General features: G+C 41.0%; 5 protein-coding genes, 1 non-coding gene and 1 pseudogene across 8 annotated transcripts; 3 read left to right on the top strand and 4 right to left on the bottom strand.

Moving 5' to 3' along the window:
- Window positions 1-9486: 9486 nt before the first annotated feature.
- On the bottom strand, window positions 9487-25260 carry LOC117483706 (solute carrier family 17 member 9-like). Its single transcript, XM_034132061.1, has 13 exons — window positions 25070-25260; window positions 20089-20286; window positions 19614-19753; window positions 18235-18334; window positions 17354-17478; window positions 15628-15718; window positions 14730-14826; window positions 14555-14642; window positions 14316-14350; window positions 13125-13240; window positions 10935-10990; window positions 10493-10522; window positions 9487-9780 (listed from the first exon to the last, which is right to left on the bottom strand). Exons 1-13 carry the CDS (start codon window positions 25183-25185, stop codon window positions 9611-9613), a joined length of 1362 nt encoding a protein of 453 aa, XP_033987952.1. The 5' UTR covers window positions 25186-25260; the 3' UTR covers window positions 9487-9610.
- Window positions 25261-29584: 4324 nt separating this feature from the next.
- Window positions 29585-39265, bottom strand: LOC117483709 (glucose-induced degradation protein 8-B homolog). The gene is made up of 5 exons (XM_034132067.1): window positions 39049-39265; window positions 37030-37157; window positions 35148-35344; window positions 32001-32198; window positions 29585-29775 (listed from the first exon to the last, which is right to left on the bottom strand). The coding sequence occupies exons 2-5, from the start codon at window positions 37145-37147 to the stop codon at window positions 29602-29604; spliced, it is 687 nt and encodes a 228-aa protein (XP_033987958.1). The 5' UTR covers window positions 37148-37157; window positions 39049-39265; the 3' UTR covers window positions 29585-29601.
- Window positions 39266-40405: 1140 nt separating this feature from the next.
- On the top strand, window positions 40406-53867 carry LOC117483710 (dnaJ homolog subfamily C member 5-like). 3 transcript variants are annotated; one of them, XM_034132069.1, is made up of 5 exons: window positions 40406-40600; window positions 45903-46021; window positions 47592-47805; window positions 50346-50517; window positions 52675-53867. In XM_034132069.1, exons 2-5 carry the CDS (start codon window positions 45912-45914, stop codon window positions 52776-52778), a joined length of 600 nt encoding a protein of 199 aa, XP_033987960.1. In that variant the 5' UTR covers window positions 40406-40600; window positions 45903-45911; the 3' UTR covers window positions 52779-53867. The 3 variants fall into 3 exon arrangements, with proteins under 3 accessions (XP_033987960.1, XP_033987959.1, XP_033987961.1); XM_034132068.1 differs by having other exon boundaries at window positions 52672-53867; XM_034132070.1 differs by having other exon boundaries at window positions 52563-52767.
- A 3385-nt stretch (window positions 53868-57252) lies between these two features.
- Window positions 57253-66099, top strand: LOC117483724 (annotated as a pseudogene).
- A 956-nt stretch (window positions 66100-67055) lies between these two features.
- Window positions 67056-67127, bottom strand: trnae-cuc. The gene has a single exon. It is a non-coding gene; the product is annotated as a tRNA-Glu (tRNA).
- A 632-nt stretch (window positions 67128-67759) lies between these two features.
- Window positions 67760-70819, top strand: LOC117483711 (pancreatic progenitor cell differentiation and proliferation factor-like). Its single transcript, XM_034132071.1, has 5 exons — window positions 67760-67986; window positions 69575-69658; window positions 69861-69938; window positions 70043-70136; window positions 70484-70819. The coding sequence occupies exons 2-5, from the start codon at window positions 69604-69606 to the stop codon at window positions 70617-70619; spliced, it is 363 nt and encodes a 120-aa protein (XP_033987962.1). The 5' UTR covers window positions 67760-67986; window positions 69575-69603; the 3' UTR covers window positions 70620-70819.
- An 8002-nt stretch (window positions 70820-78821) lies between these two features.
- Window positions 78822-133426, bottom strand: LOC117483702 (nucleolar protein 4-like). Its single transcript, XM_034132058.1, has 11 exons — window positions 132900-133426; window positions 109864-110019; window positions 107642-107753; window positions 103213-103322; window positions 98411-98555; window positions 95591-95841; window positions 90702-90875; window positions 86422-86610; window positions 85301-85417; window positions 84142-84319; window positions 78822-83265 (listed from the first exon to the last, which is right to left on the bottom strand). Exons 1-11 carry the CDS (start codon window positions 133233-133235, stop codon window positions 83039-83041), a joined length of 1995 nt encoding a protein of 664 aa, XP_033987949.1. The 5' UTR covers window positions 133236-133426; the 3' UTR covers window positions 78822-83038.
- Between the last annotated feature and the right edge of the window lie 10753 nt (window positions 133427-144179).

Raw genomic sequence — 144179 nt, 5'->3', positions numbered from 1 at the left:
TTGACGCCTTCAAAAGGGCCCTCAAGTCTGCCAAGGTCTTTGGCCCCAAATCTATTTGTTTTGTCTGTCGAACTGTTCGTCTGACTGCCTTTTGTTATGTTTGTTTCTACTCCTGTTCTTTTTAAAGCGACCTTGGGTCTCATGAAAGGCGCTATATAAATCCAAGTTATTATTAATACATCATTGGAACGGTAAGAATCTCAGCTACAACACTGACTAAAGCCTTCCCATCTCCAGTATGCCTACATGACAAGCATTTTTATAATATACAGTAAACATCTTTGACTTATTGCAAAATTATAAAATGAAATTCACCCCTGCTGTCATTCTGGCTTTGACTGTTCAAATGAGATGTCAACCATCAAAATGGGATAAGGGGTTCCAGAAATATCACTGTGCAAAACACACCGGCCAATTTTGACCGATAATAGTATGGGAAGGGGGGTATGACCGAACGCAAGAGAAGAGACAATCATCAAGCCAGATACCAAGGTATTTACAACAGGCAACCACTTCAATTACTTTTCCTTTATGTTATTGTTATTTGGTTTTTATTAGTGCTTTTGTCGTTTTGAAGGAAATTAAAATACTGTATTGAGTTGGTTTCTTCTGTTTTGGAAGCCTTGTTTATCTTTTTGGTCTTGTTAGAAATACCCCATGGTAAAACTGTGTTCTAGCAGCAGTTAAAGAAGCTTAGTTTGCTGTCTTATACTGCCAGATGTATTAAGATGGTTTGTTCACAATTTACACATAAAACCTAAATGTTCATCTGTTTATTGTTCTTCTTCCTTTATATTCAAAGCATGTTGATTGTCTATTGGCTATATCTTGACATTATGTTAATTTGATCATACTTGCCATACATTTATTTTAATTGATGCGATTCCTTCAAAGGTTTTGTAATAGACCCCTAGTACTTTTAATTTATAAAGTAATAATAATACATGTGAATGATTGAGCTCATTAGTGGCCTGACTGGCCCTCCTAATTTGTTCCTTAATGACCCCATGATGTGATAATGTATATCTTAAAACCTTTAACAACTATATTTAGATGTTCACAAATATCTACATTTGTGTATAAAATACATGTGTAGCAGTTAGACAAACATAATCAATAGATTATCTCATTAACACCTATTTTATATATTAAAAAAAAGTTTACTAAACCACCGTTTGTTGACAAAATGATTTGGGTTGAAAGTTATACTGTTGTGTCTCAAACGGATAGACTAGGTTATTAATTTATTTGCCTAATAGTTGCTTAAAATGCTACAATAACATTTGCAATTCGTTTTTAATCTGCCATGTACGATCTCAATAATAATAAGTGTCGTCAATTCGCTTTTAATCTGCCATGTACGGTAATGTCTCTCAGCCACCGTAGTGTCGTGTCAGGTGGGCGTGTCGTGTAGTGGGCGTGTCGTGTAGTGTCGTGTACTGGCCGCGGCCGCAGCTAGACCATATTGCAGAGCGCGGCATATCCGGTGCGACAGCAGTGAGACGCTGCCCTCTAGTGGCCGGCGATAAACTCTTCATCCCCCCCAGACCGGAAAGCTATAGGCTGGAATAGATTAACGGTCTAAATCCCGTATCCAGCTGCCGGACTCGGGCTCGTAGCGTGCCGGCGGCTTCCTCACGCGGCCCGGCCGAGTGGGCTGGGGCAGCGCCGGCGGCGGCTGCGGCACCGGGAGCGGTGCGCCCAGGAAGGCACCCGTAGGAACGGCGAGGTCAGAGGACGCCTCATCAGCAAGCGCCGGTGGGTAAGCGCCCATAGCCGAGTCGCGGGGACCATCGTCGCCCAGCCCGGGCGGATAGGTGGGGGCTGCGGGCGGCGGCGACGGCGTGGCCGACTGCTCATGGGCACAGGGTGTGGCCGGCGTGTAGGCACGGAGGAACCGCCTGTTGCGCAGTGTCAGACGTCCCGAACCGTCAACCCTGATCCGATACTGGTCATGGTCCAGCGACTCCACCACGATCCCTGACCTGTCCCATTTGCGGGGGCTCGGGCCTTGCTGGTTCTGGAGGAATACCCTTTCGCCGAGCGCCAATGGGCGGAGCGGTCTTGAGTGAGTCCCCAGAGACTCGGTGGTACGGGACATACGGGTCCGAAGGGCGTCCTCCTTCGCCGCCCATGCCTCGCGCCATAGCGGGCGGATATGCGGGTTCGAGAACTTCTCGAGGCGGTTCACGAAGGAGAGCGAGCCACGAAGGGGGCAGCCGAAGATGATCTGCGCCGGCGAGAGGTTGCAGTCGGGGTCAGGCGTGTTCCGCAACTGCAGCATAGCACGCAGGAAGCGGTCCTGATCAAGGCTGCCCGACGGGCCGGTGTTGGACATCAGGAGGCGCTTAGCAGTCTTAACCGCAACTTCCGCCCTCCCATTCGACTGCGGAAAGCCAACGGAGGACACACGGTGTTTGACGTGCCATAAGCGGAGGAAGTCCTCAGTGTGGCTCGCCTTGAATTCCGGACCACCGTCGCTCGAGAGCTCCTCCGGTACGCCGAAGGTAGCGAAGAACGAGCGGAGGTGTTGGACCAGGCCAGCTGAGCCCGCCAGGGCAGTACCCGCCGTAGAACTCAGGACCTCTACCCAGCCCGAAAGCCGATCCCCGACAACTAGGTAGTGGCGGCCCCCATAGTCGAAGAAGTCAGCAAACACCGCCTCGAATGGCGTGGACGGGGGTGGTGACGGCAGGGGGGGTGTAGCCGCCTGTGACGGAGCATTGCGGTTGCAGTCTGCACACCCGTCCCTGGTGGCCTGAATGTCCCCGGACATCCCGGGCCAGTAAACTATGGCTCGGGCATGCTGCCCCATCGCTGAGGTCCCCTGGTGAGCGGCATGGAGATGCCGAAGGACTCTCCCACGGAGGGATGGGGGGACCACGACGCGGTCCCGATAGAGCAGGACGCCGTCCTGTGCGTAGACGGACTCACAGACCGATGACAGACTCGCCAGGGCAGGGTCGTTAACGTCAATCCCACCCTCCTGCTCGATGAGTTGGAGGAGGTGGCCGAGGCATCCGTCAGCCGCTGTCTCCCGTGCGAGTTGGGGCCAAGAGACGGCTCCGAGCTCCCGTGCGTCGTCGCGGATGGAGGCCATGAGTGCTGACTCCACGGCGTCAGGCCCGCTCGGCAGCCCCAGTGAGAGGCCGTTCGCTGAGCCCGAGGGGGAAGGATGCCTTGACGTGGCATCAGCGGCATAGTTGCTCTTGCCAGGCAGATGCACAATGTCGAAGCGCCATGGGAGGGTGCGCTGCTTGAGTCTAAACAGACGCGAGTTTGTTATCTCATCCAGCGTACGGTCACCAAAGATCTTCACCAATGGCTTATGGTCGGTGACCACGACGAGGTTGTCGGACCCCTGCGTGAAGTACCGCGTCTGTTCCAGACCCCAGGCCACAGCTAGGGCCTCTCCCTCGACGGCCGCATAGCGCTGCTCCGCAGGGGACAGGAAACGCGAACCCGCGAGGGTGATCCTCCATCCTCCTGGACAGCAGTCCGGTATGCCCGAGGCACAGTGACAATGTTGCTGGAGCAGGAAGTAGCCAATGCCACGCATGGACCAGTCAGGGCGGAGGCAGGTACGCTTCTGCATGTCGTAGATCTCCACGCCCTCGCGGATGGCCTCCATTATGGCTTGCTTGGACGTCTGGAAGGCCTCCTCCAGAACGGGGGACCATAGGAACACACAGCGCGGGCTGAGGAACGGCTTAAATGGGGCCATCGTGTCACGCAGCTGGGCGTAGTTAGCCACCTGGTTGACGAGGCCAACTCCTGATGTCCATCGTGGAGCCTGGGGTGGGGAAGTCCCGGATGGCGTCCAAGTATTTCGGGAGCGGTTCGATGGTAGATTCCGACACCCTGAAGCCGGCGAAGTCGACGCACCTCTCCGCGAACTGAAGCTTGTGCGGTGTGTGTGTGTGTGTGTGTTAGTGATGTGTCGGTCGCGAACGAGCTCTTTTAAGTGAACGACGGGAGCCGGCTCGCGCCCGCGAACGAGCCGTTTTTTTGTTTTTGTTTTTTTTTGTTAAGTAATACAAGACAGAATGATATGATGATCTCCGCGCTACAGCTGCTCCGTGCATGCATACAGTGGCATGTCATATCCAAGGATTAGAGACTGTTGGATGCTGCTGTTTTGAGCATTGCAATTCATTTATTTTTATTATGTTTTTTTATGATTAGAGACGGTTGGATGTTACTGAGCATTGCAATATATTTATTTTCACTATGTTATTTATTTATGATTATCCTTGGGCTCAGCAAAGATTTGATGTCAGCTGTTGCTGTCTTTTTTTCTATAGTTAATACTGAAATAGAGCCCTGCTGTTTTGTCAGGGCCTTTTCTTTAAATATAATTTTAAAATGTCGATACAGTAGCCCCTTTTTTTAAATGTCTATGCTTAAGTTTTTATAGGTGTTGCTATCTGCTTTGTGTACCGTGGTTCTACAAGCAAGTCTGTGCATTCATTGGGTGGTATAGAGAGATACAAGGGTCTGTAAATGCAATGAAAACAATTGGCCACATGCAGCAAATAATTGATATTAAACATGTAATTTTTACTTTTGAATACTTCAGTACAAAGGATGTATTGAATAATTTAAGTGATATGTGTACACATATAAATCATTAGTCAAAACAGGGCTACATTTGATTGAATTATAAAAGGTATAATATGTGGTAAACTGAACAGCCGTTTGGGAGCCGAAAGAGCCGGCTCTTCTTGGTGAGCCGAGCCAAATGATCCGGCTCACCAAGAAGAGCCGGAATTCCCATCACTAGTGTGTGTGTGTGTGTGTGTGTGTGTGTGTGTGTGTGTGTGTGTGTGTGTGTGTGTGTGTGTGTGTGTGTGTGTGTGAAGAAATGTTTGAAAATGTAAAGTAAAATGCTTCAATCTGGTGCACTTTAAGCACACATTACTAGAGACTAGATCTAGGGGGTACAACTCTAAACACCCATATTAAAAAGATCGGTTTACATTTTAATAACCAAATATGTGAACATAACCAATAACCCACAGCCAATAACAAATAAATGTAACTTTTATTTTTGTTGTTCATTCATATCTTATTTTACCAGTTAACATTTATTTATGCATATTTTTATATCTCTCAAGTTTTAAACGATATTTTTGGTTTACTGTCCTATAGTATACATTGAAATGATTTCAAACCTGTTTATCCAAATAATTATAAAGGAGTGCCTTGGAAATATTTGTTTACATAAATTGCATTTATCTCTCTCGCTCGCTCCCACGCCCACTTTGGCTGTGAGCTGCGGGCGCCTGATAAGCCAACACCCCCCACTTCATCACTTACAGCGCCCATCGTACAGGGCAAATGAAAAGTGTAACCGGGGTGAAAAGGGTGTTACCTTTACTTAATTATGAATGTTGTTACATCAAGGCTGAAAATTAGGATGAGCGCAAACAGTCAAAAAGGTTTTTTTCCCCCCCAGATCTGGCGCCCTAGGCGACCGCCTATGTCGCCTATGCCAAAAAACGGCCCTGTACACCATGCTAAATGTATGTCTGCATAAAGCTGAGTTATGATCGGTCATAATAACACAGAATTTGGTGATGATTAAATAGTTTACAGTGAGATTTACTCCCATACTTTTGGCCATACTCACGCAGCCCTACAAATGAATTGAGATTTCCACACAAATGTTCTTTAGCAAGTGTGCAGAGCAGTGTTGAGTTAAAAAAGGAATTTGAAGGTTGGATATTTGTAAACCTTTTTTTGTGTATATATATTAATAATTTAAGATGTAAATTAATTCCAGTTTATTTGTAGTACTTTCTATTTTTATTGTGACATTTGGTGGCATCAATGTGTGTATTTGATACAGATAATGGAGCAGTTGCTTTAGGGCCACAGTGTATATCCCTTAAGGTCAAATAATGAGATCCTCGACCTCCGCCCCCCTCTCGCACCTCCATACAGAGCCCCCCCACATATCAAATCCCAACTTAACCCCTGGCTACGACACCACGTATATATATACACCAACAATAGTGGGAACAGTCTTACATGTGTGAGTGGATGAACGTCTCGACACGAGGCGGAGTGAATGAACAATGTTTGAACTAAAATGGCCGCTCAGTACTACCGGGTCAGAGCGCAGCATATCCGGTGCGACAGCAGTGAGACGCTGCCCTCTAGTGGCCGGCGATAAACTCTTCAAATAGTTAAAATAGTGCAAGGAGAGAGGGTCTGTAGAATCAGAACATCCCCAAACCCAGGTGTGCAAATCTTACCTGAAACCCAACAATACAAATCTGCTTTCTTTACAGATTCAGATGACATGTTTTATGAGTCTTGCACAAAATAATCAATGTGAAAAGGCTCCATGAAATAATACTACTCTTCTTCAAAAGTAGAGACTTGTTTTTTTATTTATAAATGTCTCATGTTTATTTGAGTTGTACTGACTTGGGGTCTGAATACCTTAATGATATGTTTCCACTTCATGAATTAGCACAAACTGTTTTAAGAAGGTATGACTTTTTGAAAAAACTGCTAAAGGTGTTTGAAGAAATGAATGCAATATTTAGCTTTTTCATTATATATTACTTTATGCACAGGCTTTTTATATTTCTGTCTTTGATCACAAACAGATCCTTAAAGAAACTCCAGGAGTATGGCATCTGATCAATTGGGTTCATGTTTGCCTGAAATCTGTTTTGCAGAACTCACACAAGTAAAAGTCCTGCATTCAAAATGTTACTCAAGTACTCAGATCTTGTACTTGTGTATCTTTTGTGTGTGTGTGTGTGTGTGTGTGTGTGTGTGTGTGTGTGTGTGTGTGTGTGTGTGTGTGTGTGTGTGTGTGTGTGTGTGTGTGTGTGTGTGTGTGTGTGTGTGTGTGTAGCTTTGTTGGGATTGGCTGCTGCTGCTGAGGTGGAATTTTCGTGAGATTTTTAAACGTGTAATAACAAGTTTCTCCGGAGAAAATTAAGTGCGCTGTGAATCTCTGTCAGCCTCTGAGCACCAAGGGTGTGTGTGTGTGTGTGTGTGTGTGTGTGTGTGTGTGTGTGTGTGTGTGTGTGTGTGTGTGTGTGTGTGTGTGTGTGTGTGTGTGTCTCTGTCAGCCTCTGAGCTCTGTAGGGAAAAACACAGTGATACAAAGTTGCACTTATATAACTGAGGAGCTTGAATTTGAGTTTTAACTTCAGATACGAAAACACATGAATCAAAAATATAAAACAATATTATTACCAGAGAGTACTCAGACGTTGTATTGTACTTGGGTAAAAGTATAAGTACTCAGATCTTGTACTTGAGTAAAAGTAGAAGTACCAGAGTGTAGGAGTACTCAGTTACAGTAAAAGTCCTGTATTCAAAATGTTCCTCAAGCTAAAGTAGAACATTATAAATACATGTAGTGGACTAAAAGTACACCATTTACCTCAGAACTGTAGAGGGGTAGAAGTACTAAGTAGTATACAATGGAAATACTCAAGTAAAGTAGTGTTTATGTTCTAAAAATTGTACTTAAGTCACAGTACTTGAGTAAATGTACTTAGTTACTTTACACCACTGGTAATAATTCATATTTTAATATCACAAATGTGACAGTTTACAATCACCATAACCAAACTAAAACAGTGCTCAGTTGAATAAATACTGTATATAAAGTAAACACAAAAAATAAAAATACCAGAACTTTTGATATGTTGTTCTGATAGATATGAACATTTTGGAGAACTAAAAGTATAATGATGAATATCTTCCAACTTTAAAAGCACCAAAGATCTGCAGCAGAAAATAACCCCTAAAACATATTGTCCAAATCTTCAGCGTCCATGAAATAGTTTACCCTTAAAAAATTAGAGAAGATATTTATTTTAGTGCGTATTTGAATGTAGTCAATACTAATGTAAACATGTTTGTGGTAAACAAGCTTTTTTACAGTAAACATTTATACAATCTTAAACATTTGTACAATGCAGTCACACAATGTAAAAGTTCCTTCATTTTTCACACGTGTTTTCAAGTCATCATTTGATCCGTAAAGCTGATTCCCGTTGTCAAAAACAATGACAAAGAAAACAAGACTTAATAACGCCTAAAACCAACATTATTTAAATTCTGTGTACTGTGTTTATAATGTTCCTGAGGTAGGTGAGAATACATGTGGTTTTAAAATAGTGATATAAAAAGATGTAGCCAGGATAAGTATCAAATAGTACCGATGGTATGTATTACTTCATCGCTTTTGTTGATGTAATACTCATCTTCGCCACAAGAGGGGAAACTATGCTTGGGGAAATTAAAGTCAGCCTCTTGTGGCCAAAATGAAAACTACAACACACAGAAAACCACTCAAACTTAGAAGTAATGGTTAGAAAATAATAAATTAAAAATGTCACCGTGCATCTTTGTTTCCCTGCCAATGTTTTTACAGATTACAAATAAAATAGGGAGCTGAATAAATAATAAAATGTGTTTTTAACGGATTCTTTTTAATTTAGGAACTGAAATATGTATTTATATTTATTCCATTCACCTGTAAACTTTTCCCCTGTGATGTTTGTAGAGATTTAGTTTTTTAAATACAGAACTAAGACACATATTCCCTTTCTTTTCACCTCTTCTTATCTCATAAACACAGGAGAGAAAACCCTTTGGATCAGACTTAGAAAACAGAAAAATAAAACTGTCCTCTCAGTGCTTTAATAACTGTAATCACTGAAACTGTGATGTGATGGAGAAGTTGTGTCCAGTCTCACAGACCATAATATGTTATTTAACATATCCTTAAAATAGTTTAAATAAGTTATAAATATATATAAAAGCACTATTTCTTGCTGTTTTAATGAAAATAAAAAAAACTTCTGCACCATTTAAACCAAAGCAAACTCCTCGTATGTGTAATAATAATAATATTAATATTAATTCATTCTATTTAGAGGCGCCTCTCAAAGCACTCAAGGACACCTTACAATTCATAGAATGAGGTTTAAGACAGTACAAAAGGATGTGACAGGGGACATGTAGCACTGCAGTGAGGAGGCTGATCTGAACAGGTGGGATTTGAGGAGGGACTTGAATGTGGTGACTGTGTAAACCTGTACTTGGTAATAAAACTGGTTCTGGTTCTGATCTGGACCAGCGGGCTGTAATCCTGCAGGTCCACTCTGGTTCTGGTTCTGGTTCAGATCTGGACCAGCGGGCTGTAGTCCTGCAGGTCTACTCTGGTTCTGGTTCAGATCTGGACCAGCGGGCTGTAGTCCTGCAGGTCTACTCTGGTTCTGGTTCTGGTTCAAATCTGGACCAGCGGGCTGTAGTCCTGCAGGTCCACTCTGGTTCTGGTTCTGATTCAAATCTGGACCAGCGGGCTGTAGTCCTGCAGGTCTACTCTGGTTCTGGTTCTGGTTCAAATCTGGACCAGCGGGCTGTAGTCCTGCAGGTCTACTCTGGTTCTGGTTCTGGTTCAAATCTGGACCAGCGGGCTGTAGTCCTGCAGGTCTACTCTGGTTCTGGTTCTGGTTCAAATCTGGACCAGCGGGCTGTAGTCCTGCAGGTCCACTCTGGTTCTGGTTCTGGTTCTGGTTCAGATCTGGACCAGCGGGCTGTAGTCCTGTAGGTCCACTCTGGTTCTGGTTCAGATCTGGACCAGCGGGGTGTAGTCTTGCAGGTCCACTCTGCGAGCGTCTCCGAACACGATGAAGACTGCGAGGCCGGAGACGTTCACCAGCGAGACGAGAGAGAAGATGGTGGCCCAGGAGAGCGTGACCTCGATCAGGAAACCAGACAGAGACACAAACACCAGGCCTGAGACAAGAAACACACATTATATATTATATCTGTTGGGAAAATACTGAATGTCCTCTTCCAATATCAGAGTGACATGATAACAAAGGTATCCCAACTGTAGCTGAGTACATGACAGGATGTATGATTACCTAGAAGAGCATCAGGACTGTTTGAGGCATATGATAGCTATGTGATTAACATGATGATTCAGCCTCTATGGAGATAGACATATGACAAGCATGCTCATTTCTGACGTGGAGCTAATCTGAAGTAAACATTGAATACTGCTTTCTATTCCTCCATCTTGTGACTGTGTAACTCCCTCTCTTGGATATCAGCATGTGAAGGACACTGTTCAGGAACTAGTTGATGCTCTGTATGTGATGACTACTTCCATTCTGGAGAGGATCACAAATACATGGATCCTGAGGTTGAAGCTCAAGCCGGGGACGAGTGACATTTTTCTAACAATATACAATATTTTAGAGATCCATACAGTAGCTGGGGACTTTAACTATATGTTGATGATAATACTTTTCTACTTTTACTTGAGTAACATTTTGAATGCAGGACTTTTACTGTCACAGAGTATTACTCAAGTATAAGATGTGAGCACTTCTCCCACCTCTGATTATAATATTGTTTTATATTTGTGATACATCGATTCGAAGGACAAGAGACTGTAGACTTTACATATATTACAGATAGATAAAAGTCATATTAAACATACCCATGAAAGCTCCCATCATATTCATGAAACCTGTAGAAACAAACAAAAACAAACACTAGAGGTTTATGCAATGTAAACAGCCACCAGTAAAATTGTAAGTTACTTGTACTTGAGTATTTCTATTTTCATCACATCTCAGAGGCAAATACTTGACTCTTTACTTCATTTTTTTAATACCATTACTGACGGGCTATAATCAACAAATCTACTATGAGGTTTTATTATAGAGAAAGCTAAACGTTAATTGATCCCTTATTGGTTTAATTCACATGATACCCGGCAGTGAAAGTGAATAATCTCCACATTAATGCATCAATAATCACATCTCAATAATAGGAAATGGGCCAATTACTTTTTTAATGCAGAGGCTGTATTCATTACAGTGTACTTATTCCCTGGTATTATAACTACTAAACTTCTAAATATCTAAGAGTACACTGACCGTAGAGGGCTCCGGCACACGAGGGGCTCAGATCCTGCACATTCACCGTCACACCACTGAAACACATATAAATCATCATGTTTACTACTACAGTACTACTACCACTACCATGGTAGTGGTAGTAGTAGCAGTAGCGGTAGTAGTGCACTACTACCACTACTGCTACTGCTACTACTACTACTGCTACTGCTACTGCTACTACTGCTACTGCTGCTACTACTACTACTGCTGCTACTTCTACTGCTACTGCTACTGCTACTACTACTACTGCTACTGCTACTGCTACTACTGCTACTGCTGCTACTACTACTACTGCTGCTACTTCTACTGCTACTGCTACTGCTGCTACTACTGCTACTACTGCTACTGCTACTGCTGCTACTTCTACTGCTACTGCTGCTACTGCTACTGCTACTGCTACTGCTGCTACTTCTACTGCTACTGCTACTGCTACTACTGCTACTGCTGCTACTACTACTACTGCTGCTACTTCTACTGCTACTGCTGCTACTGCTACTGCTACTGTTACTGCTGCTATTTCTACTGCTACTGCTACTGCTACTACTGCTACTTCTACTGCTACTGCTACTGCTACTACTGCTACTGCTACTGCTACTGCTGCTACTTCTACTGCTACTGCTACTGCTACTGCTGCTACTTCTACTGCTACTGCTACTGCTGCTACTGCTACTGCTACTACTGCTGCTGCTACTGCTGCTACTTCTACTGCTACTGCTACTGCTGCTACTTCTACTGCTACTGCTACTACTGCTACTGCTACTGCTACTGCTACTGCTGCTGCTACTGCTGCCACTACCACTGCCACTGCTACCGCTACCGCTACCGCTACCACTACTACCACCACTGCTACTGCTACTGCTACTGCTACTACTACTACTGCTACCGCTAGCTGCTACCACTACTGCTACCGCTACTACTACTACCACTTATATTTATTACTTATAAACATTATTTTGAGCAAATCCTATGAAATGAAAATACAAAATCCAACATGAATATCCTATCAACCAGTATTGTAAACTGTGCCATAGAGATACCCTGTGCACCATTATTCATACAACCATTACAAAGAGAGCTAATAAGTTAATACAATGAACTCGTTTTTGTGTTTAAATAATAATGAATTGTATTGACATGTATGCAGTGTGATTATGGTAGTGACTACAAAAAAACATTACATTATTTATTTAAAGGTGAGATTCGGGAAATATTGGTCTTTTTCAGAAATACAATATATTTATACAGTTTTGTAGATTTAACGTTTTTAGACAGTAAGTGTAAATATGCACATTGACATTGAATCTTATCTCGTTGCACTGTCATCGCTACGACCTCTGCTTTTACCGCTCTTATTTATTTGTGTCTATGTTTTTACTGCAGTGACGGGCCGTCTCCACGGCAGCGTTAAAAAATCTTGAAACGCTTCTGCCCATTCACTTTGAATGGGGTGACGTCACTTTTTTTCGCTTTCGCCGAAATGCATTGTGGGCAGGCGAGCGGAGATTCTCAGGATTTTCAAGATCCAAAGTTGAACAATGTTCAACTTTTGAAGCTGAGGAGGAAGCGTCAGCCAATCAAATCCCGTGTACGCAAATCTGACAGTTCAAGCTCTAGCCAATCAAACGACGTGTATGCTGGGAGAGACAGACCGCAGGTCATTTCCTCATATTCCAAAACATGGAGGAGAAATTAGCGGTAGCGAATCAATCACCCGGTGCTTTATGACCAGACCTACCGGGATATAAACCGGAGGAGCCAGGCATGGAGGGAGGTGGCAGAGACAGTGGTATGTTTTCGCCTGTTTTGGGGAGTTTATATCCAGTTTACTTCGGGCTTTTTGGCTTCATATGTCGCGGGCGGGAGATTCATGTGATTGGTTGATCGCAAAAAAATCCCCAAGCCTCAGATACGCCCACCTCCAAGATTTTTTTAACGCTGCCGTGGAGACGGCCCGTGAGAGTTGCCAAATAAATGTTGTTGTACTTCGTATGATGAAAATAAAGATATATTATATCATGGGGATTTTTGACTAACACAGATGTGAAAAACCCCGGCATCATCTTTACATATTACCTTATTCACATTTCATTGACTTGTCTTTAAAATGCATGAGAGATCATTGAGAGTTCACATTTTAAACACAGACAGAATGTATTTTTAATAACGTACCCGCTGGAGAAGTTGCTCAGACCGATGGCAGCAGAGATGAAGGTGACAGCCGAGAGAAAGGAGACGTCTCCAGACAGCAAGATGATGAACATACTGGAGACGCCCATGGCAAAGAACTGAGGGGGGAATGAGCAGGACAAATATTTAAAAAAAGGCAATTATCAGAATCTTAAAATGTACAATAATGCACTTCCTGTCAATTCATATTTAGATGTGTTTTCGTAATTAGAGTTAAAAGATCTGAGTACTTCTACTTTTACTCAAGTACAAGATCTGAGTACTTCTACTTTTACTGAAGTACAAGATCTGAGTACTTCTACTTTTACTGAAGTACAAGATCTGAGTACTTCTACTTTTACTGAAGTACAAGATCTGAGTACTTCTCCCACCTCTGGTTGATTTTTTGATTCATGTGTTTTCGTCATTAGAGTTGAAACTGCTTTTTATATAATTACTGACACACACACACACACACACACACACACACACACACACACACACACACACACACACACACACACACACCACACACACACACACACACACACACACACAACACACACACACACACACACACACACACACACACCACACACACACACACACACCACACACACACACACACACACACACACACACACACACACACACACACACACACACACACACACACACACACACACACACACACACACACACACACACACACACACACACACACACACTTCTCCTTGGTGCTCAGAGGCTGACAGAGACACACACCTCAGGAGAAACTTGTTATTACACGTTTAAAAATCTCACAGAAATTCCACCTCAGCAGCAGCAGCCAATCACAACAGAGCTTCATCACACACACGCACGCACACATACACACACACACGCGCACACACACACACACACACACACACACACACACACACACACACACACACACACACACACACACACACACACACACACACACACACACACACACACGCACACACAAAGGAACTAAGGGAGACCAGGGACCAAGATGTTGTTTATTATTTTTTTCATCAACTTTGGTCTCACTTTGTTTATACTTTTTAAAACTATTGTCAAATAGTTATTTTTGTGAACATTTATTGTTTTGGAGAAAGGGAACACAGGGATTTGAGCCTTTGCAGACCATGTTCATGCACTAAAAACCTATATATTTATTCGACTTACCTGCATTATCTTTCTCACCAACGAGACACCATATCCTACAGAGGAAAAAAGAAATGTGAACTTTAATGTTTCTGTATGAAAGGTACAGTAACTCGCCTCCAAATGCACATAATACAAAAAAATAACACTTGTTCAATAATAATAATACATGGGATTTTTATAGCACTTTTCCTAAAGCTCAAAGACACTTTACATAAAATCTGAACAGAAACAAAACAAATATAATCATAATATAATACCTTGGCGTATTAGAACATCTGAGAAATACCCTCCTGCCAGTGCTGATGGGATGGCAACAGCCCACGGCACCACGTTGTACACCCAGCCCTGCAAGAGAGCACACGTTAGTGACTGTCAGCGTGAAGAGTCTAGTGTAGAGATTACTGGCTGAACACAGTGGATAATAACAAATACCGAGGCGTGTGGAAACGATTCTTTAAAGTACGTCGGCAACCAGGATAATAAAGTGCACGAAGAGCTGCTATGACACATGTGGGCGAAGATCATGGCCCTGTAGGAAGGAGGGAAAGAGAGGTTATAAACTCACAACAAATATAAAACTACTACTAGTACTCAGATCTTGTACTTGAGTAAAAGTAGAAGTACTCAGATCTTGTACTTGAGTAAAAGTAGAAGTACTCAGATCTTGTACTTGAGTAAAAGTAGAAGTACTCAGATCTTGTAGTAAAAGTAGAAGTACTCAGATCTTGTACTTCAGTAAAAGTAGAAGTACTCAGATCTTGTACTTGAGTAAAAGTAGAAGTACTCAGATCTTGTACTTGAGTAAAAGTAGAAGTACTCAGATCTTGTACTTGAGTGTACCAGAGTGTAGGAATACTCTGTTACAGTAAAAGTCCTGCATTCAAAATGTTCCTCAAGTAAAAGTAGAAAAGTATTCTCATCAAAATATAGTTAAAGTAGCGACAGTAAAAGTAGTCATTGTGCAGATTGGTCCATTTCAGAATAATATATATGATATGTTTTATAATGATTGATCATGAAAGTGTTCTCAAAGCTGGTAAAGGTGCAGCTAGTTTGAATGACTTTGTATACTGCAGGGTAGCTTGTGGATTTACTCCAGGTGGAACTAAAGTCTGATTTAACACTTGGTTATATTTCACATCATTCATCCACATCTGTAAAGTAACTAAAGGGATTAAATACATGTAGTGGAGGAGAAGTACAAAACAGCATACAATGGAAATACTCAAGTAAAGTACAAGTACCTTAGACGTGTACTTAAGTACTTGAGTAAATCTACTTAGTGACTTGACACCTCTGCAGAAAGTAAATAAAGTATATAAAGCCGTACCAGACGGGCGGCTTCTTGACGAGACTCAGCCATCTGGATAAACTCCACTGAGGGTCTTTCGGGTCCTTCTGCCTCGGGGGTACTTCTACTCCTGAAACACACATCAATGAATGAGATGCATGAGGAAAAACACAACATAACACTGTGTATCATGAAAATCATTGCACTGTTTATCATGCAGCAACAACAACAGGAAGTGTGATGAAGTAAACAACTATTTACAACAGACTGGAAATGTAATTTAAATAATAACACATATGATAACATATATATTCCCCAGGATGTGATATTACATTATTCTGAATTTGATAGGGGACATGGAGACAGCATATTTAATTTGGATAATCTGAATATTTTGAGGCTTTTATTGAAAGATATTTTGTATTTTAAAACAAGTTCATGTTGCATTTTGTTGTACTTTAGGATAATCTGTTAGACTTGTACGCAGCACTCTTTGAATTAGAAAAATTGATATTTAAAAAGACAGTTGTTGTTAATTGTTGTCTTCATGCATGTACACAGCATGTTTGGACTAAGCCTAACAATTGGTGTTTTCAACCTGTGTATTTCTCGCTCTGTGAAACTAGCCAAACGTTTGGTTTACAGATTCATGCCAATCATTGGACACATACATTTTGTTAAAGGAGAAAAACAATTACTTAAAGGGGACCTATCATGGAAAATGCACTTTTGTACGTCTTTTCTACATGAATATGTGTCTCCGGTGTTCCAGGGAACTCACCAAGTGTCAGAAAACACAACCCTCTCTATTTTCCTCCATACCCAAATCTCTAAAAAAAGGGGCTGCAACGGATCTGATAAAAACTGATCCAGATTTGAACACTGTCCTGACGTCAGGACGGTGGCGCTACGGCTATTGGGCCAACTCCACCAATCAGGAGGAGACAGCCACGGACATTGCCGTTCGAAAGCGCTGGAGACGCTGTAGTACATATGCCAGGCCTGTAAGTGGTGCTGTTCTCACTGAATCTGCCCTTGCTAAAACAGAGCTAAAAAATGTCAAATTGAGCAAAATGAGGCATGGCTAAAATGCATGATCTGTTTGGTATTTTGAAAAAAAAAAAGTATAAATATGCCTTATATAGGTATGGTCCTACACTATATTATTCAAATATAGCATGATAGGTCCACTTCAAATAAATAAAATAAGGGAAGACAATCTTTGTTTGCCCGGTCCGCCATTGCTGGAAAACTGGAAAATGTATGAAGGCACGGGAATATAAGTATATAAGTATATGTTCATTAACCCCCAGACACAGAGCCGCTTCTCGGTGTGTATGTTGGCATCGGACACAAAAACTAAAACAGTCTTGTTCCATAAATGAAAAATGCAGAAAATCCAGTTGTAAATATTTTGTTGTTGTTGATGTCTTGTGTCTTTTTTCAGCCCTTCCAATCAAACACAATTGGGTGCATGGATCACATGAATCACTCAATCAACTTAGTAATAATGCATTCAACAATCATCTTCATTTGATCCCAAACAGACCTTTTCTGAATATAAAGACCAGGTTTAAAATGGCGAAGCTCCTCTTTAAGTTTCACTTCTGCAACATGCAGTTTGTCCCGTCTGAAGTATTTGAATGTGGGCGATAACGGGCGTTCAGCGGGACGATAACATTCAAAACAGGTCAATTAGAGCCGCGACACAACAACAATAGACGACCTGTTGTCCTGTTGCATTCTGGGAGTGTAGGTTCTGTACCTTTCAGTAAACACAGCCAGACGACGAGAGCCCAGAGTCCGGCCAGAGCTCCGATGCTGTAAAACAAACTCTCCCAGCCGTACTCCTCCAGCATCAGAGAGCCCATCCCCCCCGCCGTCAGAGCCCTGAGACAGCAGCAGAAAGCCGTCAGACATGGAGTGTGTGTGTGTGTGTGTGTGTGTGTGGGTGTGTGCGTGGGTGTGTGTGTATGTGGGTGTGGGTGTGGGTGTGGGTGTGTGCGTGTGTGTGTGTGTGTATGTGGGTGTGTGTGTGTATGTGGGTGTGTGTGTGTGTATGTGTGTGTGTGTGTGTATGTGGGTGTGTGTGTGTGTGTGGGTGTGTGCGTGTGCGTGGGTGTGGGTGTGGGTGTGGATGGGTGTGGGTGGTGTTAGAAGAAGTACTCAGATCCGTTACTTTAGTAAAAGTACAAATACTATGGTTTTAAAATACTCCACTACAAGTAAAGGTTTCCACTGAAACCACATTTTTACGTAAATAAAAGTACAAAAGTGTTATTAGCTTTGTACTTCAATTATCAAAAGTAAAAGTACTCATTATGCAGAATGAGTACTTATGGCAGTGTCTTATTATTTTAAACCTAGTTTTTATTTTATCCGTATTTATAGATGTAATAATCTATTCAGTATTATAGTTTTGCATGTACAAAGTAACTATGAAAGTGAAATAAATGTAATGCAGTAGAAGTACACAGTAGCATTACATGGAAGTATGTCAAAAAAGTACTTAAGTACAGCACATGAGTAAATGCAATTAAGTACTTTCCACCACTGTGTGTGTGTGTGTGCGTGTGCGTGTGCGTGTGCGTGTGCGTGTGCGTGTGCGTGTGCGTGTGTGTGTGTGTGTGTGTGTGTGTGTGTTACCCCAGATTTGCCCCACTGTTCATGGCGCTAATCATAAATCCTCTCTCTCCTTCCAGAACTCTCTGAGAGCAGAGGCTGGCCAAAGACGGAAAAAAAACTCCTATAAGACATTACGTTACACACTCAGTTTCCTCAGATATCATCATTCATACAGTCAAGCTCGTATTACAATCAACAAAACAGAGAAATGGGACGCTTTCACTCTCACATTAGGGATACAAGTTTAATTGATAAGGAAGGATGAAGCTCAGAACAAGGAAGAACATATTCAGCTAACACCTATACCAACAATGATGTAATACACCAGTGTGCAATACATACTTAAATACCAGTAATCATAGTATTTACTACTGTCATCCTGCAGCTACTTCAATACTTTCTACTTGTTTCACTCACGTGTATACTGTAATGCTGCTACTTGGAGTGTCATTATTATTAGATGTTAGATAATGTGTGTGCATGCCACTTTTCTAAATACTGTTTTGATCTTGTCTGTATCATTATTGTCTCTTTGCTGTAACTTTCTAAATGTCCCCTCTTTGGGACGAATAGAGGAATTCTGATTCAATAGGATCCCTATTTCATGGCAGGAACACCCATTATCCGTCACTGATGGAAATCAGAATCAGAAATAGGTTTATTACCAAGTAGGTTAACACATACGAGGAATTTAACAAAATTAAAAACACAGAAAACTATTTGAAGAAAACTGTAATAACAATTAAAAAAAATACAGTAAATTATAGCAGTATGAATATGATTGAAATCGTGGAAATAAAATTGGAATAAAATATGTACAGTAATGAAAGACAACATAATTGTAAACATTGTGTGTATTAAAGGTCCCCTATTATACTGTTTTTCATCAATATATCACAGGTCTCAGATATATACAGAGCCTGTCTCTGATTGGCTGAAACACCAAACAGATCATTGCAGCATTACCCATAATCCCCTCTGTTTCAGCCCTGTTTCCAAAGTGCTGATTCTCTGTCTGTTACTTCAGATGAAAATAAGGAGCCCCTCCCCACGCCCCTCTGAGAGAGATTTGGTTACAAAGAACTCAATGGTGCTCTAGGAGGAGATTCAGGTGATAAGGGGGGGGGGGGGGGGGGGGGGGGGGGGGGGGGGGGGGGGGTTACCTGGGTGCTGATTGGCTAATGGTTACACAAGACAAAACATCGTTATGACATCATAAAGTGGCCCAAATGTGATCAGCTCATTTTCAGACAGGTTTTTATAGAAATGGATCAGGACAAAAAGAGAGAGAATCTTTGTTCCTGAAACTTTCAGAGTCTCTTTCCACTTCCTTTAATGTGTGTGTGCAAACAGACTTAGTGGAGGTCTTGGTATCTCCCTATAACGTGAACAGTACTCACCCTGTGTGAGTCCCATGAGGAACCTGGCGAGGGTCATGAGAGCGAGGGTGTGAGATCCTAAATGAGCCAGCAGAGGAGTCACAGCTGTGATCAGAGCCCAGGAGGCGGCCGAGACGAAGAGGACGCGCTCCCCTCCCACCCTGAGGCAACACACAGAGAAGAGGTTATCAAAAAGATGTACATGAAATCATTCCTGCCTACTGCAATAACTCTGTGCACCATATCCCCTTCTGTGATTGGTTTATTAAAGAGTATTCTAATGTATTCTGTATATTTTATAATGTTTAGATTCTCCTGAATATAGGCCTTTTTTTCTGAGAATATGTACTGTATTTTTTTCTTTTCATGTGGCCCTAATCCTCTTCCGTAATTTTTCAAATGATGTGCACTGCCTTGTTTTAACATGCTGCTGATGTCCCAATGTAAGCTCAATAAAGTGAATCTCATCTTATCATTTGAAGTCTTAATTCCCTACTTGTCACTGGCGTGTCCTCCCAGGATCTGAGTGAAGCAGTAGCCCCAGAAGAATCCCCCCAGAACCAGACCCGAGTCGATCTTGCTCCAGTGGAAGGTGGCGGCCATGGACACGGAGCAGATGGGCATCGCCATGCGGGAGCAGAACAGCAGGCACGTTCCCAAAAACAGCATCACCGTCCACTTCTGAGCCAGAGGTCTGCAAGGTAGGGAACATTTATCTGTAAAGCACATCTCAACAAGAGGTAACATCAAAGTGTTTTACAAAAAATGTGTATAAAAATAATAAAAGTTACAATGCTTATGGTGGAAATTCTTGATATTAACTAATCAAAGAGATGTCTTTCTGGTTCTTTAATCTTTTGCAAAAGATGCACACAACATGAAGAGCAATGTCCATTACATGCTGGGAGTTTGTTTGTTCCAGATATATGGGCGACTGTGGCTGAGAGGGAGTGCGGTCGTCTTTCAATCAGCAGGTTGTTGGTTCGATCCCAGCCAATACAGTGTGTGTGTGTGTGTGTGTGTGTGTGTGTGTGTGTGTGTGTGTGTGTGTGTGTGTGTGGTGTGTGTGTGTGTGTGTGTGTGTGTGTGTGTGTGTGTGTGTGTGTGTGTGTGTGTGTGTGTGTGTGTGTGTGATAGCTTCCCTAGAGCAAATGGTGCTGCTCTGCATGAATGAGGTGTGAATGGGTGAATGACTCGTAGTATGTAAAGAGCTTTGAGCGGTCGAAGAGAACTGATAAAGAGATATATAAGTACAGTCCATTAACTATTTATATGGATCATAAAAGACAAACGGTAGTATTTTTGAAGTAAATTTGACAGACAGGAAGTTGGTGCAAAGACCTCAAATCCCCCAAAACACAACAGTTGTCGACTAGTCTACTGAAGATAAATGCATGGACACGTTTTTCCAAATCCTGCTGACACAAGCTATCTTCAATCCTGGATATATCGGTCAGGTAATAGTAGGATGACTCGTCTGCTGAAATTGATGTCTGAGTCTTTGACTACACCTAGACTTCTGGGCCTGTCTGTGGCTTTTAATCACACCTCGTTGGCTCCGATAACAATCATTTGTCTGTTTAATTAAAGATGGTTCGGACACATCGATTTGTTCAATGCATTTGCTCAGTGCTTGTAATGAACCACAGTTCCCTGGCAAGATGGTTGGACATTTGTGTGTCATCTGCATGAAATAACATCATTTGTTGTTGTTTTTAAATCTACGTAAGTGAAAGCTTGTATATGTTAAAGACAAGAGGCCCCAGGATGGAGCCTTGAGGAACTCCTCTAGTCATATTTGTATAATCAGATGTGTTGTTACCTAAAGACAAGAAGTATTCCAAGTTATTTAAAGGACACCTGAACATCAGCAGGAGAGGACTCTTTAAAGTAGAGACACTACATACTGATATACACCTGAACATCAGCAGGAGAGGACTCTTTAAAGTAGAGACACTACATACTGATATACACCTGAACATCAGCAGGAGAGGACTCTTTAAAGTAGAGACACTACATACTGATATACACCTGAACATCAGCAGGAGAGGACTCTTTGAAGTAGAGACACTACATACTGATATACACCTGAACAACAGCAGGAGAGAACTCTTTAAAGTAGAGACACTACATACTGATATACACCTGAACATCAGCAGGAGAGGACTCTTTAAAGTAGAGACACTACATACTGATATACACCTGAACATCAGCAGGAGAGGACTCTTTAAAGTAGAGACACTACATACTGATATACAACTGAACATCAGCAGGAGAGGACTCTTTAAAGTAGAGACACTACATACCGATACACACCTGAACATCAGCAGGAGAGGACTCTTTAAAGTAGAGACACTACATACTGATATACACCTGAACATCAGCAGGAGAGGACTCTTTAAAGTAGAGACACTACATACTGATATACACCTGAACATCAGCAGGAGAGGACTCTTTAAAGTAGAGACACTACATACTGATATACACCTGAACATCAGCAGGAGAGGACTCTTTAAAGTAGAGACACTACATACTGATATACACCTGAACACCAGCAGGAGAGGACTCTTTAAAGTAGAGACACTACATACTGATATACAACTGAACATCAGCAGGAGAGGACTATTTAAAGTAGAGACACATACTGATATACACCTGAACATCAGCAGGAGAGGACTCTTTAAAGTAGAGACACTACATACTGATATACACATGAACATCAGCAGGAGAGGACTCTTTAAAGTAGAGACACTACATACTGATATACACCTGAATATCAGCAGGAGAGGACTCTTTAAAGTAGAGACACTACATACTGATATACACCTGAACATCAGCAGGAGAGGACTCTTTAAAGTAGAGACACTACATACTGATATACACCTGAACATCAGCAGGAGAGGACTCTTTAAAGTAGAGACACTACATACTGATATACATCTGAACATCAGCAGGCGAGGACTCTTTAAAGTAGAGACACTACATACTGATATACACCTGAACATCAGCAGGAGAGGACTCTTTAAAGTAGAGACACTACATACTGATATACACCTGAACATCAGCAGGAGAGGACTCTTTAAAGTAGAGACACTACATACTGATATACACCTGAACACCAGCAGGAGAGGACTCTTTAAAGTAGAGACACTACATACTGATATACAACTGAACATCAGCAGGAGAGGACTATTTAAAGTAGAGACACATACTGATATACACCTGAACATCAGCAGGAGAGGACTCTTAAAGTAGAGACACTACATACTGATATACACATGAAACATCAGCAGGAGAGGACTCTTTAAAGTAGAGACACTACATACTGATATACACCTGAATATCAGCAGGAGAGGACTCTTTAAAGTAGAGACACTACATACTGATATACACCTGAACATCAGCAGGAGAGGACTCTTTAAAGTAGAGACACTACATACTGATATACACCTGAACATCAGCAGGAGAGGACTCTTTAAAGTAGAGACACTACATACTGATATACATCTGAACATCAGCAGGCGAGGACTCTTTAAAGTAGAGACACTACATACTGATATACACCTGAACATCAGCAGGAGAGGACTCTTTAAGTAGAGACACTACATACTGATATACACCTGAACATCAGCAGGAGAGGACTCTTTAAAGTTTTTCCAGTCAAACTAATTATTTAATGGAAGACCGTGTCTAATGCAGCACGGACCTTTAATACAGACACCTTATAAACATGAAGGGAAACCGGTTTTAATAATTGACGTGGATCATTTTTGCGTCCTGGTGAAAACCAATATACACACACTGGAAAAAATGCTGCTCCAAAAACAAGTAAATATATAATGAAAACAAGGTGTTTTCGCTTTTAATAAGTGAACAAATCTGCTAAAAGAACAAAATGACTTAAGTAAAGATGGGATAATTAAATAAATGAGATCTTGTATTTAGCTGGGAAAACTTATTTTGAACTACATTTGACGAGAATCAGGGAATTTGTAACAAAAAAAGCCAGAAATGCTTTAGACATTTTCTGTTTTCTGATGTTAGTTGGAGATTTTCCTCTAAAATAAGATGTTTTTAAGAGACTTTGACTTAATAAGATGCTTAAGATGCCTGGTCTAAAAACAAGACTGAAGTTATTAAGTCTTATATCAAGTGTAACGACATATTCTGACTAGAAATTAGACAAATATACTTGGCAATTTTACATGTTTGCAGTGCATGTAGAGACACAAGGGCCAAACCGGTAACATCAACTGCTACTGAAACAACAGTCTGTTCTCCCAGCAGTGCTCTGAGCCAAATGCTAACACCAGCATGCTACACGGTCACTATTCAAATATTAAAGGATCATTTATTTATCTGCAACACAGGGTTTGCATGCTACACAAGAAAAACATGAAGTGACTTTGGTTTTGCATGGGGAAAACAAACAGTGGCTATTTAAACATTGGGGACTTTCCATTGGTTCACAACGGCCTCCTTAAGAATGTGCAGTGCAGGCTCCAAAATAAGCTCACTTTATGGCTCAATTCAGCCCAACTTGTGAATTATTGCGACATTTTATATTGTTTTATATTTGTTGGTAAGTCATAATACTGAAATACGTAGAATTGTATGCTATACTGTATGTAGGATCCTTAATGCTTAATTATGTGAGTACCATTTAGCATTTTAACAATACAATTAAATACAATAGGCGGTTTTGTTTGGCTGATACCCCTCCATTAAGTTTCAGTTTGGATCTTCAAAGGGAACAAGTTTATGCCCTTCTGCTGTTGGTTACTGTTGCGTGAAGAGGGTATTGAAATACCGCTGTTTTTCTTCCTGATAACGCCTGTATGCAAATATTCAGCAGGTATTATGTTCACCATGTTTACCACCTATTATTTGCTCAGTAGCACTAAACTCAAAGTAGACAAGGCTGATAGTATTGGAAGCATTAACATGTTGAAAAGCTATGAAGCCTCTATATACTGTGTATATATAGATACACTGATCCTCTGGTAAAAGCTCTTGTATTTGCAGTTTTACAATCTTTGTCTGTGGCTCAAGTCAGATTTAAAAACACATCCTTTAAAAACAGCTTATTGCAACGTGTCTTTCCAAAGAGAAAGAAATGGAGATATTTGAGACTCAAAGGATTACCAAAGTAAATGTTATTCATCCTCTGGGGACCATAACTATCTGTCAGTGTCACAATATATAAAAACAACTCAAATGTAAAACTAGTAATCTGCTTCTACAGGGTTCATACTGTAATGCAGCAGTACGACCGTAAAATAAAGTAAGTACAAATCAAAGATAAACAAAGTAAGGGGCAGTATTTTAAAAGTAAGTGAACCTATAAAAGTGAAGTAGCAGCCAGAAGCATTATTTCACAATGACTAACTCATTTTAAGAACCATGTCATGTTAAGCGGCTGTTTCCACATGTTTTAGATTCCTGTTCCAGAGCCTGCAGTGTTCTCTGGGTCTCACCTGGGCCACAGCTTCCTGTCCTCTCCGCTGGAAACACGTCCTCCATACATCTCACAATCCAGCTGAGGATAGCTCAGGTGTTTCCTGCCGTCTCTGGCCGTGTGTCTGTCCTCCATGTGATCAGATCAGTGTTTCCTTCAGTGTCTGATCCGCTCTGAGAGTACTTCAGCTCTCCCTCCCCGTCTTCCTCCTCCTCCTCCTCCTCCTCTTCCTCTCACTGGCAGGACAAACAGGTACAACTTGTTGAAACAAAACCCAGAAAGAGAAGCTGCTCGTGATTTGCAGGAGGTTTCACAGAGAGGAAGAACATTTGAATATTTCCCCAGTAGAGGACAGGAAGCTCTGCTGTATATCAGAGAGGGCAAAGTACACACATCTTTACTCAAGGAGAAGTACAGATACTCGTGTTTAAAGTACTCTGGTCAAAGTAGAAGTACTGACTAAACTTCTTTACTCAAGTCAAAGTAAAGAGGCTTTGAAATGTACTTCAGTAAAAAGTACCCATAACTAGCAGCTGTTTTAAAGAGTACCTGACCTCCCTTTATATTAATAGAACAATAATGTCATTGTTAGCTAATGAATGTTTCCATGCTGAACAACGGCAACATGACAACGTTTTCATTGGTCCCTCTTCTTTAGAGAAGACCAGGAAATGATGGATACACGGATCGTGTTCAAATCAATAGGCACGCAATGACTCTAAATAATAATGATCACGCCACCAGACACACATTCAAACTAAAGGAACCAGCCTGTTTGGGAAATGTGAGAAGTAGAAAGTACAGGTATTTGTGTTCAACATGTGAGAAGTAGAAAGTACAGGTATTTGGGTTCAACATGTGAGAAGTAGAAAGTACAGGTATTTGGGTTCAACATGTAAGAAGTAGAAAGTACAGGTATTTGGGTTCAACATGTAAGAAGTAGAAAGTACAGGTATTTGTGTTCAACATGTAAGAAGTAGAAAGTACAGGTATTTGGGTTCAACATGTAAGAAGTAGAAAGTACAGGTATTTGTGTTCAACATGTGAGAAGTAGAAAGTACAGGTATTTGGGTTTCAACATGTAAGAAGTAGAAAGTACAGGTATTTGGGTTCAACATGTAAGAAGTAGAAAGTACAGGTATTTGTGTTCAACATGTAAGAAGTAGAAAGTACAGGTATTTGGGTTCAACATGTAAGAAGTAGAAAGTACAGGTATTTGTGTTCAACATGTGAGAAGTAGAAAGTACAGGTATTTGGGTTCAACATGTAAGAAGTAGAAAGTACAGGTATTTGGGTTCAACATGTAAGAAGTAGAAAGTACAGGTATTTGTGTTCAACATGTAAGAAGTAGAAAGTACAGGTATTTGTGTTCAACATGTGAGAAGTAGAAAGTACAGGTATTTGTGTTCAACATGTAAGAAGTAGAAAGTACAGGTATTTGTGTTCAACATGTAAGAAGTAGAAAGTACAGGTATTTGGGTTCAACATGTAAGAAGTAGAAAGTACAGGTATTTGTGTTCAACATGTAAGAAGTAGAAAGTACAGGTATTTGGGTTCAACATGTAAGAAGTAGAAAGTACAGGTATTTGTGTTCAACATGTGAGAAGTAGAAAGTACAGGTATTTGGGTTCAACATGTAAGAAGTAGAAAGTACAGGTATTTGGGTTCAACATGTAAGAAGTAGAAAGTACAGGTATTTGTGTTCAACATGTAAGAAGTAGAAAGTACAGGTATTTGTGTTCAACATGTGAGAAGTAGAAAGTACAGGTATTTGTGTTCAACATGTGAGAAGTCAAATTAAAAAGTCGTCAGAAAAATAAGTTGTGGAGTAAAGTACTGATACCAGAAAAATGTGCTTGAGTACAGTAACAAAGTATTTGTACTCCACTACCTCTCACCTCTGCTGGCTCCTAAACGGTGGAAAGAGCTCTCCATGACATCTGGACAGCAGAAACTCTGCAGACTGAAACCCAGCTGTTTCCATCGTACCGTGGCGATACAATGCAGTTCATCTTGGCCCTGTAGCTGAGGCACCAGCTCTTACTCTGGTATGATTAGCTGCAAGTGAATACATCTGACCTTTGCTTGGTGTTCTGAGTTTGAATCTTCATGGTTTTTGCTCTTACTAAAGGTTTTTGCGTCAGCTTAAAGGTGGGGTAGGTAAGTTTGAGAAACCGGCTCGAGATACTCAAACTTACCAACCCTACCTTTAATTACATGTTATGTAAAGAGAGTATTTATTTTGGATAGAGATCAAAACACTTTTCCGCAGCTTCTAACCAAAGCTATTTCAAGCTGTCATGAGGTTTTTATAAAGTACTTGAAACCACTTCTCTTTTGGAGTACAAGTTAATTTACTCCAACAAAACAACTTGTGTATTTTTAAGTAAAAGTTATAATACTACTGTGTACACATACTGTAACATGTATGCCTTCAAAATAAAAAGGGATAGAAACTGGGCATCAATATGAAGTAGGAAAAGGCAGCTTGTTCGGGCATGTATAACATTTGCATATTTCCCTTGTAAAGACAGGAGAGGGTTTGTTGTTCAGATGTTTTATTTTGGATAGAGATCCAAACACTTGATCTGTGCCAGGCATATATAATAAAATACAAAAATAAAAAGTAGTGCAAAAAGTCTATATAGATGTCCTCTGACCTCTGACCTCAACACGGCATCTCCTCCCAGATAACTGATCACTGGATATTTGACCTTTTCCGGATCATTCTCTGTAACTCAATCTAAGAGTCTAGAGATCAGCAGCTTCTGAAACACTCAGACTCTGGTCCTGATCCTCACCTCACTTCTTCTCTGATGGCTCCCTCAGGATTGTTGAAATCCACCTGGATCCATCTTCTTCTTATTTATAGACACATGTTCCAGCATCTGGACTACCTGTGTTTTAAAGGTCCCCTATCATACTGTGTTTCATCAATATATCACAGGTCTCAGATATATTCAGAACATGTCTCTGATTGGCTGAAACACCAAACAGATCATTGCAGCATTACCCATAATCCCCTCTGTTTCAGCCCTGTTTCCAAAGTGCTGATTCTCTGTCTGTTACTTTAGATGACACCTTGGTTGGTGATTGGCTAATGGTTACCAAATATGTTAACATTCAGGTAAATATGTTACCAATTTGTGTTATTTGTTGTGCATGACTGGAAGCCAATAGCGTAACAGGTTAAAGGTCAATGATGGGTATAAATAAAGCCACGCCTCCAATGGGAGGGCCCGTTGAATGAAATGCCACTGTCTCTGATGTTTCGTTACTCCTCCGCTTATTTGGATGCTAAACAGCAATGAAGTTATGCTTACTCTGCTAACAAATTCTCTTTTTTTGTTTTGACTACTTCCATTCTGGAGAGGATCATAAATACATGGATCCTGAGATTGAAGCTCAAGCCGGGGACCAGGGAGATATTTCTAACAGTACTCTATTATAAACACAGGGGGTTTCCCCTCAAAACAAGCCACCCAGAAAATGGAGAAAAACATTTCGTATGGTTCACAAAAGTTTTGTTTATTTTAATATTTGCAAATCTGCTCTTTAAAAATGTGGAATAATAAAAGGGACGTGAGCTCTCTGGGTTTCAGTATTTGTCAAAGCCAATATATCTATAAAGACAATACAACCTTAGAATAAATTAAGGATGGACAACAAAGCAGCAAGTAAACAAAAATAAACAAGCACAACAACAGACTTTTCCCCGTTGAAAAAAACGTTTACATGCATGAGAAAATACTGACGGCTTTAAAAATGGACAGCATGTTCTGGGACTGTCTTGTTTTTATATTACGCACCAAAAAGAAACGAGTTTTCAGACTACAGAGTCGCCGTTTTTTGGCACCGTCACTCTTTTATTTTTCGGAGCAGCCCTTTCTCTCCAGCACCGTATAAATCCTCTCTTTCCTAACTCCCCCCCCCCCCCCCAAAAAACAAAACCAAATATCCACATTTGTTGCAAACTGTCGGCTCGGAAGAAACCGGAGGGGCTAAAAACTCAGCGAGGAAACGTTCTCTGATTTTAACCCAGGACGTATTTCTCTCACACGAAGGCATCCCAAAAGACATATTGTACAAGAAATCATAAAATACTATATGAATTAAAACTATGTTACATTTAATAAAGTGTCTCCTTCCATTTCATTGAAAAATACTCACATTTTGTGTATGAAATCTCAAATGTTAAACTCTGATTTGAAGCAGTGATCGTTATTCTCCTCCCCTCTGTTGTGTTACCACCATCTCGCTCTCTGGTAAGATAAAGTCTCAGGGTCAAAATAAATAATACTCCTAGCTTAGGCTTTATTTGAATTGTCGTCTCCGAGATTTAACCCAAAATCCAGGATCAGTAAACTCAATATCTATTTTGCAAATACAGCAATGTACAGTTTGCACAATGAGCGTTTTCTCTCCCATGAATGAAACGTGAAGTTAGCATCTGTTTATACACAAACCTGGCTGTCACACAGTCACTGCCTGATCATAAATTAAGGGGGGGGGGGGGGGGGGGGGGGGGGGGGGTTAGAGGGTGGGGGGGGTTCACTTGGGGTCCTCGATGGTTCCCGTGCTCAGGTCTGTCATTTTGGGGTATTTGACCTTCTTCTGGTCCAGCTCGTTCTGGGCCCACAGCAGCAGCTTCAGCAGCTTCGCCAGTTTGGGAGTCGACTCTCTGTTCTCGTAGTCCAGCACCGCCTGGTTCACCTCGCTCCACACCTGGACATCACACAGAGACGGGGGGAGGGTTTTAAAGTCAAAGATTCACAAGGGAAGTCTTAAAACAGGTTTAAATATCCTCACTCCCATCACTACAGGACATATATAACACCCGCCTCACCCGCAAAGCACTCAGCATTGTGGGTGACTCCACCCACCCCTCCAACAGCCTCTCCTGCCGCCTGGCTTCAGGGAGAAGGTTCCTCAGCCTCAGCTCACACACCTCCAGGCTGAGGAACAGCTTCCTCCACCAGGCGGTCAGGATGCTGAACTCTCTCCCCCTCTCCCTCCCTCTGACATCTCTCCCCTGAACTCTCCACCCTGCCTCCCACCTTTCCCCCCTGCCCCAAATGGTCCTGGACTCTAACTTCCTCCACCTCTTTAATAACAGCGCATAATATCCGGGTGCTAGTGGAGCACGCTCGTGAACTGTTAGCGCCGGAGCCTCGCAGCGGGGAAACTGTGGCACGCATAATTGTGCTCATGTGTACGGCTCGTGTGCACGGCTCGTGTGCACGGCTCGTGTGCACGGCTCGTGTGCACGGCTCGTGTGCACGGCTCGTGTGCACGGCTCGTGTGCACGGCTCGTGTGCACGGCTCGTGTGCACGGCTCGTGTGCACGGCTCGTGTGCACGGCTCGTGTGCACGGCTCGTGTGCACGGCTCGTGTGCACGGCTCGTGTGCGTGTGCACGGCTCGTGTGCACGGCTCGTGTGCACGGCTCGTGTGCACGGCTCGTGTGCACGGCTCGTGTGCACGGCTCGTGTGCACGGCTCGTGTGCACGGCTCGTGTGCACGGCTCGTGTGTACGGCTCGTGTGCACGGCTCGTGTGTACGGCTCGTGTGTACGGCTCGTGTGCACGGCTCGTGTGTGCGGCTCATGTGTACGGCTCATGTGTGAATCTGCCTTGGTACAAAGTAGCAGTGAAAACATGGTACGGAGTTTCATTGATTTGGGCGTTTCTCTCAATAAGCAAGTGGAATGGATTTGATAATGAAGCACTGACACAGCGCTCTACAAAGAGCGGCGAGTGGAGAGACCGATGCACGGACTTTCTACATGGTAAAAGTGGGGGGGTCTAAACTAATCATTTTAAAAGGTGGGGGGGGGGGGGGGGGGGACATATAATGGCTGCGACGCCCATAGTTTGGGTAACAGTAAAACGGGAAATGTGTTGTCTGGGGATGCAACATGATTGAAAGAGAAGGATGAAAGGAATATAAAAAGGTTAGAAAAGTGTCAGAAGAACTTTAATTTCACAGGAAGACTAGAGGTAGAGGAATGTGAGAATCTGGTGAGGGGTCTTGTTAAATATTTGGAACAAACTCCCAGAAACCTGCAGGTCCGCTGCAACTCTGACTACTTTTAGATCCAGGCTGAAGACTTTTCTTAATTGAACTATTCACATCTCACACTGCTCTGTAACTTTTATTCATGTACCTGTTATTCATGTTTTATTATCTTTGCTTCTAATGTGCTCTTAATGTCTTTCATGTTCGTAAAGCACTTTGAGTTGCCTTGTGTTGAAAGGGGCTGTATGAATAAATGTTAATTTATTATCATATTATCACAGATAAGCATATATTATGTCTTTTACTCTGATTGTTTTTAATCTGTTAAATTGATTGTTTAGTCTTGTCTGTGTGTAACAGACATGTGTTAAGGACTGATATTCCACGGGGGGGGGAAAGAGGTTAAAGGACTGGGGGGCTAATGGTTTAATGGTGGGGGTGTTTAGAAAAGCCTGAGGCAGTTATCAGTTTCTCTCAAGGGAATTAGAATGTCCTCCACACCAAGTACATTTACTCAAGTACAATTTTAAAAGGGACTACTTTACTTGAGTATTTCCTTGAGTATTATTTAAGGGTTTCCCCTCTCCTCCTGTAGTGTGTTCTATATCTGTTAGTGCGTCTGCAAAGGCTCAAGTTTCTGTGTGTCTGTTTGAACATTAAAGCATGGGGACACGACTCAAATGAAGCGCTCTTTGACACATTGCACTAATGTCAAATTCATGTTCTGTTGATTGTGTTTTTAAAATATATATATTACTACCTAGTACTTATTACTACTATTACTTAGTTGTATACCCCTTTTATCTATATGTATATATGTCATACTGTGGGACTGCGAGAAACGGTATTTCAAATGTTCTGTATGTATAAACACATGTCAAATATTGGTAATAAAGCTGACTTTGATCAGTGCGATTATTTAAACCTGCGCACCTTTTGCCGCTGCATCATGTTGAGCAGGTCTCCGAAGGGCGACTCCTCGGGGTTGTCGAAGGCGAGCAGCGCTAACGTCCTCTCCATCTCCGTCAGACACTCCCTGCTCTCCTCGCCCTGCTCCGCCAGCTGAGTCTGAGCGAACTCCAGGGCCGACTCCGTCTCCCTCAGACGGATCAGCTCGATCAGATGCTGCTGCTGCGGGGGAACAGTCAGCAAGCAGGGTATCAATTACATGTTTATCTAGTGTCACAATACTTCCATATTTAATGAAATATCACAATACTTCCATATTTAATGAAATATCACAATACTTCCATATTTAATGAAATATCACGACACAATTTAATCCACATGTTTTAAACAGCTCTTTCTACACTTCAATACTGCCTTAAAGGTCCCCTATTGTGTTTCAACAATATCTCACAGGTCTCAGATATATCCAGAACCTGTCTCTGATTGGCTGAAACACCAAACAGATCATTGCAGCATTACCCATAATCCCCTCTGTTTCAGCCCTGTTTCCAAAGTGCTGATTCTCTGTCTGTTACTTTAGATGAAAATAAGGAGCCCCTCCCCACGCCCCTCTGATGCCCCTTTCACACCGGCGCTTTTCCAGCTCCTGCTGGGAGCTAGAGCCTGAAAAGCGCCGGTTTTTCCTGTTCACACCGCAGCGGCGGCGCGTCATAGCTCCGGAATGCGGTTCACTTCCAGCTCCAAAAAGTTGTCGGTCCAGAGGCAAGAGCTTTGGAGCTATGACGCGGCGTCGCTTACGTCGAGGCGTGCAGGAAACCTTACTTTGACCATCCGTTCGCTGTTATTGATCATTGTGGAGAGCAGGCAGACGTTTTGTTTGTTATTATAGCAGCTATCGGATGGAATCAATACATGGGCTGCACAGGTTGTCATGTCCGACTATCACAAGTAGAATCATAATGAAAAATACGCCGGTAAAATGTGCCTGTAGAAAACGGCTTAGCATGTAGTCAGTTTAGCTTCGGTTGCTATGCTAACATCACCCATGTTATACCAGAGAAACTTTCATAACAGCGTTGTGATGCCAAACAGCGTCAATTCAGACTGACACACATTCACTTAAGGGGAACTGGGGATATGTATCAGCTGCTTGTGTGACAGTCAGACAGTGAATACTTTAGAGCCGTGTGAGCTAACCCGGAGCTAACGGGAGAATAAACTCCCGTGGAAGAGCGGCCAGCACTGCAGCGGTCGGTAAATGCCGCTGAAACACATTAATAAACAATGAACCACGGCACTCTGGAGAAAAGTATAAGGTTGGAGAAGTCGTTATTTAATTTAATCTGGCTTCGTATGATTAAAAGCAACACGATCGTCGACCCGACGCAGTCCCCGGCCCGTTGTTGTTGTGGGAGAAAATCTCTCGGCAGCTCTGGGCGGTGTGAACAGAGCGGGAGCTGAAAAGGGAAACCGGAGCTGAACCAGAAAAGCTCTCGCTAGGAGCTAGAAAGGGAAAAGCGCTGGTGTGAAAGCCGCATGTGAGAGATTTGGTTACAAATAACTCAATGGTGTTCTAGGAGGAGATTCAGGGGATAAGGTGGGGGGGGGGGGTTACCTTGGTTGGTGATTGGCTAATGGTTACACAAGACAAAACATCGTTATGACATCCTCAAGTGGCCAAAGAGTCTCTTTCCACAGAGGGGACACATGTTGATGAAGAAGAGACATGAAGAAGAGGGGACACATGTTGATGTAGAAGAGACATGAAGAAGAGGGGACACATGTTGATGTAGAAGAGACATGAAGAAGAGGGGACACATGTTGATGTAGAAGAGACATGAAGAAGAGGGGACACATGTTGATGTAGAAGAGACATGAAGAAGAGGGGACACATGTTGATGTAGAAGAGACATGAAGAAGAGGGGACACATGTTGATGAAGAAGAGACATGAAGAAGAGGGGACACATGTTGATGAAGAAGAGACATGAAGAAGAGGGGACACATGTTGATGAAGAAGAGACATGAAGAAGAGGGGACACATGTTGATGTAGAAGAGACATGGAGAAGTGGATTTTGAATAGTAGGTGACCTTTAAAGTCACTGCTGTTCAGATATGTGTTCTGGTTTATATCTGGAGTCTGCCTCAGGCTCACATCTTTCTTCCATTATTAATTAACCAAACTGCGATCCGTATTACTGACTGATAATGCAATTCTTATCTTTTTTACAAAAGTAGAAACAGTAATTCATGCGTTAACTTGATCTGGGTTGGTTCACTGCTCCTCCTCAATGCTGCAGCCAGACTCATAAGCAGGTCAATAACGTTGGTATCTCTTCATTATGAAGTGATAAATACTTGACGTGCTTTTTACTGATTTTAGTGTTATCATGGTATTTAACTGTTTGTTTAATGACTTTTTTAAATATCTTGTTTAAAGGTCACCTATCATGCTATTTTTAGCCATATATTATGGGTCTCAGATATATAAAAAATATATCAAAAACATGTCTATGATGTGTTTTGCTCAAAATACCAAACAGATCATGCATTTTAGAAATCCCTCATATCCCTCTGTTCCAGCCCTTTTAGAGAAATGCTGATTCTGGGTCCTTAGCTTAAAAAAAAGAGGGTGCAGAGCTAATGCCTGATCAGAATTCTACCAGCAGATTCTCCGCTAAATGCTCCCGTGATTAAACGCCATCATGTTCCAAACCACATCAAGGATTATTTCTGAAACAGTATGGAGCTCAAACTATTTTTTCCTGCTTCTTCACACACACTCTCTCCAGTACAGGTTAGCTCGGAGTGTTAGCGACGCTTGCTAATGTAAACACAGACCATATTACGTCCAGAACACGTCACGCATTGTTTCTGATAGCAACGTTTCTGATAGGGCCGTGGGTGTAAAGCCCGCCCACATTTCAGATATTACGTCATATCGGACGCAAATCTGGATCAGCTCTGTTGTTCCCCCGTTTTTAGAGATGTGGGTACGGAGGAAAAGAGAGAGGGTTTTATTTTCTGACACTTTGTGAGTTCAATGACACACCGGAGGCGGGGACATGTATAAAAGACATCAAAAAAGTGCATTTTGCATGATAGGTCCCCTTTAATGTCTGTCTGAAAAGCACTTTATACGTTAATATATCATGTTCAAAGGGCTCTGTACCTGCAGGTGGAAGTAGAGGTAGCGGTTGGTGTCCAGCAGCTCGGGGTGCAGGCTGTTGATGAGGGCGATGGCTTCCTGGATCTGTCCCTTCAGGATCATCTCTCTGATCTTTATCCGCTCATCCAGAGAGTCCAGGTCCACACTCGGCTCGATGCCAGACTCCATACGAAACTTCTCCGCCGCTTCTTTGAACCCCTCTGTAGAGCAGAGACAGGCAGAGGCAAAGATATCACTTTTTTTTTAACGCTGCTATGGACAGTCTCGCACTAATGCACATTCTCAAAGATATTGAAGTGACTATTATTTTGTATATATTGATTGTTGTGCTTTTATTTAGGTCTTAATGTGTGCATATGTATACATATCTTTGATTGTGTATACAGGTATATACATATTTGTTTTTGTATTCGGGATTGTGGGAAACGATATTATCGGCAGTTATTAACAGGAAAGCATCGATTCATCATCTGATTTCAGACTTGTAACTTGTTCTGAAAGCCATCAGGACATGAGAGGTATTTACTGATCAATTCTTTAAATGTACAGATCAATTTACTGATCTGTTCTGTTGGATTCATTTCTGTCTAAATGTTGTTTTACACAAGAGGTAAAAGAAAGATCTATTTTTGTTTCTAAATGTTTGAGAAATGCAATTTAATGTTTTCATTTTTGATTGTTGTGCAGATTATTCTGTAGATGTATGGATGGTCAGAGTCCAACGTGAGGTCTTTTTAAAGTCTGCTGTTGTCAGTCTAAAACCAGAATATACTCACTTCAATATGATGTAAAACTCAGAGTTAAAACAGCATTTTAACAATTAATAAATTATCCAAATTGTTTCTGTCTTCTCATCGAGTAGTTTGTTGAATTGCAGCTTAAAAAGGTGTTTAAGGCTGGAGCCACACGAGGACGATAACGCAAACGGACAAAAATCGATATCAAAAGTCTTCCGTCCACACGCAACAGGCACCAGAAACGTGTCCGTTCACACGAGACCGCTCGAAAGCGCTGGAGACGCTGTAGCACATATGCCGGGCCTGTAAGTGGCGCTGTAGTCCTGCCACAAAAGCAGCGAAGAAGACTGGCACATGGTTGCCATGGTTACCCTTCTGTTTATTCTCCGCTGTGGACGCTCTGGCTCTTTTTCTCCCTCCCCAAGGCAAGCATGTGCTCCTGCTGTAATTCTCTCCGGTTTGCCACCAGCAGAGGAAAAACACCCACCTCTCCGCCTCTTCAAGGGACGAGGGGACCGTGCGGCAGAGTTTCAGTTCGACAACATGTCCGTTAAAGTTTAAATCTTCCGGACAAAATTTGAAAAGTGCCGGTCAGAGGTCTTCTTTGTTATTTATTGAGCTTTAAAACAAATTGATAACGACTCTATATAATAATATAAGAATAATACACGGAGGACGGAGCCTCTCTTTTCCTCCCCCTCTTCTGACAGCCCAGCAGGAAATGATCGTATAGAGGCGTAAACACGGAGCCGTTTCCCACCCGAGCGTTTCGTTTGCAGATCTGCCCACCTTGGGACCCGTTATCGTTATCGTTATCTGCGTTTCCATGTGGGCCTCGTGTGGCCGAGCCGTCTATCTGATGGTGAACTGTAGCGGATGCGACCGTTATCGTCCTTGTGTGCCCGGGGCCTTAAAGCAGCTATTCCTCCATGTATTTATATTAAAAGTAGGATCTTAGATTAAATGTACGCTGATTGAAATATAGTGTAATGAACAGCTGTCTTAATTATAGGTCAGTTATTTAATTGTATAATAAAGATGTGTTTTTTTCCCTGATACAAAAGGGGAATAAATAACAAAAATAAAATCAGGATTATCCTAATTCCACATTACGTGAATCCTTAATAATAAATGATGTCCATCCTCACCTGTCACCAGGTAATTCATAATGAGCCGATTCATGTCCGCCCTCTGTATGTGAACATTGTTCAGTTTTTCCATCCACTCTTCTTTCGTGATGTCTTCTGGCTTTTCAGCATAACTCATTATTAGGATCCTGGGAAGATAGAAGAAGTACTCAGATCGTGTACTTGAGTAAAAGTAGAAGTACTCAGATCATGTACTTGAGTAAAAGTAGAAGTACTCAGATAATGTACTTGAGTAAAAGTAGAAGTATAAGTATAATTGAGTAAAAGTAGAAGTACTCAGATCTTGTAATTGAGTAAAAGTAGAAGTACTCAGACCTTGTACTTCAGTAAAAGTAGAAGTACTCAGATCTTGTTCTTGAGTAAAAGTAGAAGTACTCAGATCTTGTACTTGAGTAAAGGTACTCAGATATTGTACTTGAGTAAAAGTAGAAGTACTCAGATATTGTACTTGAGTAAAAGTAGAAGTACTCAGATCATGTACTTGAGTAAAAGTAGAAGTACTCAGATCATGTACTTGAGTAAAAGTAGAAGTATAAGTATAATTGAGTAAAAGTAGAAGTACTCAGATCTTGTAATTGAGTAAAAGTAGAAGTACTCAGATCTTGTTCTTGAGTGAAAGTAGAAGTACTCAGATCTTGTACTTGAGTAAAAGTACTCAGAAATTGTACTTGAGTAAAAGTAAAAGTACTCAGATCATGTACTTGAGTAAAAGTAGAAGTACTCAGATCATGTACTTGAGTAAAAGTAGAAGTATAAGTATAATTGAGTAAAAGTAGAAGTACTCAGACCTTGTACTTCAGTAAAAGTAGAAGTACTCAGATCTTGTACTTGAGTAAAAGTACTCAGATATTGTACTTGAGTAAAAGTAGAAGTACTCAGATCATGTACTTGAGTAAAAGTAGAAGTATAAGTATAATTGAGTAAAAGTAGAAGTACTCAGACCTTGTACTTCAGTAAAAGTAGAAGTACTCAGATCTTGTACTTGAGTAAAAGTACTCAGATATTGTACTTGAGTAAAAGTAGAAGTACTCAGATATTGTACTTGAGTGAAAGTAGAAGTACTCAGATCTTGTACCAGAGTGTAGGAATACTCTGTTACAGTAAAAGTTCTGCATTCAAAATGTTCCTCAAGTAAAAGTAGAAAAGTATTCTCATCAAAATATAGTTAAAGTAGCAACAGTAAAAGTAGTCATTGTGCAGATTGGTCCATTTCAGAATAATATATATGATATGTTTTATAATGATTGATCATGAAAGTGTTCTCAAAGCTGGTAAAGGTGCAGCTAGTTTGAATGACTTTGTATACTGCAGGGTAGCTTGTGAATTTACTCCAGGTGGAACTAAAGTCTGATTTAAGACGTGATTATATTTCACATCATTCATCCAGATCTGTGAAGTAACTAAAGGTATTAAATACATGTAGTGGAGTAAAAGTACACCATTTACCTCTGAACTGTAGAGGAGTAGAAGTACAAAGTAGAATACAATGTAAATCCTCAAATAAAGTAAAAGTATCTCAAAATGTGTTCTTAGGTACAGTACTTGAGTAAATGAACTTAGTTTTCACCTCTCCTGCACTAAAATCTGAATCAGAAATGCTTTATTACATTAAACTTAAATACTGGATTTGGTAACAGTAACTTCATTAGAGATTAGAATGAAAGAAAAATATATTAAATAAGATGTATATGCACAAAGAGACGTGAAGTAAAAATAAGCACACAAGATAATATAAAATAAATATGTACATCACTGCTGGAAAGAGGAAACTAAATCAAAACAAACGAAGCCCGACACAGCTCGGTCACAGCTTGTATCTGCACTAACAACAGCCTTACAGACAAATACAGATACACAATATCAACATGTGATAATGATAAAAACACCACATTAATAGGGAAATAAAAAACACGACATTTCTGCAGTTAATTGGCTTTTAAAATAATAATTAAGAGATTCCAAAACAAACCAGTTTCCTCCGATGCTAACGTGACTTAGCATCGCGTTTTCCCAACTCACCGTACAAACACACGGAGATGATCCTTTCCTACGGGCGATATTCAAACACAATCCCAGCAGAAACGCGCAGGGTCTTCCTAGTGCCTTTTAAGAAGAATAAAGTGTAAAAATACAGCTGGGCAATCTGTTTTTTCACGGCTAGCTAACTAACCAAGCTAATGTGATAATCTCGCGAGAGGAGCGACAGTCCGGCGAGCTCTGCGATTGGTAAGGAGAGTGACGTCACGGTTGCCGAGGAACAGTTATGGTCAGTGCAGCGGATCCACCGAACTGCAATAAAACTGTGTATATTTTTTATTAAATAACACTCCTATCTTGGGAATAGTGCTACATACATTAATATTATCTACACACAGCAGCACATAGGAATGTTAGAGACATTTCGGCTGGAAAAAAAACAATATTTTCTCAGAATTCTGACTTTAGAAAAATAAATAAACCTTGAGAAAAATGACCAAAAACTCAGAGGGTTTTTGATATCAAGAGTTTTTAAGGTAATCCTAATGTTTTTTCTGACATTTCTTTGTGAATTTTTTTTCCTGATTTATTTTTGTTATCATTTTCTCAGTATTCCGATTTTCAAAAATGTCAGAATTCTGATAAAATATTTTTAAAAGTTTTTTTTTTTTTTTTCGTAGTGCCCTATGAATTACTAAAACAAATAAAGATGTTTCATGCAGGTATTTCGACATAGCAGGAAAACCTTTGGTCAGATCTAAAATTATACATATTTTTTTCTCTTAGAATGTAATTGTTCTGAAAAAAAAAAACTACATATCACATCCTTTTTGTAAAATCTCAGAATTCAGTTTTTTTAAAACACTTATTTTCTTAAATTTTTTTACATTTGTTATTTTAAATCTCAGAATTCAGATTTGTTTTTATATATATATTTTTTTTTAACTTTTTATAAAATCTCAGCATCCTTTTTTAATTATTATTTTTTATTATTTCTTTCTTATATATTATTATTAGTATTTATTAGTATGTATTAGTATGTATTAGTATGTATTAGTATGTATTAGTATGTATTAGTAATTATTGCATTGGATCCCAGTGTCTTTTTTTAAATTAAATTAATTTAAGTAGCCTACAATTATTTTAGTGGTTTACAAAGCTAATCTTAGAAAGGTGATGTAACATATTTCACAGTTTCTTCAAGGTCTCACAATGCATGTTATTTATTAATTGTTAAGTGGTCTTAATATCTACATTAAACTCAGTTGTGTGATGGTGCAGATTTCAGTCCAACATTGCTGTCTCTGCACCTTTATATTTCCTTAGTCTCTGCTCTGCGCGCCTCCTGCATCCTCCCCCCACCTCTCGGTTACGCGCACGTCGGGTCGCCATGGGGTATTTTTTGGGTTGGAGGGGGGGGTGGAGCCTGCGTACTGCTGCAGCTGTCTGTGATTGTGTAGTTGTGTGAGGTTGTGTAGTGTGTGTGATTGTGTAGTGTGTGGAGCCACAGAGATGCAGCTATAGTCTCCGCTTCAGTCTGAGAAAAACCGAACCCAGAGGACCGTCAGAGTTTCAGCTTCAGAGCATCGGAAAGGTGAGCGGAAACACATCTGCATCTCTTATTATCTCCTCCAGAGGAAGCCCCTTGTCCTTGAAAATCAGAGCCGAGGATGCATCCCCTCGGCTGGGGGAGAGCAGGCCGGGAACCAACATGGATGCTGCTGCAGAGCTGAGGATGATGCTTGCACAGATTATGCATCCTAACATCGCATTCCCACCGTCTAATCCTCCAAATGCACCGTTTACACCGGGATGCACACCGTATCCAAGACATGTTTAACACCCAGGGAGTGAAAACTGAGACACGTTTTGTATTTCTGCGTAAAGATGGTGAATGATCCTGTGCAGAGGCTATACTGTGTCATGATGACACCCATTAGGACGCAGCTATATTCTCACAAATGGCGATGTCGCTTTTATTTGGGGTTTTTCTAGCATCAATTAGCTGGATGTGTTTCTCATGCATCATGGTTGTCAGTAAGTGATTTAGTTCCCGCAGCAGCAGAGGCAGGCAGGGAGGCCAGGAGGTTGCAGGAGAAACGCACAGAAATGTCACAATTTACACACACAAAATGTGAAAAATTGACTTTTTAGGGAATGAAAATATATGAGATCCAGCATGTTGGCCTTATGGATCTTTAGCATTTCACCTATAAGTCTAACAGAGCTGCGTATTTCCACACATCTGTATTGCCAGCTGTTGCCTGCAGTCACCAGTGTACCTAAATACATTTAGGTAAAGGGAGGCTGTGGCTCAGTGGAAAGTGTGCTGCACTTCAAAATAAGGGGATAGTAAGTTCGAGTCCCACTGCAGTCAGCATGTCGTTGTGTCCCTGAGACACTTCACCCCAAATTGCTCCTGTGGGGATTGTCCACAGTATTAAGTATGTAAGTCGCTTTGGATAAAAGCGTCTAACAAATGACATGTAATGTAATGTCATTTACTTAAATACAATTTGGAGGTACTTTGCTGGTTAATATGACCAAATACAACATGTTATCACAGATTTAAGATAAGACTTATTGAGTCCTTTGGTGAAATTCCCAAGCTACTGTACCCAGCAGTGTATATATATATATATATATATATATATATATATATATATATATATATATATATATAGTGAACATTTAATAATATAAATAAGCTTCTCTTTTGGCGACTAATTGAAGCATCAATAAATAACCAGGAGAAACACTTCTAGTGATTAAACAGCCGAGACGAATCAATAGCTCTTTACAGTAATCAAGAAATCTGCTTACAGGGTTCATTTTGGGTCTTTCCCTTCATGACGCCAAGTCAAAAATACATAGTTTTTATTTTTTATTTTAACATTGGACACATTTTGTTTTCACGCTTGTTAAAAATGTAGGAATGCACTAAAACCTCAGTAACCTATATCTGATATTACAGTATTTATAAGCAGTGAATTATATTCTATACTGGATTGAATTACAGTATTTTATTATATGCAGTGATATTATAGAAGCGTCTTGAAACAGCCAATACATTCAGAACATTTCTCCTTCTGTATTTAGTACACATGTCAATTAAATGGCAGGACTGTACGTGCACTGTAATACAATATATAGCAGTGTACAAATACTCTTACTGTATTTGTACACTTTTTTTATAGTACTTTTCTTCAGCAAGATTTTGAAATTAGTATTTTATATGTATTTCTAAACTGTGGTATTTCTGCTTTTACTGCAGTAACATTTTAAATGAAGGACTTGTAACGTATAAAGGAGTATTATTATTATCTTGGAGTCATACTGGACTCGAACTTGACTTTTAAGAAACATATTAAGAAAGTATCAAATACTATTAAATTCAACTTGCAAAAATGTTAAACAAATTAGACCCTTCTTAAAGGTGGGGTAGGTAATTCACTTCAGAAACACTTGTTGTTATATTCCATGGAATGCTCTTAACATCCCGATAGCAATGAATACATTAAATGCTTTGACAAAAAAATCCATGCAAAAATGTAATCTGTGGAAGCTGTGGCGCTGTAAAAAGCACGACCAATCATCTGAGCCGGCCCGGCTAAAATAACTGGATGGCCTACCTGCCTGTCAGCCTTCCATCTGTGCACAGACTTATCTCGTGCCCTCATTGGTCATGTGCGCGTTCGTGTGTGTTGGAGGAGGGGCTCTGTAAGGAAGTCTGAAGGAAGGGGCACATTTTTTCCGGTTGTGTATTTTCAAATTCTAGCACACTCGAGCTGGTTTCTCCAAAATTACATACCCCCCCCTTTAACTGTCAGTGCTGCAAAGTCATACCTCCACTGCATGATTCTATCCCACATTGAATACTGTTTCACAAACTGGTCGTTAGCTTGTGCCACAAACCTGAAACCCATAGAACAGATGTTCAAGAGAGCTATCAAGGTGTTTGACAGAAAGCCAAATTCATACCACCACTGTACCATCCTTGAGAAACACCATTTCTTGAGTTTACATGGACTGCCCCCCCCCACCCCCCTCCCTCAAAAAAACACACTGGACGCTGCACTAGGTCAGAAACCAGAGGAGACTGTGAGGTCCACCATAGACGGACCACTTTTGGACAAAATGTCCTCTCCGTTAAAGGCAGCTCTTTGTGGAACAGCCTCCCAACTGAGATACGGGATTGTCCCACTCTCAATAGCTTCAAAGGTCAACTCAGAGAATGGTTGAGCAACAAACAGACGGGCAATCACCGCTAAATGCACTTTAACTCAGGGGTATCTCCTCTTGCACTTAATATGTCGTAGCTTCTATAGTGTCCTGCCATGTGGTAAATACTTGTGTGTGCTGCTCTTGCTCTTTCTGCATATCATGTATTTATTTTTTGCTATGCTTATACAGGGAGTCCGCGGGGTCTTAAAAAGTATTAAAAGTTGATAAATCAATTTAGCAAAAAGTATTAAACGGCATTTTCCAAGGTATTACATTTTGTAGCTTGTTTCCAATAAGTATATGAATTGTCCAAAGAGGTTGTATTCTACAGTCTGCCTGAATGTAATCATTGCGTAGGTGTGTAGTGTGATTCTGTGTAGTTTATTTATGGCATCCCGTTGGGTTTGACGTCATCTGAACAGGACATCGCACGCTCACTGCTTGATAGCGCGCGAAGGTCCGTTTACGCCGGTTGTTAAACAACATGGTTATGGGGAAATGCAAGTCTGCGTCCAAATGGTTGGAAGATAAGGAGGAAGGACAATCAATACTGTATATAGTCAATGTGAGGTGAAGTGTGTCGCCAAGGTAACCGGTTAAAACTCCAAGTGGCGATGAGGTCTTAAATTGTATGGAAAGGGTCTTAGAAAAGGTCTTAAAAGGTATTACATGTGACTTCAGGATTCCTGCATATACCCTGATTAATAAATGTCATGTTCTTATATGTTGTATGTGACGGGACTGCGGATGGAAATGGTCTCAAAGCTAATATCCGGCATATTTACACTTGAAGCATTATTTGTCTTAAAGTGGACCTATCATGCTATATTTGAATAATATAGTGTAGGACCATACCTATATAAGGCATATTTAAAAAAAAAAAAAAAATTCAAAATACCAAACAGATCATGCATTTTAGCCATGCCTCATTTTGCTTAATGTGCACTTTTTTAGCTCTGTTTTTGCAAGGGCTGATTCAGTGAGAACAGCACCACCTACAGGCCTGGCATATGTACTACAGCGTCTCCAGCGCTTTCGAACGGCAATGGCCGTGGCTGTCTCCTCCTGATTGGTGGAGTTGGCCCAATAGCCGTAGCGCCACCGTCCTGACGTCAGGACAGTGTTCAAATCTGGATCAGTTTTTATCAGATCCGTTGCAGCCCCTTTTTTAGAGATTTGGGTATGGAGGAAAATAGAGAGGGTTGTGTTTTCTGACACTTGGTGAGTTCCCTGGAACACCGGGGACACATGTTCATGTATAAAAGACGTACAAAAGTGCATTTTGCATGATAGGTCCCCTTTAAGGTTCATTAATGTGCATTGTCCCTGTTCAAATAAACGATTAAATGAAAATGAAATTAATCATAATAATACATTGGATTTTTATAGCGCTTTTCCTAATGCTCAAAGACGCTTTACATAAAATCAGAAACAGAAACGGTAAAGAAAAGAAAAAACTGAAACAGTATTCCTAATCCAAGTGCGAGTAAAGGCTAAGTTTAGGTTGTGGTATTTCAACCTACGGGACAATTATGATGCACGTTTTATATAATAATAATAATAATAATTCATTCTATTTGGAGGCGCCTTTCAAAGCGTCCAAGGGGACACCTTACAATTCATAAAATATTCTAAGGAAAGGTTTAAGACAGTCACACATACATGTATAATATACACATTTATAGACTCGGCATTTCAACTTTTACTTAAGAAATATTTCAAAAGCAGGACTTCTTATTTGCTCTGTGGTATTTCTACAGATCTGCGTACCTCTTCCTCTCCTCTCCGCCCCACAGGCATGATTTATTTAGTTGAACAGATGTGTATATGTGGTGTTCCAACTTTTGAAAGAACATCCATAACATTCATCAGTTTGCAACTTTAAACATATCTAATATATCATACTCCAATTACTTGTATATAATAATAATAAATTGAATTTTTATAGCGCTTTTCAAGTCTCAAAGTCGCTTTACAGTTTGGAGGGGGGGGGGGGGGGGTGTGAGAAGGACAGACAGGGATTGATGGGGGGGGCTATGAGTGTATTGATGACAAGAGATGGGTCTTGAGGCGGGACTGGAACGGGGTGAGGGTCTCAGAGTCACGGAGGTCTTGGGGGAGGGAGTTCCTAGTATAGACTATTCTGCACTATTTCTATTCTAGTCTCAATCAATCAATCAATCAATGTTTATTTATATAGCCCAATATCACAAATGTTACATTTGTCTCAGTGGACTTCACAGTTTGTACAGAATATCAGTGACAATACGACACCCTCTGTCCTTAGACCCTCTGTCCTTAGACCCTCTGTCCTTAGACCCTCTGTCCTTAGACCCTCTGTCCTTAGACCCTCACATCATACAAGGAAACACTTCCAGAGAAACCCCACAGTTTAAAGGGGAACATGTGAGAAACCTCAGGGAGAGCACCAGAGGAGGGATCCCTCTCCCAGGACGGACAGACGTGCAATAGATGCCGTGTGTAAATCGAAAAGATAATACATTTACAACAATAGTCTATTTTATTGTATTTACTTGCACTATTTCATCAGTTGTATTATGTTGCTCTGTTGGAGGAGGAGCCTGTGACCTCAGATGCTCATTGTCATAACTAAACTGTAGCTGTTGAACACAAGCCTTGAATCTTGATCCCTGCTCCCTCCCTGTTTTCAGAGAGAGATCATGGCAGAGCACCAGAGGCAGCGCTCGCTCTCCACCGCCGGGGAGACTCTGTACCTCGTGCTGGGGGTGGAGAAGGTGGCGACCCCCGACGACATCAAGAGGTCCTACAGGTGAGGCACACCTACAAGTGGAGTACAATATGCACCCAGGAAATGAGAATAACTATAAGAAACTCACTTTTGAGAGAGGATGCCCGTTGTAAAAACAAACATGCTCTGACTAAGCTTTAGGCAGAGGTGGGAAGGAGTGGAGTACAAGGAGTTTGATGCCGTCGAACAGTAATATTAGTCTACCTAGTTTCAAAGTTCAGTGTCTTTGGGATTGAATAAGATGTATGATCCAATATGCACCCAGGAAATGAGAATAACTAAGAGAGGACGCCCACAGTGTCACATGCACTGACTAAGCTTTATTTGTATTATGATGCCGTCTGTAGTTATGTCCAACAGTAATATTAGTCTATCTAGTTTGAATGTAAATGTCCCCTCTGTGGGACTAATAAAGGTATTCTGATTCTGATTGAAAGTTGAGTGTCTTTGGGATTGAATAACATATTTGATCCAATACGCATCCAGGAAATGAGAATAAAGAAAACTCACTTTTGAGAGAGGACGCCTTTTTTTAAAACCCCCATGCCCTGACGAAGCTTTAGACAGAGGTGGAGTACAAATACTTCGTTACTGTACTTAAGTACATTGTTCTGGTATCAGTACTTTACTCCACTACTTATTTTTCTGATGACTTTTTACTTTGACTTCTTACATGTTGAACCCAAATACTTGTACTTTCTACTTCTTACATGTTGAACCCAAATACCTGTACTTTCTACTTCTTACATGTTGAACCCAAATACTTGTACTTTCTACTTCTTACATGTTGAACACAAATACCTGTACTTTCTACTTCTTACATGTTGAACCCAAATACCTGTACTTTCTACTTCTTACATGTTGAACACAAATACCTGTACTTTCTACTTCTTACATGTTGAACACAAATACCTGTACTTTCTACTTCTTACATTTTTAACACAAATACCTGTACTTTCTACTTCTTACATGTTGAACACAAATACCTGTACTTTCTACTTCTTACATGTTGAACACAAATACCTGTACTTTCTACTTCTTACATGTTGAACCCAAATACCTGTACTTTCTACTTCTTACATGTTGAACCCAAATACCTGTACTTTCTACTTCTTACATGTTGAACCCAAATACCTGTACTTTCTACTTCTTACATGTTGAACCCAAATACTTGTACTTTCTACTTCTTACATGTTGAACACAAATACCTGTACTTTCTACTTCTTACATGTTGAACCCAAATACCTGTACTTTCTACTTCTTACATGTTGAACACAAATACCTGTACTTTCTACTTCTTACATGTTGAACACAAATACCTGTACTTTCTACTTCTTACATTTTTAACACAAATACCTGTACTTTCTACTTCTTACATTTTGAACACAAATACCTGTACTTTCTACTTCTTACATGTTGAACACAAATACCTGTACTTTCTACTTCTTACATGTTGAACACAAATACCTGTACTTTCTACTTGTTACATGTTAAACACAAATACCTGTACTTTCTACTTCTTACATTTTGATAATAATAATGTGATTTTATATTTTATTTCATAGTCTTTTTTCTCTGATTTTCTCCACAGGAAACTTGCGTTGAAGTTCCACCCCGACAAGAATCCCGAAAACCCCGAGGCGGCGGATAAATTCAAGGAGATCAACAACGCTCACGCCATCCTGAACGACCCGACCAAGAGGAACATCTACGACAAATACGGCTCTCTGGGGCTCTACGTGGCCGAGCAGTTCGGAGAGGAGAACGTCAACACCTACTTCGTTCTCTCCAGCTGGTGGGCCAAGGTGAGACCGAGGAGCAGCACCACTAGATCAGGGTTCAAGACTCAACATTCAACATTCAGAGGTTCCTTTTCACAACGTATACACAACTACGGTGTGATTATGTAATGTATGACCAACTGAGGTCGCAGGCCAACAGTGAAAACAACAATTGAAAAATATATAATTAAATAGAATAAATTAATAAAAATGGTTACAATAAATGTACCTATACATACAAAGGAGAAACTATAAGAATACTGTAAAATAAAATGTGAAATGTGAGCAAATATCGGAGAAATAAGAGAAATAAATATGTGTGTATATATAAAAAAAGGGAATAACACCAAAAACTTTGAACGAACAACTCATCAGTTACCAAGTATTTTATGGTTTTATTCAACATTAATATACACAGACAAGGTACTGAAGCGGGAGGACAGAAAGCTTAGTTTATAGAAAACATACTGTCGCCCTCCTGTGAGTCATTGAATTACTTGAAATATCTACAAACGTTATGATAAAGAAGTTAAAATAGGTATAATACAATGCCACAAAAAGAACAGAAATGTCACAAGAGTACATACAAAATAAATAATAATAATAATAGCATTATATTATAGTAGCGGGACTGGCCCGTATCAGACCTTATGGGAGCAAGGAGAGGGTTTGCTCAGCCTGGTCAAGATGTTTTTATGTACGATACGATACGATATACTTTATTGTCCCCGTAAGGACATGTGCTCTGGACTCCGTCCTGCAGTGCATACATGTACATATAGTGGACATTAAGAGACATACACATATCATCAGTCATACACCGTTTGAACAAACACAATACACAGACGCACATACTGACAATGGCGACCTATTGCACAACCCTCATGGCCAACATTTAAAAAGTACATTTCATTACATTTGACTACATATCATTTCATGTGAATGTTAAGAAGCTTAATGGACATAGGTAGGAATGAGTGCTTATAGCGGTTCAGCCTGCTCCTGGGAACCCTGAGTCTTCTACCAGAAGGTAGGAGCTGGAATTCTGGGTGGAGTATGTGGGTGGGATCAGACACCATTTGTTTTGCCTGTCTCATAATCGACTGCTCGTATATGTTTTGGAGAGATGGGTGTTTTTTAACCCCCATAATCTTCATAGCAGTCTGTACTAGGCGAGCGATCTGTGACTTTGACTGCACTGTCAAGTTACCGTACCAGGCAGTGATACCATACCTCATGATGCTCTCCAACACTGCGTGATAGAACAGTAACATGAACTTCTGGTCGATTCCGAAAGCCCGGAGTCGATATATATATATACGTATATTTGTATGCGTGGTTGTTTTAATATTGGCTCTTATTTGCCCCTCACAGTGCTTCCTGGGCGCCGGGTATCCACTATAATAACTGCTCCTAATACCAGGACGGGTTACATGCAGAGTGTGTGTGGTGCTCTTTATATATCTATGGTGGTGCCAGAGGTTGCGCTCGAGTTTTTCGCTGCCGGTCATGTTGACGGACAGGATCGTAACATTTCCGTCTCAATCCATTATTACCCGTCAGTCTGTACACAACTGTGGGGGGGGGGGGAGAGCACGCTCGTGAACTGTCAACGGGGGTGGGTGAGACGCTCGTGAACTGTTAGCGCCGGTGTTATGCATGCTCACTGTGCGCCACAGGATAAAGCACTCGCAGACATTTCAATGATTTGTATACGGCAAAGTTCGGTTTGGAAACGATATCATCTCCTTTTTGGCGGGCATGCATAACACCGGAGCCTCGCTGCGGGGAAGCTTTGGCGCTGTTCTGAGTTTGTTCTAATCTGTCAAAATGACGGACTGCTTTCAGATTTTTCCGTCATTGTTAAAAAAAATAGGTCATAGATGGAAAATATTCGGTTAACGCGACCTCTGGGTGGTGCTGTGTGTGTGTGGCTCTCATTTAATGAAACTGCCGTCGTTGTTATTTTTGATGGAAACTTCTGGATCAATGGAGACTCAGAGAGAGCAGGAACTTTGATGGTTTATTTGGAGCTTCGGCCGGAGAATTCACAAGAAGACATGTTCTGGAGATCTCTCCCCCAGACCCGTGTATTTAGCTCAGAGAGAAGAATGTGTCAGGAGCAGGGAGACCACACACTGAGAGCAGCCCGAGGTGCAGGCCTGAGCTCAGTGAGGGCAGACTGATCAACTGGGTCAGAGTTATGGGCCTAGGAAAATATGTACCCAACACTATGGTGCTGATCCTGGATCTTCTTATGCGTGGGTCACCCAGTTGACTCAGCAAGCAAAACCTTCTACAACTACACGTAACCAATCAAATGACTACTGTCTCTTCTGCCGTAGCCGTGCTCAAATATCAAAGCCCAAACTAAGGGGAAATTACAGAAGTGGATTCAAAGGGGAAACCGTGCGGCCGTACGTCACACTCGGCAGCTAACTGTGCTCTAAAGAAACCCTGCCCTGAATGTGCAGAGCTGCACCTTCACGCTTTAGCCAGGAAGAAGTATTGGCATGACACCACACAGTTTTGTCTTCCTCTCACCTGGTTTTCTTCCCCTTCAGGCGCTGTTTGTGTTCTGCGGTCTGGCCACCGGCTGCTACTTCTGCTGCTGCCTGTGCTGCTGCTGTAACTGCTGCTGTGGGAAATGTAAACCCCGGCCTCGAGAGGGCCAGGAGCAGGCGTTCTACGTGTCTCCTGAAGACCTGGAGGCCCAGCTGCAGTCTGACGAGAGAGGTGAGACCACAACACCTGAAGCCAGAGATGGCAGAAGTACACACATCCTTTACTCAAGGAGAAGTACAGATACTCGTGTTTAAAAATACTCTGGTAAAAGTAGAAGTACTGACTAAACTTCTTTACTCAAGTCAAAGTAAAGAGGGCTTTGAAATGTACTTCAGTAAAAAGTACCCATAACTAGCAGCTGTTTTAAAGAGTACCTGACCTCCCTTTATATTAATAGAACAATAATGTCATTGTTAGCTAATGAATGTTTCCATGCTGAACAACGGCAACATGACAACGTTTTCATTGGTCCCTCTTCTTTAGAGAAGACCAGGAAATGATGGATACACGGATCGTGTTCAAATCAATAGGCACGCAATGACTCTAAATAATAATGATCACGCCACCAAACACACATTCAAACTAAAGGAACCAGCCTGTTTGGGAAATGTGAGAAGTAGAAAGTACAGGTATTTGGGTTCAACATGTAAGAAGTAGAAAGTACAGGTATTTGAGTTCAACATGTAAGAAGTAGAAAGTACAGGTATTTGTGTTCAACATGTAAGAAGTAGAAAGTACAGGTATTTGGGTTCAACATGTAAGAAGTAGAAAGTACAGGTATTTGTGTTCAACATGTAAGAAGTAGAAAGTACAGGTATTTGGGTTCAACATGTAAGAAGTAGAAAGTACAGGTATTTGAGTTCAACATGTAAGAAGTAGAAAGTACAGGTATTTGTGTTCAACATGTAAGAAGTAGAAAGTACAGGTATTTGGGTTCAACATGTAAGAAGTAGAAAGTACAGGTATTTGTGTTCAACATGTAAGAAGTAGAAAGTACAGGTATTTGAGTTCAACATGTAAGAAGTAGAAAGTACAGGTATTTGTGTTCAACATGTAAGAAGTAGAAAGTACAGGTATTTGGGTTCAACATGTAAGAAGTAGAAAGTACAGGTATTTGTGTTCAACATGTAAGAAGTAGAAAGTACAGGTATTTGGGTTCAACATGTAAGAAGTAGAAAGTACAGGTATTTGTGTTCAACATGTAAGAAGTAGAAAGTACAGGTATTTGTGTTCAACATGTAAGAAGTAGAAAGTACAGGTATTTGTGTTCAACATGTAAGAAGTAGAAAGTACAGGTATTTGTGTTCAACATGTAAGAAGTAAAAGTAAAAAGTCGTCAGAAAAATAAGTAGTGGAGTAAAGTACTGATACCAGAAAGATTTATTTAAAGGTGGGGTAGGTAAGTTTGAGAAACCGGCTCGAGATACACTTTTTGTTATATTCCATGGAATGCTCTTAACATCCCGATAGCAATGAATATCTGAAGTGCTTTGACAAAAAATCCATAAAAAAATATCATCTGTGGAAGCCGTAGTACTGTAAAAAGCACGACCAATCATCTGAGCCGGCCCGGCTAAAATAACTGGATGACCTACCTGCCTGTCAGCCTTCCATCTGTGCACAAACTTATCTCGTGCCCTCATTGGTCATGTGCGCGTTCGTGTGTGTTGGAGGAGGGGCTCTGTAAGGAAGGGGCAGATTTTTTCCGGTTGTGTATTTTCAAATTCTAGCGATCTCGAGCTGGTTTCTCCAAAATTACCTACCCTACCCTAAATACAGTAACGTAGTATTTGTACTCCACTACTTCCCTCCTCTGCCTAAAGCTTAGTCATGTGGGGTTAAAATAGACATCCTCTCTCAAAAGTGAGTTTTCTTGCTTAGTTATTCTCATTTTCTGTGTGCATTTTGCATGTTTGACATAACTTCAGACTATAAATATAAATATTTTAGGACACATTTTGATTGATGTTACAGCCCTAATTCATATAGCACAATTCTACGAGTGCATTTTAAAGTCTTTAACCTATACCAGAGTATTTCTACACTCTGGTATTACTACTTTAATAGAAGTAAGATATCTGAACACGTTGTCGTCCTCTTGCTCTGACCTGAGAAATGTCCTCTGTTTGAATCTCTCAGTCTACATGTTTGTTGAAGCAGAGGGTCATCTCCTCTGTGATAACTAATGCTATATTCTCTCACTCCCGTCCACTAAGCCCCCCTCGACCCAGTGTGGACGCAGCCTGGGGACGCTGCCCCCCCCCTCATTGAGCCCCTCTATTAGAGCGAAGAGGCTGAAACCTGTTGTCTTATTTGTTTTATAAGTAGAGGCTGGGGGCGACCCCATAATGCTGCAGCCGTCAGCCACAGAGACCACGCAGCTCACGGGGGACGGCCATCACTCCTACCACACCGACACCGGCTTCAACTAACCCCCGCCCCCCCCACGACCCACCCACCCCCCCGCGGTCCTGCCTGCTCCACCTCAGCCAGAAGAAGAGGGCGGCGGCCATGTTGTTTCCAGAGCGGCGCTGAGGGACTCGTAAGCATGGCCCGTTACCAAGGAACTAATCAAGAAGTCACTCCTCAAACAGTTTGGTTTCTCTCGGCCTTTTGACCCCCCCTCTCTCTCTCTCTCTTTGTCCCACATCCTGGCATGCACTGTTTCCAAAATGGTATCCAAATGTTTCATGTTTTGCAAAACAGTTTTACTCTGCAGAGTTCATAGATGAGAGCAGCAGCTACGTCGCTTCCTGGCAAAATTACAGCCCCGCCCACTTATGTGTGAAACCAAAACATCAGCGTTAAGCGGGGAAATATAGTTGTATCTTTGCTAAAACCTGTTGTGTTGTGTATTGCACAAACAACAACAATATTTCTCTTTACTTCCTCTCCGAAAAAAGGTGGATCTGTGGCTTCAGGCCTCGTACGTCTGTGGGAAACACTTCCTCACAGCTAATGATGCTAACGAGGCTAACGTCAATCATCAACGTAAACAGTTGTAATAGTAAAAGTCAGAGTAGTAAATATACTGCATGTACTCCATTCACATATATGCAGTACTAGCCACTCATCCACTGTTAGAGTGAAATATATTTATTTAAATTAAACTATAAATAGACGCTGATGATAATAAATCTCCAACAACATTCTGTAGTCATTTGAGCATCCTAATTGGGCTCCATGTAGATTAAAAAACGCACTGTATTCCTCATGTTTTCATGTGATTAGCGAAAAAACCTCACAATCTGTACTTCCCGCCAGTCACATGACACCCAAAGTCACCCAAAAAGGGGCGGGGCATGACGTAGAAGGAAAGAACCCGATTGGTTGCTCTCATCTATAGATATATACGTGTTAGTGCAATATGTTCACACAGAGGAGAGGGGGCTCAGGGGGCTTTTCAGACGGTGTGTGATCAGTGCTATCATTTACTCGTGCAATTTTTCCCTTAAATCAGAGCCCGTTTGAGTCTGTGTGTGTTTGTCTGTGAGCGTGCCCCCCCCCCCAGCCCCCCCCCCCCCCCCCCCCCCCGGAGAGTTTTTAATGTGAATCATGAGGCGGATAATGCACCGAGCTTTATGCAGACACCCACAGATGTCTGCTGACAAAACGTTAGTTATTATAATTAGTGTTGGCTTTACATTCCCCCCCCCCCCGACTCAGCTTTATTTCAGCGCCTGTTTTTCTTTCTTTGCCGCAGCGCTGCACAGCTCGAACGTTATTCTGTTTTTTATTTGATTTGCATTAAACATACTTATGGCAGGCTTTCAGTCCAGAAAGAATTATATTTTTTCACCACTTATTCCTCACATCAGCAGCTACATTTGATTATGATGTTATAATTGGATTCAGACATTTGAATCTCATACAAAAAACTGATTATTTAAATTAGTGAAGAAAAGGTTTTTTGTCTAAAAGCATCTAGGATGACTTGCTGCTCTTATTTTTTTATTCCATTTGCAAGCAGTCATCACTAATTAAGACTAAGGAAGTGAATTGCATGTCATTGTTTAGTTTTGTTTACCCATGGAGCTGTGGAGCTGTGGAGGAGGTTAACATGTTTTCAACTCTGAGCCGTCTTGAATATGTGGAGTAGTTAATGTGATGTGGAAAACAAAACATGTTACACCTTTTAGAGCGGGGAAATAAAGCTGATTAGTTGGGCTGTACCGATGACTTAGCTTAGCATTGGAATTATAAAACTACAATGCAATGCTGCACAATTATCTTTGCATGTAAATGAATTGTGTTTAAAGCCAGTGTTCGTGCCCTTTGTCTGATGGAGATTAAGCTACACTTATATAATTAGTATTATAGTCAAAGTAGATTCCAGTAGTCGCTGCATAGGACTCGTGTGATCCAACTTCCCAAAAGTCCACATTTATTTCTATCTCATAAAAAAAAGTCGGCTTTAATCCGTATTTTTGGGCATTTATATCTCAAAACCACCTTTTTACTTTTAGAGGGAGGCAAGAATAGAGAGCATGTATTCAAAAAAGATTAATATGCAAGACTTTCTTAAATGGACGTCATTTAATATCAGAATCTGAATTTGGTGTATTGCCAAGCAGGTGTCACGTACACTACTAAATGTACGTTGGAGTCATAAACACACAGTAAGGAAAAAAATGAAAAGCTTGATTAGAAGACTTGAACAGAAGCTTCAAAATGTCAGTGAGTTCAATCCGGTACAGCCCGACTGACCTGACTGTTTTTTATGTCGTGCATAAATCAGATCATGTTTCTCGTCCTCGTGTTTTGAACTGAAGTCCGATGCTGTGATCGTTTTATCATTGTTGACTATATTTTTTTGTAGAGTAAGAAGCTCGTCGGCATATCATCATCATCAGTGCTTACAGGCAGCTCCACGTTTAAAAAAAAAAAGAAGAGATTTTTCATACCACTGAATCTGCATCGCACACACTTTGCCATAAATTGCCATGAACATCTTGTCCGTTTTCATAAATGCTAATAATGTGTTTCAATGGTTTACAATTGGTGCGCTCCTGTCGCCACCCTCTGCTCTTAACGGTATGGATGTGACCTCTGTGCCCCCCGTGCGATGTTTCCCCTAACCCTCGATGAAACATAGATGTTCCCGTCATGGCTTTTTCATTGAGATACTGAAAGACGCTACTGTAAATGTTCTCAGTTGAATGCACTGTGTGTTTAAAAAAAGAAAATCAGGAAATGACTCCATAAAAAGACGACATACTATATAAAGTGTAACTATAGTGAAATGGTTATATGATGCATTTCTTTTGGAGTTTTATTTATTTCATACTCGATGATGGATATGATTTTATTAACTGGTATGGTGTTGTAATGTGACCATTGAATTTTAGCAAGGTTAATGGTTAAGGTCGCTTGTACATACACTCGTCCATATAAAGTATAAACCCTTCTGTTGTAGCATGGTAAATGTGTGTCTGGAAGAAAACAAGTGGATCACTGATCTGATTTGCTGTTGTTGAATAAATGTTCCTGAACATTTGGACTGGTGACCCGCAGTTTGTACAGACGTTTCAATGTGGAAGTACCTTTTATACACAAAGTGGGTTCAGAGGTAAAGAGAAATCACAATATAAAGTTAAAAGTAACACATTTCAAGTTATAATAATACATATACAATAATAAGGCCTTGGTTTTAAGTTTGATATTATGGTTTTCAGTCGTAGACGTATAAATATGAAGGCCAAAATGGCCATGTTCAATACCTAAACATAACACAAATGCATTGTTAATTGGAGAGGTAAATGGACTGTACTTATACACTAATGTACAGCCACAGTCCCCCCGTATATAAATAAGATGAGATGTACTTTATTGATCCCAAATAGGGAAACATTTTCGTTGCTGCAGCATAAACAAGGCCTTGCACATACTTGGAGATTAAAAGAGTAGAAATAAACAATTCTCAAATACAAACATCTCAAAATAGAATAAACTGGCATTAGAGTTTCAGTGAACACAATATACAGCAGGATAGTATTTACATTAAGTGTGTAAGGATTGGAATATTAAATTAAATATAAATGTAAAAAATCTGACTTTTACAGAAGCAAGAAATTCAAGAGAAAGATTTAAAAAAGAAAGCCAATTTATTTTTTAAATACTCGTCAAATAAAGAGGAAAAAAGTGTTTCATTACCGTATTTACAGAAGTGGGAAGTAACTAAGTAGAGGTACTCATACTTTTACTCAAATACAAGATCTGAGTACTTCTACTTTTACTCAAGTCCAAGATACTTTTACTCAAGTACAAGACCTGAGTACTTCTACTTTTACTCAAGTACACAATCTGATTACTTCTACTTTTACTCAAGTACAAGATACTTTTACTCGAGTACAAGATCTGAGTACTTCTACTTTTACTCAAGTACGAGATACTTTTACTCAAGTACAAGACCTGAGTACTTCTACTTTTACTCAAGTACAAGATCTGAGTACTTTTACTCAAGTACAATATCTGATTACTTCTACTTTTACTCAAGTACACGATCTGAGTACTTCTACTTGTACTCAAGTACAAGATACTATTACTTCTACTTTTACTCAAGTACAAGATACTATTACTTCTACTTTTACTCAAGTACAAGATCTGAGTGCTTCTACTTTTACTCGAGTACAAGATCTGAGTACTTCTACTTTTATTCAAGAACAATATCTGAGTACTTCTACTTTTACTCAAGTACAATATCTGAGTACTTCTCCCACCTCTGCATATCTACCCTGTATCTGCTGTGCATACTGTATGATGAAGTATTTGTATCTGGAGAGCAGCGCCCACCAGCGGGGCGGAGCAGCATCTGTAAGCCGTCTGAGCGTCTCTGTTTCGGGGCTGAGCTGGAAGCTGCTGCCGGAAAGCCGGTCTGAACACTACGGAGGTTAAAGTGAGACAGCGATGGACAAACAAGGTAAAGCCTTCTCACATTGCTCTCACAACACCGTACAATGTATACAACAGATATGTATGTTAGTTTACCGTGTTTTGAGAGTTTAAATGCTGCTGTCGACGGTGGCTAACGTTAGCTCCGTGAGCAACAAGTTAGCATTTAGCTTCGGGTAGCTGTTAGCTCAGCACCACGGACAGCTCCACTGTTTATTACCCTGTGCTAATAATAAACCGTTACTGCGTATAACTACTGCCGTTTTAACTTTATTCGACAATATTTCTTAAAGTTGTCCGTGTGTTATATTATTTAAATTAACTGTTTTCTGGATGTTGTGCACTCTCATTTGTAAACGTTGTGTGTGCAGGGGATTAAGTTCTGCAAATAAACTGTGTGGTGTGTGTGTGTGGTGTGTCGTGTCAGGTGGAATTGTCACCTGACAACACATTGGAGAATAGTGTTTGTTCCTCTTTTTAATTTCGACATGGCAAAATACTAAATGTAAAAATAGTCGGAATTAGGTTGCATGCTATATTGCCATATCCCTACTGTCGCTGTACCGACTACTCTATAATGCGAGTGATATATATAATAACCCTTTTTACTAACTTAATATTCATCTAGAAATTCACAAGATATACAGTATACATATGTGTTTTTTGTGTAAATAACTTTTTTGACTTAAACCAACGTTGAGATGCACAATATTGGATAAAAAGAAAATCCAATATACCAATATTTTACTAAATATTTTTGCCCGATTGCAAATGCTATTGTCGATCAAATCACATATTATTTTTCTGCCTAATTGCAACGATATGTAAGTTTCTTCTGTAGTTGATTTAACATTATATGCACCTTGCTGTTTATAGTGAAGGCCCACTGACAGATGTGGCATGTAGTACTTCCTCCAAAATATCTATTTCCTTCAATCCCCGTCTCGTCATTTTTTAGCTTGTGTTTCTTTTCCGTACGTCTTTTTTAGGTTATGGCGGGGCTTCATCATCCATGAGTTATTCCCAAAGGGTGGTGGAGAATGGAATCTCTCCCCAAATCTATCAGAGGAGGACATAGACTATATGCGGACTGAACTGACAAAGGTGACGCGTGGGTATCAATCACAAAAGAACAACATTTAACAACATCTCCTCTCTGTCTTTGAACTGTTTTGTGTTTCTTCCAGGTGGAGGATGAGATCCAGACCCTGCGGCAGGTGCTTCTGGTCAAAGAAAAGTATGCAACAGAAATCAGGAGTCAGCGGGTTTGACCCCCTTCAGTAACATCAAACAGAACCTGTCCAAAAGGCTGGCAGGAAGTCCAGACCTTCCACCCCAGTAAGTGCACCGGCATCTAGAGATATACCCCAACTATTTTAATAATCTATCATTCAGGAAATATAGAGATTTGCTGCCTTTCTCTTAATATAGGGCTTTTGACCTGCAAAACAAGACATTTAAAGACATTATCCTGGACTATGGGTTACGAGTTTTTACTATTTTCTGACATTTAACAGAACAAATGACTAAAGCGAGGCAATAATCTGAAGAAACAAATAACCTCCACCCCGTAAATGCACCGGCATCTAGAGCGGCAACGAAAAATAATCCCCAACTATAACTGATAGTCTGATATTCGTTCTTTAAACACATCTTTGGTAGAACATGCTGGTTTCAGCCTCTCCAAATGTAGAGATGTGCTGCCTTTCTCTGTATAATAGGGTTTTTGACTTGCAAAACAAGACATTTAAAGACATTATCCTGGACTATGGGTTACGAGTTTTTACTATATTCTGACATTTAACAGAACAAATTACTAAGCGAGGCAATAATCTGAAGACAATTGTCATTAGTTGCAGCCTTGCTGGTGTCCAAATAGCATTTGTAGGCTCCTATTCTCATGTTATGGCACAGTGTGGCGTGTTGGAGGGTTTAAGTCACCGCTGGCACACATTCACCGCCCATTGTCTCAGTGTTCACGCGTTATATAACCATGGAAATCACGCTAATGACTATCGTGCTCTGCTTCTTAACCCCAGGTTGTAATCTGCCAACTTCTGCATGTCCTGCTTTTTATTTCAGATATCTCACAGCCTCGGCAACTCTGGACGACATCAGCAACTCCAACATGTGAGTAACCACAGTCGTAAGGTTTGCATGAAAATAAACATTTGTTTGTGCGTGTTTTTACGGCGCCGGGGTTTCCCTGAGGGGTTTGCTCTGAGCTCTCTGAAGAGGATTCTTCTGTTAAGGTACGAGTGATGGGATTTTCAGAGGTCAAACAGGATCCTGATAATAGCCTTAACAGCCTGACCCCAGGCCAGCAGTAGTATTAACAGAGAGGAGAGGAGGAGAGTTTCAACACAGAGCGAGCGGCTTTCTGCAGACACAAGGAGTCTGTTGTTTACTCTCGTGCATTACTAGGGACTTATTTAGCTTCTTAATTCTTTATTTTTCTATCATTTTCATGGCAAATGGCATCGGTTAGGCAACCTCAGCTCTTATGATAGGTGTATGATAACATTTGCTTACAAAATACAGTTAGTTGGTTATTTAGAAGAAAAGTGTCCCCTGTGAAACCTGCTCTATATTAGAAGAATTGATCACACATGCAGAGCTCCTAGTCTAGTAGGAGCAGTGGGCAGCTATTGCACAGCGCCTGGGGAGCAATGGGAGTGAGGGGGGAAGGCGGGTGTCCGGTGCCTTGCTCAAGGGCACCACGGCAGGGCAGGAGGTGAACTGGGACCTCTCCAAGTAGCAGTTCACACTCCATATTTTAGGTCTGGTCGGGGACTTGAACCGGCGACCCTATGGCTCACAGTCCAGCCCCTACTGACTCAGCCACTGCTGGATATTTATATATATTATATATATGAACTTATACATGTAGAGCCCTTGCTTCAAATGTTTACTTTTGACTATTTCCCACCAGATTGAGACATGTTGCCATGTTTGCCCTGAGAGATGAATACATGTTTATTTTCTGGTTTCCTGTTAAATAAAAATGCATCAAAATCCAAGTTGTTAAGAATCATTGACAGATACCACACTGTGGAGAAGTACCCCCTAGCATTAAGTATAACTACATTGTGATCATGTTTTGGGGGTTTTCCCACAGTGGCATTACAGTATGTAAAAGAGCATTTCAAGTGTATGGAAAAGGGTTGACATTTTGGGAATGATTAGAACTGATTAAAGTGGATAATTATTAATATGTAGTAGCTTTAGGAAAACTGTCCTCTCTGGTACGTTGTTGTTTTTTTGTATCTTTCTTTTCTGGCCGCCCACAACAAATACAATTCAATATTATATTAGGGCTGTACCCGAATATTCGTTCGAGTACTATTCGGGTTTAAATTTCGTTATTCGGATATTCGTTTTTTTCGTTTTTTTTTTCAAATTGAATTTATTGAAATCTCCAATATCAACGTAGGAGCTTGTGCCTCTTCGGGGGGTGCTAACACTTAACCATAAACGTTATTGTTTACTTTCTCCGTCTTTATATGTAGATATTACTTTTTCTCCGTTAATCTCCGTCACGTTGTTTCCATAGCAACAACAACTTCCTGTCAACAGCGCTAACTCTCCTTCAAAATAAAAGCATGTCCATACAAAATAGGAAGCCAAGCCAAATGACACTTAAGACTAGGGATGGGTATCGTTAAGGTTTTAACGGTACTACTACTTTTATCGATACCGCTTATCGGTCCGGTCTTTTAACGGTACTCTTATCGGTTCTTTTGGAGAAAAAAATGAGGTAAACCAACTATATGTTGTATGTCAGGGACGACGGATGGAAATTAGCTCAAAGCTAAAATCCGGCATATTTACACTTGAAGCATTATTTGTCTAAAGTGTTCATTAATGTGCATTGTCCCTATTCAAATAAACAATTAAATGACAAATGAAAATAAACAAATTGTGAACAAAACTAACATTGCTTTTTATTTAAATTAAATACATCATATTTCACATCAACAGAAACAACAATGTTTTAACAAATGGTATTAAATAATGTGATGACAGAACTGTGAACAGAATGGCTGAAACTTTAACTAAATAACTAACTCAGTTCCCTCTAATCATTAGCCCATGTTTGTATAATTGAGTTAACTGTGTGTTGCTGCTAGCATACATAACACCTGACGTGGAAACGTTACTCGTGGATGGGGCTACAGAGCAACTGGAAAGACAGTCGAACCCGGTGCATTTCTCCGTCTGAATGTGGAGCACTTTTGCAAGATGTTTAGACAAATTGCTCGTGTTACCGCCCTGACATGCTAAACTCTTATTGCACTTTAGGTAACGAGCGAGACGGGTAAAGTTTAACCACACCTTTTAGTGCTGAGTTCTCTCCGCCATCTCCTCCGTGTGTGTGTGTTGCTGCATGTAGCAGCTGTGTGTGTGTAAACTGCCCCGCCCCCTCGCACACAGACGGGGGAGAGAGATCTCTCGTCTGGATTGGAGAGATCGAAAATACAAAAAATGACGCATTTAGCAGTCTTTTTGCGTATTAGAAACGGAGTTGGCGACACTAAAACTGCAATATAATGTTTGTGTAGCAATAATACACATGACATATTTTTTAGATGTCTCCAGTACCGATAAAAAGACCGATAACGTCGGAGCTTAACGGTACCACGGTCTTTAATAATTCAGCCCCGGGGCCCCTTTAATACCGGGGCTCGGTACCCACCCCTACTTAAGACATACACAACTACAACGAAAGTAACAAACACAATGCGATATCCTTTTCAATTTCAAAGAACACAAATGTGGTTACATTAACAAATAACTATAAAACAACAATACTGTAGAATAACAAAATGAATGCTGTGAATAAACCGAAATACACGTCTTGAAGCGGTTCGCTGCTGATTACTACCGAATATCCGGAGCCCGAAAAATGGTATTCGGGATAGCCCTAATATATATATATAAACAGTGCAATTATGTAAACAAACTGGTTTTTAAAGGTTAAATATTCAAAAACTATTATCAATTTGTAATTTGCCCACCTCGTCTGAAGTTGATAAAAATATGTATCTCTGTGATATTGGATAGTGTCACATCTTTGTTGAAAGCGTTGCTGCTTAAATAATGCTGGTTCTCACTGACATGTTAACAATACGTCCAGACTTTCCTCCCTTCATGTCCTGATTTCATTTCTAATTCCTGCAGAGTTATGAGGACACGGGAGTCCCTCTCTCACGCAGGTCATGTGACGTCCTCCGCTCTGTCCAACATGGGCGTGAGCATCACCAGGAGACTCGCAGACATGAGGTATGGTTCATAAAAATGCTTTGTTATTGAAAATATAATGTGGTTAAAAAATGGATTAGCTTTGAGTCTTAAGGAGGCGGGGTAATCTACCGTTGATGGGAGCGGTAGAAAGGCACTTTTGGCTGATTCATGCGAGCAGATGGACGAGCAGAACTCCAACAGAGAGACACAACAAGTGGACAACATGTCTAGAATAAGCCTTCAAATCATTTTGTTTTGGTTCGGCAGTCGAGCGTTAATCTGATCTCGTTAGGACATCTGGACGCTGATCAGTCTGTTGTTGCTGACGTCACCTGTGTTTCTGTTTTCACCCTCAGAGCCCTGCCTCTGCCCAGCCCCCCACGGTAAGAGTGTGTGTGTGTGTGTGTGTGTGTGTGTGTGTGTGTGTGTGTGTGTGTGTGTGTGTGTGTGTGTGTGTGTGTGTGTGTGTGTGTGTGTGTGTGTGTGTGTGTGTGTGTGTGTGTGTGTGTGTGTGTGTGTGTGTGTGTGTGTGTGTGTGTGTGTGTGTGTGTGTGTGTGTGTGTGTGTGTGTGTGTGTGTGTGTGTGTGTGCGTGTGTGTGCGTATGTACAATAGATGAAAATGATTCAAAAAATAAGGAGTTAAAGTAAAAATGTGCTTTAAGAAGATCAAATCAATTGAAATATAAATCTTAGTATAAGTAAGTAATTGTATGATAATATCACAACATCAAATATGTTAAAATGTATACACACTGGAAAAAATGCTGCTCCAAAAACAAGTAAAACAATTATGAAAACAAGGTGTTTCCACTTGAAATGAGTTCAACAATCTGCCAACAGAACAAGTGAAAGTTAGCTTCTTCAGATTTCTTGAAATAAGAAGTGATATTTAAATAAATCACATCTTGTAATCAGCAGGAGAACTCATTCTGAACTATATTTCACCAGAATCAGGAAATGTTGTTTTACAAAATAAGCCGCGAATGCTCAAAGTGTTTCTATTTTCTGAAGTTAGTTGGTGATTTTTTAATAAATACGTAAAGAAATATCTGTTTCTTCTGAGATACAACTCAAAATAAGATTTAAGACTTAACAAGATGATGCATTGTCTAAAAACAAGACTTCATATCTCACTGCAGTGTTACTTCTGAAGTTAGTGTGTCTTATATCAGGAGTAGAAACTGACTGGATATTAGACACATATACTGAGCAACATTTCAAGTTGTTGTCGTGAATAACAATATCTACAGTTATAAGTACTAATAAAGTAATAAAAGCATAACACCAGAGATTGCTGTACAGTTAGAGTTTGTTATTATTGCTCAGGTTAGACAGCCTACGTTTTGTCAGTGTTTCAGTTTAAGATGCTTTTAGTTTAAAGGGGACCTATCATGCAAAATGCACTTTGGTACGTCTTTTCTACATGAATATGTGTCCCCGGTGTTCCAGGGAACTCACCAAGTGTCAGAAAACACAACCCTCTCTATTTTCCTCCATACCCAAATCTCTAAAAAAGGGGCTGCAACGGATCTGATAAAAACTGATCCAGATTTGAACACTGTCCTGACGTCAGGACGGTGGCGCTACGGCTATTGGGCCAACTCCACCAATCAGGAGGAGACAGCCACGGCCATTGCCGTTCGAAAGCCCTGGAGACGCTGTAGTACATATGCCAGGCCTCTAGGTGGTGCTGTTCTCACTGAATCTGCCCTTACACAAACATAGCTAAAAAATGTCAAATTGAGCAAAATGAGGCATGGCTAAAATGCATGATCTGTTTGGAATTTTGCAAAAAAAAAAGTATAAATATGCCTTATATAGGTATGGTCCTACACTATATTATTCAAATATAGCATGATAGGTCCACTTTAAATGAATGTAAACGTGAATTTAGGAGTTGAATCATGGAGTTTTTTTATAATAAATCCCTGGCGTGTTTCTTCTGCTTCTTCGATGTGGCGCAGGCTGAACCACACCATGAGTGTGCCATCGATGAGGTGAGAAAAACAATTACTGCTGATTTACTGTAAACACAAATGGAGTTACAGTTGAGTTGATTATGAACGTAGAAAAAGCCGATTGTTAATAATACTTTGTCTCCGCAGACACTCCTCTACGTTCAAGTCTTTCGATGAGATGGTGGGAAGCGTGAAGGTGAGATCATCAAAAACAAAGATACACTGAGCAGGAGTGAAGCTGCCATTTTGATAAATAGGTAAATAAGTAAGTAAACAAAGCATCAAGTATGTGTAGGTTCATCTGAGGTAAAGTAGAGGTTGCATGTTTTATTAATATCATTGTAATAAAATAAAGAAATTGCTGTAAAGTTTTCACTTCTTCAAATATTGTCCGAAAATAATTTCTGCTATCACCAATACTGTTTAAAAGTAATAATACAATAAATAAATACAAACAAATAGAAAGACATTTGAAAATAAAAGCCTCAATTATTTAATAAATGTGCAGGTTAAATTAAATAAGAAAAATAAAGAAACAATCATTTGGGAAAGTTATAAATTAGTGAATATAAGTCAATGAAATGTAACAGAAATAATATATTGGGACTTATTAAATATAAAAAAATAAGGAATAAAATTCAAGGTATTTAATATATATACAGGTCACATTTTAAACACATTTAAATCGTATTATTTGCTTTCTAATTCAACCTTCACATGTATATTATAATTGAGGCTTTTATTTATATATTGAGTGATTTTTACACGTATCCTAAGAGAGAGAGAGAGAGAGTGTGTGAGTGTGTGTGTGTGTCGGTGTGTGTGTGTGCGTGTGCGTGTCGGTGTGTGTGTGTGCGTGTGCGTGTCGGTGTTTTTGCGTGTCGGTGTGTGCGTGTGCGTGTTGGTGTGTGTGCGCGTGTCGTGTGTGTGTGTGTTTTCGTGTCGGTGTGTGTGCGTGTGGCGTGTCGGTGTGTGCGCGTGCCGGTGTGTGCATGTGCGTGTCAGTGCATGTGCGTGTCGGTGTGTGCGTGTCGGTGTGTCGGTGTGTGTGCGTGTCGGTGTGTGTGTGTGCGTGTCGGTGTGTGCGTGTCGGTGTGTGTGCGTGTGCTTGTCCGTGTGTGTGCGTGTGCTTGTCCGTGTGTGCGTGTCGGTGCGTGTGTGTGTCGGTGTGTGTGTGTCGGTGTGTTGTGTGTGTGCGTGTCGTGTCGTGGTCGTCGGTGTGGGTAATATATATAATTCTTATATTATTATTAAGTACTAATCACATGTGTCCTGATTGGATTTCAGGACAGGGTGAGCGGGTTCAAATAATGGAAGCAGCTCTGGATTTGAGAGGAGACCCTCTCGCTCGTGAACCTTCAAACAAATCAGGAATAACTATTTTTGTGAAATAATGTGATTTAATCCCTTGACTGTGTGTTACTACAATAAGACTGATAGAATGTGCTACCTGTGTGAAGGAGAACTGTGTTAATGTTAAATTGTGTTATAATTTCTGCATGTTTATTTATTAGTTGTTTATTTGTGAGTACAGTAAACACATCTTCTGCTTACAATATGCATTCATTGACATTAATTGTGACATTTACAAAACGTTAAACTGCAAACAAGAAGTATTTTTGTACTCAAAGATTTTTCAATTAAAGTCAATTGAATGTTGTGTGGTGTCATCGATGGTCAAATAACTACATTAACTAAAGAGAGAAAAGGCTAGTCAGTGGTGATTCTACATTAAGCCTTTGGGTGGCGCTAGAGGCTTAGAAACAATGAACACTTGCTTTAGGAGTGTTTAGTGTCCTGCATTTTCGATTACATTCAAAGTTGAAACTGCCAGACAAAATGCCTTTAAGGGGAATACATCTTAACAAAAACATAAGGTGGTTTCCTTTCTAACATCTGATTGTATTGCATCTTCAGAATCTGAAACAGGTTTATCACCAGGTGGGTTGACACGTACGAGGAATTTGACTTGATGTTGTGGCACATACATAAAAGTAGAAGAACAATTAAAAAAACAGATAGAAAAATAGTAAAAATAATAAAATATATAGTAACAAATATAACAGTATTTGCATAGAAATGGAATGGAATAAAATATGAAATAAAAATCGGCAGTAATAAAAAAGAAAATAAAACCTTTAGTGCAGTTTCAGCCATTGTATATACATTATTATATATGTTGGGGAATAATTTGCCCTGCATGTCCTCCTCCTTCGCCCTCTGACGCAGCTGACCAACCTTGAGCACTCGGGGTGTAGATGACCCCGAGCCATAAGCGACAACAAATGTGATTCAGTGTCCTCAGCTGTTTAGTCTCTATTGAAGAATGTTGATTATTACACTCTGAACTAGTTAAAACCTCGAGCTACAGAAGGGTTCTTGAGGATTGATTGTGGCATCTCAACCGTGTGGTCAAACCGTGGCCCGTGACATGTCTTGTGAATTCTCCGGCCGAAGCTCCAAATAAACCGTCAGTGTTTGCCATCCAATTGCTTCAGAAGTTTCCCCCACAATATATATGTCTGTTTTACATGTCAAAATTAATCACGTGATATATTATAGCCAAGCTACCCTCTTTAATAAGATATCTTATTTTAGAAGCAAAAAATGTGTCGTTCCCTGACCGGGAATCGAACCCGGGCCGCGGCGGTGAGAGCGCCGAATCCTAACCACTAGACCACCAGGGAGTGACATACGGCGAGTTGTTTACATGTATTTTAAACCTGTCCATGATACAATAGTGTACGTGATGTAAAATAACATTTAGCCGTTAGTTGTCTAAGATAAAACCGTTAAAACATGTCACGTCGCCAAACAATAAGATGGCTACTATGCAGTTAACGCACCGTCGTTATCCGTTCGCTAAATTAAGTTATTTCAGGGGAAAACAACACTTTTCTTCACAAGTGTTGTGACGTAAAGCATAACAAACGTACATTCAACGTCTTTAATAAACCTCTCGCCCGAATCCATGTAGCTGTTATAAACGATACGACTGACGTCAAGAATCCTGTCATGATTAATAATCTCTTAATTTAGGAACAATGTAAACGGAGTCTGGTTTAGCATTACATTTCATATTCTGTTCTTGTACATATCATATTCTATTTAGGTGTATATAGACTTCTTGCACAATTTGTTTTATTGTATTTTTGTATTCTATTATATATGTTGCATAATTGTTGGAGGAGCTCAGGTCCGAATAATTTAATTGCCATTTCTACGCTGTAGTTTATGTGCATAAGAGTAAGACAATATAACCTTTGGATCTTTGAAGTAGAAGCAAAATGAAGTATGATATCACCTTGTTGTCTCTTGCCACACACATGTGTCCCGGTGTGGCTCCACAGCCCCGCCCCTCAGCTGCAGCAGCAGCAGCCGGACAAGAGGCTATAAAACCGGCTCTCTGATCCGGAGGCAGACACAGAAGCAGACAGACAGAGAGAGTCATCCCAGAGACAGACACCACAGATGGGCCTCAGTAACCTCTAGTACTCCTTCCTACTTCCAGACATCCGCACCTTGCACCGCATCCTCTTCCTTAAGGTATGTTACACATATAATTTAAATTTTATAACATGAAATATGTCGCATTTAAATTTATATTTCTGCACAACCATGCTTTCATTTTTATTTGCCGTGCTGGGTTATCTTCGGTGGTGTAAAGTACATTTACTCAAGTACTGTAGCCTACTTTTTGAAACTTAGTACTTCTACTCTACTACAGTTCAGAGGTAAATGGTGTACTTTTACTCCACTACATGTATTTAATACCTTTAGTTACTTTACAGATGTGGATGAATGATGTGAAATATAACCAAGTGTTAAATCAGACTTTAGTTCCACCTGGAGTAAATCCACAAGCTACCCTGCAGTATACAAAGTCATTCAAACTAGCTGCACCTTTACCAGCTTTGAGAACACTTTCATGATCAATCATTATAAAACATATCATATATATTATTCTGAAATGGACCAATCTGCACAACGACTACTTTTACTGTCGCTACTTTCACTATATTTTGATGATAATACTTTTCTACTTTCACTTGAGGAACATTTTGAATGCAGGACTTTTACTGCAACAGAGTATTCCTACACTCTGGTACTTCTACTTTTACTCAAGTACAATATCTGAGTACTTCTACTTTTCTCAAGTTCAAGATCTGAGTACTTCTACTTTTACTTAAAATATCTGAGTACTTCCTCCAGCTCTGGTTATCTTGTCACATTGTTATGCATGTTATTTTGCTAATTTTGCACACACACTCCATCCTGTTTAATAGGTATTAATGCATGAAGCTGTTGTATAAGTGCAGACATGTTTTTGTGTGTTCCTTGAAATCCCCAAAGCCTCTCACCGCTCACCTGGAGTTAAGCTCTCCAACCTTCAGCTGCCTCTCCAGGCTGCTTACAGATCTAGATAAAGCCTTAAAAACACAAATAAATTCACATTTACTCGTGCATATTCTCTAATATTCAACACATGTCCCTGCTATTTAAATACATTCTGGCAATGGTTATCCTAGCAGGGGTTTTGCATTCGAAATATCTTGGCTGAACAGTCTTTGGACGTCTACCAGTAAAACAAATATGCCCTCTGAGGCAGAACACTGGCACACTCCAGCAGGTTCATTTCATGATCATGCAGCCAGCTCATGCACTAAGCCATCCGAGGTTATCTTGACATCACGCACGCACGCACGCACGCACGCACGCACGCACGCACGCACACACACACACACACACACACACACACACACACACACACACACACACAATCTGGTTATTTGAGTCATGGGGAAACCAGATTCTATGTATCAGTGATGGCCTGCAGACAGAAATGGAGCGCAGAGGCTCTCTCACCTCATGTCTCTATAACCCTAAATATGTTGTATGTACTGATGTGTCATTTATAAAGTACTAAAGCTTCTCTTATGATTAATACATGTGCATACTTACTTATTTACTGACTATAATGGCAGCTTTAGTCCTCCATAATCTGGCTCAAATGATATAAAATGACAATGTGAGGAAAGGAAATTATGGGGCAAACTTAAGGGCATCAATTTTCTCATTTTATTTCCAGCTACATAATTATAACCTCCCGTTTCTCTTCCTGTCTCTCCTCCAGGTTTCCATTTTCCATCTTTGAGCGAGAAAATGGCAGCGATTCCATCAACCGGCTCCCTCATCGCCACACATGATTACTACAGACGTGAGTCAGGCGGGGATCATATGCATTTATATTACAGTCATTTCAGGGGAATTGGAAAAAGCAAAATGACATTTATTATTGCTTTTCATTCTGCACCTGAGAACAGTATCATTTACCTCCGTTGAAGCCGGTGTGTGTTAAATTAGATGAACACAGATGAGGTTTTCTTACTAAAGAAAGTGTTTTATTTTAATTTTTTAAGGGCGCATCGGGTCCGTCTCCAGCAACAGCTCCTGTGGCAGCGCAGAGTTCAGCGGAGAGGTCATTCCCCACCCCCCAGGTCAGGAGAAAGAGGAATATTTAATCTTTAAAGTGTGAAAAATGAGGGTCTTTTTGCAGCAATCTGAGCTCCTGTCTAAAATGCATTATATATTTTGTTTACAGGACTTCAAAGACAAGACTCGGGTCACTGGTGGTCTTCATTTTTCTCTGCAAAGCGGCCTCAGCCCAGCGTGCAGAACGGAGCCGAGTCTCAGAAGTGAGTGTCGAGTTAAACACATTAACATAAATACATTTAAGTTAATCAGGTGAAGTTAAAGTTGTATTTTAAGCGTAGAGAGCTAAAAAGATTAGTCTTAGAAAACTAGACCGCCAACTATATTAAAAATCAATCAAGCAGACCTTATATCTGTGTGATTATCATATCTTTGCACACTTTTCTGGTTATTTTGCACATTTGGATTGCCACTTTAAAAACTGCACAGCTACTCAGCTTTTATTCAGATATACTGTATTTAGTTAACGGTAATGTTTCATATTCCTGTTTCACTATTTTCTGATATTTCTGTAAGTAATGTTAATAACTGTACTTCCTGTGTGTTGCAGGAACAGCTCGTACACAGTGGCTAACGGTCAGGTGACCTGCGTCGCTCGGGAAATGGTTTTAAACAGAAAAGTCAGCGTGAGCAGCGACAACAGGAAGTCAGAAACACCGAACCCTCCCCCATCCTCCTCCTCCTGAGCCCCCCCACTCTCCTCCCCTCTCCCCCCTGTCCTGTAGATGAAGATGACGATGATGAAGGTGTTCGTCACTTTTAGTCCATGCTTTGTTGTTTTTGCCTCTGTATAGAATATTTTTATTATGACCAAAAGTTTAAAAAAAAGTATGTAAAAAGTTTTTTTCATTATGTGACTTTACACTGTTAATAATAATAATTAAAAAAATACTTTCAATCAGTAACTATTGTTTGTGGTTTGATGATTTATACACGGCTTGCTATTCATCTTTATTGATTGTATGTCTATTTTTCACAAAAACTTACTTATAAAAGATTTAAGCTTTGTGATTTTTGAAGTAAAAAGCTAACTTTAGGCTATAACCTGTTAAGCCCCGAGCCTGTTTTTCAGGTCTCAGGCTCGAAAATGACATTCCCAGAACAAATGACCATATCTTCCCTTCTAAAAGGGGTAAATTAATAATCTTTTTTCTCAAAGCAATGATAACCTGTGAGTTGGTTGTAGAAGTGTCAGAATCAATATAAATCTTTTATTTTAAAGTAAATTCAGATTGAACATAGTAAAGAAATGTAAATGATAGTGTTCGTCCAAAAAAAAACATTACTTATAGTGAAAACTACCCTTGAATGATGGGTTAGTAGACTAAAAGCTTTAGGAATCCAAACTATAACATATAAGTACCCTGTATCAAGATTGATGCAAAACAAGTGACATTTGACCTTTTTAAAGGTGACTAATGTTGGGCTATAAAGGAACTACAGCACGGTCACATGACTTCAGGTCACCACCGCTAAGCTAAAGGTGGCTAATGTTGGGCTATAAAGGAACTACAGCACGGTCACATGACTTCACGTCACCACCGCTAAGCTAAAGGTGGCTAATGTTGGGCTATAAAGGAACTACAGCGCGGTCACATGACTTCACGTCACCACCGCTAAGCTAAAGGAGGCTAATGTTAGGCTATAAAGGAACTACAGCACGGTCACATGACTTCACGTCACCACCGCTAAGCTAAAGGTGGCTAATGTTAGGCTATAAAGGAACTACAGCACGGTCACATGACTTCACGTCACCACCGCTAAGCTAAAGGCGGCTAATGTTGGTCTATAAAGGAACTACAGCACGGTCACATGACTTCACGTCACCACCGCTTAGCTGAAGGCGGCTAATGTTGGCCGTGATGACGTTTCGTCGTCTCAGTTAGACACTTGTTAGCAACTACCGTTTTTGTAAAAAACATACACACAAATACAGGTGTGTCTTAAAGTGTGATGACAATGCTTCTCTTTAAGGCATGATTTATTGAAGTATTACAATTGTGGAACAATTCTATGTTATATTTATATCTTGGGTTCTCCAGTTGTATACATTTACTGGGAAACAGAAGCAGGAGCGGACTGGGACTAAAAATCAGCCGGGAAACTCGACCGACCGACCGGCCGAACTCGGTACCGCTAGTCAAAGTGACCTGCAACAGGTTTCTAAAAACAGGTCAGTGCTCAGTTTCTGAAGACCTGCCAAACATCCTTCCAGAATATCTGCACGGCGTCAAATACTAAATCAGTCCACTTGCTGATATTAAATCTTATCTATACATGCAGCAAACTTATTTTAAGAGATATACATGAGACGCCTCGGCACATTGTTGTAAAGTATTCAGTGTCTTCACGTTACAAATGCAATATGTTAGTGCTTTCATTAAAATGGAACACGTTTTTGGACTGAGGGAAATAAAGTGGCATAAAACCTGACTTTATAACATATTTCTGCAGTATGAACAGGTTTACAAAACCAGGTATATAAATCCTTTGTAAAAATACACATAATAATTCACCATTTTGGACCTTAAAAATATTACATTACATGACATGTCACTTGTTAGACGCTTTTATCCAAAGCGACTTACATACTCAATACTGTGGGCAATCCCCACAGGAGCAATTTGGGGTGAAGTGTCTCAGGGACACAACGACATGCTAACTGCAGTGGGGTTTGAACCTGTGCTCCCCTGATCCGAACACCAACGCACAAAGCACTGCACCACACGCCTACCTATTAATGATGTTGTGTTGTGATTTGTCAACCGCTTAGAGATCTCCCACCCCTTTGCCTATCGGTGAATGTGTTGGAGCGCTAGCCAATAGGAGCGTGAGTGTTCCATAGTGATGTCATCATGTTGTGGAGGTAAACAAGGGGAATCCAGAGAGGAACTCCCTCTGGAGGGAACACAGGGATTTTAGCCTTTGCGGACCATTTACATGCACTAAAACCTATGGAAGACACTACAGGAGAGGAGACACCCCAAAAAAGCAGAATAGGACCTCTTTAACTAAACGTTTCAAATGAAAAAGTACAATAATTGATTCTAAAATCTAGTGATAAAGTAGTATAACATGAAAATACTCAGGTAAAGTACCCTGAATGTGTATTTAAGGATAGTACTTGATTAAATGTACTTGGAGACATGCCACCGCTGGGTACATTACATTACATGTCACTTGTTAGACGCTTTTATCCAAAGCGACTTTCATACTCAATACTGTGGACAATCCCCACAGGAGCAATTTGGGGTGAAGTGTCTCAGGGACACAACGACATGCTGACTGCAGTGGGGTTTGAACCGAACACCAACGCACAACCCACTGCACCACACGCCTCCCTACTTGGGTACTGCCAACATGATGGATCGATATATGGGCTGATTCTCTGAATGGACTTTTCCGTGAATAAGTCGGGAACATTTGTTTGCAACGTGCTTTTTGACCGACTAAGAATAGCCTGAACAAAGTCTGGTTGAAGTTCTGCTTTTCGGCAATCTGTCTGTGCAAACAGGAAAGTCAAACAGTCCTGGTCACATGCAGCATTTAGAGAAACACACAGGAACACATGTTTTAAAGTCAGGATTCATGCCTTGAGACGTTGATCCAGAGCAGGGTCTGTCCGGCCTGCCCTTTAAAGCCGAGCTATTTCTGGCAGAGTATCACAGAAGCATCTCAGGTCTAAAAGCGTCTCGGGATCCCGGCCAAATACAATCACTGAGCCGACACGATCCTGTCGTCAAGGCACTCTGGGTTTCTGTGTGCAGAGTTCACGGGACACTGTGAGGAAACCCTGGGACATTTTAGGAAAACAACAAAGATGATGATGATGAGAAAAGCACTGGATAAAATGGAAAAATAAACAAAGAACACAAGTGAAGATGTGCATTGTGTGGCTGCAGGAAATAGCAGGATTTATAAGGTTGAATTAAAACAATATATAGTGTAAAAACTTTAATAAGGATTGTTTGATTTGTTGTTGCTATAGTAGACATACACTATTATTAATAAAGCTGAAACAGTGCTTAACATCATTTGTTTTCATTTGGAGTTGATTGCAGGTAACTCATCACCTGTTGGCTGCTATTAAGAACTGAGAGCAGGTGTGTTTGCCTCTCAGCCAATCAGATGTGAGGACGCCCTCCTGAATGTTTTAAAAGAGGTGGAGATCTGCACACTCTGTTTGATTATTTCTAATCTCAATGCACACCTTAAACAGCAGAAATTCTTTAGCCTGCAAGCTTTATCCGATTCCACTCAAACCCCCTTCATCCACATGCCCCTTATTTTCTAAATGTCTCTTGTTTATCATTGCAGAGACCTTTTTTTATTAGGAAGGCACTTCGATTTCTTTCTGGGGTGGTTGGGAAAATGGTTCAGCCTTAAACTGGGTAATCAGTACTACCAACCTTAAACCTTAAATAAACCTATAGTCTTAAAGTTTGATTTGTTCGTTAATTAAAACACGTATTCTTTGCCGGGTTTGAACACGTTTTTGGGCTATTTGCAACTTTCGAAAACTCAAGAAAGTTTGCACATGTGGGGAAGTGGCATGATTAGAGTTTTGATGAGGGGGTTGGTTGTGGGCGTGGCTCATCGGGAAAGCCACGCCCACATCCCGTTTTCAAAGTAAATGCCCCCACCCTTACATTTCACATGGACGTATCAAATTTGGTAGGCATATGTAGCATGGTGGGATGTTCAAAAAACCCTCTTGGAGGTATATCGTAAACCCAACAGGACGTCTGCCATTTGGAATTCCATGTTGTTTTTTTGGGCGATTTTTTTGTTTTGACAAAGACCCCCGCTAGCATGTGGTTTGTGACCTTAAATCTTCTTTTCAACTTATTTCATGGCTCAATAATTATTCTAGTTAATGTAGGGGACTCACAGTTAGGGTTAGGGTTGCCAAAGCAGCAATTACCTGCAGCCAAGTAAAACGTCTTCTATCAGCTTGAGTAAAATAAAAAGAATACGTCAAAGTGCGCCTTGATCTACTCAAACATGCCATAGGTTCTTAATTGGCCATCGCTTTACCCTTTCACTTAGTTTCTTGAAAATTGCAACAGTAATTATTCCATAATCCGAACAAACAAACATAATCTCAAGAAATGATAATAACAGAAGACCCAACACTGAACCCTGAGGAACACCAACATATTTATCAACCGTTTGTGAGGTTTTATCGGGACATCTCTGCATCTTCATAGTACTTAATTTAGATATGTTAACGTATATTACCATTACAAAATATTGCTCTTATTGCACTAGTCCGTATTGCTTTTAACATTAAAACAGTGCAGCCCTAATACACATATTTTAATCTCAAATGATTTCGGATGCTATATGAAATATATCCTCTGGTTACAGTCTTTTTAAACCCTGAATGATCTGCTGATACACAGAGTGAGGATACACGTGCATGGCTCAGAGATAAATGGGGAATCTGGGTGAAAGGTAACGAGGCCAAAAGTGACTCAATGTAAAGAGTTCCACAGGTTCAGACAAGAGCAAATATGACGTCTGATACTCGGTATTATCATCAGACTGGGTGCAGGGTTCAGGTGTCGTCCTGTTTTTAGATCTGCATTTGATCATCAGCATGAGCAGACAACGTGAAACATGGAGGGAGTGCACGTGTCACTGAGGGAGTTTCGCTGTCAACACAAAAACTCACCGTGTTGATTTATCTCGGCAGGTTTATTCGTGTTTTTTCCTGGAATAAATGTAGGAGTTTTTCTTATGAATACCCTGAACAAAGATCTAAAGGTTGGTTTAGGTCTTGAACCTTTTGCTGGTGAGGTTTCCACAACGAGTGCAAGTGTAGAAGCTGTTTAATGGAATGGTTCAGTCCTCAATTAGTCCTAAAGCATAGCAATAACTTAGCATTTTAGCACTGCCAGTTCCCTTGTTTCTCTGAATGTGTTTTGGTTGTTATCCTGAAATAAGGTCTGTGGTTAACACAAGCTGAAGAGGTTTTAACGTTTTGTTCTACGACATAAAATACATCAGTAAATACCCCACTGGTAAATTTAAAAACGAAGGTTGCTAACAAGTGTCCAACATTAGCCGCCTTTAGCTTAGCGGTGGTAACGTGAAGTCATGTGACCGTGCTGTAGTTCCTTTATAGCCCAACATTAGCCGCCTTTAGCTTAGCGGTGGTGACGTGAAGTCATGTGACCGTGCTGTAGTTCCTTTATAGCCCAACATTAGCCGCCTTTAGCTTAGCGGTGGTGACATGAAGTCATGTGACCGTGCTGTAGTTCCTTTATAGCGCAACATTAGCCTCCTTTAGCTTAGCGATGGTGAGGTGAAGTCATGTGACCGTGCTGTAGTTCCTTTATAGCCCAACATTAGCCTCCTTTAGCTTAGCGGTGGTGACATGAAGTCATGTGACCGTGCTGTAGTTCCTTTATAGCGCAACATTAGCCTCCTTTAGCTTAGCGGTGGTGACGTGAAGTCATTTGACCGTGCTGTAGTTCCTTTATAGCCCGACATTAGCCACCTTTAGCTTAGCGATGGTGAGGTGAAGTCATGTGACCGTGCTGTAGTTCCTTTATAGCCCAACATTAGCCTCCTTTAGCTTAGCGGTGGTGACATGAAGTCATGTGACCGTGCTGTAGTTCCTTTATAGCGCAACATTAGCCTCCTTTAGCTTAGCGGTGGTGACGTGAAGTCATGTGACCGTGCTGTAGTTCCTTTATAGCCCAACATTTGCCACCTTTAGCTAAAGTGAGCTTTTGACTTGTTTGGCTTGTTTGAAAATTCACAAACACTAATAAAACCCTTTCTCTTTTAGAAATGACTATAATCTGTTTTTTTCCAAACATGTTCGAGTGTCCTGGCAAAGACAGCCAGCAGCACAAATAACAGGTTTGCACACAAAAAACAAAACCAGTTAAAAGTGAAATGAGGTCAGTGTTGTTGTGTTTTCTCTGTGTGAGAATACTGACATGAGGATGTGTTTTTGAAGCCAGCTGTAGAACTTCCCACAGCCGCAGTAGCCGAGCCAGAAAAACCCTTCACTTCCTGTAAACAAAACGCCTGCAAAATATCCAGGTTTCCCCTCCTTAGCCTATAAGTGTTTTAATGAAAATGAAAAACGTAATTATTCAGCATAATGGATAAGTGACCTAATTCAGCTCAGGTGTGTCACATTTCTCTGATTATCTTTCTTTTTTAAGTGAAGGTTTCTCAAGACTTCCTGGTTGTAAACCTCTACTTTAATTCCTCACACTGCTTCCTGCTGACCTCTTGTGGAGAATTCACAACAACAAAATATATAAGAAATGTGGAAAAAATTAAACGTTTTACAATCTTGGAGAGGACAAATATGGTCATGTAATTTACCTTAAAATGGCAGCAATAAATAAAATATATATATCTTGCAGCAATTAATTAATATCTAGAGTACCCTGTGAATATCCACAGAAGTTGTGGTGTATAGTTCTAAATGCATATTGGCATTCATAAAAAAAAGGCTAAATGGTGTACTTCTACTCCACTACAGTTCAGAGGTACATGGTGTACTTCTACCCCACTACAGTTCAGAGGTACATGGTGTACTTCTACTCCACTACAATTCAGAGGTACATGGTGTACTTCTACCCCACTACAGTTCAGAGGTACATGGTGTACTTCTACTCCATTACATGTATTTAATACCTTTAGTTACTTTACAGATCTGGATGAATGATGTGAAATCTAATCAAGTGTTAAATCAGACTTTAGTTCCACCTGGAGTAAATTCACAAGCTACCCTGCAGTATACAAAGTCATTCAAACTAGCTGCACCTTTACCAGCTTTGAGAACACTTTCATGATCAATCATTATAAAACATATCATATATATTATTCTGAAATGGACCAATCTGCACAATGACTACTTTTACTGTTGCGACTTTCACTATATTTTGATGTTAATACTTTTCTACTTTCACTTGAGGAACATTTTGAATGCAGGACTTTTACTGTAACAGAGTATTCCTACACTCTGGTACTTCTACTTTTACTCAAGTACAAGATCTGAGTACTTCTACTTTTACTCAAGTGCAAGATCTGAGTACTTCTACTTTTACTCAAGTGCAAGATCTGAGTACTTCTACTTTTACTCAAGTACAAGATCTGAGTACTTCTACTTTTACTCAAGTACAAGACCTGAGTACTTCTACTTTTACTCAAGAACAAGATCTGAGTACTTCTACTTTTACTCAATTACAAGATCTGAGTACTTCTACTTTTACTCAATTACAAGATCTGAGTACTTCTACTTTTACTCAAGTACCAGATCTGAGTACTTCTACTTTTACTCAATTACAAGATCTGAGTACTTCTACTTCTACTCAAGTACCAGACCTGAGTACTTCTACTTTTACTCAAGTACAAGATCTGAGTACTTCTACTTTTACTCAAGTACAAGATCTGATTACTTCTACTTTTACTCAAGTACCAGACCTGAGTACTTCTACTTCTACTCAAGTACCAGACCTGAGTACTTCTACTTTTACTCAATTACAAGATCTGAGTACTTCTACTTCTACTCAAGTACCAGACCTGAGTACTTCTACTTCTACTCAAGTACAAGATCTGATTACTTCTACTTTTACTCAAGTACCAGATCTGAGTACTTCTACTTCTACTCAAGTACCAGACCTGAGTACTTCTACTTCTACTCAAGTACCAGATCTGAGTACTTCCACCTTACTCAAGTACCAGATCTGAGTACTTCTACTTCTACTCAAGTACCAGATCTGAGTACTTCTACTTCTACTCAAGTACCAGACCTGAGTACTTCTCCCCCCTCTGAAATAAAGTAGTAATTCTGCTCCATTATAAAACATGTATCTGATATATAAATATGAAAAAGGAAACACACGGTCTGAGTTCGATCGCTCATCGTTTTATTCAATGACTGACATCTCAGTGCAGCTGTTGGGAAACCACTGGAGCTTTTTTTTGTTTTTTTAAACGTTTTTATTTTCATAGCGTTGATGCAACACTGAGAAAGCGCTATTTCCAAACAACACAGGTCCCTCATCAGAGATATGTAAGAGAGTCTCACCTGGACAGATTTGCATGAAACATACAAATGAAACAGGTTCAACCTTTTTCTTTTGACTTTTTGTTTCACATATAATAATAAATATCCATACCTATAAACACTCCAACAAAAAAAGAAATCAAACATATTAAGTCACAAGTACTGGAAAAAAGCTCCACTTTTAAATCACAATGATAAATGTACAAAACAATAGACATCTCGTATAAATGTTAATGGTGTTTTCCGTTAAATTAAAGTTGGAGATTCAGTTTTTCCTGAGGTTTATGGTTCCCCGTACAAAGGCCAGGAGAGGGGAATGGCTTTTTAGGTAAGAATGACAACAGGTCAAAGTGTTCCTTCAGGTACCGGGAGATTTAGAGAACCGGGGAACTCAAATATTCTGAGCACTTCACGTGGTAATAAATGCATTGAGGCCACTTTCTAAAAACAGCTGATTCAAGTTGATATTTGCTGGTCCACTTTGAGAAGTTGTGACGCTCCCTTTTTTACTTAAGATTTCTTTCTTTTTCTTTTTTAAACGCTGGAAGCCACAACAAGGAGCCGACCAGCAATGAAACAACAACAACAACAACAACAGCAACAACAACAACGTAAAGAAGAATCTGCGACAGATCCAAAGGTTTCAAAGGTGAGGATAATAAAAAGAAATGAGAAAAACGCAAAAGTATTCTGAAAAACTGTACATGTAAACATCACACTTTCACTGAGTCCATACAAACCAGAGGATTGGGGGGGGTACAAAGCTTCACACAGGTTACAGTACGAGCTCCTGCACTGCTTCAGTCAGTTTCAGTGCAGGAGAGGCAACAGTTGAAATCATATAAATAACGATAAAAGACCACCACCAAATGATAAGTTAAAACAAGCAACCACTTTGTTTTTTTACTAACAGTGCTGTACCCACATTAGAAAAAACACTCTTTGTACAGCTATACATTTATCTGACCACTTTAATCCACGAGCTACCAGGGCAATCTTTAATCAACACCAATAGATTACATTGTCCAGTCAATACAAAGAGAAGATCCATCGGGCATTTTCAAAAGTAAACAAACGACAACGTGACAACAGAGAGGGCGTCGCCGATCACAGGAACTCCAGCGCGAGTAGCTCAGCGTTAAAAAGACGGTTTCACACATCGGCAAGCTAGGGTTTTTAAAAACGAGACGACGTGAAGTCACCGAGGAAGACACGTGTGAGGAAACCACGTTCAACTTTAAAATACGTCTGTGAGAGCCCAGAGGAGGAGGAGGGTGATGAAGAGGAGTCAGGATGTTCTGTTTCATAAAGGAAACCTGCTTTTAATCGGCAGGCAACGTCCAAATGATTTAGTATGCCAGTAAACGTTTTAGTATGTCCGAAAACAGTCAAATTGGAGATACAGGGTCCCAAGATGGAATTAGATTAGACTGAAATACTCTTTTGTGCACCAGTCAATTCTAAAATGAAATACAGAGTTTAATACCAGATCAAATGCACGTTTAAGGGTCTTCAACATATTGATTTTAAATGTCAGATTCCTTGCTTCTTGTCTTAATATTGTCCTCGTTGATTTTGCAAATGGAGCTGCTGTGATGCAAGACAAAGTGCAGACTTGATCTGACTGTTAAAGTATACTTTTGTATGCAGTATGCACACAAACTAGCATGATGTCCTGGTGCATCCGGTCACATTTTGCAGTATGCACGCTTTTCCGGCTGCACCCAGGAATATAAGCAAAGTTCAAATGTGCAATATAATGAAGTAGTTTGTACGTACTTCATAAGAGCAGCTGCAGTGTGTACTAAAGGTAAGAGAGTATGGGGTTTCCAATGTGCTTTTAGAGTGTCATTTTTAATTTTTAAATATATGCGTCAACATATTTAAAATGCAACCAAACTTGTACAAATCCAATCATCCACCTGATAACTTAATCGTTTGTGCTTGAACTTCTCGTGATGTAGTGAATGTTGGTTGCATAATGTCATGGCTCTGGACTAAAGACTCCTCAGTGTTTCTCTTCAGCTTTCAGGTGTCATTTCATCACAAAGATTTGACCTGGATATGATGAGGATAGGTGACCAAGTGATTTTGCTGTCATGTTTAACATGAATTGAATGTGCGTTCTGGCTGCAAACATGTCTGTTGTCTCTCCTGTGATTTGATGTGTCGCAGGTTTGTTTCCCAAAGTGCATGAAACAGAATTCATCCTGCTCCTGCTTTCCAAACCCGTCTGTAATGAGCTCCATTAGTTTCATAAATACGCAGATTCAGAGCTGCTGCTGTCCTTTTCGTTATAATCAGTTCTGGATTTGTTTGAACTGAAGCTGATATAAACTCCAAACGAGGTCAAACACACTCAAATCTCTGTGTTTGGTTACCGTAATCCTGAGCCATAAAGTGCTTCCAAACTTGCAGAAGATAAATTAATTTCAAATGTAATGCAAGCCCAATCATGACATGGGAATATAAATAAAGTAAACATGATAATTTAGCATGTAGCTCCAGCTCTAAGGACTGATTCTTGATAAATAACTGATAGATTTGATAAGATTTGTGATAAATACAGAAATATATCTCTCTAAACTTTGACAAATCAACAAGGAGCGAGCCTCGTTTGTCCTTGTTGGGAATGTTTTCAGCCTTTAAATCACAGATTGATGTCGTACAAACACTTTTTACACAAACATACAACAGCTTACACCGAGAACCACCAAAAAGAAAAGGGAATAAAAAACACTTTTTGTGCCGAGTGACTCACCGTTAAAAGTGTCTGTTGTGAGACTGTGCTCTAGATACACACACACACACGCGCACGCACACACACACACACACACACACTAGCAGAAAGCTGAGAGAGTAAACTGTGATGTGATTACATCTTTTTCTAAGATTGTCTCTTGCTTCTTTTTCAGACGTGATGTAATGAGAACGAGGGTTAGACACAGCTGAGGTCAGAGAGTGAGCACACACACACACACACATTTTCTCACCAACACACACACACACACACACACACATTACTGCGATGCTCAAATGTGCTCCTTTTTCAACCTTAAAAAACACTCACAGGACGATTTCCTTCACACTAAAATAAAAAACAAGACGTGCAACACTAAGTCTCGTTTTTCTGCCAGGTCCCATTTTGCCTTTTCGTCACGACGGATGATCCCGATACACTCAGTTAGCGAGAAAGATCACGACAAACGACAACATTGAATTCGGCTACAATGCTGCACGGGATATCACTTCATTTTTTTTTTTACGACATCTGTACGGGAGGAGATTGTTGGCGAAATTCCTTTTTTTAAAACGCTTCTCAGTAAGCACACCATTACTGATTATCTCTTTAAATATTGCACCGTTTTCTTCTCGTTCCCGTTCAAACAATATATTAATCTCCTTTTCTTTCCCTGACAAGTGTCTGCGACCTCAATGTTGCATACCTGGGCTCCTTTTTCCTTTGTGACTAATGAGAAATTGCCCATGATAGAAATATTTGTAATAAAATAACAGAAATAAAGTCGGGTAATGAGTCTGTTTCTCTCATGTCTAACAATCTGGAAACACTTGTCGAGGTATAGCTTTGACGGGTCTGTTTAAATATGTAAAAATGTCTGACACTTTCCTATTTTTATCTACCTCTCTACTCTTTTTGTGTGAAGTTTGCACAATTCTCCGTAGCTGTTGAGGTCGACACATCCTGGATTTAGCAGCGAATCGTCTGCAAAACGCTCCAAATTTGGAGAATGAACTCTACCTAGAAATCCTCGATTCACACCACGCCACTGCACAGCTGTGTAAAAGTAGAAACGAGCTAATGACGCTAAATCACTGCTACTAATTTGTCCAAACTTCTGCATTAAAACGAGCCGTCACAATCACAGCTGATTTTAAGTTTCTGCAGATCTTTCACGTCGCTTCCTGAGACGAATGGAGGGTGTTTGAGAGTGTGAGCTTGAGAATGGGATGAATGGCTACAGATAAACAGGGCACTAAGGTCAGAGTGAGCCAGATGCATAAAGAAAGGGGGGGTCTTTTGAGTCTCTGAGGGGGGGTCTGGGATCAGTTCTGCTGCAGGATCAGGTTCTCCAGCTCGTCGGCGGAGCGCAGCAGGAAGGCAGCGGAATCTCGGTACCCGGCGATCAGCTGACGCACCGCCGTGACCTCCGGGAGGCTGAGCTGAGCCGAGGCGCCCCCCCCACCGCCCCCCTGACCCTGGCTGCTGGAGGAGGAGGAGGAGGAGGAGGTGGGGGGGGCCACGATGGACTTCATGCTGAGATCTGTGGGACCTGAAGAACACAGAGACAAACATTCAATCAATCAATAGACAACTTTGTTAATCCACAGGAAGTAGTGGAGTGTTAGAACAATCTCCCTGGTCCCCGGCTTGATCTTCAATCTCAGGATCCATGTATTTGTGATCCTCTCCAGAATGGAAGGAGTCATCACATACAGAGCATCAACTAGTTCCTGAACAGTGTCCTTCACATGCTGATATCCAAGAGAGGGAGTTACACAGTCACAAGATGGAGGAATACCGGTTCTTCTAGGTAATCATACATCCTGTCACGTTCAAAAGAGTTTTTTGTCGAAATGTTGGCTTTTTTCTGAAAATCTCAAAATTCTGACTTTTTCCTGAAAATGTTCTTTTTTTTTTCTGAAAATCACAAAATTCGTACTTTCTCTAAAGATTCTGACTTTTTCAAAAAAATTGACTTTGCCTCAAAATCTCAAAATTCTGAATTTTTCGCAAAATTTTGATTTTCTCTCAAAAAAATGTGATTTTCTCAAAATTCTAACGACTTTGCCTCAAAATCCTGACATTTTCAAAAAATTCTGACTTTTTCAAAAAATTCTGACTTTTTCAAAAAATTCTGACTTTTTCTCAAAATTATGACTTTTTCTAATCATTCGTCACCGGCTTGAGCTTCAATCTCAGGATCCATGTATCTGTGATCCTCTCCAGAATGGAAGTAGTCATCACATACAGAGCATCAACTAGTTCCTGAACAGTGTCCTTCACATGCTGATATCCAAAAGAGGGAGTTACAGTCACACGATGTGCTCTGCATGTGAAACCATTACAGAGGGTTTCATCGCTCCACTTCTATCAGCAGCAGTGTGTTGAATCCTCAGCCTCATTATTAGTTTTCTGATCTCCTCACCGTTGGTCTGCGTGTTCCCGGCGCTGGGCTGCACCCCCCCGTACCGCAGGTTGTAGTTCAGACCTCCGTTGGTGAACAGCTGCTCCTGGGCGAAGGCGGCGCTGGAGATGCTGAAACCAGACGGAGTCAGAGAGGCCGGGTCTCTGGAGCTTGACTTCTCTCCGGAGGACGGTTCATCCTGAGGGGAAATAAAGGATCGGAGGTAAAGACGATGCATCCGAGCCCCTTCCTCTAAAATCAGAGATGGCAAAAGTACACACTTCCTTTACTCAAGTAGAAGTACAGATACTCGTGTTTAAAGATACTCTGGTAAAAGTAGAAGTACTGACTAAACTTCTTTACTCAAGTAAAAGTAAAGAGGCTTTGAAATGTACTTCAGTAAAAAGTACCCATAACTAGCAGCTGTTTTAAAGAGTACCTGACCTCCCTTTATATTAATAGAACAATAATGTCATTGTTAGCTAATGAATGTTTCCATGCTGAACAACGGCAACATGACAACGTTTTCATTGGTCCCTCTTCTTTAGAGAAGACCAGGAAATGATGGATACACGGATCGTGTTCAAATCAATAGGCACGCAATGACTCTAAATAATAATGATCACGCCACCAAACACACATTCAAACTAAAGGAACCAGCCTGTTTGGGAAATGTGAGAAGTAGAAAGTACAGGTATTTGGGTTCAACATGTAAGAAGTAGAAAGTACAGGTATTTGTGTTCAACATGTAAGAAGTAGAAAGTACAGGTATTTGTGTTCAACATGTAAGAAGTAGAAAGTACAGGTATTTGGGTTCAACATGTAAGAAGTAGAAAGTACAGGTATTTGTGTTCAACATGTAAGAAGTAGAAAGTACAGGTATTTGTGTTCAACATGTAAGAAGTAGAAAGTACAGGTATTTGTGTTCAACATGTAAGAAGTAGAAAGTACAGGTATTTGTGTTCAACATGTAAGAAGTAGAAAGTACAGGTATTTGGGTTCAACATGTAAGAAGTACTCAGAAAAATAAGTATTGGAGTAAAGTACTGACACCAGAAACATGTACTTAAGTACAGTAACTAAGTATTTGTACTCCACTAGTTCCCACCTCTGCTCCTTTGTATGAATATGTTTGAGAAACACTCTAGACCCCTGCTGGGTGAAACCCGTAGATACTCACCGCGGGGTAAGAGTCCAGACGCATCCTCTTGGCAGCGTTTCTGGTTTCGTTATCGCAGGCGGTGGCGAGGATGTTCTCCGCCGTCACCGAGGTGAGGTGAGGGGGGGTCGGTCGGATCTGGAACAGAGAGAGAGTTTAAAGACGTGAAACACGGGATCTATTGAGATGTATGAAGCGGTGGAAGTATTCATTCATCACCAGGATTGCAAAAGAGCCCCTGGCACTAATGATATTTAATTTGTATTTACTTGCACATCTCAAAACATTCTCTTGCACTATTTTATCTGTTTTATGTGTTCAATGTCTTATATATATATTCATGTTGCAGTGCTGGAGGAGCCTGGGACTCATTGCCATATCTACACTGGATGACAATAAAGCCTTGAAACTTGAATATATTTTCATTTAAGGACGACATCTCAATAAAACAGTTTTGTTTTGTTGGTGCACGGACATTTGGGTATAAACTGCAAAAACCAAATCACACATTGAGCAATAAGACGACCCCTTCTTGTGAAAACCCAACACTCAAAACACTCAATTATCTGGGGTTCATTACACGGTCTGAAAGCTCAAAGATGCTCTGACATTAAAGAGGACATTGTTATGAAATGGTAAAAATGGCGTGGCCTTAATGTATTTCTATTTCCTTTATCCAACATTAGATAATAACACAGCTCCAAGTTAACGCTAGTGTTGCATTGGGACGCACGTACAGTATGCACTTAAAACATGTGATGCATAAAAGAACGTGATTTGAGACACAGCACTGGTCTCCGACTGAGTTCCTTTTCTCCTAATTTGTTTGTCTAAAATGTACTTTATTTGCTTCTGAAATGCAGAGAAGAAATACATTGAATTGGAAGTACTCAATTAAAGAAGAAGTACCTCATAATTATACTTAAGTACTTGAGTAAAGGCACTTACATTCTACCACCAATTGTTTTTGGCATTTGTTGAAATCTGAAGAAGTAGAAAGTCGTCAGAAAAATAAGTAGTGGAGTAAAGTACTGATACCAGAAACACGTACTTAAGTACAGTAACAAAGTATTTGTACTCCACTACTTCCCACCTCTGACTGTTTGTGGTGTTAATAGAGTTTTATTGGGGGTCCTCTGTACCTCGAAGCCGCTCTTCTTCAGGCGCCGGCAGGACTTGAGGTAGGTGCGGATGCGTTTGCGGGATCGCCCCTCGAACTCGGGGAACTGCCGGCCGCACGACTCCAGGATGGCCTGGATCTTCTCCTTGGGCTGTTTGGAGATGGGCACCATGCGGTCCAGGTTCTCATCCACAAACAGACGCACAAACATCTGAAGAGGGGGGAGAGAGGGGGGAGAGAGGGGGGGGGGGGGGAGAGGAGGAGAATCAGCAAATCACCAACACCGTGCATTATTTGTTATTAAAATAATATCTTACATTTTTAATATTTTTGTTAAAGTTCCATATGTTATACCATTGGTGCACATCCCTGAATAAGTCTTGGTGAATTTGAGGGAATGTACTGACACACATTTAGTCAAATTAACCACTATATTTGTGTTTTGGATGTTTTCTTTCCACTAATCGGAGAAAAGTACCCAGTGCAGGATTCTGCCTGTAGTGTCTCGCCTTAAATGCAAGACTTTGCTTGAAATTGATTATTTGTACATGTTGTAATACTTCTTACACTAAGACTAACCCTAACTCTATCAAAGCCAATTAATGGCAGTTCAGTCAGACAACTCACGTGTTTCTTAATATGTTTATTAGAAGCAGCATATAGTTTGAGTTTGGCGTCTAGGCTCGGGCCTCATCACTCCACAGATTTACAAAGAACATTGAGTGATGATTAGATAACTATCCCCCGAGCCTACAGGTGGAAGCTGGGGTGGAAGCTGGGGTGGAAGCTGGGGTGGAAGCTGGGGTGGAAGCTGGGGTGGAAGCTGGGGTGGAAGCTGGGGTGGAAGCTGGGGTGGAAGCTGGGGTGGAAGCTGGGGTGGAAGCTGGGGGGGAAGCTGGTGGTGGAAGCTGGGGTGGAAGCTGGGGTGGAAGCTGGGGTGGAAGCTGGGGGGGAAGCTGGGGTGGAAGCTGGGGTGGAAGCTGGGGTGGAAGCTGGGGGGGAAGCTGGTGGTGGAAGCTGGGGTGGAAGCTGGGGTGGAAGCTGGGGTGGAAGCTGGGGTGGAAGCTGGGGTGAAGCTGGGGTGGAAGCTGGGGTGGAAGCTGGGGTGGGAAGCTGGGGTGGAAGCTGGGGTGGAAGCTGGGGTGGAAGCTGAGGTGGAAGCTGGGGTGGAAGCTGGGGTGGAAGCTGGGGTGGAAGCTGGGGTGGAAGCTGGGAGGGGAAGCTGGGGTGGAAGCTGGGGTGGAAGCTGGGGTGGAAGCTGGGGTGGTGGTGGGGCAGGCGAGCAGCAGCAACATGAAACACAGCAGCAGGAACATGAACGTATAGCAAGTGAACACAGCAGTGGCAGCAGCAGCATAGCGAAAGGCAGAGGCAGGAAGACCTGGCAGCTTAAATAGAGTGGCATGTTTAGGAGAATGTGTTTGGTTGGTTGTCAGAGGGACGAGGTGCGTCACATGTTAATGTATCATTGGTGCTCGAGTTGACTGCCTGAACTAGCTCGCAGGCTTCGCCCCATTGTATTTTCCCTGGAGAAATGCACATGAATGTTTGCGTAAACTGCTCTTTGCAATCTAAAGACCAAAAGTACATGAACCTTCAGAGAGTGAGAGCTGGATATCATGCATTATCACACGTAGCATCAGGATCACTGTCCCTATCAAATTTGGGGGGACGTATATCCCCCCCCGTCCCCCCCCCCGCTATCTGCGCCCCTGGGAGGAGGGGGTGTGGAGCAGAAACATGGAGAGAGGCGGAACAAAAGAGAGGGATGGGGGAGGTAGAGAGGATGAAGAGGAGGGGGAGGTAGAGAGGATGAAGAGGAGGGGGAGGTAGAGAGGATGAAGAGAGGAGGGGGAGGATCATCGCTCAGATTCAGGACCTCTCTGTTGTTCAGGATGCTTCCCTGCTCCTCTCCCGTCATCAGACTGGGACATAAACACAGGATGGAATACAGAAATACTCTCAGTGAGCATCTGCCTACGTTTACTTCAGATATGAGAGTGTTTTTATATTAAGACGTACATAATAAGCACACTTCTAGTTCAGCAGTGCAGGTTGATATGTAATGATTTCTTTGTACATGTTCTGACACAGGATATACATCTTCCACACCAGACTCTCTAGCACACATGTGTCTAACTCGAGGCCCGGGGGCCAAATCAGGCCCTTGGTGGATTTAATTTCGGCCCGCAGGATAATTTCTAATTACTATTAGATCTGGCCCGCCGGTATATTGCACCTTCACTCAATCCTGAGGGTCTCCTCAGCTCAGAGCCTGACCCCAAACATTGATGAACTTGCACCCAAGATGAGATGCCAAGTATCTGGCTTGAACTAGCATCACAGAGCAGCACACTGAGTTTACATGGATGTTTCCTTCTGCACTTTGTCTCTCACGACAACAGGACATGTTTGGTTTTCTCTTTGAGGGAAATAGTTTTGTTGAAGCTGTTGTTGGCCTGTGGAGAAATGTAATCATAAGAAATGACTCTGGAAAAGCTGCAGATCGAGCCATAAGAAATGAATGCAACTGATTATTTAATGTTTAATGTTGGCAATCATTTAAGCTTTGTTAGTTCCAGGTTTAATATGTGCAATAAGTTCATTTCAATAAGTTCTGCAATAAACATTGAACCAGTCCGGGCCTCGACTAGTACCCATTTTTTTATTTTGGCCCACTGTGTATTTGAGTTTGACCCCCTGCACTAACAGAACATATAAATATCCATTACCAGCTCTCTTTGTCCGTGAAATTCCTGGGAACGTTTTTCTTTTCAGAGGATCAATTAAAGTGGACCTATCATGCTATATTTGAATAATATAGTGTAGGACCATACCTATATAAGGCATATTTATACTTTTTTTTTTTCAAAATAACAAATCATGCATTTTAGCCATGCCTCATTTCGCTCAATTTGACCATTTCTAGCTCTGGTCAGATTCTGTGAGAACAGCACCATCTACAGGCCTGGCATATGTACTACAGCGTCTCCAGCGCTTTCGAACGGCAATGGCCGTGGCTGTCTCCTCCTGATTGGTGGAGTTGGCCCAATAGCCGTAGCGCCACCGTCCTGACGTCAGGACAGTGTTCAAATCTGGATCAGTTTTTATCAGATCCGTTGCAGCCCCTTTTTTAGAGATTTGGGTATGGAGGAAAATAGAGAGGGTTGTGTTTTCTGACACTTGGTGAGTTCCCTGGAACACCGGGGACACATATTCATGTAGAAAAGACGTACAAAAGTGCATTTTGCATGATAGGTCCCCTTTAAGTGGGACTCATTTTAGGGAGTTCCCTCTTAAATCATATTATTCTGTATTCAAAGATCAGAGCTGTAATTAATTGGTGTTTTGCATGAACGTAATCACAGTCGTTCTTAGTGACTCTTATTTTGTATATATTGATTGTTGTGCATTTATTTAGGTCTTAATGTGTGCATATGTATGTCTGCTGATTGTGTATATATAGATATATACATATTTGTATATATATTTGTATTTTTGTATTCAGGGTATTGAGAAACGGTATTTCGATCTCTCTGTCTGTACACACAAACTGAAAGATTGATAATAAAGTTGACTTTGATCGGCCTTCAGCAAATTCAAAAAGTATAATGTAATACGTCCCACAAATTGTGCTTATATTGAACTTCTTAAATATATATGTCAAAATATATTAAACAGTAGTATTCATGTGTTAATAAGACCACCTTTCAAATACATTCAGTCAATTAAAGTTGGAACATTTCTAAGTTAGTTGATAAGAAAAAAGCCCAATGACTTATTCCCATAACAAGCTTGAAATACACCCTTCATATTTCTCCTTATTATAATCAATCTGAGGCTTCTGCTTTAAGGGATGAGCTGCCAACACTCACAAGCATCATGTACCTACATTTGATTGATTTTGCTAACTTATAAATGGGGCGAAGCCTGCGAGCTAGTTCAGGCAGTCATCTCGAGCACCAATGATACATTAACACGTGACGCGTCTCTCTTACAACCAACCAAACACAGTCTCCTAAACATGCCGCTCTATTTAAGCTGCCAGATCTGCCTGCCTCTGCCTCGCTATGCTGCTGCTCTGTCACATTGCTGATGTGTTCACGTGCTGCTGCCTGCCTGCCCCACCTAGACGCCAAACTATATGCTGCTTCTAATAAACATATAAAGCAACACGTGAGTGGTCTGACTGAACTGAACTTATGAGGCGATAAACCTCTAGTGAGCGGCCCAGCCCTTCGTATATTTTTCTGTATGTGGCCCTCAGTGAAAACAGTTTGGACCCCCCTGCCTTTGACTTACGTTGAAGGCCTTCAGTCTCTCGGGGTCGCTCCCCTCAGCGTCGTTGATCTTGTCGCTGTCGTCGTGTTCGTCGTGATCGTCGTCGTCTTCGTCGATCATCATCGCCCTACCGGAGGTCAGATCCTCTGCGCTCATACTCACAGAGTCATAACTTCCTGAGCTGTAAGGTGGGGACTAAAGAGAGAAAACAGACAAGAGAGGAATCAGAGCTGCACAATATGAGGAAAATACACGATAACGTTACTATCAAGGCTAAGATATGTAGATAAGTAGATAAGCCAGTCCTTTATTAGTATATAAGTGCTTTGATAAAATGATTAACAAAGCACTTACATACTAACAAAGGACTGGCTTATCTAAAGCACTTGAAATGTTGTGGCTCTATGAAACCTGACGTACTTATATGATTCTGTTTTCTTCAAGTTTGTATCTTCCTGGTCGAATGCACTTATTGTAAGTCGCTTTGGATAAAAGCGTCAGCTAAATGCAATGTAATGTAATATGTGATCAATGATCAGATATTAAAGGAGATTCAAGTCCAGTCAGCAAGGATGTGATAAAGTTGACCATTTGGTTGCAAGAATAATAATGTATTTTGCTCTCAGGGTTGCATAAATATGAGTATCAGTACACAAAAAAGTAGAATCAAATCCAAGACACATTTAGAATAGAATTGTGACTACCAATGCTAAAGATATGTGATCAATGATCAGATATTAAAAGGAATTAAAGTTGATTCAGCGATTTCAATTTACATTTGCGCTCCTATGCAGTCGTGGTTGCATAAATATGAGTAGAAAAAACACAAAAAAGTACACTCAAAAGCCAAAACACATTAAGAATTGAATTTTTGTTAATTAATCCACATTCAAATTAACTAATGACACACATTTAGTAAAATGAACAACTACATTTGTGTTTTGGATGTTTTTCTTTCCATACGCCACATGTTATAAAAGCCAAAACATATCCCAAAAGTGACCAGTGCAGGATTCTGCCTGTAGTGTCTCGACTTAAATGCAAGACTTTATTTGAAATTGATTATTTGCACATGTTGTAGTGGTTCTTTCTAGTGTTGTAGTACTCGAGACCGGTCTTGAGAGCACTTTTTAAAGGCAGTGTTTGTAAACATTGCACTGGTCTATATTGACTGCTACCCCCTCACCTCTCGCCACCCCGTTCACGTTGTTGCTTAGACCTATATACCGTAAAATGCATATTATGATGTTTTATATTATGTTCTTACTATTGGCGCGTTTCCACTACACGGCCTCGCTCGGCCCCGCTCGGTATGGCTGGGCCTCGTTAGGACTGGCTCACTTTATGGCGCATTTCCATTACAGTTTAGGAACTGGGGCAGTATCTATAGTAACGCAGTGTAGGCGGAGCCGTGACGTGATCTTCAGAGAAACCCCAGAAAAACAACACAGCCGTTAGCTGTTAGCACTCAGAGCTCACAGCTCCTCATATCTGTTCAGAAACTAGACAAAAGTTAAACAAGTACAAACCACAGACTGCCTGTGTCATGGCGAATACAGTCGCTGCTTTATTTATGTCTGTATAGGCCGTTGTTGTGAGTGTGGACGGTCGGAGCATATACTGCGTTAGCTTAGCCAATCTCCATCTAGAAAACACGCATTTTAAAAGGTTTTTCGCCTGCCGTCTGTCTGCAGACTTGACAAAGCATTAATTCATGGTTTTTACTAACCGGTATCAGTATGTTGTTACTTCGGCATCATTTTGAAACGTGTATTACAATTAAATCACGGTCAAATATGTCCATCTTGTTGTAGTTGTAGCCCCCTTGCCAGCGATGCTCTCTCTAGTTTAGCATACTCAGCCCGACTCAGCCTCGTTGTCTCTGGCCCTAGACCCGCGATTTTATGAGGCCAGAAAAACTGTGAATTAGGACCCGCCGGCCGGTACTAGGCCAAGTGGAAACGCAACCAAAGACGGGCCGCTGACGTCACAGCCCTCTTAACCTGTTCCACTCTGAGCCTGTTTTTCAGGTCTCAGGCTCGAAAATGACATTCCCAGAACAAATGACCATATCTTCCCTTCTAAAAGGGTTAAATTAATAATCTTTGTTCTCAAAGTAATGATAAACCTGTGAGTTGGATGTAGAAGTGTCAGAATCAATATAAATGTTTTTTATTTTAAAGAAAATTCAGATTTTACATAGTAAAAAACTAAATTATAGTGTCCGTCCAAAAATTATTTTTTACAGATAGTGAAAACTACCCTTGGATGATGGGTTAGTAGACTAAAAGCTTTAGGAATCCAAAGTACAACATATAATAAGTACCCTGTATCAAGATTGATGCAAAACAAGTGAAATTTGACCTTTTTAGAGAGATTTAGCCAAAAACTGGGCCATCTGGGGTCATTTGGGTGGATTTGACCTATCTCTGGCCCCCCTTGCTCGATTTGGTTGGTTGACATACCCTTGTGACCGTTAGAGCCAATAGAATCGAAGGGGGAGGCTCCCACCCAGACACGTTGTAAAGAAAAAATGTGGTTGCTTCGCGTGTGGAAAACGAAACCAAAGTAGAGGAATGTCTCCTTCTGGAGTTTGGAAACTAAAACGCAGTTGTATTGCTTATGGATTATCAGAAATAATTTCATAGAAGGCACAGACACATAGGATGAACCTATGGATTAACTGCAGCATCGTTTTTTTATCGTTTTAATGCCATTGAAGACCACTTTTGACCAAGGTAAGCCATATTTACGTGTTTAGCTTCTTAGCTCCACATGTGATGATGTACGCTTTCGTTTAGAGCGTCGCGAATGTTTATCACTGAGTGTTGAGGAGGGCACCGGTAGATTCAGTGTCTCCAGGACACCAAAAAAGAGTGGTTGGTTGTGCATCTAGGATAAGTAATAAGGGAGTTAGAGTGAGTTTAGTTGCCTTAGTATGTTACGTTTTTTTCGCTTGAGGCTAATTCAGAGGCTGAGTGCTAGCAATGTGGGGTTTTTTTTAAAAGAAAAAAATTAAAAAGATCAGTTAGCTGAGTTTCTTCCCGTTACATGGATATAACACATTCATAGTTTTATTCAATATTAAGATTCCTTAGACGTTGTTTCCTGCAAATGACGCGTTTATCCGCCCGGTACCGAGGGGAAGGTGTGAAACAGGTTAAACCGTGCTCCGCGCTGTAGTGGAAACGCGCCATATGTTACTGTTTTTATATGAAAAGGATAACTTTTGGAATAAATCTGATGAAGTTGAATTTATATCTTACGTATGTGTGTCTTTTTATGATGATGTGGATTTTTCAGATCAAGTTGACTATGGTATCTTACACATGGTATTTTAAGTGTATCATGTAGTGTTGGATTCATAGCAGTCTTGGTCTTGACTTGGTCTCGACCTCTTAAAGTCTTGGTGTTGACTTGGTCTCGTCCTCTTAAAGTCTTGGTCTTGACCTCTTAAAGTCTTGGTCTTGTCTTGGTCTCGTCCTCTTAAAGTCTTGGTCTTGACTTGGTCTCGACCTCTTAAAGTCTTGGTGTTGACTTGGTCTCGTCCTCTTAAAGTCTTGGTCTTGACCTCTTAAGGTCTTGACTTGGTCTCGACCTCTTAAAGTCTTGGTCTTGACTTGGTCTCGACCTCTTAAAGTCTTGGTCTTGGCTTGGTCTCGACCTCTTAAAGTCTTGGTCTTGTCATGTTCTCGACCTCTTAAAGTCTTGGTCTTGACTTAGTCTCGACCTCTTAAAGTCTTGGTCTTGTCTTAATCTCGACCTCTTAAAGTCTTGGTCTTGACTTGGTCTCGACCTCTTAAAGTCTTGGTCTCGACTTGGTCTCGACCTCTTAAAGTCTTGGTCTCGACTTGGTCTAGACCTTTTTAAAGTATTGGTCTTGTCTTCTTCTCGACCTCTTAAGGTCTTGACTTGGTCTCGACCTTTTAAAGTCTTGGTCTTGTCTTGGTCTCGACCTCTTAAAAGTCTTGGTCTTGACTTGGTATCGACCTCTTAAAGTCTGGGTCTTGGCTTGGTCTCGACCTCTTAAAGTCTTGGTCTTGTCTTGGTCTCGACCTCTTAAAGTCTTGGTCTTGTCTTGGTCTCGACATCTTAAAGTCTTGGTCTTGACTTGGTCTCGACCTCTTAAAGTCTTGGTCTTGACTTGGTCTCGACCTCTTATAGTCTTGTTCTTGACTTGGTCTCGGTCTCGACCTCTTAAAGTCTTGGTCCCGACCTCTTAAAGTCTTGGTCTCGACCTCTTAAGGTCTTGACTTAGTCTCGACCTCTTAAAGTCTTGGTCTTGACTTAGTCTTGGTCTTGTCTTGGTCTCGACCTCTTAAAGTCTTGGTCTTGTCTTGGTCTTGGTCTTGTCTTGGTCCCGACCTCTTAAAGTCTTGGTCTTGACTTAGTCTCGACCTCTTAAAGTCTTGGTCTTGACTTGGTCTTGGTCTTGTCTTGGTGTCCACCTCTTAAAGTCTTGGTCTGGTCTTGGTCTTGGTCTTGTCTTGGTCTCGACCTCTTAAAGTCTTGGTCTTGACTTGGTCTTGGTCTTGTCTTGGTCTCGACCTCTTAAAGTCTCTGTCTTGTCTTGGTCTTGCTACTCTCCGGTCTTGGTAATGTCTTGGTCTCGGATAAGGTGGTCTCGACTACAACACTAGTTCTTTCACTAACCCTAACCCTAACTCTATCTACAAAGTCAATTATTGGCATTCATGGAGCTTTCCATTGCATCTTCCCTAGAGAAATACACATACATTGTTGTCCAAACTGCGATTTCTTTGCAATCTAAAGACCAAACCTACATTAACCTTCAGAGAGTGAGACCTGGATATCATGCATAATCAAACGTAGCATCAACACAATGTGAGAAATCCTTAGAATTGAACAGATCATGTAAAGAGCACATCACAATAACAACAACTCCTCACCTTGTTGTTGTTGTTGTACTCTGTTTTGACGGGGAACTTCCTGTTGTTTGTTGGCGACCCTCCCGCCGGCAGCAGTCTGTCGCTCAGGTTGACCGGCTGCTGGTCCTCAGAGGAGGAGGAGGGCGAGGAAGTGCTGAAGTCCAGAGGGGCATTCAGCCCGTTCTCCGTCACCTCCCCTCCATCTGGGGGGGGGTGCGGACCCTCGGGGGGCGGCAGCCCGGGGGCACTGCCGCTCTCAGAGGACTCATCGTCTGACGGGGGTAAGAGGATTCAAGATTCAAGATTCAAGGCTTTATTGTCATTTAAACATAGCTACAGTGGAGTTATAATAATAATAATCTTTATTTGTATAGCACCTTTCATACAATAAGTGCAGTTCAAGGTGCTTCACGTAGACATTTCACAGAAAACGTATATAACACAGCATACAGTTACCAGTAAAAGACATAAAAACAAACTAAAAATAGCATGGAGTAGACATATAAAAAATACATTTAGATTAAAGGTACAACGATTCAACACACAATCAGGTGATAGGTTAAAGTGCATCGCAATGCATGAGAAAGTGCAGCAGAGAGTAGGAGTTTGCTTCCTAAAAGGCTAAATTATACAAATGTGTTTTGTGTTTTTTTTTTAAATGTTATGTCAATAAAAATCTTAGATCACAGGCTCCTCCTCCAACAGTGCAACACAATACAACAGATAAAATAGCCCTAGTGCAAGTATTTGACAGCGTTAATGTGGGTTTGTTTACTGCAAAAAGCATCATATTTTCTGCAGGGGGGAGGGGGCTTCCTGCCTCGTGTATTGGGGTCAACTGTCAAAACCAGTAGAGCGATGCAGTGGTGAAGTATTACTGTAGACCCGCCTGGAAGTTAGCATCACAACTGCTAACTGGACAAAAACCCACTGGGATTCTTCCATTGGGTTTTTGGATTATGATGGCACCGAGTGGATTGTTGACATCCACCTGGATCCATCTTCTTAAATAGACACATGATTTTTACAAGCATTTGGACTACCTATGTTGTAAATGTATTATCTTTTTAATTTACACACAACATCTATTGCACGTCTGTCCGTCCTGAGAGGGATCCTTCTCTGTTTTTCTCCCCGTGGTTTATAACCTTTCTCACATTAACTGGGGGGTTTCTTTGGGGGTGTTTCCTTGTCCAATGTGAGGGTCCAAGGGCAGAGGATGTCATATTCATATTCTGTACAAACTGTATAACAAGCCCCCTGAGCTAAGTGTAAAATGTGTGATATTGGGCTATATAAATAAACTTTGATTGATTGATTGATTTTGGATTATTGCAGATAATAATTTCTGTGGCTAACACACATTTATTATACTTACAGGTTTTGTTCAGCAGGATAATCTCCACATATTAACAACACTTCATGATTTGTGAAGTAACTGACTACAGCACGGAACAAAATGTTAAAATCTCTTCAGCTTGTTTTAACCACAGACCTTATTTCACTATCTCCAAGACTTTCCCGCACATTTTTTAGCTTAGTTTTATGGTTTTGTTATTGTTTGTTCTCTCCGTTAGTAAAGGGGAGCTTCTGATCTCCTCTGACATATTTATTGGATTGTATGCAGTCTTAAATGCGTGCAAAATACACTATATTTGATATATATAACACAGCTTGACGGAGGGACTGTCGGGGGAGGGGAACGGTCACTTCCTGCTTTTTAACCCAGTTTATATCCATGTGCTGATTCCTGCATATTCCCACCATATACTGTATCTGTTCCCCACCTTTAAACGTCCCCCAGAAACATATATTCTCCATATCTGTGTCTTTTCTATCCTAATCGTTGAAGGCCTTTGTCCCACTTCTGTAAACCCCGACACAGAGGGGGGCACAATGGATTGGGGCTGTGTTGATCCCCCCCCCCACCTTCATGTAAGAGTGGATTTATTCTGGATTAGTCCACTAAGAATAGGCCAAGCTGTTCCTATGTGACACTGATCTGCAACCTTCTCTCAAACTAGAATGGTATAGGAATGAGTCTTAAAACCCCAGAAATGTGTTAGCATTTTAGCACTTCGGGTTCCATCATCTGGAAGTCAATGGTTTTCTGAATGTGTTTTTGGTTGGCCTGAAATAAGGTTTGAGGTTAACCGAAGCTGCAGAGATTTTAACATTTTGTTCAACGACATAAAACACGTTAGTAAATACCCCACTGTTGAATTTAAAAACGTTTCTAACAAGTGTCGAAATGAGATGATTAAATGGCATCACGGACAACATTAGCCGCCTTTAGCTTAGCGGTGGTGACGTGAAGTCATGTGACCATGCTGTAGTTGCTTTATAGCCCAACATTAGCCGCCTTTAGCTTAGCGGTGGTGACGTGAAGTCATGTGACCATGCTGTAGTTGCTTTATAGCCCAACATTAGCCGCCTTTAGCTTAGCGGTGGTGACGTGAAGTCATGTGACCATGCTGTAGTTGCTTTATAGCCCAACATTAGCTGCCTTTAGCTTAACGGCGGTGACGTGAAGTCATGTGACCGTGCTGTAGTTCCTTTATAGCCCAACATTAGCTGCCTTTAGCTTAGCGGTGGTGACGTGAAGTCATGTGACCATGCTGTAGTTCCTTTATAGCCCAACATTAGCCACCTTTAGCTTAGCGGTGGCGACGTGAAGTCATGTGACCTGACTTCCAATTGAAAAATCCCGTTGGCTTTTTGTCGAGGGGAACCTTGCAATGCTTACTTCTGGGTAGGCCTACAAAAATATGTCATCACTGACCCCCTCTATTTAGATGTAAATAAAACTCAAGAAAAAGGAGGATAAACAGTTTGTCTTACCGTCCTCTTCTTTAACGGCGGACGTTTGGTTGCTGACTCTCTCTCCGTTAGTCGGGCTTGGTTCAGGCACTGCCGGCGGTTGAGAGGCGATCCATGTGGACTCAACGCCGTTCATCATGTCCTCGCTGCTCACAGAACTGTCATCCTGACGGGAGGAGAAGGGAGAAACTGTGAGAGGATGTGCAGGAAGAGGGAGGTCTCTTCACGCTTTCACATCAAACAACAGAGTTTTTCTTTTATCCCGAGATAAAATGAAGAAGGAACATTGTGTATCTTTGCATCTCATGGTCACACTGTTTTTCAAAGTTCTGGCAACTAGCTTAAAACCCTATCATGTACATGTGTATACATTTAACTGGCACCACGTTTATACAACTGTGTCAGACTAATCACTGGTGTCCCACAGGGCTCCATCCTGGGTCCCCTCCTCTTTTCTCCATACACCAAATAATTCACTCTCATGACTTTTACGATCACAGCTAACCCAGATAACCCTCAACAAAGACTGGCTCCAACACAATGTACGTGATAGGCTAAGGGGGCGGGACATCTCTAAGCGGTTGACCAATCACAACAGAGCCGGCCAGCTAACCAATCAGAGCAGACTGGGCTCTGGTTTCAGACAGAGGGTGAAAAGAGGTGCTGCAGCACAGGCAGTATGAGAAAAATAAAGAGCTTTTTGAACATTAAAGCATGGAGACATGTAGAGACACTACATACTGATATACACCTGAACATCAGCAGGAGAGGACTCTTTAAAGTAGAGACACTACATACTGATATACACCTGAACATCAGCAAGAGAGGACTCTTTAAAGTAGAGACACTACATACTGATATACACCTGAACATCAGCAAGAGAGGACTCTTTAAAGTAGAGACACTACATACTGATATACACCTGAACATCAGCAGGAGAGGACTCTTTAAAGTAGAGACACTACATACTGATATACACCTGAACATCAGCAGGAGAGGACTCTTTAAAGTAGAGACACTACATACTGATATACATCTGAACATCAGCAGGAGAGGACTCTTTAAAGTAGAGACACTACATACTGATATACACCTGAACATCAGCAGGAGAGGACTCTTTAAAGTAGAGACACTACATACTGATATACACCTGAACATCAGCAAGAGAGGACTCTTTAAAGCAGAGACACTACATACTGATATACACCTGAACATCAGCAGGAGAGGACTCTTTAAAGTAGAGACACTACATACTGATATACACCTGAACATCAGCAAGAGAGGACTCTTTAAAGCAGAGACACTACATACTGATATACACTTGAACATGAGCAGGATATTTCCTCCTTAAATCTGTAAGTGTGCTATTTGTAACTCTGTTACGTAGAGACCCTTAAGATGTTTGTTGTAGCGTAACACAAATATGATTTAAACCAGGAGGATTAGCAGAGGAATAATCTCACAAACTATTCAAACGCTGAGCTTTTTGGCTCCAAACTACAGAAATGATATCCGCCAACAGTTTTCTTCCTGCTCACAGAAACACTGACTTCTCTCTCAGCTGGCAGGAAAACTACGACTGCGTGATGAATATAATCTCGTTATCCGAGCACACAAACAGAAGTGAAACACCGGGGGAAATGATAAAGAGTTTAAATTGAGCAATTAAGAAAGAGTGGGAGACAACGGGGAGGAGAGTCTTTAATTAGAGTTTCTAAGCATTAAGAAACGCAGCATTACTAATGTCTATGCTTCATTTACATTTTCTCAGATTTACTTTTAAAACTGACCCACAAACAATAAAGTTGAAGCACTTTGCTGCTAGAATAGACTTGCTAAGCGTTACTATACCACATCAATTATTCTTCTAGAAGTTTTTAGCAAAGTAACATTATCTAAAAACATCTATCTCCTGTTTGAGTCGTATTTTAAGCGAATATGGGAAACATTTACAAAGATTTGCTGCTTTTCGTTAATCTTAGTATATAATACAAAAAACTTAAGCTGTAGCACTTAAAGAGTAAACTTACAGAATGTAAATATATAAACTTGCTCGTTCCATCAATTAAGATGTTGAGATCAAATATATCTTCAGACGTTTTTAACAGTTTTGTGAGAAGCGACTTTTATTTAAAAAATCTATCCAAAAAAACAGTTTGCATCATTTTTGAAAGTTAGTAACAACAACGAATAAAATATATGTGTGGCTCAGTGGGTTAGTGTGCTGCACTTAGTGTGCTGAACTTTAAATCAGGGAGCACAGGTTCAAACCCCACTGCAGTCAGCATGTCGTTGTGTCCCTGAGACACTTCACCCCAAATTGCTCCTGTGGTGATTGTCCACAGTATTGAGTATGTAAGTCGCTTTGGATAAAAGCGTCTAACAAGTGACATGTAATGTAATGTAATATTATGTAATGTAATGGAAAACAAATATCAGGCATGTTTTCACCACTTCATATCGTTTATTTCTCTATAAAATGTACTGTATCAATCACTTCTGCATACAATGTTTCAGATTCATCCACAAACCCTCCTCTGATCAGTTGTTATCAACAAACCAAACCTTCTGCTGCTGCACTCTAACTAAACCCCCAAGTCTCCTGCAACACGTACAATAAACCTCTCGTGATGTTAATTATTAAATTATTCTCGTTGCACACAGATGAGACCGACAGCGATTTTAATTTGTACTCACCCACAGATCTCAGTCCGGGTCATTGTTCCGGATAATCCTAATTATGTGCCAGTGAGGTTCTACATTATCATCGCGCTGCCTTCACTTTACTGACGGGGGTTTCTGAGGGTTTCTGTGACAGCCAAACATGGGAGGGGTCTCTCACACAACGTCATTATAATCCTGATTTAACTCAGCGCTCCTCCCCCATCAGCAGGGAGGAGACACTAAAGGTGAATGGGGTAAGAAAATAAACGTACGGATATCACCATGAAACTTCCCCTCTTCAATACTGACATTAACACAATTATATTTTGTATTACAAGTGTTACATTTTGTTGTGTCATGTTGTTGACATTTTAGTCAAAGGGTTTAACAGAGAGGATGTCTTTGCATCACTCCATGAAACAGAAAATATGTCCATAAAAAACACCTTTTCTGCATGTTTTTAGTAATAAAGTGTGTGTGAATGAGTGTAGAAAGCTCCAGAATATACAGAGGAATGAAAGTGGAGAATTTGGTGTGTGTGAGATATTTCTGCTGAGAGAGGAGGAGAGGAAACGGCCTTTAAAGATCTGTAATGTAATATTAATATCTCTTGTACACACTACAGGCGAATAGGGTAAAATAATGCACTAATAGATATCACCATGAAACTTCCCCACTTCATTACTGACATTAACACAATTCTTTTTTGTATTACAAGTTTTCTGAAATGTTATGTTTAAATATGCAAATTAGGTGTTATGTTAGTAAATATGTCATAATGTGTAATCTCTATGTAACACACTGTAAATACTGCCTATAAAGACGACCTTTTCTGCATGTGTTTGGGTAAAAAAGTGTGTGTAAATGAGTGTGTGAATGGTGTAGAAAGCTCCAGAATATACAGAGGAATGAAAGTGGAGAATTTGGTGTGTGTGAGATATTTCTGCTGAGAGAGGAGGAGAGGAAACGGACTTTAAAGATCTGTAATGTAATATGAATATCTGTTGTACACCCTACAGGTGAATAGAGTAAATAAATAACAGATATCACAAATCACTAATCCTAAAACACTGCCATAAAAACTTGTATGAATTTAGGAGAAATTGAAGATGATTGAAGATTGAAGAAGAAGATTCAACTTATTGTCATCACGTAGTACAGGTACTATGTAACAAAACGGTTTCTCTGCATTTGACCCATCCTAGTGTTAGGAGCAGGGGCTGCCATTATGTACGGGGGGGCAGTGTAGGGGACGGTGCCTTGCTCAGGGACACCTCGGTAGCACTTGGTCTTTCCGGGACTTGAACTGGTTGCCAAGCCAAGTCCCTATGGACTTCGCCACCACCGCCCGACGCAAACAAACTGATAGTTAGTAAAACAAACGCCTAAATGTAAATTATGGATGTTTTCTTTCTATTAGGATTAAAGAGGACATGTTATAAAAGATAAATGGCCCAAAAAATCAACAACAAACAACTAAAAATGTACCAATAATAAAAAAAAAAGATAGGTAGAAGAAAGATTTGATTCTCTCTGCACCAAGTGATTCTCCTCCGTGAGACAAAAAGACAATGAACCAGAGGATTTGTTCCAGTCAATACTGTGAGGGAAACTTCTGAAGCAATTGTAAACAGGACTCAGAGAGACGCGAGGAGAGCTGGAGCTTTGGTGGCAAACACTGACGGTTTATTTGGAGCTTCGGCCGGAGAATTCACAAGACATGTCACGGGCCACGGTCTGACCACACGGTTGAGACGCCACAATCAATTCTGAAGCACTCTACCTCTCGTATGATTAACTAGTTCAGAGTGTAATAATCAACCTTCTTCATTAGTTAGACTAAACAGCTGAGGACACTGAATCACATTTGTTGTCGCTTATGGCTCGGGGTCATCTACACCCGAGAAGGATGTGTTCCAGGTGTCCCACAACAATATCTCTGACCGACAGCTGCCCGGTCACAAACTGGTAACACCAACAAAATGCTAGGGCAGCCCCTCCTTAAGGGAGATAGCATGCTGCCCAAGGTTGGAGCATCTGCGTCAGAGGGCGAAGGAGGAGGACATGCAGGGCAAAGGATTCCCTGACAAATACAAATGTGATTACTTAGTTAAAAAGCAGATGTTGTTTATCTAATGAATCCATCAGAGAACACTCACCCTCTCGGTGGGCGTCATGCACTGCAGCTTCATCTGCTTCAGGTAGGTGGCAGTGAGCGGCATGTTGTAGTCGATCAGGTCCGGGACCAGGGAGGTGGGCCTGTCGTTCTCTGAGGAAGAGAAACACACACATTACACACACAAAAATATACAAAGAAATATCGAATAATTCCACTATAATCCCCATACCTCCAGCATGGAGCCACGGTGCCCCTGCAACACGGAGCTTGGACCCCCCCAAAAGAATACATCTATGATAATGCAATTCCTTTTCGTTACTAAGTTACTCTGCTTTTTTCAGTCATGTAATTTAGTGGAAACTAAGTCACTGAAACAAATGTTGTGACTATAACATGTTGTGAAATAATGTATTTTTTACCCCAAACTTATTTTAATGTTCTGTATCTTGGGCCAAAGTAACCAAACATTTTTTTTTTTTAAAGTCAGTGACACAAACTATGTTACTAAAAAACAATAATGCTAAATGTTAAAATCTCCTTCATCCTGCATTCAATGGCCCCCTCTCATTAAATGATTGGCCCGGTAAAATGAGTCTAGAACCGCCACTGCTCCATAAACAACCAAACATGGTATTTAGCACAGATAAATAGAGGACTGGGTCTGTTTGCACGATGAAGACAGGGTCAGGTTGTTTATTAATACCTGTTAGTTTGCAGATAAAAAGACATGGGATCCGTCCTGACCCTAACCCCCACACAAGATTTAAAAATATCAATGATAAAATCTCTAGTTTTCTCGCCTCATATGCATTAATGAGGAGTATAAGAATAAAACAAACAAGCAAACGTAAAATTCAAAAAGCAAACATAAGAAATACAAAACAGACATAAAGAGACATTCGGTGGAAATCAACAAAAAGTTAAAAAAATACAGATATGTTAAGAAAAAAAGACAAAATACTGAATAAATGTCATTTAATAATAAAATATATGTTTTGTATTCATCAAAGATAGCTCTTAATTAGTTGATTTGAACTATCCCTGTCCATTTATTCATGTGTTTGCCTTTCCCTTCAATATAAATTATTTATATTAACCCTTATGTTGTGTTCGGGTCTCCCGTGACCCGCTTCAAGTTAAAATGATATAAGAACTACGCTCTAGTTTCTTGTATCTGAACAAGGCTTCATGATATCCTCCACAACAGCTATATAAACACTACAGAACTGATTTTGAAAATGTTTGCCAAGCCTGAAGGTCTCCAAAAAAAGAAAGTGTATAATTTGGTGTTGGGGTCTGGCAGAATTGTTGTGGGTGACTCGGGGTCAAATTTGGCCCAATCAAGATTCATCTTTGACTTTAGACGCCCCCCCCCCCCTTCATCCACTGTAACAATAATGTTTCTCAACATGCACCTGGTCTCCCCTCCCTCTGCCCCCCTCCCCCCACGGGAACTCCACCTTTCTCAAAGAATATGTACACTAACACTTGAACCTGAACTCACACATGCACGTGTGCAATATGTGGTGTAATGAGTTTTGGGGCCATAACATTAAATGACAACAGGATTGTACGGTTATGAATGCATTATAAGTTAGTTATGATGTAGTTAAAACAATATTGGATGATAGTCTTTATTTTTCAGTGTTTTGGACTGAGATAAATCATGGGTCAAAACTGACCCGCGAACACCATGAACGGTGACAGCTTTCGAACACAACTCAAGGGTTAAGTAGTCAACGTTTCAACATGGTATCTTTTACCTATTGAACTGTCACCATACAGTATAATAATGTAAATAATATCCAGCTTTATATTGTGTCTAAAGCTCTTCAATAGTGTTTTATTGTCAGAGTTTATATATGTTTTATCTTCACGGTCTACTGTATATTTTCTACTTTTTAATGCTGTTTTAATTCTAATTTGAGATGTTTAATGTCTAGAATTGTTTATTTCTACTCTTCTGTGCAATGCCTCGTTTTATTTTGTTGTTCTTTATGCTGCTGCAATGCAAACATTTCCCAATTTGGGATCAATAAAGTCTGATCTGATCTTATAATGTTATAACCCCCGCTGCAGTCCCCTCAGCGAACACTAGAGGGACTCTGGGGTCAGTTCAGTGAATAGATCGTCCTCTAGAGGCTTTGTTACAACATGCAGGGGATGGATACCATATAAATATATATATTTACACAAAATATGTTTTATTAATGAATGTTCAATATCAAAACACCTAAAAGCACACATCAGGTCATATAACGTGTTAACAGGACGTTATCGCATGAAACAAACAAACAGAAAAGACGTTTCTATGACTGCTATGATGAATTATTAACGTACATGTTGGACTTTTATCCCTGTAGATATTCTCTTTACTGTGAACTTTACTACACAGCTGTCATACTGTAGCTACTACTTTAGTATTTATATTGTAATTTTTATATTTTACATTTATGTTCTTGACTTGTTTTAAATATTTAATAATGGATTAATAATATAATAATATTGTGAGGGATGAAACCCTCTGTAATGGTCTCTCATGCAGAGCACACAGCACACAGTGAAATGTGCTCTCTGCTTTTAACCCATCCTAGTACCAGGAGTCTAGTATTGTTGTACAGCGCCCGGGGGGCAATGGGAGTGAGGGGGGAAGGGGGATGTCCGGTGCCTTGCTCAAGGGCAACACGGCAGGGCAGAAGGTGAACTGGGACCTCTCCAAGTAGCAGTCCACACTCCATATTTAAGTCTGTTCGGGGACTTGAACCGGTGATCCTACAGCTCACAGCCCAAGCCCCTACTGACTGAGCCCCTGCCTCAATATTTAGAGAAAGGGAAGGCCAATAGCTGATGTATGATGGCGATTTATTGCTGTTGTTTTTTGCATCTGGTAGAATATAACAATTAAACTAGGGGTTAACCATGACTAAACAAACAAGTTAACATAAGTCAAGAAGCATTTTACTACGGGAATGTAACATATTGTACCATTAAGTCAATCTCCATAAAAGTCAACAGATAATTCAGATTTCCACTCTTTTTGAGTTCACTTAATATCAGACTTCATCAGCAGGAAGAAAACCTGTTTCTGAGACACGATGAAAATATATCAACTTACATAAATGAATACAAATAAACAAGGTTAGTGTAGCGTCGTTCCGAGCGTTGGCTCAGTGAAATACTATCACACTTTTGTGTAGCCTGCGTTATGCAAGATGCCATTAATATGCCCGATAAATTGATCTTTAACAAGGACCTCTCTTATATTTGTATTTCCTGTTAATATGTTTGTTGTAAGCACTCAACGACATCTCCTCTAAATGTACTGATTCTGATTAAATTATTCTATCAAATCCTGCAATAATAACTGTGCAACATGGATGCTATATCTTCAGAACTGTTACAAGATGTGTCTTTAATATTATTTGTATGCATGCTTCTTATGGCGCATTTCCACTGCAGGGCCTCGCACGGCTTAGTACGGTATGGTTAGGCCTTGGTAGGCCAGGCTCACTTTATGCTGCGTTTCCATTACAGTTTAGTAGCTGGGGTAGTAACTATAGTAACGCAGTGTAGGCGGAGCCGTGACGTCATCTTCAATGTGAAACACAAAACCAACATCAGCCGTTAGCTGTTAGCACTCAGAGCTCACAGCTCCTCATATCTGTTCAGAAACTAGACAAAAGTGAAACAAGTACAAACCACAGACTGCCTGTGTCATGGTGAATACAGTCGCTGCTTTATTTATGTCTGTATAGGCCGTTGTTGTGAGTGTGGACGGTCGGAGCATATACTGCGTTAGCTTAGCCAATCTCCATTCAGAAAACACGCATTTTAAAAGGTTTTTCGCCTGCCGTCTGTCTGCAGACTTGACAAAGCATTAATTCATGGTTTTTACTAACCGGTATCAGTATGTTGTTACTTCGGCATCATTTTGAAACGTGTATTACAATTAAATCACGGTCAAATATGTTCATTTTGTTGTAGTTGCCAGCGATTCTCTCTCTAGTTTAGCATACTCAGCCCGACTCAGCCCGGTTGTTGGCCCGGAAAGAACCTCGATTTTGGAGAGCCAGAAAAAAGGTGAAAAAGTAGCCCTGAGCCGGAACTAGCCCTAGTGGAAAAGCAAAAAAAAGAACCGTGCTACGTGCTGCAGTGGAAAAGCGCCATTAGTTAACATTAAGCTGTCTTTGGCTTTCTGCTGTAACAATGTACATTTCCCCTCTGTGGGACTAATAAAGGGATTCTGATTCTGATTAAATTATTCTATAAAAACCTGCAACCATAACGCCTTCCTGTTGCACTAAAGGGTTGATTGGTCTCCAACATCCCAGCATGCAACACAGAGCAGTAATTAACCCTTTCCCATGTCAGTGTGTCAAAGGATCCGAGCGTTATCCTCTCCTAAAGGTTGATCTATAAAGAAAAGCCTGTCTGTTAATGATGTCTGCAGAATTAGCGTGCGTCTGTACCTTTGAACTCGGCCGTGCTGGGGTTGATGTGCATCCTCTTCTGACACTCTCCACAGCTCATTAGGAACCGAGTCACCGCCTCTCGGGGCAGGAAGGCGTACGTCTCCGCGATCTGAGCACAGGAGAGGGGGGGGGGGGACAACAAGCAGGAAGTCAGAAAGAATAGCAGCAAAAAAACGTTTAATTCGTGCATGAGTGAGAGTGTGGGGTCAGTGGTTTGTGATATCTAGATAAGGTGAAATGAATTGTGTTTTCATAAAAGCGTCACACTTGTACGGTTTGAGGCCCTGAACAAAAAGGCATATGGTGTTATTGTCCTCTTTAAAGGTCACCTATTATGTCAAATCCTCTTCTTCATGTCTCTTCTACATCAACATGTGTCCCCTCTTCTTCATGTCTCTTCTATATCAACATGTGTCCCCTCTTCTTCATGTCTCTTCTTCATCACCATGTGTCCCCTCTTCTTCATGTCTCTTCTTCATCACCATGTGTCCCCTCTGTGACTCAAATTGAAATGGTAATGAGCCACAGAGATGGCAAAAGTACACACATCCTTTACTCAAGTAGAAGTACAGATACTCGTGTTTAAAAATACTCTGGTGAAAGTAGAAGTACTGACTAAACTTCTTTACTCAAGTAAAAGTAAAGAGGGCTTTGAAATGTACATAAGTAAAAAGTACCCATAACTAGCAGCTGTTTTAAAGAGTACCTGACCTCCCTTTATATTAATAGAACAATAATGTCATTGTTAGCTAATGAATGTTTCCATGCTGAACAACGGCAACATGACAACGTTTTCATTGGTCCCTCTTCTTTAGAGAAGACCAGGAAATGATGGATACACGGATCGTGTTCAAATCAATAGGCACGCAATGACTCTAAATAATAATGATCACGCCACCAAACACACATTCAAACTAAAGGAACCAGCCTGTTTGGAAAATGAGAGAAGTAGAAAGTACAGGTATTTGGGTTCAACATGTGAGAAGTAGAAAGTACAGGTATTTGTGTTCAACATGTAAGAAGTAGAAAGTACAGGTATTTGTGTTCAACATGTAAGAAGTAAAAGTAAAAAGTTGTCAGAAAAATAAGTAGTGGAGTAAAGTACTGATACCAGAAACATGTACTTAAGTACAGTAACAAAGTATTTGTACTCCACTACTTCCCACCTCTCTCTCTCTCTCAGGTGACATCTCCACCTCTTTGCCTCTCTGTTTCTGCCGTGCCACCCTCCCCTCCTCACCCTCACCCCCCTCTGGCATTTCCCTGTAAAACGCCGACCTTCACGTGACCATGGAGCCACAGCAGGGTGCCCGCCCCCCCCCGCCGCCACCGATCCCCCCACCCGCCCTTAAGCCATCCGAGAGGAAGAAGGCCACCCAGAGCAGCGTTGGGCTCCCAGAAGGCCACAGTGACAGCTCCATATTATGCCCTGCCCCACTGAAGCTGCTCCTCAAAAGGGTTCACGCTATGAGACATGACAGGACCTCTACAGGGCGGGAGGAATATCTGTCTCCCATCCTGAGGGGTGAGGGGTCCTGCTAACATCCCCCAACTCTGTGCTACAGCTGCACACAAAGACCCTCATTCTGCAGGACGCCACACCTCCGATTGTTAACCCACATCAGAATCATATTTATTACCAAGAAGGTTTCTTTTTTATTTTATTTTGTATTTTTGTATTTTATTATATATGTTGCATTGTTGGAGGAGCTCAGGTCAGAAGAAGTTCATTGCAATTTCTACACTGCGGCTTTGTGCATATGATGATAACACCTTTGCATTTGAAAGGTTTACACATAAGAGGGATTTTCTTTGGTGTGAAAGGTGCATTCAAGAACACAGAAAAAAGAATATGTGGTTTTTAAACACGATCCGTGTATCCATCATTTCCTGGTCTTCTCTAAAGAAGAGGGACCAATGAAAACGTTGTCATGTTGCCGTTGTTCAGCATGGAAACATTCATTAGCTAACAATGACATTATTGTTCTATTAATATAAAGGGAGGTCAGGTACTCTTTAAAACAGCTGCTAGTTATGGGTACTTTTTACTGAAGTACATTTCAAAGCCCTCTTTACTTTTACTTGAGTAAAGAAGTTTAGTCAGTACTTCTACTTTCACCAGAGTATTTTTAAACACGAGTATCTGTACTTCTACTTGAGTAAAGGATGTGTGTACTTTAGCCATCTCTGGTTCTTATTATGTGGTTGGGTTTACTCACAGCTTTGTACGTCTTCTTCTGCCCGGCGTGTTTTGGGGCTCGTCCAGGATCAGCGCCCATCTCCACGTGCATCGCATAGATGATGTCGAAGAAGTCCTCCACCACGGCTACACGTTTCAGGGAGGAGTTGTCCTGGGCTGAATTCCCATCTGAGCACTGAAACACAGACAGAGAGAGATTAGTTTAATGTCCCGACTCACACAAAGATATCAGGGTCACCCGTGTGTTCTAAAGTCTTCATTTATGAGGAGAGAACACGGTGAGGTGAACTTTGACTTTGCACCATTTGTGAGCTACGTCCTCTAAAAGTGATTGTTAGAGATTGAAAAATGCTTTTGTCAGAGTTCAAATTGCAAAAGAACGCAGAGTTAAAGGAAGAAATCAGACACTGGGAGAATATTAGCTAATTTTATTTATTAAAATAATTTCAAACATTTTCAAAAAGACAAATATTTCAGAAACAAACGTTTAAAAATCACGTATAAATTGACTTTTTCTTGCACTATTTTTTAATTTTTGAATTAGTTTAATTGTTTTATGTCTAAAATAACTATGTTGCATTGTTGGAGGAGCTCGGGACCATGTCTACACTGTAGCTTATGTGCATATGACATTACAACCTTTGAATCTTGAATCTAAAACATTTCAGAAAACACACGACGTCGCAGAAAACACAAAGAAAGCAAAAGAACATTTTACAAAACAAAAAACTATTTTAGAATACCTTTTAAAGTCATTTCAGGAAACCCAACAATTAAACACAACAAACGTTTAAAAAAAACGTTGGGAAAAATTTCGAAAATCAAACAATTACACAAAACATGAAAAAAAAATTAAATAAAGTTCAACTTCAGAAGTATTTTTAGATCACATGACTCATGGGTCAGGTGGTTTCACACTCAGCACAAAGCGTCCTTGTGGAGGAAGTTCCACACACAACCTGTTTGGTAAGAAGTGAGCAAGCAATAGAAGTTTAAAGCAAAGTTATTGTTATTGTTTTTTAATAAAGTTATTTAATGAAGTCAATAAAAGTCAAAGCATCTAACAGAGTTCATCTATTCCAGCTGACAGGACAGAGTCTTTGCACCAACAAGTTTGTAAAGATCTGACTACATACAACTGAACATACAAACTGTGAGGGAAACTTCTGAAGCAATTGGAAAACAGGACTCAGAGAGACACGAGGAGAGCTGGAGCTTTGATGGAGTCAGGACTCAGAGAGACACGAGGAGAGCTGGAGCTTTGATGGAGTCAGGACTCAGAGAGAGACACGAGGAGAGCTGGAGCTTTGATGGAGTCAGGACTCAGAGAGACACGAGGAGAGCTGGAGCTCTGATGGAGTCAGGACTCAGAGAGACACGAGGAGAGCTGGAGCTTTGATGGAGTCAGGACTCAAAGAGACACGAGGAGAGCTGGAGCTCTGATGGAGTCAGGACTCAGAGAGACACGAGGAGAGCTGGAGCTTTGATGGAGTCAGGACTCAGAGAGACACGAGGAGAGCTGGAGCTTTGATGGAGTCAGGACTCAGAGAGAGACACGAGGAGAGCTGGAGCTCTGATGGAGTCAGGACTCAGAGAGACACGAGGAGAGCTGGAGCTTTGATGGAGTCAGGACTCAGAGAGAGACACGAGGAGAGCTGGAGCTTTGATGGAGTCAGGACTCAGAGAGACACGAGGAGAGCTGGAGCTTTGATGGAGTCAGGACTCAGAGAGACACGAGGAGAGCTGGAGCTCTGATGGAGTCAGGACTCAGAGAGACACGAGGAGAGCTGGAGCTTTGATGGAGTCAGGACTCAGAGAGACACGAGGAGAGCTGGAGCTTTGATGGAGTCAGGACTCAGAGAGACACGAGGAGAGCTGGAGCTTTGATGGAGTCAGGACTCAGAGAGACACGAGGAGAGCTGGAGCTCTGATGGAGTCAGGACTCAGAGAGAGACGAAGAGAGCTGGAGCTTTGATGGAGTCAGGACTCAGAGAGAGACGAGGAGAGCTGGAGCTTTGATGGAGTCAGGACTCAGAGAGACACGAGGAGAGATGGAGCTTTGATGGAGTCAGGACTCAGAGAGAGACGAGGAGAGCTGGAGCTTTGATGGAGTCAGGACTCAGAGAGAGACACGAGGAGAGCTGGAGCTTTGATGGAGTCAGGACTCAGAGAGACACGAGGAGAGCTGGAGCTTTGATGGAGTCAGGACTCAGAGAGACACGAGGAGAGCTGGAGCTTTGATGGAGTCAGGACTCAGAGAGACACGAGGAGAGCTGGAGCTTTGATGGAGTCAGGACTCAGAGAGACACGAGGAGAGCTGGAGCTTTGATGGAGTCAGGACTCAGAGAGACACGAGGAGAGCTGGAGCTTTGATGGAGTCAGGACTCAGAGAGACACGAGGAGAGCTGGAGCTCTGATGGAGTCAGGACTCAGAGAGAGACACGAGGAGAGCTGGAGCTTTGATGGAGTCAGGACTCAGAGAGACACGAGGAGAGCTGGAGCTTTGATGGAGTCAGGACTCAGAGAGACACGAGGAGAGCTGGAGCTTTGATGGAGACAGGACTCAGAGAGAGACGAGGAGAGCTGGAGCTTTGATGGAGTCAGGACTCAGAGAGACACGAGGAGAGCTGGAGCTCTGATGGAGTCAGGACTCAGAGAGACACGAGGAGAGCTGGAGCTTTGATGGAGTCAGGACTCAGAGAGACACGAGGAGAGCTGGAGCTTTGATGGAGTCAGGACTCAGAGAGAGACACGAGGAGAGCTGGAGCTTTGATGGAGTCAGGACTCAGAGAGAGACACGAGGAGAGCTGGAGCTTTGATGGAGTCAGGACTCAGAGAGACACGAGGAGAGCTGGAGCTTTGATGGAGTCAGGACTCAGAGAGAGACACGAGGAGAGCTGGAGCTTTGATGGCAAACACTGACGGTTTATTTGGAGCTTCGGCCGGAGAATTCACAAGACGTCCTGAGCCACGAGTTGACACAGCGGTTGAGATGCCAAATCAATTCTGAAGCACCCTTCCTCTGGTAGGAGGTTTTAACTAGTTCGGAGTGTAATAATCAACATTCTTCATCAGCGAGACTAAACAATATGGACCCTGAATCTAACTAGAGCTCTCGTCCATACGAAAGAATGTGCGGCAGGGAACCTTCGTCCCTGAACAGTAAACTACCTCATGGCGGCTTGTGCTCGGTCATAGACTGGCAACAACAATGCGCCCACGCTGCCCCTCCTTAAGAGAGATAGCAGCAATACCCAAGGCCGTAGACCTATGCCATGAGAAAGAGACAGTGAGAGGAGAACATTATGAACTGTGTCGAATGTTGAGCAAATGATTCCCTAACACAAACACTTTATACACTAGAAAGCAAGGGAAAGAGGAAGGTCTCAGAAAGGCAACTTACATTACAGGAAGTGTTGGCCAGACGGTTGAAACTTGCATGCATGGTAATTACAAACCAATGTTCTCTCTTCGACCTTCAAAGAATTGATTTCAAAACACTGCTGCTGGTTTATAAAGCATTGAATGGTTTAGGCCCAAAATACATTTCTGATCTCCTGCTAAATGATGAACCATCCAGATCTCTCAGGTCTTCAGGTCAGCTTTCAGAGTCAGAACTAAACCTGGAGAAGTTCAGTTATTATGCTCCAAAACATCTGGAACAAACTCCCAGAAACCTGCCGGTCCGCTGCGACTCTGACTACTTTGAAATCCAGGCTGAAGACTTTTCTGTTTGCCGCTGCTTTTAATTGAACTATTCACATCTCACACTGCACTGTAACTTTTATTCATGTATTTTTTCTTTTAATGTTTCTTTTATTATCTTTGCTTTTTAAATGCCATTTTCTTAATGTCTTTGATTTTTGTAAAGCACTTTGAATTGCCTACTGTTGAAAGTTGCTATATAAATAAACTTGCCTTGCCTTCTGTCTGTCCTAAGGAAGTGAGAATTAGAGGCTAGATGTGAATTCAAACCGCGGGGAAATCAAACCAGAGAAGGAAGTTATACTTAAATGATGATACATTTACTACAACAATCCTATCCCCCCCCCCCCCCCCCTCTCCTCTCACACTGCACTGTAACTTTTATTCATGTATTTTTTCTCTTAAAGGTGGGGTAGGTAAGTTTGAGAAACCGGCTCGAGATACACTTGTTGTTATATTCCATGGAATGCTCTTAACATCCAGATAGCAATGAAAATCTGAAGTGCTTTGACAAAAAATCCATAAAAAAATATCATCTGTGGAAGCTGTAGTACTGTAAAAAGCACGACCAATCATTTTAGCCGGCCCGGCTAAAGTAACTGGATGGCCTACCTGCCTGTCAGCCTTCCATCTGTGCACAAACTTATCTCGTGCCCTCATTGGTCATGTGCGCGTTCGTGTGTGTTGGAGGAGGGGCTCTGTGAGGAAGTGGCAGATTTTCTCCGGTTGTGTATTTTCAAATTCTAGCGCACTCGAGCCGGTTTCTCAAACTTACCTACCCTACCTTTAATGTTTCTTTTATTATCTTTGCTTTTTAAATGCCATTTTCTTAATGTCTTTGATTTTTGTAAAGCACTTTGAATTGCCTACTGTTGAAAGGTGCTACTGTATATAAATAAACTTGCCTTGCCTTCTGTCTGTCCTAAGGAAGTGAGAATTAGAAGCTAGATGTGAATTCAAACCGCGGGAAAATCAATCCAGAGAAGGAAGTTATACTTAAATGATGATACATTTACTACAACAACCCCCCCCTCTCTCTCTCTCGGCCCAGCTGGGTCTCGAACCTCCGTCTCTGGCATCTGAAATGTTTTAAAAATAACCACAGGACGCTGCAGCACCTCTGGCTCCATCCTGCCTCTGTAAACAGCTGACCCTGTCGCCATAGAAACTGCTTTCTGATTTCTCCCGGGCAGGTGGGCTGGGCAAAGGGTCATATGACACGCCGTGGAAGTGGGATATCGCCAGGACAACGGCCTCCATCCTGCTGCACCACAAGGGGCTTTTTCACTCTGCTCCCTGCCTCCATCTTTCCCCGTAACGCTCGTTTACAAAACACTTTCCACAAGATCTGGCCTTCAGATTTAGCTCCGGCAAACAACTCAAGATTCAAGGCTTTTATTTTCATTTGTACAGCAGCTACAGTGTAGTTGTGACAATGAAAATATGAGGTCACAGGCTCCTCCAACAGTGCAACACAATAATACAGATACAATAGTGCAGAATAGTCTATATACAAGTAATTGGAATATTGATATATAAGTTGCAAACAGATGTTATGGATGTTCTTTCAAAAGTTCAGGTGTTTAACAGACGTATGGCCCGTGGTACTGATGTTGAAAAGGGCAGCAACTAAAGTATGTAAGTAGTATTATATTCATTGTTGATTATGTTCTCTATTGGTTCTTATAAAATGTCAGAAAGATGTCTTGCATTGAGTCAAAAACTCAAAGGAATACAGCAAAAGAGCTCAAAACTCACCTCTTTGCACCGGCTTTTAAAGGTCACCTATCATGCTATTTTTAGGCATATATTATGGGTCTCAGATATATAAATATATAAAAACATGTCTGTGATGTGTTTTGCTCAAAATACCAAACAGATCATGCATTTTAGAAATCCCTCATATCCCTCTATTTCAGCCCTGTTAGAGAAACGCTGATTCTGGGTCCGTAGCTTTAAAAAAAAAAGAGAAGGCGGAGCTAATGCCTGATCAGAATTCTACCGGAGATAAACTTAAAGTGGACCTATCATGCTATATTTGAATAATATAGTGTAGGACCATACCTATATAAGGCATATTTATACTTTTTTTTCAAAATACCAAACAGATCATGCATTTTAGCCATGCCTCATTTCGCTCAATTTGACATTTTTTAGATCTGTTTTAGCAAGGGTTGATTCAGTGAGAACAGCACCATCTACAGGCCTGGCATATGTACTACAGCGTCTCCAGCGCTTTCGAACGGCAATGGCCGTGGCTGTCTCCTCCTGATTGGTGGAGTTGGCCCAATAGCCGTAGCGCCACCGTCCTGACGTCAGGACAGTGTTCAAATCTGGATCAGTTTTTATCAGATCCGTTGCAGCCCCTTTTTTAGAGATTTGGGTATGGAGGAAAATAGAGAGGGTTGTGTTTTCTGACACTTGGTGAGTTCCCTGGAACACCGGGGACACATGTTCATGTAGAAAAGACGTACAAAAGTGCATTTTGCATGATAGGTCCCCTTTAAATTCTGCTGTGATAAAACGCCATCATGTTCTAAACCACATCAAGGATTATTTCTGAAACAGAATGGAGCTCAAATGCTCTTTCTCTTGCGGGTTTACCACAAGGTGAGTTCCTTTTTTTATTTCCTGCTTTTTAAACACATGCTCTCTCCAGTACAGGTTAGCTCTGAGTGTTAGCGAGGCTTGCTAATGTAAACAAAGACGAGATTACGTCCAAAACACGTCAGGCATTGTTTCTGATAGCAACTCTCTGTGTGTCCACCATCCGAAATGACGTCATATCGGCAGCAAATCTGTATCCGCCCGTTGTACCCCCGTTTTTAAAAGATGTGGGTACGGAGGAAAAGAGAGAGGGTTTTATTTTCTGACGCTGCGTGAGTTCCCCGACACACCGGGGACACATGTTTATGTATAAAAGACATCACAAAGTGCATTTTGCATGATAGGTCCCCTTTAAGGTTAGTTTTTACATTTGTATGTGTTTTTATATGTTTCTAGTTATTGTGCTTTTTTATTATTTGACTTCCATTGTGTTATTCTATATTGTATGTGTTCCCTGTACAGCACGTTGGTCTGCTGAGGTTGTTTTTAAATGTGCCATATAAATAAATAAAGATTGAGATTGCGATTGAAAAGTGGAGCGAAGAATCCAGATCACATTTAAGGAGCTGAGACTTTTCACTTTTTATTCATCGAGCGCGGCGTTTCTCAACATCAATCTCCTCTCCAGAACTTTCATATATTTAGGGAGAAAATAAATTTATTTTGCTCAGAGGTTTCCTTATGCCAGGAGCTAATGCAAGTCAAATATAAATGTAAATGTAGGCATGTGGTATGATGAATGTATATGAATATAAAGGACGAATAATACAAACAAAGCCCTCCCTGCAAAGCTTGGATCCAACACATCTCTCCCTCTGCTTATTTCATTTTTATATTTATTCTCAATGTCTTTCTTTCCATATCTATTTTTACTTTAGTTAAACATATTTTTTTTAATTATTGTATTACTATTTCTACATGGTTTTACTAATATTGGCCTTCTTTTGTTTTTAAATCAGTTGTCTTATTACGTGTTATTTGTCTAAATTACGTACATGCACGCATTTGCAAATAAATTATAACATTTTAAGAATTCCAATTTAAAGTCAAATCTCCCAAGAGGATAAGAAAATGCATTTGGGCCATTAATTAAACATCGTTCCACCTCTTCTGCACATGCTGTTAGAAAATGATGTACATGAGTCTGTATGAATGTGTGAATAAAGAGTCCCAGCATGCCTGAAATAGGAGGTGAGAAAAATGCATCTGGGACGTTTATTAAATATGTTTCCATGCACTTCTAAGATGATATGATGTTCCTAATCTACGACTTTCTTTGGTTTGGAAATAATTTGTGTTTTTATGTGTTCATTTGTAGAAAATGTGGTGCATGAGTCTGCCTGACTTTGTGAATATAGAATCCAAGCATGCCTGAAACAGGAGGTGAGAAAATGCATCTGGGACGTTCTACGCAGATATGAGACCGGCTCTGGCATCTTCTGCAGATTGGGTTTCAGGTGGGGAGATCGTTCTGTTTGAGTGAGACGAGGGTCCGGTGATCAAAAAGGTATCCCCCCCTCCAGCCTCTCACCCATCTCTTCTCTCTTTGACATTTCTGCACACTTCCTAGGATCTGACATTTCATTTTTCAAACAGACACAGATTCCAAAACAACACAGACAACAGACCCATCTCTAACAAAGTGCCTCCTCCTGGATCACATCTAAAAATCACTATTACAAACGTGAGCATTCCAGAAAGTTAATCAATAAATACATTCACTTTGGGACAACTAGTTCAAACTCTGTAAACTCTGAGAGCAGAGCGGGGAGAAGTACTCAGGTCTTGTACTTGAGTAGAAGTAGAAGTACCCAGATCTTGTACTTGAGTAGAAGTACTCAGGTCTTGTACTTGAGTAAAAGTAGAAGTACCCAGATCTTGTACTTGAGTAGAAGTACTCAGGTCTTGTACTTGAGTAAAAGTAGAAGTACTCAGGTCTTGTACTTGAGTAAAAGTAGAAGTACTCAGATCTTGTACTTGAGTAAAAGTAGAAGTACTCAGGTCTTGTACTTGAGTAGAAGTAGAAGTACCCAGATCTTGTACTTGAGTAGAAGTACTCAGGTCTTGTACTTGAGTAAAAGTAGAAGTACTCAGGTCTTGTACTTGAGTAAAAGTAGAAGTACTCAGATCTTGTACTTGAGTAAAAGTAGAAGTACTCAGGTCTTGTACTTGAGTAAAAGTAGAAGTACTCAGATCTTGTACTTGAGTAAAAGTAGAAGTACCAGAGTGTAGGAATACTCTGTTGCAGTAAAAGTCCTGCATTCAAAATGTTCCTCAAGTGAAAGTATAAAAGTATTATCATCAAAATATAGTGAAAGTAGCGACAGTAAAAGTAGTCATTGTGCAGATTGGTCCATTTCAGAATAATATATATGATATGTTTTATAATGATTGATCATTAAAGTGTTCTCAAAGCAAAGTAACTAAAGGTATTACACCATTTACCTCTGAACTGTAGTGGAGTAGAAGAATCTCAAGATTATACTTAAGTACAGTAACTTAGTAAATGTACTTAGTAGTTGCTTTCCACCTCGCTGCTAGACGTTGCACTTTATGATCTGACTGAGAGAGTTCCTGCTCTTTGAGGACGTCACCCTGACATCAGAGAAAAGACAGAACGAACGCACCATCAATCCTCATGTTTGTCTGAATGTTAAAACAGGACAGTTTCCTTCATCCCGCCACCTCTCCTCTCCTCTCTGTCCCATCTCTCCCCCGCCCCCCTTCCTCTCGTGCTCTCCCAAGTGCGAGGTAATGATCGTTTCCATGGCAACTAAAACCAGCTCACAGAGCGGGTTTGTTTTAATCCGGCGCCCCTCTCTCTTTCTCTCCTCCCCCCCCCCCCCCCATCCTCCCTCTCTCCCCTCCTGTCAGCACGGTCTAAATGTAATGATAATAAATGAAATAATGGCGACCCTGCACCTCATCATCACAGCTGTAATCTATCGCCGGTGGAGTCACCATCATCATCATCATCTTCTTCCTCCCAGTGACATCATCACAATGGTGTCAGGTCCATTCACGCTGGATTTAGATAATCTCATCCACTGTGGGGAGAGGAGCACCCACACCGCTGAAACATACCCCAACAAAACATCCAGTGCACGGGATATTCTGCAGGAATACAACCCGAAAACACACACGTGCAAAACATGCAACTCACCATATATAACTATCATATTCTATTGACATGTATATTGACTTTTTGCACTACTTTTTACTTTGTATTTTTGTATTTTATTATGTATGTTGCATTGTTGGAGGAGCTCATGTCAGAAAGATTTCATTGCCATTTCTACACTGTAGCTGCTGAGCATATGACAATAAAACCTTTGAATCTTTGAATCTTGAAAAAAATTAAAGTGGACCTATCATGCTATATTTGAATAATATAGTGTAGGACCATACCTATATAAGGCATATTTATACTTTTTTTTTTTCAAAATACCAAACAGATCATGCATTTTAGCCATGCCTCATTTTGCTCAATTTGACAATTTCTAGCTCTGTTTTTGCAAGGGCAGATTCAGTGAGAACAGCACCATCTACAGGCCTGGCATATGTACTACAGCGTCTCCAGCGCTTTCGAACGGCAATGGCCGTGGCTGTCTCCTCCTGATTGGTGGAGTTGGCCCAATAGCCGTAGCGCCACCGTCCTGACGTCAGGACAGTGTTCAAATCTGGATCAGTTTTTATCAGATCCGTTGCAGCCCCTTTTTTAGAGATTTGGGTATGGAGGAAAATAGAGAGGGTTGTGTTTTCTGACACTTGGTGAGTTCCCTGGAACACCGGGGACACATATTCATGTAGAAAAGACGTACACAAGTGCATTTTGCATGATAGGTCCCCTTTAAGTTTAAATAAGTCCACGTAGACTTTTTATATCACACGGGACACGATCATTGTTCTCCTTGGTGAAAAGTCCCGTGTTTTTTTGCTCCAAACCTTACACATTGACGAGGTCTTTTATTATCATAACGTTTTTACGATGCAGTTTTGTTTTTGCGGAACGTAATTATGTTTGCGAACAGGCTGCTCACAAGTCCCTATTCTTCAACGTAACACACAAAGCATGGATGGCTCCAGATCCAGAAAATAACGCAAACTGAACACTTTGAGAAAATTGTGACATTTTAGAACAACATGGCACCTTTGGCGTTATTGATCATACATCGTGCAGAGGGCGAGATATCGTACAACACGATAATTATTGTATGTTAATAAGATGCTTAAAAAAGTCAACATTGACTTTTGGTTTCACACGGGACACGAACAACGGACTCCTGAATGAATGAATTGTTTTTTTTAAGTTCTACTTCAAAGAAATGGTAGAAGATGGTCTTTTTTTATTCCTGACATATGTAGGTTCTCAAAAAATGATGTTAATTCTTCATTAATGAAATGGGTTGTCTCTTAAGAACCATTTTTGACCAACGAGGCTCAGTGTGAACTCGATTTATTAGCATAAAATGAGTTGGTAGTAGTTGGGATTGTGTGTTAACGTGATTCTACGAAGACCAGGCTGCTACCTGAAGCCTTTCTCCATCTCTCTCTGCTTCTAGGAGCCGTTTAGTTTCCAAACACAAGTCAACGGGGAGTTAAACATTCACCGTGTGTTTCTCGTTGTGTGTTTAAGAGCAGCACATGTCCGCCGGGCAGCGCCTCGCAGCATCTCCGAGGAGAACAGCTGTTGAGCAGAGCTGGAGATATTTACTCTCATCAGCAGCAGCCAGGGTTTTATTTTTTCATATATATAACGGGAGCAAAAAGGAGACTTGTCAGCATCCCTAATCGCCCGACAACACCGTAAAACTCCTTCTTCTTCTTCTTCTTCTGCTCTTTATAATCCCGTAGGACACGACCAGCCCCCATCCTCTGCCCGTCCCGCACCAAACCGCTCTGTTGCTAGGAGACTGGAGGGGTGAGACGACTGCCCCCACCCCCGCTGGCAGTCACACACACACACACACACACACACACAGGTCAGGAGGGGGGGGGGGGCGGTTCACGGGAAGCAGCTGGGTCACAAAGACAGAAGACATCACATCCACCGAGGGGAGAAATGTACCCATCTTCAACTTTTATAGTTGACACATAAACGTGAAGATGGTGTTTTATTCTGACACGCAGAACGCCACTTAAAATCTACGGGTGGCACAGCAGAACCAAAAGCCATAACCGGATTTTAGGAATTATATTTTGCTGTTGTGGGAAGGGAAGTCACGCTGCCAATACCAGTGACATTCCTCAATAGCATGGTAAAAAACTAAAAAAGGAACACTAAATCCTTTATACTGGTTTAACAGCTAATAATTCCCTCTCTAACATCTATTTTTAATGATGTGAAAACTGTGTTTATTTAAAGGGGACCTATCATGCAAAATGCACTTGTGTACGTCTTTTATACATGAATATGTGTCCCCGGTGTTCCAGGGAACTCACCAAGTGTCAGAAAACACAACCCTCTCTATTTTCCTCCATACCCAAATCTCTAAAAAAGGGGCTGCAACGGATCTGATAAAAACTGATCCAGATTTGAACACTGTCCTGACGTCAGGACGGTGGCGCTACGGCTATTGGGCCAACTCCACCAATCAGGAGGAGACAGCCACGGCCATTGCCGTTCGAAAGCGCTGGAGACGCTGTAGTACATATGCCAGGCCTGTAGGTGGTGCTGTTCTCACTGAATCTGCCCAGAGCTAGAAATTGTCAAATTGAGCAAAATGAGGCATGGCTAAAATGCATGATCTGTTTGGTATTTTGAAAAAAAAAAAGTATAAATATGCCTTATAGGTATGGTCCTACACTATATTATTCAAATATAGCATGATAGGTCCACTTTAAGTTTCTCACTGACAAGTATGATTTACAAAGACTACAAATGTAAGGATAGCGTTATAATCGACCTTCGCCTAAGTGCATCATAGTGCATCATTCTATGGAAACTCCGTTGACCAGCTGCTAATAGCTATCAGCTAACGTTAACTAGCATGGATTTTTTGTTCACCAAGTGCAAATCTATAGAACCTCTTCTCATTGGCTGCTAACAGCTAACTGCTAACAGCTAACATGAACAAACATGGATGTTCTATTAATCAAGTGTAGTGCAAATCTACCGAATCTTCTTCAGCTGCTAAGAGCTAACTGCTAACAGCTAATGTTTACTAGCATGGAACAGAGTGCATCTTATGGCGCGTTTCCACTACACGGCCTCGCTCGGCCCCGCTCGGTATGGCTGGGCCTCGTTAGGACTGGCTCACTTTATGGCGCATTTCCATTACAGTTTAGGAACTGGGGTAGTATCTATAGTAACGCAGTGTAGGCGGAGCCGTGACGTGATCTTCAGAGAACCCCAGAAAAAACAACACAGCCGTTAGCTGTTAGCACTCAGAGCTCACAGCTCCTCATATATGTTCAGAAACTAGACAAAAGTTAAACAAGTACAAACCACAGACTGCCTGTGTCATGGTGAATACAGTCGCTGCTTTATTTAAGTCTGTATAGGCCGTTGTTGTGAGTGTGGACGGTCGGAGCATATACTGCGTTAGCTTAGCCAATCTCCATTTAGAAAACACGCATTTTAAAAGGTTTTTCCCCTGCCGTCTGTCTGCAGACTTGTCAAAGCATTAATTCATGGTTTTTACTAACCGGTATCAGTATGTTGTTACTTCGGCATCATTTTGAAACGTGTATTACAATTAAATCACGGTCAAATATGTCCATCTTGTTGTAGTTGTAGCCCCCTTGCCAGCGATGCTCTCTCTAGTTTAGCATACTCAGCCCGACTCAGCCTCGTTGTCTCTGGCCCTAGACCCGCGATTTTATGAGGCCAGAAAAACTGTGAATTAGGACCCGCCGGCCGGTACTAGGCCAAGTGGAAACGCAACCAAAGACGGGCCGCTGACGTCACAGCCCTCTTAAAACCGTGCTCCGCGCTGTAGTGGAAACGCGCCAATAGTGCAAATCTATAGAACCTCTTCTCATTGGCTGCTAACAGCTAACTGCTAACAGCTAACATGAACAAACATGGATTTTTTTTATTAATCATCATCATAGTGCAATTCTATAGAACCTCATGACTGTTTCTAACTGCTAACAGGCTAACGTTAACTAGCATGGATTTTTTGTTCAGCAAGTGCATCATAGTGCAACTCTATAGAACCTTTTAGCTGCAGCTAACAGCTAACTGCTAACAAGCTAATGTTAACTAGCATGGAATAAGTGCACGTAGTATCCACTGCTAGGTTTCTGTAAATTAAATCAAATGAGACAGTGCAGATTAACAAAACAAATTCTAACCAACCAGTCCGCAACATCTTCAAATTGTTGTACATTATGGGACGTTTGGCATCAATGCTACATCGTACAGAGGGCCAAATTGGATGACTCTGATACTAAATGTCTGGTATCGTTACCTCACTTCAAGGGGAGGACCAGATAGACCGGAAAGCCCTGCCTCACAATATGTAGCTTAAGTTGCAGCAGCAGTGATGTCAGAGGGACTGTCTTTATTTGTGTGTGTGTGTGTGTGTGTGTGTGTGTGTGTGTGTGTGTGTGTGTGTGTGTGTGTGTGTGTGTGAGTAAAGATGGCTGTGTCAACAGTACTCATGACTCAGATTATCTCACTGCAGATGTGACAACAGGTCATCTTTTAAAGCCCCATCTCCCCCTCTATAAATCTATCACACTGCTAATGGACACAGCAATGACACAACCCTTGTTTCTTCTTCTGTGTGTCAGCGTATGTGTGTGTGTGTGTGTGTGTGTGTGTGTGTGTGTGTGTGTGTGTGTGACATTAAAACTATGGGACAAAAGAGACCATTACCTCCACATTGCCCCAAATGTCTGCTTCTGTTTCTCTTCTTTCACCATCCTCCTCAATTCATGACGCCCTGTCATTAAATCCACATTATGTGCTCTTGTCCCACATCCATATCTTTGTGTGTGTGTGTGTTTCTCCCCCCGCCTGCTCCCATGATGAACATTATTTGATAGAGTGTGTGACATCCCCGATATCCCAGCGAGACGCAGACGGTCCCACCGGCCGGCTGCTGACGTTTCAGTCTCAAAGCGGTTTGAAAATGACGGCTCAGAGTCCATTATCAGACCGTCCCAGTTCGTTAAACGTCGGCCCGGCAAAGGTATTAAAAATGACGGTGGGAAGATTATTGCCGTCTTAAAGACTCCCTGTGTGTGTGTGTGTGTGTGTGTGTGTGTGTGTGTGTGTGTGTGTGTGTGTGTGTGTGTGTGTGTGTGTGTGTGTGTGTGTGTGTGTGTGTGTGTGTGTGTGTGTGTGTGTGTGAGAGAGAGGAACAGAACTATCTCCCACACAGGGGGGAGGCCCCCGGGCCAGTTAAAAATGGTGTTAATTTCTCGTCCTATGGGAAAGCAAAGAGCGGTCTCTCCATGGCAACAGAGAGGGTGCTGAAGGGAGGAAACAGAGCAGCGACCCCCTCTTTGTACAGCACACACACACACACACACACACACACACACACACACACACACACACACACACACACACACACACACACACACTGACACATGCAAAGAGCAGCAGTGTTTCATCAGCGCGTACAGTAACCGTCACATAACGTCTGCAGTCTGACAGGAAAATAATCGGCAACTATTTTTGATTGATTGTTAAAGTCATTTTTCATACAGAAAATGCAGTTTTCCAGCTTCTCAAATATGGAGATTTCCTGCTTCTCTGTTTGATTTCACATTAAAGTGAATATCTTGGGGTTTAGGACAGACAAAATAAGACTTCTAAATACATCACCCTGGACCCTTTACCATTTTCTGACAATTTATAGGCCAATTTGATTGTCGAGCCAATCATTGATGGAGTTTTCTTGTCTCAGTTTCTCTGAATTTCTGAATCTCCGTCTTACCTACAAAGAACAATGCTCATCAAAGTCACTAGCTTACATTCAGAGGTTAATTCTTTCTCAATTTATAGACTATAGTTGACTAATGGTATCTATTAGTTGTTTGAGAAGAAAAATCTCCAACAGGTTTGAAAATCAGTCCTTTGGTAAAGTATTTTGTGATGGAAACATTTCTTTAAAAGCTGTTTTCAGCCTCAAATATGGAGATTTTCCATTTGACAGTAAATCGTTTGATCTAGAAAACAATTTGTAGTTGCAGCCTTTGTTTTATGAATATCAGTCTTTCTTACAAAGACAGGCCAATAAAAGTCAAACAGCGCCTCACATGCAGAGGTAAATTCTTGCTAATCAAGAGATACAACAATTGTACAATGTATCATGCCTTTAAATGCTGTTTTCAGCCCCTCTGATATGGAGATTTCCTGCTATATATATATATATAATATTTCATATCCTTGGGTTTGGGACAAAACAAGACATTTAAAGACATCAGCTTGAACCCTTAGAAACTAGGATTGATGTTTTTCATTATCTCCTGTCATTTGATAAACTAGGAAAATCAGGATGTGATATAAGATTTTTTATCTAGATTCCTGAGCAATCAATCGACTTTATTTATTCATACAGGTAAAAAACAACTACTTTCTTATGGTGACCTAGCTAAGAAGGCACAAAGTTGAGCATTGATTTCATATATCTGATTAAATTCACGAAATACAGTGAAAACGACTGAATGCATCAACAGGAAAGGTTCAATATAACACAAACAGACTAAAACATTGTTATGCATTGAAGCAAGAATAGTTTTTGGTCATCTGGAAATAATTGGCGTTTTAATTAATAATGAACCTTGTTGTTAGTTTCAGCTCTAATTGACATAAAGTCGTTAACAAAGAAGTGTTTTCTGGCCTCAAACAGACACTCTTTTAGTCCAAAAATCTACTTTCTGATTCCTGTTTGGGTCGGATATCGTTTTTCCATCACCCGCGTTTCCTCTAATAAGCCCTGCCAGAGAAGGAGGGGGACGAAACAAACAAAAAACCCGAGACAAAAGCAACCGCAGATTCTGTATGCAATTTAAAACAGCATTAATGCAAATGCTGGTGAATAATAGGGCCGTCTTCTTTTGACTCGCTGGCCTCGCCACACAAGAGGAGCTCTCAGGGGAAACGTGGACTAATTAATCAGATAATAATGACGATGTTCCTCCGCACGTCTGACGGGCAGACACAAACATTTAGGGGCCGTTTATCAAGAAGGTTTATTCACAAATCTGTTCATAAGACATAATGCAGAAATGTGAAATGGGAGGAGATGCGAGACAGTAAGCAGATAGTCTTTAAAATATATTTACCAACGTGTTAAGGTTTGGAGAAGTGCCTCTTTTATACAGTATCTTATACAACCTACTAGACAAAGAAACTACTAAATGGTTCCAAAACGTTTTTCCAACAGTTTAAAGCTAGCTGCACAAAGATAACAACAAAAAAGACTAACCCTAACCCTGAGAGACACATTTTGTAATGCACTGCTATAGGTATCAACTTTTACATTTCTGGTATCCTGACATCTCTACCTGTTAGTTCAGCTTTGGGACATACTAACTTTGAGTCTGATAGATTGGAGGAATGTTAAAATGAAAAGTTTTATACAAAGGACGTCGTGACTACACGATGCAACTTTAACTTTTGAGCATCATTGAATCGCGTGTGTGTGCGTGTGTGTGTGTGAGACGCACATAGATATTTACAGATTCCAGTTGACATGGCAACAAAAAGCAACAGCTCGCCGCACTAACATGTTCAGCACGATGCTCATGTCAGCAGAAACGGTGCATTAAAGGACTTTCTTTTTCTATCTCTAAACTGGATGTACTGTGACTCGTCTCGGGGAAAGTGTGTGTTGTGCATCTGTGTGTGTGTGTGTGTGTGTGTGTGTGTGTGTGTGTGTGTGTGTGTGTGTGTGTGTGTGTGTGTGTGTGTGTGTGTGTGTGTGTGTGTGTGTGTGTGTGTGTGTGTGTGTGTGTGTGTGTGTGTGTGTGTGTTAGTGATGTCCCGTTCCCCTCCTCCTCCTGCTCTGTAGCATCCTCTAATCAGGACATAATGAGAGCTAAACGAGGGTGCATCTCCACACTCTGCAGAACAGACATGGACAGAAAACCAGAAGAATAATTCTGTGTTTTAAAAGAATGTGTGTGTGTGTGTGTGTGTGTGTGTGTGTGTGTGTGTGTGTGTGTGTGTGTGTGTGTGTGTGTGTGTGTGTGTGTGTGTGTGTGTGTGTTTGTTTGCTTCTGTCCCGCCACACACTGAAGCCGCCCTGTGTGACACACAGAGAGACCTTCTCTGTCTCTATCATCCCCACCCCCATACACACACACACACACACACACACACACACACACACACACACACACACACACACACACACAAACACACATGCCCCCGTACAGAAACTTGGCACACCCCAGGAGCAGCTGCAGCGGGGGGGTGGAGAAGAGACACACCCCCCCGCCCTGCAGCCGTACGACCAGGAGCCACTGACCATTGTGTGTGTGTGTGTGTGTGTGTGTGTGTGTGTGTGTGTGTGTGTGTGTGTGTGTGTGTGTGTGTGTGTGTGTGTGTGTGTGTGTGTGTGTGTGTGTGTGTGTGTGTGTGTGTGTGTGTGTCAGCTCGTGTGTGTGTCACTTCCTCCCCTGGCCCAGGACGTCTAATTTCTAAATAGGGAATAACACAACCCAGATGAATGTAAACAGATTTGATTGGTTGCCTCTGACTCATTATTAGCAGCTTGTGTTGTTTTTATTAGCAGAGTCAGGCTTTATGATATTAGATATAAGGTGTTTGCACTCCTCTAATAAAGTGTTAGACTTTCTGCAGACCTTATTCCTCACAGAGAAATCAGCAGGGTCAGATTACTATGAAATCTAGTCTGGAAACAAATTAAACACCAGTTTTAGTAATTGGTTTAAACATAATCCATTGGAATGCACAACAAATGAATCTAATCTGATTAATTTTGGACTACTTCAACATTAAAACATTGAAATATGGTACTTTATACAATACAAAAATATTCGCAGCCAGATGAAAATAGATTTCCACAAATAATATTGTAATTGAAAACTGAGAAAAATAGGAAATCTCACCATTTGAGCGTCTAAAAATAGTTTTCTGATATTGTTTTGCACGGAAAATTACTTTTAAAGGGGCCCTATTCTGCTTTACGTCCAGAACATATTGACATCACCATGTTACACTCGGGGGACATCTCTAAGCGGTTGACCAATCACAACAGAGCTGGCCAGCTAACCAATCAGAGCAGACTGGACTCTGGTTTCAGACAGAGGGTGAAAAGATGTGCTGCAGCTGAACATTAAAGCATGGAGACATGTCCCAGTAGAGACACTACATACTGATATACACCTGAACATCAGCAGGAGAGGACTCTTTAAAGTAGAGACACTACATACTGATATACACCTGAACATCAGCAGGAGAGGACTCTTTAAAGTAGAGACACTACATACTGATATACACCTGAACATCAGCAGGAGAGGACTCTTTAAAGTAGAGACACTACATACTGATATACACCTGAACATCAGCAGGAGAGGACTCTTTAAAGTAGAGACACTACATACTGATATACACCTGAACATCAGCAGGAGAGGACTCTTTAAAGTAGAGACACTACATACTGATATACACCTGAACATCAGCAGGAGAGGACTCTTTAAAGTAGAGACACTACAGACTGATATACACCTGAACATCAGCAGAAGAGGACTCTTTAAAGTAGAGACACTACATACTGATATACACCTGAACATCAGCAGGAGAGGACTCTTTAAAGTAGAGACACTACATACTGATATACACCTGAACATCAGCAGGAGAGGACTCTTTAAAGTAGAGACACCACATACTGATATACACCTGAACATCAGCAGGAGAGGACTCTTTAAAGTAGAGACACTACATACTGATATACACCTGAACATCAGCAGGAGAGGACTCTTTAAAGTAGAGACACTACATACTGATATACACCTGAACATCAGCAGGAGAGGACTCTTTAAAGTAGAGACACTACATACTGATATACACCTGAACATCAGCAGGAGAGGACTCTTTAAAGTAGAGACACTACATACTGATATACACCTGAACATCAGCAGGAGAGGACTCTTTAAAGTAGAGACACTACATACTGATATACACCTGAACATCAGCAGGAGAGGACTCTTTAAAGTAGAGACACTACATACTGATATACACCTGAACATCAGCAGGAGAGGACTCTTTAAAGTAGAGACACTACATACTGATATACACCTGAACATCAGCAGGAGAGGACTCTTTAAAGTAGAGACACTACATACTGATATACACCTGAACATCAGCAGGAGAGGACTCTTTAAAGTAGAGACACTACATACTGATATACACCTGAACATCAGCAGGAGAGGACTCTTTAAAGTAGAGACACTACAGACTGATATACACCTGAACATCAGCAGAAGAGGACTCTTTAAAGTAGAGACACTACATACTGATATACACCTGAACATCAGCAGGAGAGGACTCTTTAAAGTAGAGACACTACATACTGATATACACCTGAACATCAGCAGGAGAGGACTCTTTAAAGTAGAGACACTACATACTGATATACACCTGAACATCAGCAGGAGAGGACTCTTTAAAGTAGAGACACTACATACTGATATACACCTGAACATCAGCAGGAGAGGACTCTTTAAAGTAGAGACACTACATACTGATATACACCTGGACATCAGCAGGAGAGGACTCTTTAAAGTAGAGACACTACATACTGATATACACCTGAACATCAGCAGGAGAGGACTCTTTAAAGTAGAGACACTACATACTGATATACACCTGAACATCAGCAGGAGAGGACTCTTTAAAGTAGAGACACTACATACTGATATACACCTGAACATCAGCAGGAGAGGACTCTTTAAAGTAGAGACACTACATACTGATATACACCTGAACATCAGCAGGATAGAGCCCTATAATGATGTAGTGATAATTGTGACCTATACAGTGATAAATGTACTTTTTGCATTCACAGCCTCTTTATAATAGTTAATAGTGAAAAATGAGGTTCAGACTGAATGTAATCACGGTTTAAAGACTCTAACCAAATGCATCTGATTACTTAACTCCTAACCATTATCCCACCCTGTAAACCTCACCTGGAGGATGTTGAATAGTTAACCAAAGGGGTGTATATTGAGGTCTAAAGTCAACGCTATTGAACATGTCCTGCTGCACCTGCAGAGCTTCACCTGCCCTCCTGCTGCAGGAAACTGAATCTCAGGAGGAGATTAGAGCAGGTTAGTGAAGGCCTGAATCTAAACCCTGCTTTCACACAGGTAACACACCTGTGGAGGGATCAGTGCCATTCAGACATTAAAAACAAAGCTTTCAGTGGAGCTCCAGAGACTCTGTGTCCCAGCAGGATGGGGGTTATTCCCTGAAGGCACTCATTTAAAATGGTGGTTGTCTGTTTTCTGGCACAGAGACATGGAGAGGGGCGATGCTCCGTTTATCTTTGAATCAGAATTACTGTCATCAAACATACTCTCACTCTCTCTGTAGTTTCATATAGTTAATATTCCATGCCTCACATATATATAATAACTTGCTTTATATTGTGTTACTGTAAATTTGTAATTCAACATGTATATTTTCTACTTTCTTGTTTATTTCTAGTCTTTTAATTTGTATATTACAATGCCTTTTTATGCTGCTGCAACGCAAACATTTCACAAATTGGGATCAATAAAGTATTTCTTATCTTATCTTAGTCTATTCGACTACATCTTGTAATAGTGATTTCTCAGAGTTTCCGTCCACAAAAAGCTTAAAAAAGAACCAGAAACTTAGACGGAATAAAGCTGTCTGTTTTGTGTCTAACAGAAATACACATAATGTACATATTTACACATTTTTCAGACTATAAAATGCTAATAGAAACTACAAAAATGTAGACATAAGTGTGTTGTGTGTGTGTGTATTTGTACACAAAGCTACCTCTTATATCTGCACGGCTTTCCACTTGTCATGCCAATACTGCACATATTATATTTTATTTTTACCGGTATATATTGCTATATTTTTGTATGTGATAGTAGTTTTCTTAAAATATGTTTTGTTTCAGAGATCTGAAACTGTGTTTATGTCTGCATCATATAAGGCAAATTCCTTGAATGTGTTACACCTGTTTCTGATTCTGATATTTAAATGAGTAAATATGCATACATTGACATTTACTTAATTATTGCAATGCTTTGTCATACCTCGTTTATCAATGCTGTTATTTATTTATGAGTGTCTGTGTCCATCACTAGCAGGATATATCAGATGAATGGAGAGCGCCCTGACTTCCTCACCCCTTCATCCGGAAACATGTGAGCTCCGAGTCGCTTTCAGGCCCTTTTGTCCCCCCCCCCCCCCTATCACGCTTACCAATTACGCACACCGGGACAAATGCATCGGTGAAATTATAATAATGATATATATTTTTTCCTAAATAAATGTTTTCTCCTGCAGTCTTTAACGGGGCTTCACGTGCACAATGAAACGCTGCAGCTGCACAGGTGTTGCCAGAGCAACGAGTGCCGATCCGCATCAGCCCAGGACAATGAGAGGAAAAGTGCGAAGACTATAGAGGGACTATTTTCTGCAAAACAAAGACAAATATTCGACTGGTTTTAACCTCGATTGGTCTGTCAAAGGAGGATTAATGGATGCCCTGTGTCATTTTTGATAAGTAATAATAGATGCATGGTTCTTAGAGTCTCCAAAAGTAGAATGAGAGCCTTCAGTTATAAAGATCCCAGTTTGTGTTCGGGATGCAACACCCTCCCCACATAGCAGAGCAGGAGTTTTATTTTTTAATAAAGCTTAAAAATTGCTTATAAATAGGGCTGGCTCGTGCTTAATGTTTCATATATTTTATTTTTATTTATTTTATCGAATTTAAATATTTTTTTCTTTTAATATATTTAATTTCTTTTGTATATATTTAATTTAACTTAATTTTATTGTTTTTAAATATATTTTATTTTAATTTATTTTTAATATATTTTATTAAACTTAATATAATTCTATTTTATTACATTTAAATATATTTTATTGTATTATAATTTATCATATTTTATTTATTTTAATATATTTTATTTAAATGTATTCTATGGATTTGTATTATGTGTTAACTGGAATTAAAACATATACTTTACTGTCATTCATGTTGATAATGTAAATCCCCTGAGACACTTGTCATGGGGGGCTGTATAAATAAAATGTTTTTTAAAATGTGACAGTCAGAAATGCTGGAGCATCAGAGCTAAGTTAGTGCCTGTAGCCCAGCATGCCTTTGCATCCACGCACGCACGAACGCGCACATGCATCACCACAATCAAGCATGCACGAGACCTGCACGATGATAAAAAATGCTTCTGATATAAAGAGTCAACACTGTGCACACAGAGGACTTTAACCTCTCTACAGGGGGGGGTGGGGGGCGCGAGAGAAAGAGCGAGGACACCTTTCACCACCGCGATTTGCCAGGAGGCACCGGCGTTGCCATGGCAGCAGGGATGAGAGTGCTCATGTTGGGATGTGGACACAAAGTGAGGCTGCACCAGCAAGAAAAAAAACCAGAAAGGCGAGCCGGGACCAAAACACCAAGTTACCTTTCATTAAAATCATCATGAAGTTATAAAGGCGGCGACGGGACATCCAGTCCCACACACACACACACACACACACACACACACACACACACACTATAAAGACACACGCACACACTTTACCGTTGTCTTGACCGGGACGTACAGCACGGGTTTCCCCGGGGCTCCTTTCTTCTTCTCCCCCCCCAACACGTTGGTTCCGACCGTGAAGCCTTTGGACTTTACCCAGAATTTGAATTTGGCGTTGATGTTGTCCATGTACACGCCGTCCGACTCGTCGCTCTGCAACAGAGTCTGCATGATCTTGTTGTATTTCCTCCGGGTGACCGTCTTTGTTTTCCCGGAGTCTCCATAAGTCCGGAGACACCAGTCCTGAAATTCCCCGAACATCTCCGCCTCCAGAACCACCGGACTCCGGCTCCTTTTGGGCGCATCCACGCACGCCTTTTTCGTTGCCATCGCTCCCTTTCTCCCTCTCTTTCTCCCCCCCCCCTCTGAACAGCCCAGGCTAATAAGAAGAAGCACTTGGTTGAATCTCCTCCCTTTTGGCCCCTTTTGCGCGTGCTGTCCTGTCCTGCGCGTAAAAAAAAGCAGATCCGGTTCCGCGCCGGTTCTTCTGTGCAAACCGGGTCAGTTTGCAGAACACCTGTTAGCAGCGAGCTGTCCCGAACCGCAGCGCTGAGAAATGTCCTCACATCCAGAGAGAGAGAGAGAGGGAGGGAGAGAGAGAGGGGGGAGAGAGAGAGATGGGGGGGGGGGGGGGGCTGTCCTACTGCACGCGGGGCGGGTTTCTCCCACCTGTGCGTAAAGAGGAAGAGAAAAAGGCACAGTCCTCGCGCTAAACAACAAAGAAAACACAATGCTTGCAAACAGTCGTCGCTCCTCTCCCGACCTACTTTCTGACAGCAGCTTTAAGAGGCTCGGTGTTTCTGTCCGAGCAGCACCTGATGTTCTGCTGATCACACCAACACCTGTTTGAATGCATTGTCTCTCTGTCCCGTTAATACAGCATTTACATCAGAGGCTCGCTCTGCAGGCTGCTCTGCAGAGCGAGCAGAGCATGTCCGGTTTGAAGACATCTGATGATGAGATAGGCCAAAAAACCCTCATTACACCATTTCCTTTTACACAGGAAACACTTTTTTCAGATGCATGTGGCTGGCAATTAGATGTGGGTTAGAGAGTCAAACTAAATGTTTATTATGATGATTCTTCATTTTTTTTACATCCTCTGTTTTCTGCTTTGTTGATTGTTATTGCTATTTTATATTTATTTTATTTATGTATCTGTTGGTTTTATAAACCCTGCGACCATATCATTTCTTCAAATGCAAATTTAACAATTTAAAGAATAAAAACAAATATCAGTGTGTGTGTGTGTGTGTGTGTGTGTGTGTGTGTGTGTGTGTGTGTGTGTGTGTGTGTGTGTGTGTGTGTGTGCGTGTGTGTGGCCCATGCTGGCGGTGGTGACTGCTGCTGTTGCCATGACAGCAGCGCAGCAGTGTGTCTCCGGCCGTGCAGAGGGTGAGTGGGATGCCCCGTCTCTCCATCCAGACTCTCTCTCACACACACACACACACACACACACACACACACACACACACACACACACACACACACACACACACACACACACACACACACACACACACACACACACACAGACACACACACGCAATCGACACAAAAAGAAAAACAGAGCCCCACCCCGACACACACATCCACTGAATCCCACATCGTGTGTGTGTGTGCGGGCGTGCGTGCGTGTGTGTGCGTACGTGCGCGCGTGTGTGTGTGTGGTGAATGTCCTGCATGCTATTTCCTTTAATTTCATGTAATTTCATCATTTGGTTTCCTGCAGGACGGTGAGCTGCAGGCTAACATCCCTCAGGGAGGAAACATCCCAACACATTGCTCTTATTTTGAAAGGTCGACTTTAAGACAAGTATCTCCAGTTTGGAGTTATTGCAAAAAACGTTGAGATGACCCCAAAATAAAAGGAGTGGAAAATGTATTTACTCACATACTCATCATAAACACTGACATTTTACTGACACTCCTCCAGTTCTGCAGCCATTGAATATTTTCATTATCAAAAAAGTGATTATCCACGTCCTCAAAAGTCTTATTTTATGAACAACTCAAAGGTATTTGGATGATTTTGATGTAGGAGTAAAGCAACTAGAAAGGGCTCAATGAAATCCCAGAATTGTACCTTTTTTCCTTATAAAAGGAACTCAAAATCACACATTAAGTGGCCTTTGAACTAAAGGATGCTTGTGAACCGTATTTCATAGTCAGTTTTTGTTTGCATGTCTGAAAGTAGTATCTCTTGAACACTCTCTTGTTTGAGTGAAATGAGTTGGATATAAGAACATAACGACTGTATCAAACAACCAATAGTATTTCAGCATGTATCAGATCCAGTGGGAAATGCATTTACTCACATACTGGAGAGATACTCATTTAACTGACACTCCGCCTGTTCTGCAGCCATCGAATATTTTCCTTATCGATTAAGTGATTATTCACATACTCAAAAGTCATGTTTTGTGAACAACTCAAAGGTATTCCGATGATTCTGATACAAAAGTAAAGAAACCAGAAACTGTTCACATCAAAGAAGCTGAAATCCCAGAATTTGACTCTCTCAAAATCCCACATTAAATGGCTGATTTTTTAATTAAAGGATGCTTGTGAACCTTATTTCAACCTCAGTTTTGGTTTGCATGTTTGAAAGTATCTGTTGTACTAAAATAAATCATATTTTAGTCTGAGTGAAGTGAGTTGGATATAAAAAGACTGGATCAAAACAACCAATTGTTACAGTGAGTATGGATCAGGTCTCCCCTCAGCCCCTCCTCCTGTCAGACCTGATTCAGGGTCACGCCTCCTCACTGCTAATGAGGCAAAACTGCTGTAATTACACTCAACCCCCCCGAGCTCTGAGCCATGCCGGACGTCGACAGCTCCAGTCCTGCAGAGACGCCTCACAGCGGGAAAAAACCGACAGCCTAAAAACAGCAGCTTCACTTCTGTTTACACACTGTGACCCTTCACCTCTGGATAAACTGGCTCATATTAACATAAAGGGTTTAAAGTGGGGTCTCCGTCCCCCTGATACATATGTTTTAATGTGCATTGAAAAACATCATTTTCCTAAAGGGGCATTTCAATGATTGTACAAGGCACTCCTGAAAAAAAAACCTTGGTCTGTGTTACGTGCCGTGTTGTGTTTGTGTGTCTCTCCCTCTCCCCCTGATTGTCTCCCTCCAGGTGCAGCCTCTCCCTCAGGTGCTCCCAATCCCCAATCAGGGCCTCCATAAAGGACCTTGAGGAAGGCTGCAGTCTCGCTCTCATTCTCCTCTGCATGTGTGGTGTAGTAATGGTGAATGGACTGTACTTATATAGCGCTTTATCCAGTCTTTAAGACCCCTCAAAGCACTTTACATACTACATGTCATTCACCCATTCATTCATTCAGAGCAGTGTACCTTACTCTAGGAACTAACATTCACACACATTCACACACCGTTGGCCATCGGGAGCAACTCAGGGTTAAGTATCTTGCCCAAGGATACATCGACATGTTGACTGCATGGGCTGGGATCGAACCCACAACCTTCTGGTTGAGAGACGACCGCACGCCCTCTCAGCCACAGTCGCCCTAGTGTAGTGTCTCGTAGTGTCTCGTCTCGTCTCTGTGTGAGGCCTGCTAGTTTAACTTGTGTTTTGTTTATTGTTAGGAGATGTGCTCCAGTGTACCGTTGTATCTGTAGTCACTTTGTTTTATGAGAAAGTTGTTTTAGTTTGACATTAGCTTACTTTGCTAATTGGCTGCTGAGCCCTCTTTACTTTCTTTGACTAATCAAAGCATCACCTTGTGGCTTCAGCAATCGGTTTCTTCTCCGTTTTTCTCTCTCCTGGTTATTTTATATGTTGTTACTTCCCTTTGTACCCCTAGTCCAGGAGGGAACGTAACAGTCTGCATGAATAACTATTTACAATTCTGCAACCAAAAAAAATCAGTTTTAAGAGTTTAATGACAACGTTAACAAAAAAGTGCCGTAATGACTCTGAGAGAATGCAGGTTTAGTGTGAAGGAGGCACTTCGTCCTCTCCTCGCTGCAGAAGTGAAAGTCACATTCAATTTGTATTTAAAAAAGTGAATAAGGTACAAGCATGTGTACAGATGTTTAGAGGAGAAGATATAACTACAGCTACCAAGATGCATTGCAGCAGAAAGCCAGTCACCCATCTTCAGATTGACTTTAGAGATATTTAGCTCCCATTTGTACTGTTAGTATTTGTATTATAACATACAAAACAGCATGTATTTGCAGATACGATAACATGTTGCTTAATGATGACATTACATTATGTTGCATTTAGCTGACGCTTTTTTGAGTGCATTCAACCATTAATATACAAAAGAAAGCACAAATCCTGCAAGTGCATCAGCTTTCAATGAGCCAATCATCTGTCAGGGCTATTTAGTGAAACACTTTTGACATGCTTCAGACAGAAATTAGGAGAAAGCGAGGAGTCTTTTAGAAATACCACAAAGCGCCTGTAGGACAGAACCCTAATACACACAAATGTAACTAAAAAACACTTTAACCCTCCTGTTGTCTTCGGGTCAAATCTGACCGATTTACTACTTTCATCAATCATAACTTTTTAGTTTTACATTCGATTGCATTAAGGCTTTATGATATCCTTCACAGTAGACATTTGAACATAGAGAATTGCTGATCACCACTTTCATTGAATTTAGGATGATTTAGTCATCTTTGTAACAAAAATGACCGCCATAAAGAAAAGGAATTAGTAACCATCCGGATCAGATAAAAACACACACACGCACACGCACACACACACACACACACACACACACACACACACACACACACACACACACACACACACACACAGAACAATTTGACACATGTCCCGCTCTTATGTGCCCATCCCCCCACATGGATCACACCTGGCACACGCACTACATGTTCAGTGTCTGTTCTTTGTATATTTACTGCAGTTGTTCATGTATACCAGTAGTCTGATACAATATGTACAGTTTGAAAGGGTGTTAAATGAAATGTGGTGATGATTAATGGTTTTTGTGTTAATGTAATAGCAGTTAAAACAGGACCGGTCAAATTTGACCGCGAACACCAAAGTAAGGGGGGGGACGAAGACAATAGGAGGGTTAAATAGAGAAGCTTATTAAAAAAGATGATATACTCAGCAGTCAGTCACTCCACAAGTCAACAATCAAGTTTATTTAGTCTGTAAAATCTGCAAAGCAACGACATAAAAAGTCAAATATATGCACTTAAAATGCAGTGGATTAGAAGTAAGAAGTTGCTCAATGTAGATACTCAGGTTAATTGCAAATATGTCTGATATAAGTCAATAATAATAATAAGAGTAAATGTGCTTTAAGTTCATTTTCACGACCCTACTACTCATAGGTTTTTCCTCAGGGTATTGACACCGCTGACACAGAGGATGTCAGAGGAGACAATAAAGAGAGGAGAGTGTAAACAAACTGAATCAGTGTCAGAAACAGTGCTCTAAGGGAAGAGTAAACACACAGGGGTAGATCTCAGAGATAAAGTGAGATCAGTGCTGCCCCCTGTTGGTGGATCTGAACACTGCAGCTCCTCCTGAAGCGGGCCTGTCCCACACAAAGCATAACAACATAACAACATGTACTCTTTCTAATAATCAAAAACAAACCTTTCTGTTTCGATAAGCTGCATGATGTGTTTGTCTGTGAGTAGAAGTATTCTCACATGCATACATGTTATAATGTGCCACAGAGTAATGTAGAGTAAAGAGCCAGTTCACTCAAATCACATAACAGCAGGTTTGTAACCCTTGTGTTGTGTTCAAAAGCTGTCAAAAGAGTCAAGGTGTTCACGGGTCCATTTTGACCCATGATTTATCTCAGTCCAAAATAATGACTATCATCCAATATTGTTTTAACTACATCATAACCAACTTATTATGCATTCATAACCATACAATCCTGTTGTAAATTTATTTTATGGCCCCAACAAACATTGCACCACATATTTAAGTAAAACATGTGATTCAATTCACTCATTATATGTCCTATAGTGAAGACAGTGGATCATTACGTTATCTGACTATAATAGACTATTAGAATACAATTTCCCCCAAAAAAGTTTTGAATGATTGTTACAGTGGATGAAGGAGGTGGGGGAGGGGTGTCTAAAGTCAAAGATGAATCTTGATTGGGCCAAATCTGACCCCGAGTCTCCCAAAACAATTCAGCTGGGTCTTCCCAGACCAGAAAAACCAAATTATACACTTTTTTTTTTAGAGACCTTCAGACTTGGCTAACATTTTCAAAATCAGTTCTGTAGTGTTTATATAGCTGTTGTGGAGGATATCATGAAGCCTTGTTCCGATACAAAAAACTAGAGCGTAGTTATTATATAATTTTAACTTGAAACGGGTCACGGGAGACCCCAACACAACATAAGGGTTCAACTATATGCTCCCCTCAAGGAACCCTACAGAGGGTAACATTAAATATTCATAAAGCAGGCTTACAAAGGAATAGCTATGTGAAGTGTGTAAGTCAGTAACACCAGGAGTGTGTGAGCTTATTGTAGTGCAAGGTTTTGTATGAAAATAATTAAGATAATGCCAAATGTCGTAAAACATTGAAATAAGACCCGAGGAGAGGCAGGGGGCTTCAACCTGGGGGCCCTCTCCTGCTGATGTTCAGGTGTATATCAGTATGTAGTGTCTCTACTTTAAAGAGTCCTCTCCTGCTGATGTTCAGGTGTATATCAGTATGTAGTGTCTCTACTTTAAAGAGTCCTCTCCTGCTCATGTTCAGGTGTATATCAGTACGTAGTGTCTCTACTTTAAAGAGTCCTCTCCTGCTGATGTTCAGGTGTATATCAGTATGTAGTGTCTCTACTTTAAAGAGTCCTCTCCTGCTGATGTTCAGGTGTATATCAGTATGTAGTGTCTCTACTTTAAAGAGTCCTCTCCTGCTGATGTTCAGGTGTATATCAGTATGTAGTGTCTCTACTTTAAAGAGTCCTCTCCTGCTGATGTTCAGGTGTATATCAGTATGTAGTGTCTCTACTTTAAAGAGTCCTCTCCTGCTGATGTTCAGGTGTATATCAGTATGTAGTGTCTCTACTTTAAAGAGTCCTCTCCTGCTGATGTTCAGGTGTATATCAGTATGTAGTGTCTCTTACTTTAAAGAGTCCTCTCCTGCTGATGTTCAGGTGTATATCAGTATGTAATGTCTCTACTTTAAAGAGTCCTCTCCTGCTGATGTTCAGGTGTATATCAGTATGTAATGTCTCTACTTTAAAGAGTCCTCTCCTGCTGATGTTCAGGTGTATATCAGTATGTAGTGTCTCTTCTTTAAAGAGTCCTCTCCTGCTGATGTTCAGGTGTATATCAGTATGTAGTGTCTCTACTTTAAAGAGTCCTCTCCTGCTGATGTTCAGGTGTATATCAGTTTGTAGTGTCTCTACTTTAAAGAGTCCTCTCCTGCTGATGTTCAGGTGTATATCAGTTTGTAGTGTCTTTACTTTAAAGAGTCCTCTCCTGCTGATGTTCAGGTGTATATCAGTTTGTAGTGTCTTTACTTTAAAGAGTCCTCTCCTGCTGATGTTCAGGTGTATATCAGTTTGTAGTGTCTTTACTTTAAAGAGTCCTCTCCTGCTGATGTTCAGGTGTATATCAGTATGTAGTGTCTCTACTTTAAAGAGTCCTCTCCTGCTGATGTTCAGGTGTATATCAGTATGTAGTGTCTCTACTTTAAAGAGTCCTCTCCTGCTGATGTTCAGGTGTATATCAGTTTGTAGTGTCTCTACTTTAAAGAGTCCTCTCCTGCTGATGTTCAGGTGTATATCAGTATGTAGTGTCTTTACTTTAAAGAGTCCTCTCCTGCTGATGTTCAGGTGTATATATAACAGACTTCAAGCAAAGTCACAAGGACTAAAACTAACAGCATACATTTCAGTTTTTGTTGTTTGGCCTTATGATGGCTAACATTGGATGACCATTTTAGTTTTCACTTCTATAGCACTGTAAATTGCATGAAATGATGAGCTGTTTTGTTTAGTTTTATGTATGTTTTGTGTGTGTGAGGACCCCCGGAAGAGTAGCCAATGCTCATGCTAGTGCTAGTGGGGATCCTAATGAAGAATAAGAATAAGAATTTCACATAAAACCATAAAAGGATCCCGGGTGAATGTTGTTGGGGGGGGGGGGGCGTTAGCATCGGGACGGCCAGGACGAGAGCCTGGAGACGACATAATGGGCACAGTCGCCATGGAAACACAAGCGGCCCAGGCACATCATGGCAACCGGTAACTAAGTAACAGGAAACGACGGACCATGCAGGGCGATGAGTCTGGCTAATCATGAAGGGGGGGAGATAAGGGCCACACACACACACACGCACGCACGCACACATACACACACACACGCACGCACACACACACACACACACACGTGCAGTGGAGTGACTCTGGATTAGTGTCAGTGTGAGACTCCTCTCTTTCCATTTCCCCTGTAATTCCATGAGGGGGAGTAAATGACCAAACACTAGAGAGCAGACATTAAACGGAGATTAACACACAAATTATACATCAAATATTCTAATAATTAACACCTTATTATTGTGGATTTTGTTGGTGGTCTGGTTGCTGCGTGAGGTCTGCGAGACAGCGAGACACCGCGGAACTCAGCCTGAGCACACACACACACAGCCAGGCTGAGAAAAGATAAGGCTGAGTGAGTGTGTGTGAGGAGCCGTTACGTCACTATGACCAGGAAGGAAAAAATGGAAAAAGAAAAATCTCCAAAGAGGCGTTCTCAGCATAGACAGGTCTTTTCTGTGTTAGAGTTTTACTCGCTACAGGGTGTACTTTGAGGGTTTGTGACTCTGCAGACCGTTTACATGCAGAAGCTACATAACACACAAGGGGACGGGTAATAACCAGAAAAGCATGACATGGGACCTTTAACAGGACACATTTCTGTATCCTGTTAATAGGGTTTTTTTCATACTTTTTTATTTATTGTATTTATTTAATTATATTTCTGTTATTTATTTATGTATTAATTATTGTATATTTATTATTCTTGTATTTATTTACGTGTTTTGTGTTTATTTATTTATTTCTGAATGTATTTATTTGCATCCATATCCATAAATGTGTCACCGGCTTTCACTTAAAGATTGGCACAGTTTCCATGTATATATGAAACCCCTTCACATGTATACAAACAGTGTTGTCTGCAGATGATTTACTGCAGGTGCTTCACCCTAAATGTGATCAATCCATTAAAGTTGATATATACAAGCCTTCAGTATTTTCTATAGGTAGATTCCTGCAGAGAGAAGTTGCATGTCTCTGCGGTCTGAGGGGCTCCGAGGGGCCCGGAGGAAACCGTTCCTCAAAAAGGCATAAAGTTTGAGACCCCGGGGCCAAAAACCACCGCTGAATACTACAGCTTATCTCCACTCAACATCTGTGAAACACACCGGAGACTCCAGGGAAACAAAGAGCCGTAAAACAAGTCAGAGGAACCAGGAACACACAGCTGTCTTCAGCTAGAGGGGGGGGGGGAGTACCCAGATCATGTACTTGTACTCAGATCATGTACTTTAGTAAAAGTAGAAGTACTCAGATCATGTACTTTAGTAAAAGTAGAAGTACTCAGATCTTGTACTTGAGTAAAAGTAGAAGTACCAGAGTGTAGGAATACTCTGTTAAAGTCCTGCATTCAAAATGTTCCTCAAGTAAAAGTACAAAAGTATTATCATCAAAATATAGTTAAAGTAGCGACAGTAAAAGTAGTCATTCTGCAGATTGGCCCAAACTGTTTTTAAAAGTTTAATTAAATTAGAAAGTAGAGACATTTTCTCATAGACTTCTATACAAACTGACTTCCTATGCAGTGGAGTGGCCCCCTGCTGGATGTTAGAGGTACTGCAGGTTTAAGATCAGATCAATTGATCCTTCACTGATCCCAAATTCAGGTGTTATAGCAGCGACAGAATAAGAGAGAAACACAGGTAGGACACATGAGAATATACACAGGGATATAAAGAATAACAATAATAATAAGATGAATGATAATAACGGAAAAATACAAATACAAAATAAAAATAAATAAACTAATAAAAAATACGATAATTATAATAAAATAAAGAAATGTGTTGAATTGAACAAACGAAAATAAACATGTATTAACATAGAAATAACAAAAATAACATGAGTTTAACTCTGATCAGGTGAATGTACATATTCATATTTAAGGCACTTCTGCACTGGTTGTGACATGGCCTCGACAGGAAGTGTGTCTCATGTAATTCACAAATAAATCATTTGCATGTGCAGTTAATCAATCCCACCCCCCCTCTCTCTCTTTGCTTTGAATCCACCTGTTTGTGTCCTCCATCATGCCGATGCTCCTCAGCAGTAATGGGCTTTCTGTGGAGTGACACACACTCTCTTCACACACTCTACACACACTCTCTGCAGCTCCTGATTGACACTGACATGCTTATAGTGGCCCCCTGCTGTGCACTGACATCCACTTTGCCACGGCTGTGAGTCTCATCTGATTGCACCTGTCAGCCTGTGTCCTTAAACCCGACCCCCCCCCTCTAAACGCTGACCTTTGCCTCTGTTTTCTGCCTCTTTTCAGACTTCCTCTTGTTGTTCCTCCTGCTCTGCCTGCATCACATGGCACTCTCAAAGAAAAGACTCAACACGTGTTCATGCGATGTGGAACTAGGAGATGCAGAAAACGTGTGTGTGTTGAAGGTTGAAATGCAGAAATGTGAAATGAGTTTTGTTAAAATGTTCAATAGCTCAAAAGCATCTCACTGCACTGCTGGGAAACCTGGCAGAGTTAGAAGCTGCAGTGCATTGCCCAATGAAGCAGTCATTGTAATTCATGTAGTGCTTTTACACTAATAGAATTAACTAATACAACATTTATGCATTTAGAGCAATGCATTGTCAAAAAAAAAGTCATTTGAAAGCCCTAGGTTGGAAATATGTACCAAAAAGGCCAAAAGAATAAACGCACTGTCTTTTAAAAAACATCAAATCCTGTTATTTTGCTGACAAACAACAGGAGTTGGCAATAACTTAGAGAGCAAATCTCCTCAGAATGAAGGCTGTAAGTGCCATTTAGATCCAACTTATTGAATACATTCAGAGCATAAGGCCGGCTTTCTTACAGTCAACAAATCCCAAAACCAACAGAGTGTCAGATTTTCTTCTCAGTGACTTTTGTTTTGTTTTGTGTCCAGACGGAGTGGCAGCTGCCGGATGAGCTGTCCTCAAAAAACACAAACTCAGAGACTCTGCTGAACAT

The sequence above is a fragment of the Trematomus bernacchii genome, unplaced genomic scaffold (genome assembly GCF_902827165.1).
Source record: "Trematomus bernacchii unplaced genomic scaffold, fTreBer1.1, whole genome shotgun sequence".
NCBI lineage: Eukaryota > Metazoa > Chordata > Actinopteri > Perciformes > Nototheniidae > Trematomus > Trematomus bernacchii.
The sequence above is the reverse complement of the archived record's forward strand: the minus strand, read 5'-3'. Positions and strand labels throughout refer to the sequence as shown.

What these genes read in the sequence shown, in the direction of transcription:
- LOC117483710 (XM_034132068.1), top strand. Translation starts at nt 45,912, where the DNA reads ATGGCAGAGCACCAGAGGCAGCGCTCGCTCTCCACCGCCGGGGAGACT. An exon ending in GACATCAAGAGGTCCTACAG is followed by an intron (nt 46,022 to 47,591) that starts GTGAGGCACACC and finishes TTTTCTCCACAG; the next exon opens with GAAACTTGCGTTGAAGTTCC. An exon ending in GCTGCAGTCTGACGAGAGAG is followed by an intron (nt 50,518 to 52,671) that starts GTGAGACCACAA and finishes TTGTTTTATAAG; the next exon opens with TAGAGGCTGGGGGCGACCCC.
- LOC117483706 (XM_034132061.1), bottom strand. Translation starts at nt 25,185, where the DNA reads ATGGAGGACAGACACACGGCCAGAGACGGCAGGAAACACCTGAGCTAT. An exon ending in GACAGGAAGCTGTGGCCCAG is followed by an intron (nt 20,287 to 25,069) that starts GTGAGACCCAGA and finishes CCTACCTTGCAG; the next exon opens with ACCTCTGGCTCAGAAGTGGA. An exon ending in AATCGTTTCCACACGCCTCG is followed by an intron (nt 14,643 to 14,729) that starts GTATTTGTTATT and finishes GCTCTCTTGCAG; the next exon opens with GGCTGGGTGTACAACGTGGT.
- LOC117483709 (XM_034132067.1), bottom strand. Translation starts at nt 37,147, where the DNA reads ATGAGTTATGCTGAAAAGCCAGAAGACATCACGAAAGAAGAGTGGATG. An exon ending in TATGAATTACCTGGTGACAG is followed by an intron (nt 35,345 to 37,029) that starts GTGAGGATGGAC and finishes TCTGCTCTACAG; the next exon opens with AGGGGTTCAAAGAAGCGGCG. An exon ending in ACATGATGCAGCGGCAAAAG is followed by an intron (nt 29,776 to 32,000) that starts GTGCGCAGGTTT and finishes TGTGATGTCCAG; the next exon opens with GTGTGGAGCGAGGTGAACCA.
- LOC117483711 (XM_034132071.1), top strand. Translation starts at nt 69,604, where the DNA reads ATGGCAGCGATTCCATCAACCGGCTCCCTCATCGCCACACATGATTAC. An exon ending in CACACATGATTACTACAGAC is followed by an intron (nt 69,659 to 69,860) that starts GTGAGTCAGGCG and finishes TAATTTTTTAAG; the next exon opens with GGCGCATCGGGTCCGTCTCC. An exon ending in GGTCATTCCCCACCCCCCAG is followed by an intron (nt 69,939 to 70,042) that starts GTCAGGAGAAAG and finishes TTTTGTTTACAG; the next exon opens with GACTTCAAAGACAAGACTCG.
- LOC117483702 (XM_034132058.1), bottom strand. Translation starts at nt 133,235, where the DNA reads ATGGCAACGAAAAAGGCGTGCGTGGATGCGCCCAAAAGGAGCCGGAGT. An exon ending in ACGTCCCGGTCAAGACAACG is followed by an intron (nt 110,020 to 132,899) that starts GTAAAGTGTGTG and finishes TCTGTGTTTCAG; the next exon opens with TGCTCAGATGGGAATTCAGC. An exon ending in AGAGACTGAAGGCCTTCAAC is followed by an intron (nt 86,611 to 90,701) that starts GTAAGTCAAAGG and finishes CCCCCTCTTCAG; the next exon opens with ATGTTTGTGCGTCTGTTTGT.